At 42.2% G+C, this 144,179-nt stretch overlaps 2 protein-coding genes and 2 long non-coding RNA genes across 11 annotated transcripts; 2 read left to right on the top strand and 2 right to left on the bottom strand.

The window, feature by feature from the left end:
* Positions 1 to 20,649: 20,649 nt before the first annotated feature.
* Positions 20,650 to 22,952, top strand: LOC140620583 (uncharacterized). The gene is made up of 3 exons (XR_012020329.1): positions 20,650 to 20,719; positions 21,418 to 21,460; positions 22,834 to 22,952. It is a non-coding gene; the product is annotated as an uncharacterized lncRNA (long non-coding RNA).
* A 6,137-nt stretch (positions 22,953 to 29,089) lies between these two features.
* LOC140621023 (uncharacterized) lies at positions 29,090 to 56,595 on the bottom strand. Of its 3 annotated transcripts, none has more exons than XR_012020745.1 (6): positions 56,482 to 56,595; positions 56,179 to 56,354; positions 45,621 to 45,715; positions 41,776 to 41,864; positions 31,850 to 31,903; positions 29,090 to 30,618 (listed from the first exon to the last, which is right to left on the bottom strand). It is a non-coding gene; the product is annotated as an uncharacterized lncRNA (long non-coding RNA). The 3 variants fall into 3 exon arrangements; XR_012020747.1 differs by lacking the exon at positions 29,090 to 30,618 and adding an exon at positions 31,162 to 31,285; XR_012020746.1 differs by lacking the exon at positions 56,179 to 56,354.
* CNNM1 (cyclin and CBS domain divalent metal cation transport mediator 1) lies at positions 37,263 to 96,413 on the top strand. 6 transcript variants are annotated; one of them, XM_072805737.1, is made up of 12 exons: positions 37,267 to 39,148; positions 62,225 to 62,368; positions 65,353 to 65,493; positions 67,760 to 67,929; positions 68,627 to 68,726; positions 69,111 to 69,158; positions 72,262 to 72,324; positions 80,477 to 80,640; positions 90,922 to 91,105; positions 91,257 to 91,406; positions 92,804 to 92,905; positions 93,921 to 96,413. In XM_072805737.1, exons 1-12 carry the CDS (start codon positions 37,585 to 37,587, stop codon positions 93,998 to 94,000), a joined length of 2,910 nt encoding a protein of 969 aa, XP_072661838.1. In that variant the 5' UTR covers positions 37,267 to 37,584; the 3' UTR covers positions 94,001 to 96,413. The 6 variants fall into 6 exon arrangements, 5 of the variants coding, with proteins under 5 accessions (XP_072661842.1, XP_072661840.1, XP_072661841.1 ...); XR_012020744.1 differs by lacking the exon at positions 93,921 to 96,413 and having other exon boundaries at positions 37,263 to 39,148; positions 91,261 to 91,406; XM_072805739.1 differs by lacking the exon at positions 91,257 to 91,406 and having other exon boundaries at positions 37,264 to 39,148.
* Positions 96,414 to 99,978: 3,565 nt separating this feature from the next.
* GOT1 (glutamic-oxaloacetic transaminase 1) lies at positions 99,979 to 125,414 on the bottom strand. Its single transcript, XM_072805736.1, has 9 exons — positions 125,152 to 125,414; positions 115,847 to 116,028; positions 107,807 to 107,930; positions 107,220 to 107,332; positions 106,881 to 106,985; positions 104,822 to 104,972; positions 104,567 to 104,732; positions 103,678 to 103,820; positions 99,979 to 100,548 (listed from the first exon to the last, which is right to left on the bottom strand). Exons 1-9 carry the CDS (start codon positions 125,267 to 125,269, stop codon positions 100,409 to 100,411), a joined length of 1,242 nt encoding a protein of 413 aa, XP_072661837.1. The 5' UTR covers positions 125,270 to 125,414; the 3' UTR covers positions 99,979 to 100,408.
* Positions 125,415 to 144,179: the final 18,765 nt, after the last annotated feature.

The raw sequence follows: 144,179 nt of genomic DNA, 5'->3' as shown, positions 1-144,179 counted from the left end.
AAAACAAATGAATAAACTAACAAAAGGCAGAAATAAGCCCATAAATAAAGAGAGCAAACTGATGGTTTCCAGAATGGAGGGGCGAAGGGGGATGGAAAAATTGAGTGAAAGACTGTGGGGGGATAGACACTTCTAGTTATGGAATAAATAGTCATGGAGATAAAAGATATAGTATAGGGAATATAGTCAATGGTACTGTAATAGCACTGAATGGTGACAGATAGTATCTACACTTGTGGCAAGCATAGTATAAAATATACAGCTGTCCAGTCACTATGTTGTACACCTGAAACTAATGTAACATTGTGTGTCAACTATACTTCAATAAAACATAGTCTGTGTTCTTAACTCTTACACTATACTGCCCCTGAGCAGAAAGGAATTATGGTATATCCGCACAGTAGATTATCAAATAGGCATTAAAATTAGGTTTATGAATGACTTATTAAAACTTCGAAAATGCTTATGTGGTAATGTTAAATGAAAAAGCAAGATACAATTATACATAGACACACAGTTATTATTTCAACTCTGTAAAAAAAAGCAAGAAAAAAATTTTAAAGCAAGGAAAAAAGACTGGATTAAAGACTATTTTCCCTTCTTTTCTATATTTTCCAAATTCTTTATAATATTTTACTTAAAACAAGGTACAACTGGAAAGTACAGCCATACTTCTCTGAGGGAACAGAACACAATGATACACTTTGTTTTCAAATTCATATTTATAAAAATAACACCACCAATAAAGCAGCAAAATAGAGCAAATAAAGATGACAGCTTTGGATTTGAAAGACAGGCTAAAAAATCCAATTGACCTGAGATGCTTTAAGGCAGATTTGCCTCATCTGTAGAATAGAAATATAAATAAGTCCTATGATTACTGTGAAGATAAAATAAGTTGATCAGGTGAAAATAAAATGGAAATCAATTTGGTATTATTACTTAGCCCTGACCAACGTACACCCTTCTTCCCCTCCAGGTAAGTTGGGCTCTCCTTTCTTCTCTCCCTCTATGTGAGCCCGTTTTTACTTCTCTAGCCCAGTGGTCACAAGGCCCAGCAGATTATCTCTCCCATATTCAGATAATCTCCACCATACAAATGCTACAAAGTGATCCACACAGTAGCCAACCCGTGGCTGTATTTGGGTATACAATAGCACCCCTGCTTCTTTCTTCTCAACCCTAACCCCTAGCCACATAGTGTTGAGAGGACCAGACCTCCCCTAGCATTCCCTGCATTCAGGCTGACTTAGATAAAAGATGAAAATATTTATACATATTCTAAAAAACCTCAAATATGGTCACTTTAAAGTTTACAAGTAAGCTGCATTCATTTGTTTTAGAGTCAAATACATTTTCTACAGGAACGCAGATGGATAGTTAACTCCTAGTTTATTCACATTGTTAAAATTGTGTATGACTGCAGTAGAAACTCCAATAAATATAAGACAGTTTAAATCTATAGAAAGTCTTCTCAACAAGTAGGTTCTGGGAACTGAACCCTACTAATTCTGGCTAAGCCAGCCTATTCAAACTCATAAATGACTGATAGCAGACCTAACTCATAAATAACTAATAGCAGATCACACCATGGTCTAAAGTACTGAGAGATGTATTAAAAACACTGGGCCATAGAATGGCAGGATAAGAGAAACAATGAGAGTAAACCCTTTCACATTAGGGTCTAATATATTCAGGACTCCAGCAGACCATTTGGGTCCACTAAGGACATAAAGAAAAGCCCATCATTGTCCCTAAAGCAGTCCCTTACTTTCTCTGAGCTGTTTTGCACCAGTAAAATGCCAGGCTGACCTCACTAGATGAGTATAAAGTAAGAAAATATACATGAAAATGCTTTCTAAGTGTTGGCGGGCTGATGATAAAGATTGATGTTGTTCCTTTCTTTCATCTTCAAAGTGAAAGAGTAAAACTGAAAAGAGAAAAGAGTATGGAAGGGAGGTTTGTAGCACCAAAGTTCCTAATGACCTCACAGCTTTACTTATGGCCATCTCAGTTAACTTTTAAGAATGGGAAGATAAACACAGGTGTCTGAAGATACAGAAAAGTCCAATTTACAGTCAAACCTTCCCAAGTACCACATTCTACTTCATCACTTCAAGGACTGTGAAAACACTTTTCACTCTCTCAACATCCTCTCTGATATAACATAGGTCAGGTAAAGAACCTTAACAAACCTTTGCTCTGATGTCCCACAAAACTTCATTACTCCACTGGGAAGTAAAGTTCCTTTAAAATAATGCTACCCTAGGCTAGTGGAATTAAAACCCAAAGCTGAATCCAGATCCAATTTAAAATGCTCTGTTTCCATCGGGGTTTCAGCGGTTTAGCGCCGCCTTCAGCCCAGGGCGTGATCCTGCATGGAGCCTGCTTCTCCCTCTACCTGTGTCTCTGCCTCTCTCTATCTCTCTCTGAGTGTGTCTTTCATGAATAAATAAATAAAATCTGTTTTAAAAATGCTCTGTTTCCAAGCAGCTAACACCTAAATTTATGGGGGGACAATAAAGATTTTAGGAAAGGTGGGTCACCTGTGAACAGCAGATAGGAAGTGTGATGTGAGCACATGCAAACTGCAGCACACCAGAAAGCATGGTATGCAGTTTCCAAATGCTCATGATTATCGGGTAAGTCTGAGATATAGGCCAGATGAAATCTGCTAGCTAAGGTAAGAGATTCCAAGAAAAATTCCACCAAAAGAAATCTATACTCAACTGTGCCTAACTCCTACTTAACCTTTAGGTTATCATCTTAGACAATACTTCTTCCAGTAAGTATCTTCTGACTCCCCAAATCTAATTTCTTTAACCAGGGCTTAGGTAGCCCTTACTCCCCTAAACATGTCATAACACTTATTACACTGCCTGTTCAATCACTTTCTGGTTTAGAGGCCTTTCAAAGGTTACTCACATAGCCCTCCAAAAGACTTTTTAGAAATATGGACTTTTGAACATTTATGTTTCCATGCAGGATGGAGTAGTCAGAAGCAGGTAAAATTAACACTTAACAACTGAAACTTGGATAAATTACAAAAATCACATATTTAAAGGTATCAAAGAACTGAGAAGGCAATAAAGAATATCATGATCAAAATTTCAGAAAGCAAAAAACCATTCAGAAGTGGTCTAAAGGTCCATGGTGTTTTGGGGGCATTTGCCATTTCTGGGCACAAACTAGTGGCTGAGATCTGGGATTGACCCAAGTACAGAAATACTGCTATAGGACAGAGAAATGAGCAAAATTACTGACACCTACTTGGGCTGAAGTGATAAAAGTGAAGATTTGAAAAACCTCAAACACAAGGTTCATTTCTTCCTCAAGGTATTTGCTGATTCTGAATTCAGCCAAACTTCCAAAAAGCAGAGTGCAAGTTTTTTTTTTTTAATTTTTTTTTTTTTTTTTTAGAGTGCAAGTTCTTAGATTACCCATACTCTCAATGAAAATCCAGGAAAGACCGTGTGGTAGGAACAAAGAAAACAAAGGTAGACTAGATCTGACCAAAACTGCAAACAGTCTTGACCTAATTAAGTTTGTAACTGTATTAAGTTGATAAGACCCCATTCTATCTTCTTAGAATCTCACCTCTCTGGGGGTGGCTCAGCGGTTGAGCATCTATCTGCCTTTGGCTCAGGTCGTGATCCCAGGGTCCTGGGATCAAGTCCTGCATCAGGCTCCCCACAAGGAGCCTGTTTCTCCCTCTGCCTATGTGTCTGCCTCTGTGTGTCTCTCATGAATAAATAAATAAAATCTTTAAAAAAAAAAAAGAATCTCACTTCTCTGGTGAATAATATTATCTTCTGAAACCTCTAAAGTTGTTGGAGTGTGTGTATGATGTGTATGTGTATGTTTTTAATATAAAGCATACAACATTTAAACAAAAATTACTAAGCATATGAAGACAGAACCACTTGACTGATAACCCATAAAAACAGACCCACAGGTGCCTGGGTGGTTCAGTTGGTTAAGCAGTAGACTCTTGGTTTTACCTCAAGTCATGATCTCACTGTCCTGGAATAGAGCCTCAAGTTGGGCTCTCTGCTCAGCAGGGAGTCTGCTTATCTCCCTCTCTCTCTCTGCCCTACCCCTCATTTGCGCTTGCTCTCTTTCAAAGAAATGAATACATCTTTAAAAAAAAAACAAAAAACCCTAGGGGGTCCAGGTATAGGATTCAGCAGACAAGGACTTCAAATAATTGATATGTTTTTTAAAATAGTGTAAAATATGGACAAAAGAAATGAAAAGATATAAAATTTCAACAAAATATATATAGTCAAATGGACATTCTAAAACTGAAAATAAATATATGAAATTAAGAATTCAATACATGTGTCTAAAAATAAATTACCATATCAGAAGACAGGAAGTGTACTCAAAGAGAAATCAATAGAAAATATCCAAACTGGAGCAGAAACAAACAAATACGGTCTGCTGGTGGGTGGCAGAGGAGAGAGAAGGTGAAGAGAAAAAGAACAAACACAGCACAGAGACATGTGGGGGACAGTCAAAAGATCTAACTTACATGCAGAGTTCCAAAAGAAGAGGAGAGAGAAAAGGAAGCAATATCTGAAGAGATAATGATGGAGGGTTTTCTAAAACTGATCCAAAGATCCACTGGAATAAAACATTTAACTCTGTTTTGGGCAGTTCTCAAGCTCTACCCCTCCCTTTTACCTTCTTGCCCCATTTATGGGCAAGTAAGTAAGAGTCCTCCATTGGCACTAGCAGGAAATCCAAACTAGCCCTGGCCCATGTGTAACTACTCTCACCTCATCTCTATCCTCTTTCCATAATAAAAGCTAAAGCCAGTGTCTCTTCCTTGTTATCTCAGGCCTGGGAGCTTAAGACCTTGGACCTGCCTGAGAGCCTGCCTACCCTGCTGTCTCCTAGAAAGCCTCATTATGTAAACAATGCATCCTTTTCTGTCCTCATGGTTCTTGCACATAAAATCAGTCTCAACATCTGAATGAAATTTCCAGTGGAGAGGTTTGATATTGCCCCCTGCAGGGAAATCATAACAAAATTAGTGCTGTGAGCAAGATGTTAAGATGACTAACGGCGGGGGGGGGGGGGGGGGGGGGCGGGGTTGAGGCTCTTCTCTTGCTTTAGCTTGCTTGCTAAGTGGCTCACTATTGAGCATGCACTTCAAGCTGGAGAAGTTGCACTTAGAGCTCTGCTGTGCTGTTTTGTACTACATCTTCTGATACCTACTAAGCTTCTGTTAAGAGTTTTAACTGACCTAAGTTGGGAGTTTTAATAATTGACATCTAGAGAAAGGAGTATGGGAGTCGGTCCCTCCTTAAAGTACCCCTGGGTCATGTGTCTTGACCAGGACCTATCATTGGGTCTCACACTAAACTCTGTGTCTGAATTCCAGTATAAGCCATAATTAACACTAGACTCAGGAAAATGACTCTTACCCTATAACCAATGGTTGTGTATCTCAAACAGATGTTGGTCACTATGTTATAGAACACTCAGAGAAAAAACTGATACACAGCCAATATCATCACTTGTGCAGAGAAGAGGTGATCACCATGTAGCATGCTAAGGTCCACTCTCCTAAGAGCATATGGCTCATTAGCACCTTATACTTTAAACACCTCTGCTTCTGGTGTTAGTAGGTCTCTGTTTCCAAAAAAAAAAAAAAAAAAAAAAAAGATCCTGATCCTCAGATTTATGGAAGACTCATAGGACATCCATGGCACAGCCAAGGAATTAATTCATACTTGAGCTACACCCAATATCCTTAAACTCAAATTCCATTGCCATGGAATTGGCCCCTAATCATGATGATTACAGATTTAAGAATCTCCTGAAAAATGGGCCACCAACATCTGCTTTTGGCTCAGGTCATGACCTCAGGGTCCTGGGATAGAGCTCTGTGTGGGGCTCCCGGCTCAGCAGGGAGTCTGCTTCTCCCTCTCCCTCTGCTGCTCCCCCTGCTTATGCTCTCTTTCTCTCAAATAAATAAAATATTTAAAATAAATAAATAAAATAACAAGATACTCCTAGAGGACTTTTGAAAAATAAAATAGAAGACAAAGGGACAAACAAGTATGCTTCCCTTCCTGATACTGCCATAGCTGTCTATCCTCTCAGCATCTACAACATTAAACAAGTCCAACATCTTTTAGGCCTTTGGGTGTCAAGAAGCAACATACTTCTCACCAACAAATTTTACTTAAGCCCACTTATGCTAATGATCACAAATTGGCTCACTTTGATTACAGCTCCATACAACAAAAGGCTCTAGAATCTATCCAAATTCCAGCACAACAGAGCCTAGTTCACTGTAGAGGTGTATTAGTTTTTACTGCTGCTGCAACAAATTACCACAAACTTGGTGGCTTAAAATAACACAGATTTATTACCTGATAATTCTGTAAGTCAGAAACCCAATACAGTTCTTACAAGGCTAAAATCAAGCTGCCGGTATGGCTAATTCCTTTCTGGAAGCTCTGGAAGCATTCACTACTTGTCTTTTACAGCTTCTGGAGGCTACCTACAGTCCTTAGCTCAGGAACCTTTCTCTGTCTTCAAAGCCAGCAATGTTGCACCTTTTTGACCATTCTTCTACAATTAAATCTCCCCTCTGATTATAGCCAGGAAAGGTCTTCTACTTTTAAGGACTCCTGTGATTAGACTGGATACTGCCAGATAACCCAAAATAATCTCTCTATATCAATCGGTGTTATCTTAATTATATCTGCAAAAGTCCCTTTTGCTATGTATTCTAGAGATTAGGACATGGACATCTTTGAGGACACTATCCTGCCTACCACAAAAAGTCTTTAACAACCTCCTCTCATGGATCCTAGAACTCAGGACCACCCATGATGGTCATAAATTGTCTGTGGGTTTTCAATGCAAGAAATACTCTCCTCACCCCCAAACTACATGCTATCATTTAAGAGGCAGTTATTAGCTCATTACTGGGCTCTCCTGTAAACAGAGGCTCTCATATACTCTGACCCAGTTACTCCCTATACGCAGCTGCTCATTGTGCCTTGGGTCATGGAAGCAGCACTCACAAATTCAGCACAGCCATTGAGGCCCCCTTACTAAAATGGAAACAGTACTTACAAGTTAGAACCAAACCTCAGGCCCTCTGGCATTCCCCAATTGCTTGAGGGGTAGTCTCTCCTGTTCTCAGTCCCTTGACAAATACCACATTACCAGGGAAGGTCATTTATCTCCTAGATACCCTGGGAACCCCTTGGCTCAACTGAGTGAGCAGCAAAGGGAGCTCATATACTTTATAGATAGCAGTACCACCATTATACATGATGGAGTTTAATAGACAATTACTGCTTTTCATCCTTAATGGCACATCTCTAATAAAAAGGATAGGACCCAAAGATCAGCAAAATCAGCCAAACTTCAGGTAGTCTTAGTGCTGAATGCCCTGGTCACAATTTGCCCCTTTTATCCATTTTTACAGACTCCTGGGACATTGCAAATGGTAAAAACGATGTCTTCTTCAAAGTTGCCCCATTTGAGGTAAAGAACTCTCAGAATCTCATGCCTTACTGATACCCAAAATATGTACCAAAAATCACTCATATCTCTTCACATCCTAATGCCACACTATAAGAGTTCACTAAGATACTACTAATTGCCTTTGGTGTTCCTAACATTATTTATAGTGACCCAGACACACATTTCAATTATCAAAATACACAATACTGGCCTCTTGAACACAATATTCAATTGAACTGTAACTCTCTACCAGCTGAAGGCTGCAGGCCTCAAAAAATGCCACATGACTTAAACAAGTTAAAATTAAATTAAATTAAATTAAACATGGAACATCTCAGTGGTCAAATATCAGAGTTGAATTATAATAAAAAGTCTGGCTCCCATTTTTGATGTTTAACTACTGATGGCTTTCAAGTAGTTAAAAGATATTGGCCTTCCCCATATCTGAGAAAGCTGATAATAATGTATATGAACTCCTTCCTTTGGTACAGATGAAAATTTAAAATACACAAGCCCTGGTCAGCATATAAAAATCCTCACTGTGGCCCAATCCCTAGTCACAATAAAAGCCAAAGCTAGTCACCTATTCTAGTTCTTGTAAGTCATTTTTGGACCTATTGGGAACCTAGCCGTGCTCTCCCTAGAAAGGCTCATAATCCCAATTTAAATCCTAGCCAGTTTTTTTTTAAATATATAATAGACAAACTGATTCTAAAATGTATAAGAAAATGCAAAGGACCAACAACAGCCAAAGCAATCTTTTTAAAAAATATTTTATTTGAATTCAATTTAGATAACACATAGTGTATTATTACTAACAAGAGTAGAATTTAGTGATCCATCAGTTGCATACAACATCCAGTGCTCATTACATGAAACATCCTCCTTAATGCCCATCACCCAGTTACCCCATTCCTCCACCCACCTCCCCTCCAGCAACCCTCAGTTTGCTCTTTATAGTTAAGAGTCTCTTATAGTTTGCCTCCCTCTCTGTTTTTATCTTATTTTATTTTTCCTTCCCTTACCCTATGTTCATGTTTTATTTCTTAAATTCCACATATGAGTTAAACCATATGATATGTGTCTTTCTCTAACTTATTTCATTTAGCATAATATTTTCTCCTTCCATTTACAACATTGCAAATGGCAAGACTTCATTCTTTTTGATGGCTCAGTAATATTCCATTGTGTACATATACCATTTCTTTATCCATTCATCTGTCAATGCACATCTGGGCTCTTTCCATAATTTGACTAAGGTGGACATTGCTGCTATAAATATTGGGGTGCGTGTGCCCCCTCCAAATAACTATGTTTATATCCTTTGGATAGATACCTAGTAGTGCAATTGCTCAGTTGTAGGATAATTATATTTTTAACTTTTTGAGGAACCTCCATACTGTTTTCCATAGTAAACAGCCAAGGCAATATTGAAAAGAAAAGAAAATGACTGAACTATGGGATAACAAGGCTTAGTATAAAACCCTAAGAATTAAGACATTGGTGCAAGGATAAACAAAAATCAATGTAACAATACATGCTAAATGTGGATAAAAGCAGAAAACATTATGCTAAGTGAAACAAGCCAGGCACAAAAAGTAACACAGTCTATAATTGAATTTATATAAAATATCCAGACTGAAATCATAGAGTAAATCCATAGGACAGAAAACATAGTAGTGGTTGTCCAAGAGCAGGAGGAAAAAGAATATAGAGAATATCTGCTTACTAGGTACAGGGAATGATGAAAAATGCTTTGGAACTAAACATGGGGTGGTGACTGCACATTGTAAATGCACAATGGACTGCTCACTTTAAAATGGCTAATTTTATATTATGTGAATTCCACCTTAACTTTAAAAATTATGATAAATTGGGCCAGCTGAGTGGCTCAGTCATTTAAGCATCTGACTCTTAATTTTGGCTCAGGTCATGATCTCAGGATGGTGAGATCAAGTCCCACCTCGAGCTTAAGATTATCCTTCTCCCTCTCCCTCTGCCCCTCACCCACCTAGTACATGCAAATCCACACTCTCTCAATAAAAACAAAAATAATTTTAAAATTTTAATAAATGGTTTAAACCATTTCAAGAGTAGCCATGAAATCAAAAACTGAGCAGCATACATAAAGAGTTTATTTTTTTTTCTTTTCAACCCTATTAGAACAAAATATAGAGCCCAGAAACACACCCAAACATATGTGGTCACCTAATTCATGAAAAAAAAAAAAAGACAGTCCTGTAAGGATAAGTGAATTGGATATCCATATAAAAATAAAAGTAACCTTGACCTCTAACACCTAAAAATCAATTCCAGATGGATTGCAGACCTAATTGTGAAAAGTAAAACAATAAATCTTACAGGAAAAAGAATATAGGAAAACATCTTCATAATCTTGGAGGTCTTTCTCTGACTTTCTCTGACTAACAAAGATTTCTTAAATAAGACATAAAAATGTTAACGAAAAAGAAAAAAATGGTAAACTGGATTATATTAGGAGTAAAACCTTTTGCTCATGAATAGACATCATTAAGAGTGCAATGACACCAAGAGAAGATATAACAAACTCCTACAAATAAAAAACAAAAACCCAATTTTACAATGAACAAAAAGCAACATATAAAAAGACTATCAACATATGAAAATCAGTCAGTACAATAAACCACATTTACAGAATAAAGGACAACAAGCACATGACCATCTCGGTAAATACAGAGAAAGCATGAGACAAATTTTAACAACTTTTCATACTAAAAGCACTCAACAAACTAGGAATAGAAGGGGATTACCTTCTGTAGGTAAAAGTCATCTACAATAAAACCCACCACTAACATAATATTTAATGATAACAGTCTAAGAGCTTTCTCCCTAAAATCAGAAACAAGGCAAAAATATCTTCTCATATTCCTTCTATTCAACATTTTCCTGAAGGTTATAACCTAAACAGAGCATATAAGCAAGAAAAAGAATTTAAAAGCATCCAGATTGGAAGAAGTAAAATGATCTCTATTCACAATGACAAAACAATTAGAATTCATAAACAAGTTCAGAATGTTGCAGGATAGAAGACCTATATACAAAAATAAATTGTGTTTCTATACACTTTTACAATGAACTCCTAAAAATGTAATTAAGAAAAAAAACCCATCTATAGTAGCATTAACAAGAATAAAATACCTAGTAATAAATTTAACAAAAGAAGTATAAAACCTGTACACTGAAACCTACAAGACATTGTTGAAGGAAACTGTAGTAGTCCTAAATAAATGGAAGAACATCACCTGTTCCAATGTTCATGGAGTGAAAAACTTCCTATTATTAGGTTGGTAATACTCCAAAATTTATCTATAGATTCAACACAATCCATGTCAAAATCCCAGCTATCTTTTTTTTCAGTACTTGATAAGCAAGGGTGACCACCGGAAGTGGCCAAAACAACCTAGAAAAAGAACAAAGTTGGAAGAATGATGCTTCCAGACATCAAAATTACTGTAGCAAAGCTACAGTAATCAATACTGGCATAAAGCAGACATACAGACCAACAAGACAAAACTGACAAAACTGAAAGTTCAAAATAAACCTCTTATATATAGTCAACTGATTTTCAATTGTGTTACCAGGATCATTCAATGCAGGAAAGTCTTTTCAACACATGTTGGTATAACTGGATATCCACATGCAAAAGAATGAAGTTGAGCCCTTTTCTAATGCTATACACAAAAAATGATCTCAAAAAGGATCAAATGCCTAAATGTAAGAGCAGTTTTGAAACTATAAAACTCAGGAGTAAACATGAGTGGAAATCATTGTAATTTGAATTATGAAATGATTTCTTAGATATGACACTAAAAGCCCAAGTGACAAAAGAAAAATTAGATAAATCAGTTTTCATCAAAATACAATACTTTGTGTTTCAAGGGCACCATCAAGAAAGTAAAAAAGATAAACCACAGAATGGGAGATAATATTGCAAATCATATATAACATAAGAGACTTGTATCCATAATCTATAAAGAAATCAGACAAAATTTAAAAATGGACAACTCAATTAAAAAGTGGCCAGAGAACTGAAATATATATTTCTCCAAAGAATACATACAATTGGTCATTAAACCATGAAAAGATGCTCAACATCATTAGTCATTAAGGAAATATAAATCAAAACCCCAATGAAACACCAATTCACACCCATGAAGTGGCTATAATGAAAAAAGACAGACAATAACAAACAATAGTGAGGATATGAAGAAATTGGAACCCTTAGATGTTCCTGGTAGGATTGCAAAATTATTCACCTGCTTTGGAAACAGTCTGGCAGTCCCAAAAATGTTAAACATAAAGTTACCATGTGACCTAGCAAGTCTACCACTAGGTATATACCCAAGAGAATTTAAAAAACATACACCCACACAAAAACTTGTACATGAATGTTTATAGCATCATTATTCATAATAGCCAAATTGGAATCAATCCAAACTCCCAATCCACTGGCAAATGGGTAAACAAAATATGTCGTATCCAATACAATGGAATGTGATCTGGCCATAAAAAGGAATGAAGTAACAATATATGTTACAACATGGATAAACTTTGAAAACATCATGCTAAGTGAAAGAAGCCAGACACAAAAGATCACATATTGTATGATTCCACTTGTATGAAATGTTCAGAAATCCATAGAGACAGAAAATAGATTAGTGGTTGCCAGGAGCTAGGAGAAGGAATGGAGAGTAATTGTTAATGGGTATAGGTTGGTTTTTTTCTTGTTCTAAAATTAGGTAGTGATGATGGTTACACAACTCTGAATATACTAATGACCAATGAATTATTACTTTAAAAGAATGAGTTTTTTAAAGATTTTATTTATTTATTTATGATAGACATAGAGAGAGAGGCAGAGACACAGGCAGAGGGAGAGGCAGGCTCCATGCAGGGAGCCTGACGTGGGACTCGATCCTGGGGCTCCAGGATTGCGCCCTGGGCCAAAGGCAGGTGCTAAACCGCTGAGTTTTATATTTATATCTCAACCTTATTTTTAAAATGAGCAGGAAAAAAAGAAAATAAAATAAATAAAAATAAAAATGAGCAGGGGCACATGGGTGGCTCAGTGGTTGAGCATCTGCCTTTGACCCAGGTTGTGATTCCAGGGTCCTGGGATCAAGTCCTGCATCGGGCTCCCTGTAGGGAGTCTGCTTCTCCCTCTGCCTATGAATCTGTCTCTCTCTTTCTGTGTGTCTTTCATGAATAAACAAAAAGATTTTGTTTTTTTCTTTATTTTTATTTTTATTTATGATAGTCACACAGAGAGAAAGAGAGGCAGAGACACAGGCAGAGAGAGAAGCAGGCTCCATTCACCGGGAGCCCAACGTGGGATTCGATCCCAGGTCTCCAGGATCGCACCCTGGGCCAAAGGCAGGCGCTAAACCACTGCACCACCCAGGGATCCCCAAACAAAATCTTTAAATAAATAAATAAAAAGGAGCAAAAAAGCATTTCACAAGAGTACATCTAAATAAACACCTGAAAAGGTGACTTCATCAGTCACCAAGAACATGTGATTTAAAACCATAAAGAAATACTAGTACACATTGACTGGAAAGGCTAAAATGAAAAGAACAGAAAATACCAAGTGTTGACAAGGATATAGAGGAAGGGTCAGCAAACCAGGACCCACCACCTATTTTTCTAAATAAAGCTTTATTGAAAGCAGCCATGCTCATTCATTTATGTATCATCTATGGGTTCTTTCATGCTACAATGACAGAGCTGAGTACTTGCCACAAGTCCATTTGGCCTATAAAGACTAAAATATTTAGACTGACTCATATCGGGCCCCCAGCCCTTGATGCAGAGCAACCAGAACTCTCATACATTGCCACTGGGAGTGTAAATCAGTGCAATCACTCTAGAAAACTATATGGCATTATCTACCAAAACTGAATATTTTCATTACATTATAAACCCTCTGTATCTTCCTGTGGCTGCTGTTACATGTTACCATAGCCTTGATGGTTTAAACAGAAATTAATTCTCCCACAGTTCTGGAGGTCAGAACTCCAAAATCAAGGTGTCACTTATCACAACCATAAGACTCAAAGTGCTTTTATGTATTTGTTTTTATTGAAGTTCAATTTGCCAACATATAACACCCAGTGCCCATCCCATCAAGTGCCCTCCTCAGTGCCCATCACCCAGCTACCTCATCCCCCTCCCCACTTCCCCTTCCGCAACCCTTCGTTCACTTCCCAGAGTTAGGAGTCTCTCGTTTGTCTCCCTAATTTTTCTCACTCAGTTCCCCTCCTTTCCCTCATAATCCCTTTCACTATTTCTTATATTGCCCGTATGAGTGAAACCATATGATGATTGTCCTTCTCCAATTGACTTACTTCACTCAGCATAATACCCTCCAGTTCCATTCATGTTGAAGCAAATGGTGGGTATTCATCTCTTCTGATGGCTGAGTAATATTCCACTGTATATTTAGACCACATCTTCTTTATCCATTCATCTGTCAAAGGACACCGAGGCTCCTTCCATATTTTGGCTATTGTGGACATTGCTGCTATAAACATTGGGGTGCAGGTGTCCCGGCATTTCACTACATCTGTATCTTTGAGGTAAATACCCAGTAGTGCAAATGCTGGGTCATAGGCTCTATTTTTAACTTTTTGAGGAACCTCCACACTGTTTTCCAGAGTGGCTGCACCAGTTTGCATTCCCACCAAAAGTGCAAGGGGGCTCCCTCTCCACAGCCTCTCCAATATTTGTTTCATGTCTTGTTAATTTTCATTATTCTCACTGGTGTGAGGTGGTATCTCATTTTGGTTTGATTTGTATTTCCCTGATGGCAAGTGATGCGGAGCATTTTCCCATGTGCTTGTGGGCCATGTGTAGGTCTTCTTTGGTGAAATTTCTGTTCATGTCTTCTGTCCATTTCATGATTGTATTTTTCACTTCTTGGGTGTTGAGTTTAATAAGTTCTTTATAGATCTTGGATACTAGCCCTTTATGTCATTTGCAGATACCTTCTCACATTCTGTAGGTTGTCTTTTAGTTTTGTTGACTGTTTCTTTTGCTGTGCAGAAGATTTTTAACCTGATTAAGTCCTAATAGTTCATTTTTGCTTTTGTTTCCTTTGCCTTCAAAGATGTATCTTCCAAGAAATTACAGTGGGCAAGTTAAAAAAAGTTGTTGTCTGTGTTCTCTTCTAGGATTTTGATGGATTCTTGTCTCACATTTAGATGTTTCAATCATTTTTTAACAATTTTTAAAAAGATTTTATTCATTTATTAATGAGAGTCATAGAGAGAGAGAGGCAGAGATACAGGCAGAGGGAGAAGCAGGCTCCGTGCAGGGAGCCTGACGCGGGACTCGACCCCGGGTCTCCAGGATCACGCCCCAGGCTGAAGGCGGCGCCAAACCGCTGAGCCACTGGGGCTGCCCTGTTTTAATCATTTTGAGTTTATCTTAGTGTATGGTGTAAGAGAATGGTCTAGTTGCCTTCTTCTGCACGTGACTGTCCAATTTCCCCAAACCATTTATTGAATAGACTGTCCTTTTTCCAGTGGATATTCTTTCCTGCTTTGTCGAATATTACTTTGACCATAGAGTTGAAGGCCCATTTCTGGGTTCTCTGTTCTGTTCCATTGATCTATGTGTCTGTTTTTGTGTACCACACTATCCTGATGATCACAGTTTTGTAGTACAGCTTGAAATCCAGCATTGTGATAACCCTTGGCATTGGTTTCTTTTTCAATATTCCTCTGGCTATTCAGGGTCTTTCTGATGCTGTACAAATCTTAAGATTATTTGTTCCAACTCTGTAAAGAAAGTCCATGGTATTTTGGTAGGGACTGCATTGCCTTGGGTAGCATAGACATTTTCACAATATTTATTCTTCCAATCCATGAGCATGGAATATTTTTCCATCTCTTTGTGTCTTCCTCAATTTCTTTGAGAAGTGTTCTTTGGTTTTGGGGTGTAGATCCTTTACCTCTTTGGTTAGGTTTATTCCTAGGTATCTTATGCTTTTGGGTGCAATTGTAAATGGGACTGAATCCTTTAATTTCTCTTTCTTCAGTCTCATTGTTAGTGTATAGAAATGCCCCTAGTTTTTGGGCATTTTGTATCCTGCCACATTGCTGAATTGCTGTATGAGTTCTAGCAATCTTGGGGTGGTGTCTTTTGGGTTTTCTATGTACAATATCATGTCATCTGCGAAGAGGGAGTGTTTGACTTCTTAGCCAATTTGAACGCCTTTTATTTCTTCTTGTGAGATTGTACATCCCTGTTGTGTTCCTGGCCTTAGGGGAAAGGCTCTCAGTTTTTCCCCATTGAGAATGATATTTGCTGTGGACTTTTCATAAATGGCTTTTAAGAAATGAGGAATGTTCCCTCTATCCCTAAACTCTGAAGAGCTTTAGACAGGAATGGATGCTGCATTTTGCCAAATGCTTTCTATGCATCTATTGAAAGGTTCATATGGTTCTTGTTTTTTCTCTTGTTGATGTGATCTATCACGTTGATTGTTTTACAAGTGTTAAACCACCCTTGCATCCTGGGGATAAATCCCACTTGGTCATGGTGAATAATCTTCTTAATGTATTGTTGGATCCTATTGGCTAGTATCTTGTTGGGAATTTTTGTATCTGTGTTCATCAGGGATATTGGTCTATAATTCTCCTTTTTGGTGGGCTCTTTGGCTTTGAAATCAAGGTAATGCTGGCCTCATAAAGTTTGGAAGTATTCCTTCCCTTTTCATCCTTCAAAACAGCTTTAGTAGAATAGGTATTTTTTCTTCTTTAAATATTTGATAGAATTCTGGGAAGCCACCTGGCCCTGGACTTTTGTGTCTTGGAAGGTTTTTGATGACTGCTTCAATTTCCTCACTGGTTATTGGCCTGTTCAGGTTTTCTGTTTCTTCCTGTTCCAGTTTTGGTAATTTGTGATTTTTCAGAAATGCATCCATTTCTTCTAGATTGCCTAATTTGTTGGCATATAGCTGCTCATAATATGTTTTTAAAATCGTTTGTATTTCCTTAGTGTTGGTTGTGATCTCTCCATTTGAGGTTTTTTTCTTTTTAATAAGGCTGGCTAATGGTTTATCTATCTTATTCATTCTTTCAAAGAACCAACTCCTGGTTTTGTTGATCTTTTCTACAGTTCTTCTAGTCTCTATTTCATTGAGTTCTGCTCAAATCTTTATTATCTCTCTTCTTCTGCTTGGTGTAGGTTTTATTTACTGTTCTTTCTCCAGTTCCTTCAGGTGTGAGGTTAGCTTGTGTATTTGATTTTTTTTCCAATTTTTTGAGAGAGGCTTGTATTGCAATGTATTTCCCTCTTAGGACTGCTTTTGCTGAAGAAACAAACAATCCAATCATGAAATGGGCAAAAGACATGAACAGAAATTTCACAGAGGAAGACATAGACATGGCCAACAAGCACATGAGAAAATGCTCCGCATCATGCCCATCAGGGAAATACAAACCAAAACCACAGTGAGATACCACCTCACACCAGTGAGAATGGGGGAAATTAACAAGACAGGAAACAACAAATGTTGGAGAGGATGTGGAGAAAGGCGAACCCTCTTGCACTGTTGGTGGGAATGTGAACTGGTACAGCCACTCTGGAAAACTGTGTGGAGGTTCCTCAAAGAGTTAAAAATAGATCTGCCCTACGACCCAGCAATTGCACTGCTGGGGATTTACCCCAAAGATACAGATGCAGTGAAATGCCGGGACACCTGCACCCCAATGTTTATAGCAACAATGTCCACAATAGCCAAACTGTGGAAGGAGCCTCAGTGTCCATCGAAAGATGAATGGATAAAGAAGATGTGGTATATGTATACAATAGAATATTACTCAGCCATTAGAAACGACAAATACCCACCATTTGCTTCGACATGGAGGGACCTGGAAGGTATTATGCTGAGTGAAATAAGTCAATTGGAAAAGGACAAACATTCTATGGTCTCATTCATTTGGAGAATGTGAAAATTAGTGAAAGGGAATAAAGGGAAAGGAGAGAAAATGAGTGAAAATACCGGTGAGAGTGACAAAACATGAGAGACACCTAACTCTGGGAAATGAACAAGGGGTAGTGGAAGGGGAGGTGGGCAGGGGGTTGGGGTGACTGGGGATGGGCACTGGGGGGCACTTGGTGGGATGAGCACTGGGTGTTATGCTGTATGTTGGCAAATTGAACTCCAATAATTTTTTTTTTTAAAGAAAGGAGTGCTTTTGCTGTATCCCAAAGATTTTTGAACGGTTGTATCTTCATTTTCTTTAGTTTCCATGAATCTTTTAAATTCTTATCTAATTTCCTGGTTGACCCATTCATCTTTTAGTAGGATGCTCTTTAACATCCATGTGTTTGAATTTTTTCCAAATTTCTTCTTGTGATTGAGTTCTAGTTTCAAAGCATTGTGGTCTGAAAATATGTAGGGGACAATCCCAATCTTTTGGTAAGAGTTGAGACCTGATTTGTGACCCAATATGTGGTCTATTCTGGAGAAAGTTTCATGTGCACTTGAGAAGAATGTGTATTCAGTTGTGTTTGGATGGAAAGTTCTGTATATATACCAAATCTATTTGGTCCAGTGTATCATTTAAAGCCCTTGTTTCTTTGGTGTTGCTATGCTTAGAATATCTGTCATTTGCATAAAGTGCTGTGTTGAAATCTCCTACTATTAGTGTATTAGTATCTAAGTATCTCTTTACTTTGGTTATTAATTGAATGATATACCTGGCAGCTCCCACATTATGGGCATAAATATTCATGATTGTTAGGTCTTCTTGTTGGATAGGCCCTTTAATTATGATATAGTGTCCCTCTTCATCTCTTACTACAGTATTTGGTATAAACTCTAATTTATCTGATATGAGGATTGCTACCCCAGCTTTCTTTTGAGGACCACTTGAATGATAAATGGTTCTCCACCCCTTCACTTTCAGGCTGGAGGTGTCCTCAGGTCTAAAATGAGTTCTTTAAAAAAAAATGAGTCTCTTATAGACAGCATATAGATGGGTCTTGCTTTTTTATCTAGTCCGATACCCTGTGTGTTTTGATGGGATCATTTAGCCCATTCACATAGTAACTATTGAATAGTACCTATTGAAAGATATGAATTAGTGTCATCATATTACCTATTCAGTTCCTGTTTTTGTGGATTATTTCTTTGGGTTCCCTCTTTCTTTTACAGGGTTCCCCTTAATATTTCTTGCAGAGCTGGTTTGGTGGTCACATATTCTTTCAGTTTCTGCCTATCCTGGAAGCTCTTTATCTCTCCTATTCTGAATGACAGCCTTGCTGGATAAAGTATTCTTGGCTGCATGTTTTTCTCATTTAGTAACCTGTATATATCACGTAGCCCTTTCTGGCCTGCCAGGTCTCTGTGGAGAAGTCTGCTGTTAATCTGATATTTCTCCCCATGTAAGTTAAGAAACTCTTGTCTCGCAGTGCTTTAAGAATTTTATCTTTATCTTTGAAATTTGCAAGTTTCACTATTAAATGTCAAGGTGTTGATGGTTTTATTGATTTTTTGGGGGGGGGTCCTTTCTATCTCTTGGATCTGAATGCCTGTTTCCTTCCCCAGATTTGGAAAATTCTCAGCTATGATTTGTTCAAATACACTTTGTGGTCCTCTCTCTTTCTCTCAATCTCTGTCTCACAGCCTCTTCTGGAATCACAATTAGATGTATATTCTTCCTTCTCAAGCTATCATTTATTTCCCTAAGCCTTTCATCATGGTCTCTTGTTTTTCTCTTTTTTCCTCAGCTTCCTTCCTTACCATCAACTTGTCTTCTATGTCACTCACTCTCTCTTCCACCTCATTAACCCTAGCAGTTAGAACATCCAATTTTGATTGCATCTCATTTAATCTATTATTAATTTGGCCTGATTAGATCTCAATTCTGCAGTAACAAAGTCTCTTGAGTCCTTTATGCTTTTTTCCAGAGCCACCAGTAGCTTTATAATTGTGCTTCTGAATTGAATTTCTGACATCATATTGCAAATCCAAATTCTATAACTTTGTGGCAGAGAGCACTGTTTCTGGTTCTTTCTTTTGTGGTGAATTCTTCCTTCTAGTCATTTTGTCTAGTGCAGAGTGGCTGTATGAGTAGGCCGAGTCAAAAATATCAACCATGACCTGAGTAAAATACACCCTAAGTGATTCTAAAGAGGTCAGAGGCCAGAAAATAAAATATAAAGAAGAACAGAACAAAATAAAGCAAAAGGACCACTAAAGTGAAAACAAATTTTAAAACAGAGTAGTAAAAATAAAAAGCCAAAAACAAAGAAGAAGAAAAAAGTAAAGAAAAGAGGAAAAGAGAAAAAAAAGGGTGGGGATGGTGAGGAAGCAATAGTGGAGAGAGAATGTAATCTACCTGAGGGGGTCCTAGAGGGTTATTCTTTTGGTTCTGAGTGTATTTTGTTCTGTATGTTAGAAGATGCTCAATCCCAAATTTATATAAACCAGCAATGCTTATATAAAGCCCCAACATTGACCACCAAAACATAAACAAGATAAAAGAGGAGGGCAGAATGGGAAGGAAGAGATAATACAATCTTACAGAATGAACCAACACAGTGTTCCACTTGGTTCTGGGTGAATACTGGTCATGTTTTAGAAGGTACTAACTTCCACCACTGTAAAACAAAATGAGGCAGAAAAAAACAAAAAACAAAAACCCATATTCTGTATATCTACCAAAATTAAATTGAATACGTTGAAGGGAATCCAGAAGTGAAAAATATATCTAAGACATGTAATTGTAGAAATATGAAAGTCAAAAAGGAAAAAAAACTAAAAGTGAAGAGCTGATAAAATACTGTAGTTAAGGTGGGAAAAGAGAAAAAAAATATTGAAAAATTTTAGCCGGATATAAAAATGAATAGAAATGGGAAAAAAAAAAAAAAAGGACCCTCTAGTTCTATATACTATTTTCCCTCAGTCCTGGAGCTTTCCAGCACTGCTTGGCCAATCACTTGCTTTTCCCTTGTACTTCCAGCAGTTCTTCTGTGGGGGGTAGGGAGGGTCTGCTGTGCTGATTCTCAGGTGTCTGTGCCTGGGCAGAAATTCCCCACCCCTTGCCAGGTGCTGGGCTCTGTGTGAGCTGTTTATCCTGTGAGAACTTTGTTCCTTCTCCCAGGCACAAGGTAAAAGAGGAAAAACAACAATGGCAGTAGCCAGATTTCCATCTCTGGAGGTGAACTCCCTGTGAGTAACTAACCACAGTCTCCCAGTCCTCACTGGTCTAGATGCTCCTGGGGGCAGGCCCAGGTACACTGATCTGCACAGCTTGCAGGGCACCCAGTAGCAGGAGAGTTCTTACTTTCCTATGCCCTCCTCGCTTACACTTGTCCCAGGGGGAACACAGGATCACTGGCTTTGTCTGCTTGGGCGCCCTGGGATCAGGGACCCTGTGCCGCTGGACCTGTGCTCCTGGGGACCACCTCTCCCAAAGGGAACAGGGTACAGCCACCTGCATCCGGAGCCAGCCCACCTAACCAATTGGCTTCTCCCAAATGCCCTGGAGGGCTGCAGCGCTCCAGCCCTTTACCAATATTGGACCTCGGTTTATGATGAGCTTTCCCCCAGGCACCCCTCCTCTTTTAGTGACTCTGGGAATCTTGAGGCTTCACTGCCCCTCCTGCAATTCTGCCCAATTTCCCTGCTAAGCACTTTTCCGTCAGAGAAAACTCTGGTGTGGATTTTTAAAGTTCACACTTCTTCAGGGCTGGGCTTTTGTACCCCAGAGGCTTTCGCAGCTCTGCTTTAGCCTGGCTACGTGCAGTTCCCCTCCCCTACTTAGTTACTTACTTTTTTTTTTTTTTTTTTTTTTTGCCTTCCTATCTTGTTAGAAGCAAAAACTTTTCTCTCTGTAGCATTCCAGCTGTTCTCTCTTTAAATCTCAGGTTGAATTTGCAGGTGTTCAGGATGTTTTTGAAAGTTATCTAGGTAAGTTTGTGGGGCCAGTTGAGTTGAGGACCTCTACTCTTCCCGCATCTTGCCAGAAGCCAAGACTCAAAGTATTAAAAAAAAAATGTATTTGGAGGAGCACCTGGGTGCCTCAGTCTGTTAAGCTTCTGCTTTTAGTTCAGGTCATGATCCCGGGGTCCTGGGATCAAGTCCCACATTGGGCTCCCTGCTTCTCCATCTCCCTCTGCTCCTCACCCCTGCTCACACAGTCTCTCTCTCTCTCATAAATAATTAAAATCTTTTTTAAAAATTTCTTTTGAATGACACTGTCATGACAATTAGTACCCAGTTGAGCCAAACAGTATAAATATAATTTATATAGATATTAAACACAGGAAAAATTTTGGCATCATATATCTTAGTGAGATGAAATGTGGCTTTTACTTTATATTTATGCACTTAGTAATAGTATTAGTCAATGTATAAAATCAATCACTTCCCTTTTTAAAATTTATGTTTAAATATAAACTCTGAGAAAGTTTGTTTACAAAAAAAAGTAAACGGGAATAGTAATCATTTTCTTATGGCAATATGACCTCTTTGATCTCCTCTAGAGTTATATACCAAATCGCAGTGATCTCTTATTAAATATTACTTTTAATTATCTATCAATTAAGAACTATAGTAGGTGTTCCTTCAGTTTTGTAGAAAAAAACTGGTAAACAATAAAAAAAAACTGGTAAACACCTAAATTATAAAAATATTTGTGGTACAATGATTTGGGCCATTCACTTTCTTAAGATTGGCACCAATTTTCCTTCTATGCACCATAGTAAGATTAGGAATGGATGAGAAATTTGCAAAAGAAACCGATTATATTGAATTATAGTTATAATTTTTTTAAATTAGTGACATAGCATCAAATGTATCAATGTTAATTCATTGAATAAAAGATCAAGTGGCAAATCAAAATTTCACAGTAGTGAGCACGACTATTTCTAAACACTCACGATGTGAACGTCAACATCTGAGATTTCTATGGTCAAATGTACAAGTACTGTTACCATTTCTTTCTTTTTTCTTTTTTTTTGGGGGGGGGTTGTTTTTGTTTTTGTTTTTTGGTAAAGATTTTATTTATTTATTCATGAGAGACACACAGAGAGGCAGAGACAGAAGCAGGCTCCCTGCGGGGAGCCTGATGTGGGACTCAATCCCACGGCCCCTGGATCACAACCTGAACCTAAGGCAGATGCTCAACCACTGAGCCACCCAGGCGCCCCTACTGCATGATTTCTACTGATGACATTGTCACAGGTACTGCTAATATTTCCATGGTTTAGTTTCATAACTGATGAAAATGCAAAACTTGATTCAGAGGTGTAACAAAATAAGTGATTTTCCTTCCATCCTAGCTTATGAATCACCAAAATCCTAGAGTTAAGAACCCCTGGCTTAATGGAAGTAAGAAGGGAACAATGAGGAGAGGAAATACAAGACATACACATACCTAAACCTCTAGACTCGGGCTCAGCAAATAAACTCGGATGTTCACTCCAGTGCTATCGTTATTTCTAAGGAGATTTTATATCCACACTTTGTAACTAGGTTGGTCAGCGGAGTGCTATCCACCCTCTCCTCCTCAGTCCCAGAGCCACCGATTAACAGGAGTCCATATCTCCTCGGGATACCCCCCTCCTCCGTTAGTCCCTCTAGGAGTCTTCAAAGGCGGGGGGTGCTCACCTGTCTCCTGGCTGCCACCTGCTGCCCTCGGATCTCGACCCAGGGCCCTCAGGCGGCGGCCAGATGTCAGGTCCGTCGGCCTCCTCTGTCCACGGACCCGAGGGCTCTTCTCCATCGCTGGCCGCGAAAAATAATCCCCTCCCGGGTCCCTCTTTTTCTGGAAGCAGAGCTTTCTCGCGTTTGCCAATCCTGGTTTTCCCGCCGAAGTGCCGCCTCGGCCCCGCCCCGCCCCCGGGCACACGACGATTCCCGAGGGCCGCGGGTGGGCTCTTGCCCTCGCGAGCATCTTTCCTCGCAGGAACTCCAGCCAGGCGGCCCCCATTCTCCCACGGGCTCTGTCCAGGCCAGTCCGGTGTTCAGGGCCCCACGGAAAGACAAGCCCAGAGGGTGAACACGCGTTGGAAGGTCAGTGCCCATTCGAAGACCTAAAAAATTCCTGAACTTTCGACGACCCCTGGGAAGCTGTCAAACGCGACCACTCGGGGCCGGGGAGGCGGTATCGCGATAACCTCTTAGTGGACGAAGTATCGCGATATTGCCCGCTGTGAGGCGGGTCCTGGCTGGAGAGGTAGCCCCCCCCCCGCCCTGGGCTCACAGACGCCCCCTAGGGGAGGTGTGGCTCCACTGAGCCAAAATACCGTTCTGCCCGCGAAAGGGCCACTGAGGCAAAAGCTCTAAGAGTAAAGCATACCTGCCTCCTCCCACTGCAGCTCTGGCCTGGTCTCTGTTTCTCCTGAGCATCTCTCTGCCTTTCAGTTCTTTCGAGGCTGTGCTTTGAATCGCCCCCATAAGAGATCCAAACAGGAAAATAAGTCTAGTATTACCTTCCCAACCCCCAGAATTAAGTATCTAACAATGTCCAGAATAGGAGAATACATTATTAAGGAATTGTCTGTCTTCTGTTCGTTTATACAACAAATATGTTTCCAGTGCCTACTATGCAGTAAGCCTTGGAGATGTAATTATCCGTAGGAAAATCACAGTTCTTGAAATCACAGAATCTAAATTCCTGCCAAGGAAGTAAATAAATTTGCCGTTATAATATAAGGAAGAAGTTATATGTCAAGGGAAGAAAAGGAATTTAAAGGAATATAAGGCAAGATCTTCTGACCCAGACTTGGGGAATTATGTAAAGCTGTATGTAAGACACCGAAACTTCTAAGCTGAGATCTGAAAGATAAAATAAGGGAGTTTTCCAAGCCTAAACAATGACCAGAGAAAGTTCCAAGCAGAGGCAAGAGCATGTAGCAAAACCTAAAGATAAGAGCATAGTTCCTGGGAGACAATGAAAGAGATTCATTATGGCTCACTGCTGGGACAATGCAGGGAAGCAATTAAGAATATTATTACTTGGAAATCAATTATCTGGGTTCAAATTTCAGCTCTGTCATTTAGCACCATGGAGAAGCAGAATGATGAAGCAGAGAGAAGGCTGCCCACGAAGGACTTTGATAAGCAATGTTAAAGGATTTTTACTTTATCCGAAAACCAATAGAGAACCATTGGAGGCAGGGGATTGGTGTAAACAATTTCTGTTTTAGAAATATTGATCTCTTCCCAGACAAAATCTGAAAGAATTCATCACCACTGGACCTTCCTTTTAAGAACTGCTAAAGGGAGCTCTTTAAACTGAAACAAAGATTTACAAATTAATAATCAGAAAACATATGAAAGTTTAAAATTTCTGGTAAAGGTAAATATATAGTCACATTTACAATACTCTAATACTGGAATGATGGTGTGGAAATTGCTTTGTACGCTAGTGTAAAGACTAAAACACAAAAGTGTTAAAAAGAACAATACCTATAGCTAAATATTCTTTTAGTGGCTGTCCAATAGGAAAAGTTGTACTGCAACATTCATAATATAAAATATGTGTGTGGGAGGGCAAGTAAATATGTAGCCCTTATTTTATGCAATTTAATTTAAATTGTTATTCATTTAATATAGACCATTATAAGATGTATCATGAAAGTCTCATAGTAAGCACAAAGCAAAACCTATAGTAGCTACACTAAAAATAAAGAGAAAAGAATCAAAGCACACTACTACTACTACAAAAAAAAAATCACAAAGGAAGACAGTAAGGGAGGAAAAAGGGAACAAAGAAATTACAAAACAAGCAGGAAACTGACAAAATGGCAATAATAAGTTCTTATCTATCCATAATTTTTCTAAATGTAAGGGGATTAAATTCTTCAATCAAATGACATAGAAAGAGGCTGAATGGGTGAAACAAACAGACCTAACTGTATGCTGCCTACAAAAGACTCACTTTAGTTTTAAGGACAAATATAGGCTGAAGGTGAAGGAGTAGAAAAATATATGCCAGGGCAGCCCCGGTGGCGCAGCAGTTTAGCGCCGCCTGCAGCCCGAGGTGTGATCTTGGGGACCAGGGATCAAGTCTCACATCCGGCTCCCTGCATGGAGCCTGCTTCTCCCTCTGCCTGTGTCCCTGCCAATCTGTGTGTGTGTGTGTGTGTGTGTGTGTGTGTGTGTGTCTCATGAATAAATAAATAAAATCTTAAAAAAAAAAAGAAAGAAAGAAAAATATATGCCATGCAAACAGAAACTAAAAGAGAGGAGGGGTAGCTATACAAAGGAGGGGGGGAAAAAAAAAACAAAGGAGGGGGGAGGGGGGAGGGGAGAGGGGTAGGGGGGAGGGGGGAGGGGGGAGGGGGAGGGGGAGGGGGTAGTAGGGGGTAGTGGTGAAGGAAGTGGAGAAAGGTGGTCAAACAGTACAAATTTCCAGTCACAAGATAAGTACTAGGGATGTAATGTACAGCATGATGATTGTAGTTAACACTGCTATATGACATATATAAAAGTTGTTGAGAGTACATCCTAGGAGAGCTCATCACAAAGAAAAGAATTATATTTTCTTTTCCTTTTTATTTTTTCTAATTTCTCTTTTTAATAAATCTATATGAGATAATGGATGTTAACTAAACTTATTGCAGTAACAATCTCACAATATATGTAAGTCAAACCATTATACTATACACTCTAGACTTATACAGTGATTTATTTCAATTATATCTTTTTTTAAAAAAAGATTCTATTTATTTATTCATGAAAGACACACAGAGAGAGGCAGAGACATAGGAAGAGAAAGGAAAAGCAGGTTCCATGCAGAGCCCAATGCAGGACTCAATCCTGGGACTCCAGTATCACATCCTGAGCCAAAGGCAGATGTTCAACTGCTGAGCCATCCAGGCATCCTTGTCAATTATATCTTAATAAAATTGAAAAAAAAAACCTTGAAAAATAATTTCAATGATATTTTTCACAGAAATAGAAAAAACAATCTGAAAACTAATATGGAACCACAAGAGATCGCAAATAACTGAACTATCTTGAAGAAAACAAAGCTGAAGGCATCATACTCCCTGATTTCAAAGAATATTACAAAAATACAGTGACTAAAACAGTATAGTATTGGCATAAAAATAGGCCTATACACAAATGGAACAGAATGGAAAGCCCAGAAATAAATCTACACATATATTGTCAACTATTCTTTAATAATGCACAATGGGGAGAGGACAGTCTCTTCAATAAATGGTGCTAAGGAAACTGGATATCCACATGCAAAAGAATGAACCTGGATCTCTCTATCTTGCAACACTTACAAAAAAAAAAAAAAAAAAAAAAAAAGCTCAAAGTGGATTAAAGAGTTAAGAAAGACCTAAAACCATAAATTTTCTAGAAGAAAACATAGGGGGAAAGCTTCTTGATACTGTATTGGCAATGATTTTTTTGGATATGATGCGAAAAGCATAGACGACAAAAGCTAAGATAAATAAGTGAGACTACATCAAACTGAAAGTTTCTGTACTGTAAAGAAAATAATAAAATGAAAAGGCCACCTACATCATGAGAGGAAATATTTATAAATTATACATCTGATAAAAAGTTAATATTAAAAAAGTTAATATTCAAAATATATACGGAATTCATACAACTCAGTAGTAGAAAAACAATCCAGCTCAAAAATGGGCAAAGAACCTGAATGGACATTTTTCCAAAGAAGATGTACAAATAGCCAATAGGTACATGAGAAGGTGTTCAACATCACTAATCATCAAGGAAATGAAAATCAAAACCATGAGATATCACCTAATATCTGTTAGAATGACAATTATCAAAAAGAAAAGAGATGGTAGAAACGACAAATACCATTTTCTTCGACGTGGATGGAACTGGAAGGTATTATGATGAGTGAAATAAGTCAATCGGAGAAGGACAAACATTATATGTTCTCATTCATTTGGGGAATATAAAAAATAGTGAAAGGGAATAAAGGGGAAAGGAGAAAAAATGAGTGGGAAATACCAGAAAGGGAGACAGACCATGAGAGACTCCTAACTCTGGGAAACGAACAAGGGGTGGTGGAAAGGGAGGTGAGCGGGGGATGGGAGTGACTGGGTGACAGGCACTGAGGGGGGCACTTGATGGGATGAGCACTGGGTGTTATGCTGTATGTTGGCAAATTGAACTCCAATTAAAAAATATGTAAAAAATAAATAAATAAACAAATAAATAAATCATTGAAGTGAAAAAAAATAAAAATAAAATAAAAATAAAAATTTAACAGAAGAAAAAGAGAAGAGATAAGTTTTGGAGAAGATGTGGAGAAAGGGGAACCTTTACACACTGTTATTGGAAATATAAATTAGTATAGTCATTCTGGAAAACAGTATGGAGGTTTTTCAGAAAGAGAGAGAGAGAGAACAACCATATCCAGCAATCCTACTTCCAGGTATTTATCTGAAGAAAACAAAAATATTAATTTGAAAATATATATGCACCCCATGCTCATTGCAGCATTATTCACAATAACCAAAATACAGAAACAACTTAAATATCCAGATGAATGGATAAAGAAAATGTGATAAATACACACACACACACACACACACACACTGGATTTCCACCTTTATTATTACACCTTTAAAAAAAAAAGGAAATTCTTCCATTTGCAACAGCGTAGGTGAACCTGGAGTACATTATGCTAAGTAAAATAAACCATATAGAGAGAGACAAATACTGTATGATCTCACTTATATGTGAACATTTTTTTTTTAAAGTCAATCTCATAGAAACAATAGGATTGTGGTTTCCACGGGCTAGGGAAAAGAAGAAATGGGGAGATGTAGCTCAAACTCTCAATTATAAAATGAACGATTTCTGAATATCTAATGTACAGTATGGTTACTATAGTTAATAATATAATAGTGTATACTTGAAATTGGCTGAAGGTAAATTCACAGTGTTCTCATCACACACACAAATAAAAGAGTTAACTATGTGAGATGACAGACATGTCAATCAACGTGTTCCTGATGATCATTTCACAATGTATATGTATATCAAATCATCACTTGTGCAGTTTAAATATATACAGTTTTATGTCAATTATTCTCAATAAAGCTGGAAAAAATACAAGGAACTCTTAAATGTTAACAGTAAGAAAACAACCAGATTTTTAAAATGTGCCAAAGATTTAAATGGATCCCTCGCCACAGAAAATATACAATTGGCAAGTAAGTATATGAAAAGATGCTCCACATCATGCCTGTTCAGGGAAATGCAAATTAAAGCCACAATGAGGGCAGCCCAGGAGGCTCAGTGGTTTAGCGCCGCCTTCAGTCCAGGACCTGATCCTGGAGACCTAGGATCGAGTCCCACGTAGGGCTCCCTGCATGGAGCCTGCTTCTCCCTCTGCCTATGTCTCTGCCTCTCTCAATCTCTGTGTGTGTGTGTGTGTGTGTGTGTGTGTGTGTGTGTCTCTAATGAATAAATAAAATCTTAAAAAAAAAAAAAGCCACAATGAAGCACTACCACCTACCTATCAAAATGGAAAAAAAAAAAAAAAATCCAGAACACTGACAACAGCAAATGCTGGTGAGGATGTGGAGCGACAGGAAATCTCATCTACTGCTGGGGGAGAATGCAAAGTGGTATAGCCACTTCAGAAGACAGTTTTGGTGATTCTTACAAAGATAACCATTCTCTAACCATATGACCCAGCAATTGCTCTTCTTAGTATTTACTAGGTAGTCCTAACAGGAGGAAAAGATAATAAATAAATAAATTATTTCAGATTATGATAGTGCTTTAAACGGATGGTGGTGTGGAGATGGAGACTATTTTTTTAAGATTTTATTTATTTATTTGAATGAGAGAGAGAGAGAGAGAGAGAACAAGTGGAGGGGGGAACAGAGAGAGAGAGAGAAACAGACTCCCCACTGAGCAGGGAGCCCCATTTGGAGCTTGATTCCAGGACTCTGGGATCATAACCTGATCTGAAGGCAGACACTTAACAGACAGAGCCACCCAGGAGACCTAGGGATGGAGACTTCACATGACGTGTTTATGAAAGGAGGAAATATGAGAAGGAATCAGTAATGCAAGAAGCTGGAGGAATGAACAGCAAATGCAAAGACCATGAGCCTGTTACTATCTTGGAGAGCTCTACAAACAGCAAGGAGGCCAGTATGGCTAAAGATTGGTGAGCTCAGAGGAGAGTGGTAAAAGTCAAGATCCAGGCAAAGGCCAGATTCAACATAACAATGTGGGCCCTGTTACAAGGTTAGGTTTATTCTAAATGCCATGGGAATCCACTGGAAGGCTTTAATCAGGGAAATCATATTAGATCTATGTTTTAAGAGGACCCTTTCTAGAGCTCTGTGAAATGCATAGTCCAAGAGCAACATGCCCAGCTAACAGAATTTTAGCATAGCCCAGGAACTTAGACATCATCAAAATTCACCTGAAAAGTCCCTCCCTGCTTTAACAATGGGTCCATGCTGAAATTACAATGAAAAGACCTTTGATTTCTTTGATTTCCCAGCAACACAATCTAAGTATAGAGTTTCATTATTCTTCTTTCCCTCTGTGATGTTGGTTTTGAATGGTTGTGTTGTGTCAAATAAATGCTTTTAATTGTTTCTGTTTCTTGCCTCCAAATTCCCAAATGTTAACCAACAATTTTCCACTAATGAAGTGTCCAAAACCAAAAACAGCATCCCAGGTGCTATCTCACTAGGGCCAAACAGAAAGAACCATTATCTCCCTGCTTTGTAACCAGAGGCCAGTGTCATATTTTTCTCACAATATTATACAACAGACATGTATCTAATTTGCCATTTAGCATCACCCTTGGGCCTATTATAGTTATTACTATTTTCCAGGTGTTGCCCTCCCCATGAAAAATTTTCTTTCCAATTACTTCTCCCCAGATGCCTCTACTTGAAATTTTTCCAAGTTAAGTGTCATTCTCTTTGCCATATTGCTAATGATTTACATAATTTCTTTGGCTTTCCTGGTGTTTGCAGCATATCCTCTTTTGGGGTCATCTGCAAATTTCATTAACATGTTTGTGGACAGGATGTAGCTGGAAGGGAATTGTTGAGGGATCCATCTTCTGTTCCTTTATTAGTTAGGAGCTACTTCTAGAAACAGAGAAGGAACCCGTTTGTCAAAAGTAGGAATCACTTCTGCTCTTATACACACACACAGTCTCACATATGTACACACAGACATACACATACGTGCACACACACTTAACAGTGTTCTCAAGTCTCTAAACATCTCTTTTTTAAAACAGTTTTTTTTTTTGCCATGATGTAGAACAAAACCTCTATATTGGGGTCCCTAACATGAAGATCATGGCCATGCAGCTGCTGGGGTTCCCATGAACCCCCTACAATTGTAATCACAATATATTCACATTATTGTGTCCTTGAGTAAATGTGCAGTTTTCTAGGAAAAAGGCCCATAGCTTTCATTAAAAATTCACAAGCATGCATAAATCTAAAAAAAACTAAGAACCATTCCTTTGTATAACTCTTTCTCCAAAAGTGAGCCAATGGATCAGCTCTATTGGAATCGCATGAGATGTTTGTTAAAATGCAGATTCTTGACCCACAGAATCAAAATGGAAATAAGAATGTGCATTTTTAATTAAATGTAAATTATTTTTAATAGAAAATGGATATTAATTGCACAAAATTTAAAAGATCAAAGGAAAAAAGTCTCTCTCCTGTCTGTTTCCCTGTCTGTACCAGTTTCTTTTCAGAGGCAACCACTGTAACCAGTTTCTATGTATTCTTCTGGAACCTGTTTAAACAAAAACAAACTTCTCATGTGATTTTTATGATTATAATACATAATAAAATTAGAGAAACATTGCTCTATAAAGAAAAAAAGTAATGTTTTGCTATAATAAAGACTAATTCCATTTATTTTTCCCCTATCCATCTGAGAACATATTATCCTAAAAAAGTAGTGCTCAAGCCGATCACACCTGAATAACATTCCATTTTTCCCATTTCTTCTTAGTAAAGAAACATCTTCAATTTTTTCTTCTGTTTGCCTAAAGGTTACATCTGCTTCCATCTCTTTGTGACTTAGTCTGGTACCTCATACTTGATTACCTGATTTCGGTGTTAAATAAACTGACTAGCTGGTGATTAAGAGAAGTTGAATTTCTGACTGCCCAGATGCTGGGGATTAATGGTTTCCCCAAAAAACTTTGAACTTTTTTGAAAGAAAAAAATTTTTAAAACCTCCCTACCTTATGCAAAAGTTTTCTTATTAGCTATAGAAATTCCTGTATCTCAGAAATGCGGTCCACACAATTAATTGTTTATCATAGACATAAACAAGTCCAGATTGCCTTACCTCTACTGTACTGGGATGCTCCAATTCGTGCTTCTGTCTTAGTAGGGTCCAGGGCTACAAGCAATGTAAAGCTTGGGTTAGTGTTTTCAGACATAAACTACTGTTGAAAGTATATCCCATAAAAGAGCAGGTGTACTTTAAATGCCAACCCAAAACTTTAACCCCATTCCACCTAATTCCACAACTGAAGACTAACAAATATATATAAAGAGATGCTCAAAGTTGTTAGGAATCAAGGACATTCACATTTTAAAAATGAGATAGCACTTCATACTCATCAGCTTCATCAAATCTGGAGAGTGAATAATACTAATTTTAGCTAAGATGTAGGAGAATAGGAAATTACAGACTATTGGTGGAGGGTAAGCTGGCTATACTGAGTGAAATTAAGTGTATATATACACTGTGACCCAACAGTCCCACAGTCCTTATATCCCAGATGAATCCCCCATAAGTCCAGTAGGGAATGGTCAAGGATTTCAATGTGGCTTTGTGTGTGGAAAGTTGACTGTCATCTAAGTGTCCACCCCCAAGGGAACAGATGAAAATAATGTGGCTATCCACTGTTGAAGACTACTCAGCATTTAGGAACATTAAACCAGGCACACATTCAGCAACATGGACCTATTTTACAAACAGTGTTGAGTGACAATATAAGAAACATAACAGGTTCTATAGCCCACTTAATGAAAATGAAAAGTACATACATAGACAAATGTAAATCAGCAGATGCTGGAGCCTGGGGCAAGGGAAGAGGTGATTGCTGATGGGTATGGGATCTCTTGGAGAAGATGAAAATATTTTGGAATTGGATAGTGATGGTGGTTGTAGAACTTTTTAAAAATTTTTTTAATTTATTTATGATAGTCACACAGAGAGAGAGAGAGAGAGAGAGAGAGAGAGGCAGAGACATAGGCAGAGGGAGAAGCAGGCTCCATGCACCGGGAGCCCAACGTGGGATTCGATCCCGGGTCTCCAGGATCGCGCCCCGGGCCAAAGGCAGGCGCTAAACCGATGCGCCACCCAGGGATCCCCTGTAGAACTTTTTAAATACATGAAAAGCCACCAAATTGTTTGGTTTAAAAGGGCAAATTTTATGATATGTTAATCATATCTCAATAAAACACACACACAAAAACCAGTACGATCTCTATATTGTACAAGAATACATATGCATTTAAGGACACATCAAAATATTGGAGTGGCTACCTAAAAGGGGAGAGAATGGGATTGAGAATTAGGATGAGGTAAAGGAGGCCTCTTCAAAGCCCATGAACTGAGAAAGATGATTAACTCAATCTTCTGGGGCTGGGTAAAACCAATAAATAAACAACAACAACAACAACCATAACACCAGAAGATGAGAAGAGGGAAGGAAAAAGGAAAAACATGCTTATAAATAGTTTTATTGAGGGAAAATATGCCATGACAGTGAATGAAAAGAAACAGAATATTATAATTGTAGGAACATTGTAAGTGTAACTATATAAAACAATGTAACCAAAAATGTGACAGGTGTAGTGTGTGTAGAGTAAAATAATGCAGGGCTTATGCCACTGATTGTATGTACAATCTTGGCCACCAAGGTACTTAATCTGTCCATAGCTTAGCTTTGTCATATAAAGTGGAAATGATAATAAAAATATCTACTTCCAAAGGTTCTTATGGGAATTAAATGAGTTAGTTGATGCCTGATATATAAACTTTATGTAAACGTTACTTGGGATTATTATTCTCCCAACTTTTTAAACTGTAGACTCTAGGCTCAGACTCTGTATCCAATTGGGCTCCACTAACCATTGATGACACAACTTTTACAGAATTACCCAAACCGACCCTCAGTTTTTTATCTATTGTGAAGATTAAAACAGAGAATGTGGGCAGCCCCGGTGGCTCAGTGGTTTAGCGCCACCTTCAGCCCAGGGCGTGATCCTGGGGACCTGGGATTGAATCCTACATTGGGCTCCCTGCATGGAGCCTGCTTCTCCCTCTGCCTGTGTCTCTGCCTCTCTCTCTGTGTCTCTCATAAATAAATAAATGGAATCTTTAAAAAATAAAATAAAAATAAAACAGAGAAGGTACTTGGTACATACTATGCTCTCAGTAAATGTTAATTGATTTCCTATTAGGAATATTGTTAATACATTATCATAGTTTCAAGTATATATATATCATAGTTTTAAGTTGACTTTTCATGTTCTTCCTAACATGTAAATTCTTCCATTTTCATTTAATTCCGTTTTGGGGGATAGTCTTTCCAAATATTCCTCTCTAGATGGGTTGCCAGATTATATACTTGTGTGGCACTTTGACCATCATCTTCATAGAAGTTATTAATTCACTAGGGAGGTAAGCAATGTCTAGTTCATGTCTGTCATCTTCAATAGAATCTAAGCTCTGTGATAGCAACCATGATATCTGTTTATGCATAGGCTCTAACACAGAGTCTAGCACTTTGTTCACAGACAAGAATTAACTGAATGAATGACAAGTAATGAAATAAAAAGCATTTTTAACATGTACATTCTGAAATGGCATAGTCTTAAGATTAAAAGCAAGTATAATTTCCACCATCTCTCTGGGAAGTGAGGAACTGCTCATCTTATAAACTACAAAGTGCCTATTTTATAAGAGATATGATGATCTCATCAACATTCAGATTCCAGGGAGCTATTTTTGGCAACTCTACCTTACTAGAATCACACTGCCTAAACCTGTCCCTGAGTATCCTTTCAGTTATAGTAGAGTTTTGGAAATCCAGTACTTTTCCAGAACCTCCTGTTCAGTAAAGGAAAAGTTTTTCTCTCTAGATTATCTTCACCCAGTGTACATTAGCCCTTACTCACTGACTCATGAAAGGTTAGGGATTTTGAAACTGTCTTTCATTTCACAGATAAGGAAATGGGCCCAGAAAAGTGGATTGACTTTCCTAAGCCTAACACTTGTGAATAACAGAGCTGACGTGACTGGAAAAAGTTTCATTTTTACAGTTTTCTCTCTCTCCCAATATAACAGATAGATATAGATATAGTAATAGTCCCATTCATTAAAAAGTATGTTTACAAAAAAATGTTTTTAATTCAGGAAAATGCTCTCACTATATTAAGAGACAGAGAGAATTGTATGTATGATATGTATTCGATTATGAAATATACAAATATATGAAGGCATATGTGTGTGTGTGTGTGTGTGTATTTCTCAGTTATCTGTATATAGAAAGTAAAAAAGGAAATGTGCCAAATATTAACAGTTTAACTTTGGATGGTGGGGTTATAGTTTATTTTCATTAATGCTTTTATGCCTTAAAATTTTATTTTCAATGAGCATGTAATACTTTCTAATCAGAAATTGAGGTTTTTAAACTCCTGATCTAGTATTTCTGAAGGGTTTTACTTTGATATTAGTCAACACTGCAAGGTGAGGAAGCATCACTCTAGAGTCCAAAGAAGTTTTACCCAGTCATTGAACCTGATCTGCAAAATGGGTAGAATTACATCTACTACACAGGGCTATGTGTATGTGTGTGAAATAATAAATACAACATTCCTTGGTAACACTAAAGTTTGATACGGCTGTTAAGTAGAGTTATAATGGTAATAAAATCCTGTGCCCTAAAAGAGGTGAGAGAACCCTTAGGATAGCATGTAGCTCTGAGCTAAGGAAGTTGGGTTGGGAGAGGAGAGAGATAGATATAAGCGTCAGGAAAACAGTGAGAGCAGTTTTTGTCAATACTTAAGAGAAACAATCACATGCTTGACCCCTTTGCTCTCTTTCCCCTATACTTCCCATACATGCTTCAATGTTGCCTCTTGAGATTACATCTTCCTTCTATCTCTCAAGCTGTCCAGGCAAAAGGCAGCTTGTAATACAGGCTTTGCGCATTTTAAGGCAATGGTAAATTTGTTTCACAATCCCTGCATCCTATTTCACATTCCCTGTGGAAGATAGCTTATGTAGGAATGTGACCAGCGGTCTACTAAGGCCTGTCCAGTCCCAAACTGGGAAGGGGTTACTTCCACTCTGGATTATAAGACTTTGTAATGAAAACAAGATAATTTTAACTAGAACCATTTGTACTGAGCTGTAACCTTTGCAAGGCTCTCTCAATCAATATCATTGGGGTCTTACAAATTCTATGGAAAATAAGATCTCACACACACCAATGATTTCTAACATTAGCCAAAGTACCTAGAGGTAGTATAGCAAATTATTGTTACTTTTATATTTTAAAAAGGAATATAAAAAAATAAAAAATAAAATAAAATAAAAATAAAAAGAAATATAGACCTATGGTAATTTGCCCAAGAAAAATGAAAACATAGGTTCCCACAAAAGCCTTCACCCATGGTAAATTGAACACCAATAAAAAATAAATTTATTATTAAAAAATAATAATAATAAAAAAATAAAAAAGCATTAAATTAATACAAAAAAAAGCCTTCACCCAAACATTAATAGCTGCTTTCTTCATAATTGCCAAAAACTGGAAATAACTTAAATGTTCTTTTCTTATATATAAGGTTTCTTTAAAAAATCATTTATTTATTTATTTATTCATGAGTGACAGAGAGAGAGGCAGAGGGAAAAGCAGGCTCCCAGAGGGAAGTCTGATGCGGACTCGATCCCCTCACCCCAGGATCATTCCCTTAATCAAAGGCAGACACTCAATCACTGAGACACCCAGGCACCTCTCAGGTGTTCTTTAACTAGTAAATAGGTAAACAAGCTTTGGTACATCTGAGTAATAGAATACTACCCAACCATAAAAAGGAATATATGTAATATTATATATACATATATAGATATATTTATATATATATGCACCTGTACATTTAACTTTTAATACGACCTAGCATATTGCACATATTTTTCTGCATATCACTGTTTTTCTTTTTTTAATATTTATTTATTTTAAACAGGGGGTAGGCAAGTGCTAGTTGGGGGACTGATGGAGATGGAGAGACTCTCAAGCACGGAATCCATCTCTAGACCCTGAGATCATGACTTCAGTGGAACTCAAGTCTCAGGCTTAACCAACCAACCACCCAGGTGCCACTCCCTATTTTTCAACCATTACTTTGGAGATATTTCCACATCACAAACAAATGGATCCACGTCATTCTTTCTTTTTCCCTGCTGCATAGTATTCCATCGCACAGTAGTGCCACAATTTATTTCAACAGTTTCTTATTCATGGACGTTTGGATCCTAACAAGGAATTGAACTGAAGCAATTCCAAAAATTTTAAACCATAAAAGGTCAGCCAGGTTGACACCAAATGCAAAGTTTTTACAGACTCAAGACTTGTCTCTGGATTATCTTTTGACCAGAAGGGGGAAGGCAAGAGGCAGGAGGAGAGGCAAAACGCTGGGAAATATCCCTGGCCAATGGGGAAGCGGTGGGGCGGACAGGGAATTACTGCCGGGTAGGAGTTCGCGGAGGGGCCCCCTACTGCTGGAGCGGGAGGCCGAGCTCCAGAGCTCCAACGCCAGGCCTCAGATAGCCTGAAGTGTGTAAGGGCGTTTTGCATGGTGCAGGGATGCGCGGCCGCCTCCGGCCTCCTGTGAAGACTCTGCGCGGGGGCACAGCCTGAACCCCCATCGCCTCCAGCGCACGCTCGCAGGGGGCGCACACGTGGTGACCTGCCCGAGGCCGGGTTCCCGGCTCCGGCTCCTCCTCCCTCCAGATCTCGCTCCGTTCTCTGCAGTATCACGTGCAGCCGCGCCGGGTGCAGGATGGCGGCCGCGGCTACCGCGGTGGGTGTCAGGCTCCGGGACTGCTGCAGCCACGGCGCTGTGCTCCTGCTCTTCTTCTCTCTGTCCCCTCAGCCCCCGGCTGCCGCCGCCTGGCTGCTGGGCCTGCGGCCGGAGGACACCGCCGGAGGCCGCGTGTCCCTGGAAGGGGGCACCCTGCGCGCGGCGGAAGGCACCAGCTTCCTCCTGCGCGTCTATTTCCAGCCCGGGCCCGCGGCGCCCGCGGCGCCGGTGCCCGCGCCCACCCTTCCCGCGGGAGAGAACGCCACCGGCGACTGGGCTCCGCGGCTCGTGTTCATCGAGGAGCCCCCGGGAGGTGGCGGCGTGGCGCCCAGCGCTGTCCCCACGCGCCCCCCGGGGCCGCAGCGCTGCCGCGAGCAGAGCGACTGGGCGTCGGACGTGGAGGTCCTGGGGCCCCTGCGTCCCGGAGGCGTGGCGGGTTCGGCTTTGGTCCAGGTGCGGGTGCGGGAGCTGCGCAAGGGCGAGGCCGACAGGGGCGGCGCGGGCGGGGGCGGGAAGCTCTTCTCCCTGTGCGCCTGGGACGGGCGCGCCTGGCACCACCACGGCGCCGCCGGCGGCTTCCTGCTGCGCGTCCGCCCGCGGCTGTACGGTCCTGGCGGGGACCTGCTGCCCCCCGCGTGGCTGCGGGCGCTCGGGGCGCTTCTGCTGCTCGCCCTGTCCGCCCTGTTCAGCGGCCTGCGCCTGAGCCTGCTCTCGCTGGACCCGGTGGAGTTACGCGTGCTGCGGAACAGCGGCTCGGCGGCCGAGCAGGAGCAGGCGCGCCGCGTGCAGGCCGTGCGCGGCAGGGGCACCCATCTGCTCTGCACCCTGCTGCTGGGCCAAGCCGGAGCCAACGCGGCGCTGGCCGGCTGGCTGTACGCCTCGCTGCCGCCGGGCGTCGGGGGCACTGGAGAAGCCTACAGCGAGGCAGGCGTTCACTTCCCGTGGCTGCCGGCGCTCGTGTGCACCGGCGCCGTGTTTCTGGGCGCCGAGATCTGCCCCTACTCGGTGTGTTCGCGGCACGGGCTGGCCATCGCCTCGCACAGCGTGTGCCTGACCCGACTCCTGATGGCGGCCGCCTTCCCCGTGTGCTACCCGCTGGGCCGCCTGCTGGACTGGGCTCTGCGTCAGGAGATCAGCACCTTCTACACGCGGGAGAAGCTGCTGGAGACGCTACGGGCCGCGGACCCCTACAGCGACCTGGTGAAGGAGGAGCTCAACATCATCCAGGGCGCCTTGGAGCTGCGCACCAAGGTGGTGGAAGAGGTGCTGACCCCCCTCGGGGACTGCTTCATGCTGCGCTCGGACGCGGTGCTCGACTTCGCCACGGTCTCCGAGATCCTGCGCAGCGGCTACACTCGCATCCCCGTGTACGAGGGCGATCAGCGGCACAACATAGTGGACATTCTGTTTGTCAAGGACTTGGCCTTCGTGGACCCCGACGATTGCACGCCGCTGCTCACGGTCACTCGCTTCTACAACCGGCCCCTGCACTGCGTCTTCAATGACACCCGGCTGGACACGGTGCTGGAGGAGTTTAAGAAGGGTGAGCAGTGGTCTGTCTCCTCTCTCAGCTACTTCCCACTCCAAAAGTATGATTCTTTCGTAAACATGAGAGCTTTCAGATGTGCAAAGCAACTAACTCTCTGTGATCGCAGAAACTGAAGGAAGGCCCCACCTCTTGGTGGCTATTTTCATTTCACTACCTTCCTTGCAGCCGACTAAGCCCCAACCTCTAACCTTTGCCTTGGCTCACAAGATGTGCCATATTCCTCATTCATTCCCTTTCAGTCTTTTTCAGGATCTAACAATTGCCAGGTATTATTGTGCAGGTTGGACCAAGGTCCTTGGAGGTCATTGGACAGTTCCCCACCCAATAGAGGAGGATCCTCTATAGCGTCCCCTAACAAGGAGTCTTCCTTTTAAACTTTTCCCGGGGCTGGGAACTCACAGTCTCCCAGGCAAACTAACTCCATTGTTGGACAGCTCCAGCTGCTGATAATGTCTTTCTTACTTGGAGCAGAAAGTTGTCTCAGGAACTTCTCTCTGGGTCCCCTTTCTGTCCTTTGAATCACAGAAGCCCCAAACAGTCTACTAGTTCTTTCTCCTTATTTAACTTTATCAGTACCCAGGTTGGATTAAAAGTTGACTAAGGCAGTGAAGTCCTTATACTTCTGGGACCTGGGTTCCCATGAGGGACAGTATATCTGGATGTGAGGAAATATTCTGGTAAAGGGAACCACTAGAAAATCTGCATATACAAATGAATGGGGTTTCCTTCAGAGCAGTTACACCCCACCCCTGCCGTGTCTATTGCATGTTTACTACTCTTTGGGGTTTGTCTTTAGAAACTCCCTTTTGGAGTTAAGTACAATTCACTCAAGAAAAATTAGCCTGGATTCTTAGGGTTGATCTTCTTGGAGTTACACAGTTTGGCTGGTTCTCCTACTTGAAGGACACTTGATGGTTTCTGAAGATCAAATCTACCTTCAAGAGTCACCATTGAGTGCAGAGGACTATCTCACAACCCCGAAAACAATTCCAGGAATGAGTTGAGAATAGTGAAATGGTTAGAATAAGAGTAGAACCTTCTAGAATGACCATTTTGAAGGAAGCATTCATCTGTACGTATGAGTTAGCATGTTTATTAAAAACAAAACAAAAAATTCAATCCCCTGACTTTAGAATCAAGCTTCAAATGTAGCTTCCCTGTGGCTAGCAGGAATCTCATTTGGCATATCTTGACACATCTTTTTGTTTATCAAACACTCAATCTTACTACTTGATCATCACAGGTACTCTGAGTCTTTCATACAAAGAGAAATCTGGGTCTTCCTCCTACCACAATTTTTCTAGACAAATAAAATTGTGTTAGGTATCAAAGTGTGGCTTGGAAAGGGAGAAAAAAAGTTGAAAACCTACTTTCAGTCCCAGCTTGTAGACTTTATGTTGGTATCATGAGAAGGGGAGGGACATGTGTGTATATTACAGCTGTTTTAGCCCAATCTGGGCTACTGTTTCACCCTCTTCCATCTATCTTCCCCCAAATCCTTGCATGACTTGTTCCCACCTTACCCCTACTTTCATCCAACCACTCTTAGCATTATTCTTACATTTTGTAAGACTCCTACAGAAAGGAGTCTTGGACTGGGCATAAAAACTGTGAAAATCTATGTATATTAGTTGCAAGGACTGCCATAACAAAATACCATACACTGAGTGGCTTAAACAACAGAAATTTATTTCCTCATAATTCTGGAATCAGGAAATCCAAAATCAAGGTGTTGGCAGGTTTGGTTTCTTTTAAGGACTCTTTTTGGCTTTTGCAGATGGCTTCCTTCTCTCTAGGTCCTTTCATGGTCCGTCTTCAGTGCGTGTGAGCTCATTCCTGGAATCTCTGTGGTTCTAATCATTTCTTCTTATAAAGACACACCAGTCAGATTGGATTAGGAGCCTCCCTATCAGCTTGGTTCTAACTTAATTATCCCTTAAATATGATAGTTAAGACAGAGTGCAGTTGAGATAGTGTCGTTGTTACATGCTATCGGAGGACATTTTTCATGAAACTCCTATAAACTCGTTCATTCATTCATTCATTCATTCATTCACTATTTATTGAGCATCTATGTAGTAGGTAATAGGCGAGACAGAACACTGCCCCTAGAAAGTTAAGTCTACAAAGATATATAGTGTCAGAATAAGGACAGTCTTTATTTATTTTTTTTTATTGGTGTTCAATTTACTAACATACAGAATAACCCCCAGTGCCCGTCACCCATTCACTCCCACCCCCCGCCCTCCTCCCCTTCTACCACCCTTAGTTCGTTTCCCAGAGTTAGCAGTCTTTACGTTCTGTCTCCCTTTCTGATATTTCCCACCCATTTCTTCTCCCTTCCCTTATATTCCCTTTCACTATTATTTATATTCCCCAAATGAATGAGAACATATAATGTTAAGGACAGTCTTTAGAAGCAGGAATTGTGTCTCACTAACCTTTGTATTCCTAGCACATTGCACAGTACCTTTCATATAGTAGGCTGCTCAAAAAAAAGTAAATACTGATCTGAAATGAGTCCTGCTGCAGAATTTCTAAATCTGGTTTGAAAAAGGCTTGTCAGCGTTCTATCAGTAGTCTGTAATTAGGCAGATCGCTAAAGAGAAGCTGGGAATTACCATGCCAAAGAAGAGCCTGCCACGTCCCTTCAGAGCCTTGCTCCTTCCTCAAAGTGTACTCCAGAAACCAGCAGCAAGGGCCTTCTCACCTGGGAACATGTGAGAAATGCATAATTTCATACTTCATTCTAAATCCACTGAATGAAAATCTACATTTTAACAAGCCCCCAGGTGACTCATGTGTACATTAATGTCTGAGAAGCATTGCCTTCAGAGCACCCTTACTGACAGTGATTGGTAGATTTACTTAGAATAAATACAAGGAATAAGTGGCAATTGAGTGTTCTCTGGCTTCATGGCATATAACACAGTGGTCATTTTCTATAAACATTGTGTTTGCACTATAGGTTAGGAAAGGAAAGCCGAATTGAACTAGTTTTCTTTACCCTTAAAAATAACTCTTAAAGTAAATCATAAAAGCCCTTCTGTTTCCCTCACTTCTTTGCATCTCAAGTAACTTAACTAAACAAGCACCTTTGGAGGTAGGGGAGGAAAATGATAAATAGGAGCAACAATCACCATTAATTGAGTGGCAGTTCTGATGGGCACCCTGCCAAGCCCTTTACATACTTAGCACAACCCTCCTGGGTGGGCATTATCAACCCCATTTTATAGGATCCATTACAGGACTTACTCAGCTCTTCACAATTGATAACTGAATTGTGATTTGAACTAGGTCTGTAGGACCTCTAAGCCTGCTCTTTTTCCCACTACGCCAGTCTTACATAATCCTCCATCCTAGAATTCCTGCCACCCACAGGGTTCAAAGTTCACCTTTGACCTCTGACTTGCTGCCAGTGGCTGATTTACCTTTAGTTTTCATAGGTTAGAAATGGAGTTTTGATAATTAGCTGAGTGATTGCTAGCATGTATGTCGCATTTTACAAAACATTTCTACCTATCTTCTCTTATCTGATCCATAAAACGACTCTGCAGCTACAGGTGAGTACCCTAAGACCCAGGTTACTTGGCCTACCTAGGACCATCATTAAGCTATTATTCCAAGGCCCAGATTCAAATCCAGGTCATATGACTCCAAAGTTCTTGTCCGTATGAAGTTTTACTTCTATACTTCGTTCTTATGACCTGCAGGTCTTTAGAAATGAGAAAGAGGAAAAAGGTCTTTCCAGCTAAGTGCTTGCTTTACTAAAGAAACAGTAGTTCTCCCCCATTGAGCTGTGAATTCCTTAAGGGCAGAAAATGAATCTTATTTATTTGTATTCTTAGGACTAGCATAGCAGCCCCCACAGCAAGGGGATGAATCAACATTTATTGAATGAATGGCTTCAAGTAGCTAATTTCTACTATATTTTTTTATGTTTGAGTGAGGTGAACCCAAAGTATTGGGTAACAAGTGTTGGTCCATTGACCATAACAAACCTTTCCTCTTCCCAGATTCTCTACCCCGGTCAGTGGCAACCTTGTCCTTCCAGTCTCCCAGGCTAGAAACTTGCCCTTCACCACTCACCCTCATCCTACTTATCACTGTCTTAGTCTGCCATAACCAAATACCATAGGCTGGGTGGCTTAAACAATAGGCATTTATTTTCTGATGGTTCTGGAGGCCAGAAGTCCAAGTTCAAGAGCTTTCTTCCTGGCTCGTAGATGGCTAGCTTCTCATTATGTCTTCACACAGCCTTTCATCAGTACATGTATACAGAGAGCGTGAGCTCTGGTCTCTCTTCCTCTTATAAAGGTGTACCAATCCTATTGGTTTAGGGCCCCACCCTTATGATCTTATTTAACTTAAATGATTTCCTCAGAGGCCCCACTGGGGAGAGGGGTTAGTGCTTCAACATATGAATTTGGGTGGCAGGAGAGGGACATTCAGTTTGTAACAATCACCAAAGTCTGCCAAAAATTTGCCAAAATTGCATCTAAAATAGTTCTTGCATCTGTATATAGTATAGTCCACTATTTCTTTCACTTAATTGACTCACTGAGTTTATTCAAGAAATAATTCCTGTATATCTGCTGTTTAGGCATGGAGAACATACAGTAGTCCCTGTCTACATAAAGCTTTCATTCCAGTGCAAGAGACCAAAATTAAACAAATGAGGTAGTGATTAAGAGCATAAGCTTTGGTGCCAGACTGCCCAGTTATGTAGCTGTCTGTTTTGTGAGCTGTAAAATGAGGGTAGTGATGGTATTTATTTACTCAGAGGGTTGTGTGAAATAAGATAATATGGTATTCTATTGCTTATTTAGTAATTGTCATTATAAATGCTAAATAAATGTTAGCCAAGATTCTTAAATATAAACACAAACCTATTACTCTTTTGTGCAAAGGCCTCCTAAGAAATGTCATGTCACTTCTTCCGATTTTTGTCTCTCTCAAATGCACCCTCTCCATTGCCACTAAAATAATCTCTGGTGACATCATCCCCTGCTTAAAACCCTTCTGCACTCCCCACTGCCTGCAGGATAAAGTCTAAGCTGTACTCTCCTGATCTGCTCCCTGCCCTCCCCTCCTGGTTCATCCCTTACTGCTCTCTACCACAGCTGTGTGCTCCAGCAACGCTGAATTTCATGGCCACCCATGTTATTGCTTGCCTTTGTCCCTTTACTCTTTCTTGCTTTGTCTCTCTCTCTTTTTTTTTTCTTGCTTTGTCTCTTTCCTCATGCTGCACTCTTTGTCAGGAATATCATTGCCTGATTAATATGCATTCCCTACTCCACCTCTTCCTCTAATACTTAGCACCCAGGCCACCTCTTCTGGGAAGCTTCTCCTGTAAACCCCAGTGGGAGCCAACTTAATTGTCCCATACCTCTCATTGAATTAACAGGTTGTACGACTGGTTTTTGCTTATTAGTGCTGCTCACCCACATAACTAGCAAAGACTGTCTTATCTGTCTTAACAATGGATAGGCCATATGCTAAGTTTTCAGTAAATGTTTGCTGAATGACTGAATGAATAACTGAAGGAGTTAAACTTTAACAGACACAATCTGCACAGATCTCTAGGAAATGCATCATTAATGATCTCCAGCCAATCATTTTGGACAATGCAGGACAGAGGCAAATTTTAAGTGTTAGAAGAAAAGTGTTGCATATATAAGGTTTCTCCACTTTTTTAGGTATATCTATTTATTATAACAATTATCCATCCCTTGTCATGTTCAAAGCACTGTGCTAAGAGTTGGATGTATGACATACAATCCCTGCCCTCAAGGAGCCTACAGCCTGGGAGGATCACTGGGTGGCTCAGCGGTTTGGTGCCGGCCTTCGGCCCAGGGTGTGATCCTGGAGTCCCGGGATTGAGTTCTGCATCGGGCTCCCTGCATGGATGCATGCTTCTCCCTCCTCCTGTGTCTCTGACTCTCTCTCTCTCTCTCTGTGTGTCTATCATAAATAATAAATTAATTAATTTTAAAAAAAAGAGCCTACAGCCTAATAGGAGAATAGTGTTCCCCCTTTGAAAGGTAGGAGGCAGGCTGAACTCACCTTTCCCCCTCAGATAAATAGCATTGCAATTCACAAGTCATATTTCAGCATATAAGCATATGGATAAGACAGACCTGCATATAAGTCATTAAAATAAAAGTGATACAATATAAATATAAAAATGCAATGAGAGCATGGAGAAGACAGTGATTATGGTTAGGTTCTATGTCTTTTATTAAATTTTTACTGAAGTTTGTAAGTTTCTATACTCCATATTCATATAGAAAACTGAAAAATATAGAACAGTAGACAAAGCATGAAAATCTCCTAAGGTAATCATCCCACTATCCTGAGATAATAACTCCTCTAATATTTTGTCATTTTAAAAATATAGCACCCATAGTAACAACCTTAATCAAATTACTGAAAGGAAAATAAAGAGAAAAATCCATGGTCTTACCTTCTTCCACTAATAAAATATCCAATGCTAATCCCAAGAGTGATTTTTTAAATATGATGATATTATTTTCACTGTAGTCTCCTTGGGAGTGAGTCCTATAATTTGAAAAGACTAATTTATAAAATGGAGCCCTAAAGATTTGTTGAAATTAATTTCTGCAGTTTACTCTGTTTATTAGATTGTCTTTAGGAGAAAACCAACCCTATGCCAATAGGGAGAAAGAATAAAGCTTTGTTCTGAAGTCAGAACCTACATGGCCTCTGAGTACCATCGCTCTAGTATTTAATAGTTAAACAACTTAGCTCTGCCTAGTTAGTAACACCATCTTCCTAAACAAAAGATAGCATAAGGCACATAATGTTGGGTTATTCTGTCTATAGGCTAGCATGGCTGTAAAATTATTGCAATTTTCATACTCAGTGTTTGCTCATTCATAGGTTGATTCATTCATTCATTTATTCAGTAAATATTGAACTCCTGCTTTAGACCAGGCACTGTACTAGGCCCTGGGAATACAATGGTGAATGAGACAGACATTGTGGAGCTGAAAGGTATCCTCTTCAATCTTTGGTTCTACTGCATGTGATCTGTTGCTTAAAAGACTTCCAACTAGCCAGTAAATGCTCCTGGCATAGACACACAATGTAACATTTTCACTGAGGAATAATCTGGTTGAAAAGTCAATGTTTTTGCTTTATCACTCCAAATTCTGGTGTGATAGTTTAACAGGGAGAATAATCATCCCATTGCTTAATTCTATAAAAAGCTGCCAAAACATTAGTGCTACATTTTTTTGTCTTTCATAAAACAAAATAAAAAATTATTTTCACTGAAAGTTTTATTTCACTGACATAATTAGATGTAATATGTTTAGGGATGCGTGGGTGACTCAGTGGTTTGAGTGTCTGCATTTGGCTCAGGTCATGATCCCAGGGTCCTGGGATCAAGTCCCACATCAGACTCACTGTAGGGAGACTGCTTTTCCCTCTGCCTGTGTCTCTGCCTCTTTCTATGTCTCTCATGAATAAATAAATAAAATCTTAAAAAAAAAAAAAAGCTCAACATGTTAAACATTGCTGAATAATAATCAGTAGAATTTAGAATGTTTACCTTCTAAACAATAATTAGAACAAACAATAAACAAAGCATAGCCCATCATGTACAGGGAGGCAAAACAAAAATTGAAAAGTAGAACTAATTAAATATACAAGGCCTTAAATTACCGATTTATATTTCTTTCCTTAGAAATTTTTATTATGATTGTTGTAATATTGTTCTGAAATAATTTTTTTTCTCAGCCTAGCAAAAGTAATACAAGGTTACCATAGAATCTGAGCTGGAAGAGGCACTGAAAAACCTGACAAAGAATCTAATTCACACTTTCATTTTTAGATTTAGTTATCTTTTCCAAGACAAAAACAGCCTTCAATGTCAGACTTTTTATCTAATCTAAATCCCACAGGCTGCAGTTAAATTCCATTTTCTCCTTTTATCATCCTTGGTGAGTCCTCTCTTATTTGAAGACTATAGAAGCTCACCTCAATTCCATTTCCATTTTTTAACAATCAAAATACAAAATACATTTGGTTGTGTTTCTGGACCTTTTAAAGCATTTGGGTATCTCAGGGGAGTGGTGTTTGTGGATGTTCCTAATACTTTCTTAAACTGGTTTATCTCTAGGCCCAATCTGGGGGCCCCTGGACCTTCCATCACAACTCTTCAATTCTCTTTATATTCTGCTGTCTTCCTTTCCAAATTGGGATTCTTCTCCATTCTTCTCTCTTCTCTTTCTTTCTTTCTCCCTATCTTCCTTCCTTTCTTCTCTTCTTCCCTCCCTTTTCCCTATCTTTCTTTCCTTCTCTCCTTCCTTCTCTCTTCTCTCCCTTCCTCCCTTCCTTCCTTCTGTGCCAGGCCTCCTGCCCTCCTGGTACTTGCCATACAGTAAGAATATATGCATTAACCAAGAAATAATTACAAGTGGTAACAGTGATTTGAAGAAAAGGTGGAGGGAGCCATAAGAGCCTATGATAGGGGTCCTGAGCCAGTCTTGTGGGTAAGGATAGACTCCTCCCCCTCCCTAAGTGATATTTGAGCTGAATCCTGAGGGTGGCAAGAAGGAGTTTACCAGAGGAAGAGCTTTTGAGGTGAAGGGAACAAACGTGCAAAGGCTTTGAGGAAAGGGGGCAAGTGTGGGGGCCACGTGGGTTCCTGGGCCATTGAACATCCTTTAGAGAAAGTGCCACCCCTGCCAGCCAAACTTCCCTCTACCCCTAGTGATTGTTTGGGCAGCCAAGTTCAGGAACATTCCCTGTGGGCCTGACTACCAGGGCTCGGGAGATGGATGTGGATATAAATATGGGGAAGAGCTTGCCCTCCAGGAGTGTGAAAGGAAGAAGGCCTCTGATGGAAAGGATACCAAGCAGCCTGACCTAGCCGACAGGCAAGGGCATCCAGACATCTGTGGGGAAGGCAGGAGGGAGAAATCCCCTGGAAGGATCTGGGAAAACTTCTCTGAGGAAGTAAGAAAAGAGCGATTCTGATAAGCAGTTATGAAGGGAAAGGGCATTCCAGCTGAGGCAGGAGGTTGAACTAGAAAAATAAAGGCAGAAAGGAAGCCGACACCACATTTGAATGCTGGAAAGGCGGTGATCTCAGTGCTGCTTTTCTTCCAGCAAAAGCGGGAACTAGGCAGAATGAGATATTTGTTAAACATAATTTCTGTTCTCTCCAAAGGCCAAAACTGTATATTTTAACCATCTTTGGTGGTGATATTTCTAAAATGTTTCATGCCCATTCCTGCCTTCCTTAGGAAAGGATCCTAAATATAACTTAATCTTTTCTTGATGACGCAGGATGGTGGTCATGAGAATGTAGTTATTTTATGCTGTGTTATAAAGCCATTCGCTGTCTACTTCTTTATTTTTCTCTGCCCTCCGGCTATCAGCTGCTAGTTCTCTGAGCTGGCCTCAAGCTAACCCCTCCCTCCACCTCGCTCTTCACAAAACCACTCTTTCTGTGTCTCTTTCAGAGCCTCTATTTAACTGAGAATCAAGTAAATATACGTGTTGGAAATTGTGTGCCTGGTATACAGTAAGCTTCAATAAATATTTGTTGAATAAATGATTAATTAGGCTTTGACCAGGAGCCTAGGGCATGAGGTTGGTGTAATGGACCTGGGATAGTTCCTTCTGGGACCAGATAAAGCAGTGCAAAGTCAGATCTCCAGATAATGGGTCGTTACTCTGCTATTTTTGCAGTGTTGCTTAGCAAGCCAAACTGCCAACCGGCTTAGATCCTAGTGACTAACAACTATTTTTTCATGCCCTGGTGATGCTGGTTACCATGGTGTTCTGGGTGACACAGTTGGCTTTTTATAATTGCCTTTCAGTGGCTCAAGAAATTTTTTTTTGTGAGAAGTGTATTGATTATTCTATTTTGGATGAAGTAGAGCAAGATAATCACTACAAAGTATAGCCTTTCTTTAATAAACTAGAGAAAGAGATTGTTTCATTTTTCCAAATCAAGGTGGTTGCTACAGGACTGGTAGGTAGGGTAACATTTTTGTGTTTCTCTTCCTGATTTTGATAAAAAGTAATTTGATTTGATTGTATAGATTTTTTTTAGAAATCTAGCATGTGTCAAGACATCTTTTTCTCATCTATTCCAATGGGATTCTTCAATATTAAGATACAAACATTAGGAGTCACCCTTTGTAAATACAAGAAGCTATAGCTGTCGGCACTGTTAAAATTCTAGTATATCCTATATCATTCAGAAGAAGCATCCTGTAAAGCCAAACTGTTTTTGTAGCCCAGGACCATTTAGACTTATAAAAGTGGAGAATTTAAGGGGCGCCTGGGTGGCTCAGTAGGTTAAGTGTCTGACTCTTCATTTTAGCTCAGGTCATGATCTCAGGGTTGTGAGATTGAGCCCCCATGTCAAGCTCTGTGCTGGGTGTGGAGCCTGCTGAAGATTCTTTCTCGCCCCGTCTTCACCCCTCTCTAAAAAAAAAAGTAGAGAATTTTAGAGCTGGAAAAGGCAACTTGGAGGTCACCTGGTTCCATCCTTTAATTTTATAGTGGAGGAAACTGAGGCCCAGAAAAGACAAATAATAAAATTAAAGATGATAATCCCTTACAGTTAATCTTTACATTGGCAAAGATCATTCCCAAATAGTAACTCATTTTGCACTCACCATGCATATGAAGTCAGTAGCATTTTTTCCCCTTTTTTGCATATGAAGCACCTGTGATCTGGAGACAGGAGTGTCGTGCTCAATGTTAGTGACTAAGGCAGAATCCGAAGCTACATCTATGATTTGCTGCCTCAGGCCATGGAGACACAGACACAGCGTCCTAGACAACTGGGCTCAGATCCTGGCTTCTTTGTTTAATAGCTGTGTACTAGGGCAGAACACTTTATCACTCTGAGACTTATCTTCCTTCCCACAATGGGAATAATGATACTATATTATTATAAGTTTACTGCAAAGGCTAAAGATAATACCTGTGCTATAACACATTTAAGACAATGCATCATTTGCCTCCTACCTCACTGATCTAATTGCATGAATTGTGTCTAGTTAGTCATTTAGTATAATAAGTGCTTTCTCTGATCCAACCCATGTAAATGTGACTGGACATAATGAATAGAAGTGAGAGCTGTTTACTTTGGACAAGTCACTATTTCTGAGTCTCCATTCATATATTAATAATATATTAATAATAATAACAACCCCCATTTGGCAGAGATATGATGAAGATGAGGGGTTAATGTGTACACTCTCTGAACAATAGGTACAGCAATGACCCCTAGGGCAAAAACTGGAAAATGGAGTGAATGTGAACCTGTGCCCTCAGGAGTCCACTTGGTTTAGTTCAGAAACAGTGAGGAGAATGTTGGAGTAGCTGTTGGCTGTCTTTACCTGCAATGAGAACCTCCAAAAGGATAGGTTTTAAGGTCACCTCTAGAGTCTAGCTTATTTAAATAGAGCCCCTAGGAACCCTACCTCTCTCCTCCCTGGGACCAGCCTCATTTGGCCATAGCCTCTGGGCTAGCCCAGAACTGTATGGTCTCTAGACAACTTAGACCAGGACTATTTGCCTTTCAGTGTCTTTTCTCATGTCTGGGGTTGGTTCATGGCCTGCATATGTCACCATCAGTCAAAACTTAGCCAGATCACTCTGGGTCATCATGGTGATTTTTAAGCTGAGGATCCTGGTTATGTTTAGCCTGAACCTAGAGAGAGACAAACTGGCCCTGTGGGCTACCTCTAAGAGAAACTCTGAGTCTGAGAGGCCTAAAGTTCAACTATCCAGTCTCGTTTAGTTTTCTTGAAGCTTTCCACAAACGCCAGCTAGGTGGGTCCTATTCAGTTCCCTAAGTTCAAATATTGGCTCTACTATTTATAAGCTGAATATCCTTGGACCAGTTATTGTTGGAATGGGGAATAAATGCAGTCCATTTTGATAGAGTAGTGGGAAATAAGGCAAGATATATACCCAAAAAAAAAAAAAAAAACCCATAGTGGCCTTTAATGGCAGCAAGAAGACTTCAGAAATTATCCTTTTTGGTAACTGGTACATGTTATTGAACTGGGGAATAAGCTCATAAATGCTGTTGGGGCAGTCAGTCTGGTTTGGTGGATAGACTGATTGGAGCTGGAGAAACCAGAAGGAGGATTGGTTAGGATATTAATTCAGTTGTCTAGGATATGATGAGGACATGGAAATTCAGGAATGTGCACTTGCAATTAGAATGGAGAAAACCTCTGAGACTCATTACCTTTCTGGACATTCTTTCTTGGGCTCTTCTACTGGTTCCTCCTACATCATCTTTATTGATATATCCTCAGCATTTGGAGCAAGGCCTATCCATATCAGATGCTCCAGTATTTATTTGTTGCATAAATGTTGCATTTCTATGACCTCTAAGGGTTGCAACGCCCCAGGGCTCAGAAATGGATCTCTTTGTCTAGTCTCCCTCCCATGGTTGTTTCATTCATTCATTCATTCATTCATTCGTTCACTCATTCTCCCAAAGATATTATCAACTCTAGACTTATATTTCTCAGCTACCACTTGACATTCCACTTGGAGGTCTGAAAGGCATCCCAAACTTAAACTGTCCAAATCTGAGCTTAGGCTGTCTGTGCCAAAGCAACTCCTCGCACAATATTCCCAAACTCTGTAAATTGTAGTTCCATTGTTATTGCTAGTCAGATCCAAACTCTTCTTTTGCTCTTGCCTCACTCCCAATCCCTCATGTATGCTCTGCTTTCAGCATATCTAGAGAATCTGCTTACATCTCACCACCTCCGCTGCTAGCTCCCAGCCAAGCCACCACCCATCTCTCACGTGGATGATTGCCAGAGCTTCATATGAGATCTCTCTGCTTCTACTTCTACCCACTTTGTGTCCATTCTTAACACAGCAACTAGAAAGAGGCTTTTAAAACATAAGTCAGATCATATCACTCTTTTGTAAAACAATAAACACACACACAAACACGAAACTGTACAATGGCTTTATCTTACTCAAAGAGCCAAGTCCTTAAAAGGCCTTCCAGGCTTTATCACAGGCTCACCTACCATCTCTTACTTCCCTGACCTCGGCTCCTACTACAGTCCTTACCCCAAATCAGCAGCCACTCCACTAGCAGCCTTGCTATTCTAAGCACATCAGCTATACTTCCAACTAAGGACCTTTTGATTCTTGTTCTACTGCAGGGTGTCCCTGAGATATCCACAGGGTTCCCCACCTCATTGCCTTCAGATCTTTACTCAAATTCCACTTTCTTGGGGAGTTCATCCCTGCCCTCTCTTACCTAAAATTGTAATACACACACATACTTCCTCATTGCTCTACCCCACTTTCCTTTTCCCCTTAGAGCTGTGATGTAGCTTTTACATATTTATCTGGCTTATTAACTCTCGCCCCTAGTTATTAGAATGTAAGCTACAGAAGGGAAATGATTTTGTCCATTGAGTTTATTGCTCAATTTCTAGTGCCTAGGTTAGTGCTTGGTACATAGTAGGCATTTAATAAACACTTGTTGATAAAATGAAAAAAGAAAAGGCAAATTGCAAGAATGCGGGGATTTTGTTTCCTAATAGGAACAAAGGAAGAGAAAGTAAAAAATAACTCCTGAGTGATGACCCTGGGTAACTAGAAGGTTGATAGTGCTACGTTCTATATAGTGAAGGAACCAGAAAGAAGAGCAAGGATAGTGGCCCTTTAAAGATCATGAGTTCCTATTGAGATAAGTGATTTTGACAAGACAAGGAGACAGCCCAGGCAAAATGTTTAAAACAGAATGTAAGATCAAAGTAGACACTGATGCTGAGATATAAATTTAGTCCTCAGGAGACAGACAGTGGTGATATTTAAAGTGATGGGCTCTTCTGGGATCTGTAATCAAGAAGAGAGAGGCAGAGAATCAAGGACTGGAGCAGAGTCTCTTAACTCAATTGCCCAGTAGAGTCACTTGAAGAAGTTTTAAACATCCTAATGCCAGGACAGCATCCCAGGCCAGTTAGACTGGAACCTCTGTGAGAGGCACATAGGTTTTAAAGCTCCCTGGGTAACTCCCACTTGCAGCCAGGGTTGAGACTCACTGAGCTAGAGCCTGTGACATGTATTTATCTTTAGGTGAGGATAAAGAAATCCACAGTGGAAACAGAAAAATATCAGTCATAAGCATGGGAAGAATACCGGGGTCTTGACCATTTCTTCTCATACTCAAATGTACATACTCAAATGTACATAAGTACCACTGGGAAATCCTGATGCCATGCAGATTCTGACTCAGACTGCGGGGATGGGGCTGACCTGCCATGGCTCTCACAAGCCTTCCAGTAATGCCAAGTCTTCTGGTCCCAGGGCCACACTTTGAGTAGCAGGTGTCAGAAGCAGTGCTTCTCAGACTTCAATGTGCATGAGGACCACCTGGGATACCATTGAAACAGCTGTCTGGGGTGCACCTCACCACCCAAATCTTGATTCTGTATGTGGCACAGAGGTGGCACCTATGAACCTGCGTTTTGAACAAGTGCCCGGATGATGTGCCCAGGAACACACTTGGAGTTCAGTGCACACTCCAAGGGGGAGCGTTACTGAGACCAAGGTAAGGAAGAAGAGGCACTCAATACTGTCCACTCAATAAGTAAAAGATGCGGTAGGGACACCAGGGAGAATTAAAAGGTAGCAAATATCAATGTATTTTACAAGGTGAAGGTCATAAGTAAGGCAGAAGCCATAAAATGATTTCTGCTTTCTTTAGTTCTCTATTTCTAAGCAATTATGCTTTTGCCTTAGCTTCTAAATTTTATCTTGGGAACAGTTACCTTAGCAAAATGCTGTAGCTATTTTTGAAAGAGAAAGAAAGCAAATCAATTATTTGCTATTTTTTTCAAGGCATATGCTAACAGAGACCTTAGGAGGTCTTCTCTGTGATGTGCCTAAACAATTAGAGGCTCCATTTATTAAAAACCCTTGGAGAATATTTCTACTTCTTCAAACACTGAAATATAGTCACGGTGTTGCCTGCTTACTGACATTCTGTCTCTTTAAAGTAAGGTTTCCAAGCTCAGCACTATTGACATTCCTTGTTATGGGGCTATCCTGGGCATTGGAGGATGTTTCGCTGCATCACTGGCCTCTACTCACTACATTCCAGTAGCATTCCCTGCCCCAAGTGTGACAACCCAAATTTGTCTCCAGACATTGCCAAATGTCCCCTTGGGGTGGGGGTGGGGGGCATCAAATCAGCCCAGTTGAGAACCATTGCTTTAAAAGCAACGCCTGAAAACCTAGTTGCCGTTCTAAGAAATTTGACGTGTAGTTTGGGTGTGTCAATGCCCGGGGTAATGAGATAAGCTACTTCTAGAAACTAGTGCCCAGGACAACCCTTTGGATTTGAGGGACAAAAGAAATGACTAGTTTAACTTTCAATAGTGGGAAATTTTATTGACCTGAGACACACCAAGAATTTGATAGTGCAAGTACCTCAAGCTTGTCTCAGAGGTGATTGGTACAAAAGCTATAAGAAACCCCTTTTCTTTTATTTTTTTTCAAGATTTTACTTATTTATTTGAGAGAGAGAGAGAGAGAGAGAGGGAGAGCATGGGGGAGGGGGCAGAGGGAGAAGCAGGTACCCTGCTGAGCAGGGATCCAGACATAGGGCTCCATCCCAGGATCCTGGGATCATGACCTGAGCTGAAGGCAGACCTTACCCGACTGAGCCACCCAGGCACTCTAAGAAGCTCAGCATTAAATAGTCAGTGCTCACTGTATGCTCGGTGTGAACCAAATGCCATAACCAACCATATCATATGAGAGCACTCATCAGCTTGCTACTACAACTACCCTTTGTTCCAGGAGGTTCTTCTCTTTTAGTAAGTACTTAGCATCTGGCAACTTAAACCAGGGGCACCAAAGGGACCAGAATTTTATTAGAAATCTCAGTGCTTGTTTTTCTTCCTTATTAGTAAGTCATCAGATAAATAACCAGAGTGCTAGAGCCTACCCATAAAGTTTCTCAAACTTTAGACTGCATCAGAACTAGTTGTAGAACTTATTAAAATCACAGGTCACTGGGCACAACCCCTGATATTCTGATTTACTAAGTGTGGGGTGGGTCCTGAGAATTTACATTTCTAACTACATTCCTAGTGATGCTGATGCTGCTGGTCCAGGAAGCACACTTTGAGAACCATGACTATAAATAACTAGAGTAGTTCTCAGCCTTGGCTGATAATTAGCATCACCTGGGGAATATATTAAACTATTGATGCCATGGCCTCACCCCAAGCTGTTGAAATCAGAATCTCTGGGTGTGGGATCCAATCTTTAGACCATCAAAGCTTCTCAGATGATTCTAACACACAGCCAGTGTTAGAAACTATTGAACCAGTAAAATGCATTCCAAAGCATTGGGCTTGGAGGGTCTCATGTTTAATGGAGGGCTGTGACTTAGTCTCAGAAAGGTGTGACTGACCCCTTATGCTCCATTGAGGATTGAGTTCCAACCAAATCCATCCTGACACTGTGGTCCAAGCAAGACTCAGGCGATAGGTATATATTCTCTACTTTGTGTCTCATCTGGGTGTGGACAACATTGAAGCTAGAGACTGTACATCAGAGGCTGAGAGAAAGTAACCCATGCTGGAGGGAAGCAAACTTAAGCAGGCTTAAGGAGCTCCCAGCTGCTAGAAGCCAGGAAAGACATGTTGGCAAGCCATGCCCTCGGGACAGAGCTGGAGCTTCTGCAGAAACTGGACACTAGGAACATGGCAGAGTAGAACATTCCAGAGTGTCTGTAGTTACCAGTTCAGAAGTAGAATACCAGTAAACTGGAATAAAATATACTCCTTACAACAGAGACAAATGTAGCCTTGATTTTTAGAAAGTGCATTGCCATAAAATCCACTGTGTCTGTATCTTTCAACTCAGCTCACAGATTTCCCATCCTTTGGTGTTCAGTGCCGCAATGGTTTGGTCTAGGGACATAATACCTCATAAAGCAGTAGCATTCACTAGTTTTTGAGGTAAAACATTACCTTTTGCCTCATATCTTAATGAGATTTTGTTCTTACATTCTTTCCTCCCAGCTGTGACAAATTCTCATTCCTGCCTGCCTTCTCCATTGCCACAGAAATTTATAAGATGGTGCCCTCTCCTCCATTCCTGTTCTCCTGATGGCCTTGCCTGTGTCCGCTTTTGTCTCTGCCGCATCCTAGAGCACAAAAAGACAAGTACTCTAAACTAGCATGTTACCAGCATTGCCACCTCTGTCCAAACCAGCATTGCTCTTATATTTCATTCTATTCTCTTTTTGTGAAACAGTTGCTATTTTTACTCACCCACTGACTTCCAGTTCATTTAAATACTGATTCTTTTTTTTTCCCAATTGGCTTTAGTAACAGCTTTATTGAGATAAAATTCACCCTTTTAAGGTATACAATTCAGTGGACCATCAATTGTGCAACCATGACTACCTAATTCTAGAACATTTCATCACTCCAAAAGAAACCCCAGAGTTTTTCCCCATCCCTTTCTTCCCCTAGCTCCTGGCAATCGCTAAACTACTTTCTTTCTGTATAGGTTAGCCTATTCTGGACATTTCATAGATTTGGAATCATACAAGTTGTGGCCTCTTGGGTCTAGCTTCTTTCATTCAGCATAATGTTTTGAAAGTTTGTCCATGCTGTAGCATGTACCAGTAATCCATTCCCTTTTAATGGCCAGATAATATTCCATTGTCTGGGTATACCACATATTATTCATCCTTTCATCAGTTGATGCACATTTGGATTGTTTTTACTGTTTAGCTATCAAGAATAATATGAACTTTTGGGAACACATTTTTGTGAGGACCTGTGTTTTCAGTTTGCTTGGGTGTATATCCATACTTGGGTAAACATATATGGATTTAGTGGAATTGCTGAATCATAAGATAATTTATGTTTAATAATTTGAGAAACCACCAGACTTTTCCGAAGCAGGTGACTCATTTTACAATTCCACCAACAATGTCTAAGGGTTCCAATTTATCCACATCCATACCAATGTCATTTTTATTAGAGCCATTCTAGTGGGTGTGACGTGGTATTTCATTAGGGTTTTGATTTGCCTTTCTCTAATGATGAAGATGCTAAGCAACTTTTCATGTGCTTATTGGCTAGTTGTTTATCTTCAGATAACTGTCTTTTTCCATCCTTTGCCAACTTTTTTTTTTAAGATTTTATTTATTTATTCATGAGAGACACAGAGAGAGAGGCAGAGACATAGGCAGAGGGAGAAACAGGCTCCCTGCTGGGAGCCCGTTGTGGGACTCTATCCCCAGACCCAGGATCACATCCTGAGCCAAAGGCAGATGCTCAACTGCTGAGCCACCCAGGCATCCCCTTTGCCCACTTTTTAACTGAGTTATGTTTTTATGAGTTGTAAATTTTCTTTATATATTCTGGGTATAATCTCCCTATTAGATATAGGATTTGCTGGTAGTCCGTTAAATACATTCTAAAAGCATTCTCAAGTCCAGTTGACCTATTTTTTCTTGGTTGCTTGTTTTTGTGATGTCTTATCTAAAAATATATTTTTCTACTCCAAGGTCACAAAGATTTACTCCTGTATTTTCTTCTAAGAGTTTTATAGTTTTCACTCTTACATTTAGGCATTTGATCCATTTTGAATTAACTGTTGTATACAGTGTTAGGTAGGCATCCAGCTTCGTTCTTTTGCATACAGATATCCATTTGTCACCCACTAGTTATGGAGCTATTCTGTGCCAGGTGCTATTCTTAGATTCTGGGGAAATGGAGATTAAGTGGAACATAGCTGTTGCCCCTCAGAAAACATATCATCATAGTAGGGGAAATCACTTAGAACAACAGCATGGTGAAATTATGCCTAGCTCCTGGAGTGGTTATAGCAAATGGTAGCTGCTATAATAATAATAACAATAATAATGATAGCTATATTGTTGTTATAAGTGCCAAAGAGAGGTTTGTACAAAGTGCTGTGGTGGGAGGGAGTGACTACATTTTCCATGTCTCAAGGTTGGCTTCACTGGGAGCCACCCCCAACCCTTCTGAGGCCTAGGAAGCAGAGGGGTACAGGGAGATAGGTCTCTTAAAGGGCAACCTTTTTTGAGAGAAGATGGACCTCAGGTATGTGTGTCATGAGCACAGCTGATTTCTGAACAAAGGTTATGTGAAATGTGAACAGGGCTATGTGATTTCTGATTCCCATTTCAGTCTGTACCCAAGAAAATGACTTCATTCATTTGTCTGTAGATTTCTATAGGCATTTGATGTGATCAGAGAGGCTGATTGTGAATTATAAAATATTTCTAACAGATTACATAAGTGTATTGTCTTGAATATTATAAAATTAGGACTTAAAATCTCTATTCCCTGGTGATCACATAGTATGTCCTCAAATTGACCTTATGAAGTGTATACCAGTGGTTGATTTTCACATGGAAGTTATGGCACTCCATGAAACATCATAAAATCTTAATCAATTTATTATTTTAAAAGATTTTATTTATATATTCATGAGAAGCAGAGACATAGGCAGAGGAAGAAGCAGGCTCCCCACAAGGAGCCCAATCCAGGACTCGATCCCAGGACCCCAGGATCACGCCCTGAGCCGAAGGCAGACGCTCAACCACTGAGCCACCCAGGTGTCCCAAAATGTTAATTTACTAATCCCATTTTATGAACTAATCTCTTAGTGGCAGAAAATGGCTCTTTTATATATATTCTGAGCTCCACATTACAAAAATTATCCAATTATAGAAAATAATTTTAAGAAATCATTTTTCCAAGTTTTCTGTTACAGTAGTCATTTGTTTTGTCATCTGTTAGCACATGTTAGGAGGAAAGTGAGAACAGGTGCCATAAGTTTAAGAACAATGTGTTGAGGAAAAGGCCTTTAAATTGAGCACATTCTAACAATTAACATAATCTGATTTAAGCAGTTGTTTCAAAGAAGGATAATTTTAGAACCACTGATGTAGAGTTTAAATTTTAATTTAAACACATTATATTTTATTAAAAAACAAAGGTTTTGGTGTCTGGTTTTAATATCATCTATTGTGTCAACTATGGATTTTCATTCCATTTAGTTCAGTTCATCAGGCATTTATTTGGGTTCCTGTTATATGGAGTGTATCCTATCTTAGTCTATATCCTGGAGGAGCTTATGGCCTGAGGAAGAAACATGGTCCAATAGAGGACACACTCATTGCTAGTTACGAGAAGCAGGAAGTTGTGACAGATGCTCTAGTGGAGTTGTCAAGGATTTCAAAACACAAACAAGGAGAGATTGGTTCAGATTCAGAATGGAGCAGATCTGGTAGGACTTTCTTGAGGAACTAGGGCCTAAGCTGGAACTTGAAGAGTGCAAATGGAGTGGGAGGAGACAGTGTGCACGAAGACTTAGAAAGTACATATGGACCAAGTTGAGGAAGTGAAGGTAACAAGGCGCATCTGGAGTATAGAATGGTAGGGGATATAGCAGGGCATTTTGCTGTCTTGATACTACCAAACCAACGAATCTGGATTTGATTCTGTGCATACTAGGGAGTCTTATAAGGTTTTTGAGCAAGGCAGTGGGATGATCAGACCAGTTTGGGGTTAGTTGAAGGACAGGTTGGAGTTGGAGAAGAAATCAAAGACAATTCTTTTTTTTTTAAGATTTTATTTATTTATTCATTAGAGACACACACAGGGAGAGGGAGAGAGAGAGAGAGAGGCAGAGACACAGAGACACAGGCAGAGGGAGAAGCAGGCTCCATGCAGGGAGCCTGACGTGGGACTTGATCCCAGGACTCCAGGATCACGTCCCAGGCCCAAGGCAGGTGCTAAACCACTGAGCCACCCAGGGATCCCCCAGAGACCATTCTTGAGTGATACAAATCCCATTTTTCCAATTAAAATTACCAATAGGTAGTGATCTTGTGATTTGAGGTATCCAATACAGAAGTTCACATGTATAATTTTAATGGTTAATTATGCCTCCAGAAAACTGACTACTCCATTTATCTGATATTTTTAGCAAGGGCCAAGCTTAGAAAGGGTAATACTGATAAAGTATGACCTTCCTTTTATTAATTTATTGGGGGGGAGGGGGCAAGAATAACATCTAAGTCACAACCCTAGATTTTCTCCTTAAATGTCTCTTTGCCAAGGAAAAAAAACCACCCAGGTCTGCATTTTAGAAATAGGACCAGGAAATGTATTTATCAGCAGATAAAAACAAATCAAGGTAAAGCAGGATAGTAGGACTGTTAGGTAAGACTCAGTCTCTACTTTAGGGCTGACTCTAGTTACCTGAGTTTGCAATCCAGCTGCCCCACATCCAGGCTATGTAACCTTAGGCATGTTACTTAACCCATCTGTGCCTCAGTCCTTTCATCTATAATGGGGATAAGACTAGTACTTGTCTCAGGAGTTGTTAGAAGGATTACATGAGTTAATACATAAAAAGTGCTCCAAATAGTGCCTGACATATGATGAGAGTTCACTATACATTAACTATTATCATTCAGTTGTTGGACAATAAAAATTAACTGCCTGCCTATGACACATTATAGTTTACAAAGCACTCTTACACACCCACTAGGTCCTCTGAGCCCCCAATGACCAAATCCTAGCTGTCATTACTGCTAACAAACCACTCCAAAACTTAGAAGCATAAAACACCACCATTTTATGATGCTCAGATTCTATGAGTCGGGAATTTGGATGAGGTGCAACAGGACTTACTTATCTCTGCTTCACAGTGTCTATGCCTGCAGCTAGAGAAGACCAGATTGGCTGGTGAGGACTCTAGCAAGTGGGGCTGGATCATGAAAATTGCAGATCCACAGCCAACACAGCTTCTCCACTAACCTGCCTGGCACCGTGGTGGGATGGCTGGAAGGCAAGGCTCATCTGAATATGTCACCTGAGCACTTAGACTTCTATGTGCCCTCTCCACCATGGTAGCCTCAAACTTCTTAGAGCATTTTTCCAGAAGAAGCCACATGCCTTTTGTGACCTAGCCTCAGAAGTATCCTTGTAGTATCCCACTTTCCTGTCCTCTGTGGCTTAAAGTAGTCACAGGCCTGTCCAGATTCCAGAGAAAGAGATATAGACCACATCTTTAAATAGGAGGTGTATCAAAGAATTTGAGTCCATGTTTTATTTTTTATTTATTTATTTTATTTTTAAAATATTTTATTTATTTATTTGAGACACACACACACACACACACAGAGCACAAGCAGGAGGAGCTGCAGAGGGAGAGGGAGAAGCAGGCTCACAGCCGAATAGGGAGCCTGATATGGGGCTCGATCCCAGGACCCTGGGATCATGACCTGAGCTGTAGGCAGACACTTAACCCACTGAACCACCTGGGTGCCCCCGGAGGCCCTATTTTAAAATCACCATACTGGTATTATTTCCTAATTCTAAATGAGAAAATAGAGACTCAGTAGAAGTTAAATGATGTGCCCAGGGGCAGTTGCACAGAGAGTATTTGGGGTAGTTATGGGGGGAAGTTTGGAGGAAAAAAGACTTCTAACCTAAATCTTTTGATTCCAAATTCTCATTCTTTTAATTAGGTTATTTATCCTCCTTCAGCTTAGATATACTTGCTAATATGTGAAAGTTAAAAGAAAAAAAAAAGTTAACTGGCTTTGTGTATACTAGGTAACTTTCTTAGAAAAGAGATAGATATAAAAGTAAAAGGTTTCGGGGTGCCTGGGTGGCTCAGTTGATTAAGCATTTGCATTTGGCTCAGGTCATGATCCCAGGGTCCTGGGATGGAGCCCTGCATCAGGCTCCCTGCTCAGTGGGAAGTCTGCTTCTCCCCCCACCCACCTCTTTCCACCACTCATGCTATTCTCTGTCAAATAAATAAATAAAATATTTTTCAAAAAAGTATAATGTTTGCATTTGTAAGAGCTTGTACACAAGCTTCATATTTTAAGGAGGTCCTATGATGAGTTCAGTCCACAATTGGTCACAGAACAACTTTTTATAATTTTCTCATAAGGAAAGATTTCTTTAAAAATGTTCCAGATGCTTAACTGTGACTTCATTTGTTCTCTAGGAAAATCTCACCTGGCCATTGTCCAGCGGGTGAACAATGAGGGTGAAGGGGACCCCTTCTATGAGGTGATGGGCATTGTCACACTGGAGGACATCATAGAGGAGATCATTAAGTCGGAGATCCTGGATGAAACTGACCTCTACAGTAAGTGCATGGCCTTGGCTCTTTTTCCAGGGTCATCCCATTTCTTGTGAGACTCTCAGAGCTGGCCTAGGTTGACATACTGTGTCAGAGTGTTGGGACAAGCCCATGCGTTGCTGTCAGCCCCAAATGTTAGGTGCTGGCACGGTAGGATACCCTGGCTTGAGTCACCCTGAGTCACTGAGAAAATGCTAGCTAAATGTTTATCAGGAGGGAACCTTCGGGAACTAAGCCAACACTAAAAAGGAGACCTCCTGGCGTTTGGATGGAAGAGGAACTAACGGAAACTAAGTGTGCCTCGGGTGGCCTCTCTGCCCTCATTTTTGTCCCTCCCCTGCGTTGTTTTGGTTTTGTCTCTTCCTCCATCTAGCACTCCCTGGGGTTGCACTCACAGTTGGCCCACAAAACTGCAACAGCGCACAGTCAAGACTGTCAGGAGATTGCCCACATGCAACCTAAGCCCAAACCGTAAATAGCCCTTCTTCCACACTGCTCTTCTCCCTCATGCCTTTTCAGCCCTGCAGCCTGGTGTCTCATTCTCCCTCTCCACCTCTGCCTTCCACCCACAGCCCTCTCCTTGGGAACAATAGGGACTCCAAGCAGAGGGTGAGGGCTTTTGGTTACTGAGCCTTATCAAAGCTCTGCTTGCAAACATTACAAAGGCTTGCTTTGTCTGTGGGAGGAGAGTGTTATCTAAATCTACCGGAGTCCCTAGGCCAGGAAGTGTTTCCTCCTCTGAATTTTACTTCATGAGACAGCAGTCTCTTTTCCCTACCTCAGATAACTCATTCCATCCAGAATCCTGTCCTTAGTTTGCTAGGAGCAGCCATTCTGAAACCAGCTCACTGTAGAAAGAGCTTTAATGCTGTAAGGCAGTGAGTGGTGCATAAAGACTGCCTTCCCTTTATTCTTAGAGACCAAACCCAAAAGATGGGTCAGGCCCAGACAAAACACAAGTAAGAGTGTCACAGTGTCAGAGTGATTTTGCTGTGATACCCTAGCCAGACCCAACTTCTTCAAATAGGGGTTAACCTCTACCTCCCCCATTCCCTTCTCCCTTCACCTCTACTCACCACTCTTTTTTTTTTTTTTTTAAGATTTTATTTATTTATTAGAGAGAGAGAGCATGAGTGGTGGGAAGGGGCAGAGGGAGAGTGAGAAGCAGACTCCCTGCTGAGCAGGGAACCTAATGTGGGCCTCAGTCCCAGGACCCTGAGATCACAACCTGAGCTGAAGGCAGACGCTTAACCAACTAAGCCACCCAGGTGCTCCTCTGTCCACCACTCTAGATTTAGAATTCCCAAGTATCTCAGTAGATCTATTAGGGAAGGCATTCACACTAAAGTGTTTGTGGCTGATAGTAGTGATGGTAATCTAAATGAGTATGCTCTTCCTCCAGCATTTGTTTTAACAACCTTGATGTTCCAAATACTTACTATTAAAATAATAGAAATGAAGAGGGAGATGAGGAATGATTCTCCAATGGTGAAATGTTAAGTGGCATTCTGTTGAAGGAGGGAGAAGAGATATTTAAGCAAACATGTCCTATTAAAGCAGAAGATTGCTCACCAGTGAGAGTAGAAGAATTGATCTGATACATCTATTTGCTGCTTTCTTGCTGAGCAATCCTCTTTCTAAAGTTAGAGAAGGTTAGGGTTTTCCTGCCCTTATAAATAAGCTTCTGGAAGGATTCTTTAAGAGCTGTGAGAAGGCCACGGAACCAGGAATACTGTGTTTCTTCTCATTTGACCCTGACCCACAGGACAGCCAGGTCTGCATCTTGCCACTGTTGTTATCGGAGCAAAAGGAAAGTTAAAGCAGCAGCCGTGAGTCCAAGATAGGCCCACAGGACAGCACGGTAGAAGGGCACTTTCTGTCTTCTAGAAGGAAATCCAAACTTCTAGAAAATGGGGCTGAAGTGAGCTCCAAAAGGAGGAGAATACCGGGGAGCCAGATTCTAGGGCCCTGGTTCCTCGTCCCTGGGCTTCATTCCATTTAATGTCCACTGCATCTGCTCGGCTTGCACTACAAGTTCCCTGCAGCCCTGTCTGTCTCCAGGCCAAGTCTGGAGAAAACCCAAATCGCTCTCCTTGCTCTCCTTAGCACTGTGAAATAGGCGAGACACTTCAAAATTTTACTCAAAACTAAGGGAAAGCAAAAAAATATGTGACCAAAGAAAACATTCCCCCTATTCCTAAGAAAATATTTCTTGAAGATAAGCTTAAAAAAAGAAGAGAGAAAAAAATTTAATTGGAAAAAGCAGATTTTCCCCATCAGTATCACAGGCCATCTAAAGTCCCTCTAAGGCTTTGCCTGAGAACCCAACTTTGTAAGTTGTAGGGCTGTTCCCATTCCTTCCCCTTTCTTCTTCCCTTGATTTTTCCCAGTTCTCTACCTGGGGAGAGGCTAGGGTTGAAGCAGGAGAATTGTGAGTGGGAAGAGGAGACGACCACCTACATCCCTTCGGTGACATGCCCCAGGTACTGCTCAGCACGGAGTTTAAATCAGCAGGAAGAGAGAGACCTGGTGAGCCCAGCTCTGGGGACAGGAAAAGAGGCAGAATCTTGCTGGGCTCTGCCAAACCTGCCCTGAGTTTCATACTAACTGCACAGGATGAGGAGAAGCGTTATCGCTGCTTAGGAACCTCACTGTGTAGATGAAAACAGACACACCGAGGCTTAGAGACTTTGCACAGCTGGTAAGGAGGGGAGCCGGCACTGGAACCCCAGCCTTGGAGGCACCAGACCAGCCTTTCCCCTATTCCAGTCCACACCACCTCCGTGTACGTGATACTGAGACCTGGAGGCATGTCCTGCTGTCTGTCCCTTATCAGCACCCTTCTCCTCCCCGGGAAAGAGAAGCTGTGAGGTCACCTATAGTTGATACATTGCAGACACTCACGAGATCCCAAAGGATCCGTCTGTCCCATGTGACTGTGGGAAAACTGATTCTGAGATGGCCCCCATCTGTCCCCTGTGCCCCTACAGCAGACAACCGGAAAAAGCAGAGGGTCCCGCACCGGGAGAGGAAGCGGCACGACTTCTCCCTGTTTAAGCTCTCCGACTCAGAGATGAGGGTGAAGATCTCCCCGCAGCTCCTGCTGGCCACACACCGCTTCATGGCCACAGGTATGACCGCCCACCCCCACATCCCCTCCTTAGGATCTAGAAGGTGAAACCCGTGCACCAATTACATCTATAGCACCTCACCTTACAACCTAATTCCTATGCACAGCAGACACAGAACCTCTGTTCCAAGGGAGGGAGTGCCGTAGGTTGGGCCGCAGGATGCCACATATCATCATTTTCAGCCCCAGCCCTGATCTTCTAGGGTGGAAGTACACCTCAACTCTGCTTTTCTCTCTTCTTCTCAAGAAGGGAGCTAAAGAAACCACTGCTGCTCTTTTCCCTTCCTCCCCTTGCTTCCTGGCAGGAGCCTGAGGCCGAGCTCCATCCTGTTGGAGCTGAGGTGCCCCTGAGGATTTGCTGAGGAGGGCGACGAGGCCCAAGGCCCAGGACCTTCCCAGGACCACATAGGCTTAGGACCTACAAGTTCTTAAAATACAGAAGTCGATTGTGAAACTTGTAATCTTTAGAAAAAAAAATGAGGCTCCAAATACAAACTTCTTCTTATAAAGAAGATAGTATTTGTCTTTGAACTTTCCATCCTTCTCATCCAGGCCTAATGAAGGTGCTGACTTAGAATAATCACACCCATGACTAAGTTCAATTATCAGTTAATCCAACATGGGTTTCTTGGGTGTGTTATGAGTCCTAGTACTGTTCCAGGTGCTAGAAAACAGAAAATTTTAAATTGGAGCTTCATGAAAGTAGTTTTCAACATGTTTTCTAGTCCTAATTACAGATTTCTTTTAACTACTGGCTGCCTGTCACAGCAAAACAGCTGCATCTGTTCATAACATAACATAAAATAATATCTGTTAATATAAAAATGTGATGCGGCAAGGCTTCACATTTTTGAGAACGTATCCCTTAAGTAATTAACTCTGTATTAACTTGGAATTTCTTTTCATTCAACAGATACATGTCATACTAACAAATCAGATTAAATTCTCCATATTTCATTTGATTATAGTATTAAAGCTTTTGTTATTCATATGGCTTACTTATCTGTGCTCTTTTTACCATTACTCTTTTTCTCCTTAAACCTCTTTATTGAGGTAAGATTGACATACACAAAGCGGTACGTTATTAATGTATACAACTTGAGGAGTTTGGAGCTAAGTATACACCTGTGAAACTACTACCGCAGTCTGTGTCATGAACATATCCATCACCTCCAAGAGTTTCCTCCCACCTTATTTATTTATTATTTATTATTATTTTTTCTATGTTAACATAAAATCTCTCTCAGCAAAATTTTAAGTATACAATACAGTATTCCTAATTACAGGCACTGAGCTAGAAGATCTCTAGGATTTATTCATCCTGCATAACTGAAACTTTGCACCCTTTGACCAGTATCTTTCCATGCGCCCCTCCCACTCACCCTGGCCAACCAAGCTACTTTCTGCTTTTATGAGTTTGACTATTTTATTTTGTTTTATTACATTTTAAAAAAAAAATTTTGAGAGAGCATGCATATGCATAAGGGGAGGGGAGGGACAGGGGGAGAGAGAGAGACAGAGAATCTTAAGTAGGCTCCAGGCCCAGCACAGAACCCAAAGGTGAGCTTGATCTCACCATCTGAGCCAAAATCAAGAGTTGGATGCCCACCAACTCTGAGCCACCCAGGTGTCCCACATTTGACTATTTTAGATTCATCATATAAATGGTGTCAGAGGGATGCCTGGATGGCTCAGTGGTTGAGCCTCTGCCTTTGGTTCAGGGCATGATCCTGGAGTCCCAAGATCAAGTCCCACATCAGTGCTTCCTCCATGGAGCCTGCTTCTCCTCTGCCTGTGTCTCTGCCTCTCTCTCTCTGTCTCTCATGAATAAATAAATAAAATCTTTTTTTAAAAAAAGTGGCATCAGACATATTTGTCCTTGTGTGACTGGCTTATTTCATTTAGCATAATGTCCTTCAGGTTCATCCATGTTATTGCAACTAGCAAAATTGCCTTTTTATTTAAGTTTATGCACAACTTTAAATAAAATCAAGAAGAAAATGAATAGCAAAACTGACATTTCCAAAACGGTGATCTGTTTTCTCCAGTGTGCCAGCTTAGGGACATACATCCCCAGAGGCCATGGGGAAAAACTGAGATGCACACTTGGGTATAAGACCCCCCTCTCTCTCCCTAAGAGAATCACAAGAGCCCTGCCAGCTTGGTGCCCAGGAGCATGAATGGAGGTGGCTCTAGACACATAGCCAGGTCGTGCCTATCCTGACTCCTCCAGCTGCTGATTCTTCCTGCCTCCCTATCTCCCCTAGAAGTGGAGCCCTTTAAATCTCTGTACCTCTCAGAGAAGATCCTGCTCCGGCTCCTGAAACATCCGAATGTGATCCAGGAACTAAAGTTTGATGAGAAGAACAAGAAAGCCCCAGAACACTACCTCTACCAGCGTAACCGCCCTGTGGACTACTTTGTGCTGCTTCTGCAGGTGAGTGGGAAAGTTAGGGACCCTCTGAGGGCAAGATGAGGGCATATCCAGGCTGGTTGGAGAGGAATGGCTGTGCCTTCTTGGTGCCGGGTTCTAAGACTCAGCCTGCTACCTTGCGGCAAGGCCAGTTGGGGTGGGCATTTGTCCATGACTCACCATAGGGATCTGTTGTGACTGGCTAGTGTCCCAAGAGTGGTGGAATCTTGATGGCAGTTAGTCTGGCCAGTCAGCAGTGTTGATGATGGAGTAGAGTGGGTACGTCTCCAGTAGAGGGGTTTAGCTAGCCCCTGGCCTTGTGCACTGCCCCACTGGTTTTTTTTTTTCTTTAAGATTTTATTTATTTATTCATGAGAGACACACACACACAGAGAAGCAGAGACACAGGCAGGAGAAGCAGGTCCCATGCAGGGAGCCTGACACTAGCTGGTGCTGGGACATTCGTTATGGAAGGGCCATCACGAAGCAAATTGGTTAGTCAGGACTGGATGCTCTTTGATGAACTAAGCAATTAATTTACTACAAAGGGCTACTGAAGTTGGAGGTGCTATTTTTGAAATGGATCTAGACAGACTTCACATTTCCCTGTGATAAGAACATCAGCCCACCTGTTATCCAGACAGAAGACTTTAGGGTTGTAGTCAATAGGAGAACTGGAAGGACTTATGCACACCCTTAGTACACTTTCTTCTTTCTCCAGGGTAAAGTGGAAGTGGAGGTTGGGAAGGAAGGCCTTCGCTTCGAGAATGGAGCCTTCACCTACTATGGGGTCCCAGCCATCATGACCACTGCTTGCTCAGGTACTCCAGTTCCCAAGCCAGAGCTTTTTGGGGAAGCAATGGGTTATATGGGTTCAAGTCCTGACTCCTCTTAGGGACTCTGTACAAGCCATTTAACTTCCTAGACTTTAGTTTCCTCCTCTGTAAAATGAGTGTAAGAGTCATTTCATATACAGAGAGTTTGTTTGCAGAAGTACATGGTAGACTATAACATTATCAAGTGTCAGGAGTGGGTGGTGGTACTTTTCCATATGAAAAGACAAGTTTATTTTGCTTTTTACACTTACATTGATTGCCTGGTTTTTGCAGGGTTGGTCCGGGAGGTGGGGTGGATGAAGGGCATTCCCCTAAGAAGGTGTGTTTTCTGAACTGCCTCTGAAACGCATCATATCCTTCTTTCCTTAGATAACGATGTGCGGAAGGTTGGAAGTCTGGCTGGATCCTCTGTCTTTCGTATGTATCTCTCAAACCCCTCCCTCATCTGCCCCCATCGTGGTCCTGCCTCAGCCCACTCTGGGGACCTGGACCGAGCACTTTGAGCCTGGGCTGGGGCTAACACAAATGTTGGCAGCCTCTTTGTAATGCTCTGCCTGGAACACTGCCTCCTGCCAGGTACCCACAGACCACAGGTGCTTAGTTTCTGTGTTTGGAATGTTTTCTCCTGCTTCTCTGCTCATGGGCAAGTGATGAATGACAGGGCGGGAAGTTGTGAGGGGAGGGGCACCATTTAAAATTGTCACCTGCCGGGGAATGCAGGCAGGTGATTGGTGTGCTCTGGTTCAGCCGTTCCTTCTCTGCTATGATATAATTCACTCACTGGCCTTTACTTGAAAACCCTGGTATGTCATTAAGGTATCAGGAGGAAATGACTGCAAGGTCTTAGGACACAAGTCCCAGGCTGATGCAATATAGTGCTTACCTGCTTCTCTTTCCTCGTCACCACATCTTAGCTAGTGGAGAGCGGCTGCCAGGTGGCTGTGCATGCTGATGGTGAGGGCTGCCACAGGGCTGATGGCTGGTTTGTTCTGTCCCTTCTGTGCTCTACCTTCTCGCTGTTTCCTGTGTGGAGTTATTATACTTGTGTTTAGAAGGCATGGCATTTATTGGAATATAAGTGTGATCCAGAAAGAATGATTTCTCTAGATTTCTTTTTGATTCATGAGTCTGAATTTTGCATTGCTTTCAGCTGTTAGTGTTTACAATGGTGGCTATTTTAATGCCAAATGGGGTGTTTTCTCTCATCATAAAAAAGGATTTTACATAGTGCTTTATATTGGGATTTATCAGAGGATCCCAAAGCTGTGATATCATGATCCCTGGCACATGAAAGGTAGATACCATTTTAACAGAGAGAAACTAAGGAATTGACTTGCTCCAAATTACCAAGCAAGTTGATGACTACCCTGATGCATTCCAGTGTCCTGGCTGGTTCACACAATCTCAAATACAGATTTGAGACCCATCACGTTCTGGAATGCAATTTCTCTGTGGAAATATTGGAAGAGTTTGCAGTGTAATTCATATCCTAGCCCAGCAGAAGGCTGAAATGAAGTTGAAGTACCTGTCCCACCCAAGGCGTGGCCCAGCATGAGCTGAAGAAATGGAAAAGAAAAGCCCTGGTACATTATTACACTAACATAAGCCAACAAATCTCAAACAAGGTTGATGAAGAAAGCATCACCATCTTAGAACAAGAACTGTGGAATGGGTGAGGGATGGGCTACAGGACCAGGGAAATCTTGGTTCTCTAAAGGAGATTTCCATCCATCACGTTAGGGATTGCTCAAAGTGAAGTAATTCCTAGGATTCTAAATGTTACCTAGACATGGGGCCCTGTTCTGGCTCTTTCAGAAGCCCAAAAGATGTGGGAACAAGGAGCCAAGTGAGGTTCCCCAGCCCGCCTGATATGGATGACCTTTTTTCTTTAAAAAAAAATTATTTTAAGAGTTGTGGAACACGTTACCTGGTTTCTGTCCTTGCTTCCTTCCTGTCTCTCATTCTTTCTATCCATTTCTCCTTTAATCTTATCAGTGAGACAGGAGTAAATTTGCAATACTGATCTCTCCTTCAAAACTGGTTAACTAAAAAGGAGCATTAAGCTCTTCCCTGCCCCCTCACTTTTGAGCATCTCTATAAATCTTCATAAGGAGAAAGAAGTCGAATTAGCCAGTAGTAAGGTATGGAGACATTTTCCATTGTACCGTATAAGCTCCCCGCCCCCCACTTAGTGGAGGACAGTGTGAGATATCTGCCAAGGCTGCCACACCCTGCACTTGTGCCAGGTGTGCCCTCAGCCCAGGGTCCAGCCACCCAGCATAACTCACTGGCTGAGAAAGTCAGCCTGCAGTCAAAGGAGAGCTTAAGGCAGTACATTTTTGTAGAGTCTTGATCTAGCAAACTACCACTGTCCTCGAAGCCAGCCTGTAGCTTTATTAGCCTTTGAGGGAGATAAATGGGATGGCAGGTTTGCCAGAACACTGGCCCTGCAGCCTAGCCTCAGAGTCATATTTGAGGTTATCAGTCTTCTCTCTCTTGGATCTGGTTGCCAGGGAACCCAAGCAGATTACGATGAGCCCGGAACTCTGAAGGAACCAGGCTTGAGCTCAGGGTAGGAAAAACAGATGTGCACAGGGCTAGGCAGGCAGGGAGAGACCATCTCCTACCTGTTTGGAGTGTACATTTAATTTGCAGCCCAGGAAGCTCTAGGATGCTTCTTGAGACTGGGGTTTCTTATTCCGGTATGTCTCACAACATTAGGAGTCCATTCCAATATTCTTTGACATCTGGTGTCAGACCAAATGATTATCAGGTAGGAACAAAGCTCTGCAAATCCCCTGAGTGTATGGGTGATGTCAGTAAAATCACCTGGTGCAGCGGCTAAGACTACAGAAGTTGCCAGTTTCAGTGTGCTGTCCCCTGCAGACCGACTTCATTTAGTCCCCAAGGAAGGGGCTCCCAGGATAATTAGATGAGAGAGAGGAAGACAGATTCCCAGACAGAAACAGCCTTTGATCTAGCAATGCACTGTTCCTCCGGAGCACTGACCACGAGGAGCTCCGAGGAGTCTGAAGCAGGGTCCAGCTTCCTCAGGGCGCCCCCCGCCACCGCAGGAGCACGCACTCTGCTTCCAGCCATCCCGCAGGCAGTCAGATGTGTGTGGAGGTTGGGAGGCCCGGGGTGGTGAGGGGAGGCCTTGCTGGACTCCCAGCATCTTTGCTGGCTCAGAGAGAACGCCGCGTCCCCGCGACCCCCTACCTCCCAGGGAGCCTGCCTGATCTTGTCATCGGCAGGTCTAATGCCCTCTAAGATTACTGTGCATCTTTTCAGAAGACTTTGAGCAAAGACTATTTTATGTTCCTGTTTCTGGAGAGCGATTCTGTGAGAGGGTAGGCAGTTTCCCTGTTTTCAGAGGCAAGATTCCCTTTTTGCGGAGAAATGTAACATTGTGAAGATTCAAGAACAGACTGACTCACACACTTTGCTCTTTGTCTTTCTCCTTTTATGTTTATCTTACCTTTTGCAACTCACAAATCCCTGGCCCTTGACTCTTCTCTAGTGCCCGTCTCTGTGTCTCGTACCTTCGCCTTCAGCAGAGGGGACTCCCTGGCAGGCTCCCCAGGTAAACATGCGTGGGTGTCTCTCGGGTCTCTGTAGATCCAACGGGGTTTGCAAGAGGCCTTTGGTTTCTATCACTGTCCTATGAAAGAACTAGCCTCCTCCAGCAGGTGCTCCAGGATGGAGGTACACAGCACACCACATGGAAAACACTCATTTGCGCAAACAGCCCAGGCATTGCTGGTTCAATGGTGTCACTTGGGAATTTAGCTCCTGGGGATGTCTCTGTGGATGTACAGGGAGAAATGATGGGGTGAAGGATGGTGTGGTTCTTCCTCATCATTTGTCTCCCTGCAGAATGGAGGGCTGAGGAGTGCAGCAGGAGAGAAATAGAAACAATGGGCTACTATTCTTTATTGCTGCCTATTTTCTCTCCACCATTCATTCTATGTGGCCTCTACCTTTAGCTGACCACTAACCCATCCTCATCTTCCTCATAATGTTACTCCCTGGGGACCATATTCTCTCTGGCTTTACTCAAAGAAGATGTGTAAAAATTTCAAGACAGCGTTCTATTAGGTTTAACCTCTGTTGTTAATTAAATAAAAGTTGCTGGGTTTCTTTTTAACTGGGTCAGGCAACTCTTCATAGAACTACATGGTAACTCGAGGATGGAGGACAATGTAATAAATCTAAATAATCAATGAAGTGTTTGTTTTGTTTTCATCTCTAGAGGTTGCTCTCTTAGGCTCATGAAACAAGTAATGACCGAACCAAGAATTTATTTGTTAAATTGCCTTGAAGTCAGAATGTGAAAATACAGTCCAATTTCCTGCACCCACCACATCTGTCTCCTTGTCCCAGTGTAGGACTCTGAGGCCCCACCACAACCTCAGCCATCAAGAATCGAGTTACGTTTTGCTATCTCTACAGTAGACCGTCAACTTTCATAAAGGTTATGTCCTGAGACCTCAAACCCCCAAATTTGCAACTTGAGCAGTATTTATATTGACTCCTGCTTTCTCCCAAATCACATTTTTCCCATCAAAAACCATCTGGATCCCATGTTTATCTGTAAAAGACAAGTTAATCATCTTCTCAAATTTCACCAAAGTTTTCTCTTATTTAATGATGATTTTCTACCAAGAAATAACATTTTTCTCGCTTTGTGAGAGCTCACGCCTTCATGATGTCTACAGACCAGCATGGTCGATGTGGGATGCCAACCTGGTGCCTTCTATCAGCTAACTGGTCTATTCCTGCCTGTGGGCAAAATGAGAAATGACCACATCATGGACCTTCAGGATCCTTCACACACAGGGAGTCTTGGTAAATGAAGAGAATGCTATACAGCTTCAGCCAAAAGAGAAGGTTTACATTTTTTAAAAGATGTTCAACCAAAAGGATCAAAGAAGGGGTATATTTTCCTTTTAAATTACCCTCAGTTAACCAGACAAGCCAGTTCTTTGTAACTTTCCAATTAAAGGAAGGTTAATTTTAGTTCATTGATATTTATCATGAAAAACTTGATAGTAACCCCTTATGAGACCAAGATGAAGGAGACTTGTTCCTGCTGTGTGATGCACTCCACGCCCCCTCAGGAGGTGCTGCCACTTCTGATCCTACCCTGGTTGGTGGCAGCTGCTCCTGAGAGCTCTTTGCACCTTCCCCTTGTTTTCCATGAGTGGGTGTCCAACCCAATAGGTGAGCCACAAAGCTGAGAGCAAGGCCAGCTTCTTCTGACCCTTGGTTTACCTCTACAGAGTAGAGCAGTGAGGAGCACAGCAGGAAAAAAGAAAAGGTGTGAATGCCTTGCTTCTCCTTTGACTCTTTCCTCCCACCTTCTTTCATCTGCTCTCCTTTTGTCTGGCCCCATACTTAATTTATGATCCAAATACAATTATTTGCATATATTATGTCTTGCCCCCACCTTACACAGAGGAAAAAAGAAATCCTGGAAATTAATAGAGCCTTTAAGTTTAAAAAGAGCCCAGTCATTTTATTTGATCCCCACAACCCTCCAAAGAATTATCATTTGAAAACAATAGGTAAAGGAAACATGCTCCGAAAACATCGAGCCATCCATTAGTATCACAGGGAGAAGGTAGAAGGATGAGGATTGGAATCCTAATCTCATTCTCTCTCTTTTTAATGTTACATTTATTTTTTTAATTTTTTTAATTCTTTTTTATTTTTAACAAAAAGTTTCCAATTAAAATGAATAAGTCACAGGAATACAAAGCAGAGCATAAGGAATACAGTCAGTGATACTGTGATAGGGATGTAATGGGACAGATGGGAGCTATACTTGTGGTGGACACAGCATAATGTGTAAACTTGTCAAATCACTAAGCTGTACACCTGAAACCAGTGTAACACTGTGTGTCAACCATCCTCCAAAAAAAAAAAAAGGTTTCCAGCTTTATTGAGACATAATTGACATATAACATCATGTAAGTTTGTATGTATGGGATAAATTGATACGTATATATCGTATCTACTGCAAAATTCTTTTTTGTTGTTTTAAATTCCAGTAGAGTTGACATACAGTGTTATATTAGTTTCAGGTATAGTGATATGTGGCATTTTAGAAACAAAACAAATGAGCGAAAGGAAAGGAAAGACAAACCAAGAAACAGACTCAAACTGATGGTTAGCAGAGGGGAGGGGAGGGGGATTGGTAAAATAGCTGATGGGGATTAAGGAGTACACTTGCCTTGATGAGCACTGGGTGATGTATTGGGTCTAAGACTCAGGTCCTGCTTCTATTGTCTTGGACCTGGCTATCCCTCTGAACATGGGCCTTTTGTGCCCCCTAGAGGACTGTGACTTACTAGCATTTTGAAAGCTGTCCTGCTAATGAATTCTGGTGCTTACAGTGGATTGAGGCCAGCGGTCCTTGCACCAAATATTGCCACCATTATCCATAGGCAGTTTCCTTCTATATGAAGCTTTAGTTTGAAATAAGGAGAGCCGAGTGGTTTTGTGCATTGATTCCAGAGCAGAGAATGATGTAATTAGCCAGCTTTGCAGGTGCTTTGGTTTAAAAAATAGACTTCTGATCAACCCACTGAGACTACACAGCTCTATTGCAGTTATCATTCCCTCTCCCCAGATTCATTCCTTTTTTCTTTTCCCAGTGGAGATGATTTCCGAGTTCTCCATGATAATCTTTCCAAATCCACAAAAGCACAGAGGCAGGAGACGGGTCAGGAGCAGTGATTCTTTTTCAGTGTTCAATTGACATCTGTAATGTGCTTTGAGATCGATGGGGACCGTTTCCTCCCAAAATATACAAGGAGTCTCTAAAAATAATCCTTTTACTTTGTAAAATGTGGTAAGTGGCAATATTCCTTTGGGTTGGCTTTTGTGTCGTAAACATTTGGGAACCATTAAAGTTCCATGTAATGTGAGCGAGTTCATCTGGGCTCCTCACTTTGGCTGATTTGCAGAGTTCACATTGTAGCTTTGACAGAGAGCTTTTGGCATTTGGTTGTCTGATGTTGAATATTACCCCAGAATGATGAATTTTAATAATCCTAGTCTGTACTCTTGTAGGCCTATCCAGTTAAGCTCCCCATCTAGTCTGGAGAATACAGATGGCCCATGGCTTAGGGACCAAGACCAAAAAGGGCTATTCCTTCTTGTCTCTCACTGATGCTCCAAAAGATAGAAACAGACAGCCACTGACCCCTTCTTTCCCTTCAAATCCCCAGACTAAAAAGGGAAATGGGGCATTCTTCTACATCATGGGTTCTGCTCTAGATATAGGTGTCATGAGTGAGGCAAGTATCCCAGAGCTGTGTATAGGTTCATGGGGCTCCACCTATCAGGGCAGAGGATATTCCATTCAGCCCCAGTTACAGTGTAAATTCCTCTTCAACCTCCTCCTCCATCCCATGTCCAATTTTACCCCAGGGTCTTCTCCACCCAATCTCAGTAACTCCAACTTGCCGTAGGACAGATATCTCTTGCAGAATGACCATGCAAAGGCTGCAGGAATGGAGTCTATCATGCTTCTCCACAGAGCTTGGGAGTCTGGAGCAGAAAACCCTGCTCCCCACCAGCCAACGTCCAGAGCCAGCTTGAGGGTGTGATGTAAGCAAGAGTAGGCAAGGGATATGTTGGCTGCTTGGCCTACCTCCTGCTGAGGGATTCTGTGGTCAGTTTGATCACTGTTTGATCTGTCCCTCTTAGACCTCTTTGACTATAGTTTAGGATTTTCCTCTTCACTTTACTTCCCCAGACTGGGCCTCTGCTCTTAGGAAATGCCAAGGGGAATTATGCAACTTGAACTAGTTTGCCATGCTGCTGGGACACTCGTCTGTTACTGATTTCTTCTCTTTTTTTTTTTATTAAAAGCATTTCCATTTCCCTTGCTCAGAAACCTCTGAGTGTATGTGCACAATTACCAAAATGCCAAGTCATCAGCATCCTACCTATTGAGGAATGTCAGGCTCTGGGACATGAAAACATTGATCTTACACAACACTCAGATGAGCTGGGATTTCTTTGTCATGAAGTGAGGGTTTTTTTCCTTTTAAAAATTGCTTTTATAGGCCCGACCTTTATAAGACAGTTGTATCTTTTGGTGTTGGAAATCCTTTGGAATTTTCAATAGCATTGTTCTTACTTTACAAAACGAAACAGAACATGCTTCTCCTCCTAGCACAACAGTGATGTCGCTTGCATTTGACATGTGGTCCCTGTGAGTGACAGCAGAGTGGCATGCTTGTCCTGAGTGCCACTGAGGATGAGAGCTCTGGGAGGAACAGGGGTGCATTTGTGGCCTCATTTTCAACAGAGTGTGGAAGTGATTCAGGCAGAGCCTTCTATGGATGGAAGTGGTCTAGTGGGTAAGATAGGCCTGTTTCCCTGCCATTCTCCTGAAATGTGCCTAGAATTGTGACATAAGGGGTGATGATATGGAACAGCACATATCAGGTGTGTGAAGCATGTGTCCCACCAGGCAAAGTGGAGGGTTGTCAAGGAGATATGGTTATTTCTCAGGCCCTGCTCACACTCTCTCCTCTTGTTCCAAACTGAGTAGAGGCTAAGACACACCAGTTTAGGATCTGATTTTCCAGACTCCACTCACACAACAAAGAAGTCACCCTCCTGCAGGACTACCTGCCTTCCTTTTCCACAGCAATTACCCCAAGGAAGCACTATTGACTAACTTAGCAGCCACCACCTGCAGAAGACCACAAAGGATTTAGCCAAACCAGAACTCATCAGTTTATTTTTAAGGGACCAGAACCAGAAATGAAATGTTTATTTTCCTACCCAGTACTACTGCCATTTACAATTACCTGGGTGCTTCACTCTTGTCCACGGTGCCATCACTGTCCTCCTTGGCCCCTGGTCACTGTGGAAGAGGTTCTGGCCCTCCATCACCCAGGGGATAAGTAGGGCTGAGGAGACCTGACCCCAGGATCCCGTTTCACATGCTTTTATTAAAGCACTGGTGTCCTGCTGGTTACTGGCCCAAAGCCTGAGGCCTCCTGGTGCCCTTGATTCTCATTGCACACTCTCTGACTCTCTCCAGCTGCAGTTCTGAAGTGTCCTTTTACCTGTCCCTAGCTTCTTGGAGAAGTCAACTTCCCCAGAATGATTTTAAATTGCAAAGGAAAGGATTTCCTATCCAGGATGATTTGAGAGCTCTGAAATCTTTTTTTTAAACAAAATTTAGATTCTTTTTTTTTTTTTTAAGATTTTATTTACTTGAGAGTGAGAGAGAGCATGAGAGAGCATGAGCAGTGGTGGGGAAGGGGGTATCAGAGGGAGAGGGAAAAGCAGACTTTCCACTGAGCAGAGAGCCTGATGTGGGGCCCGATTCCAGAACCCTGAGGCCATGACCCAAGCTTAAGGCAGATACTTCACTGACTGAGTAACCCAGGCACCCCACAAAATTTAGATTTTTAAATTAAAACTCTTTAAGAATCCCTTAGGTGTTGATCCAATCATTCTATACATTTTTCCTGAGCACCTACTCTAGGCCAGGCACAATGCTAGGTACTGGGTGTACCACAATGACCAGGAAAGATAAGGCCTCCGCCCTCATGGAATTTAGCATTGAGTTGAATAGACATAAGTTCAAACACATAATGAATTAAAACTTGTGAAAAATACTTGGAAGGAATGAACAAGGGACAGTGATAGGAGAACACAGGGAAATCTTAGGACAGCCATAGTCTTCAGAGGAGGTGGATTTCAGCTGAGACCTAATGACTGAGACTCAAGCAGTGGGGGTGGGGATAAGTGTGGGCAAGAGAAATACTATTTCTGAGTTAGTTGGGAAACACTTGCATGATTGAGGGCAGCAGAGCAAAAAAGAGAGGGGAAAAGAGTCCCCAGGATGAGACCAGACAGGAAAGCAGGAGTCAAGTCATGGGGGGGGTTTCAGGGACAAAAACAAGGAGTTTCAATTTTATTCAGACTAAATAAAAGGAAGCTGATTTGTGCTTTTAAAAATGTGATTCTGGCAGCTGAGGTGAGAACAGATCGTAAGATTATCAGAGGGGAGACAGGACTGGGGTCCAGGTAATTGGGACTTGAGTGGGGTCAGAGATAGAGACGACTGGCTTATTAGTTGGGAAGTGGAGGTGAGAGGGCCTGGTGTGGGCTGGGGGAGTGGCAGGAGTCAGGGGTGCGCCCGCCAGGTTTCTGGCTTAAGTAATGGAGCATATGCGGGGGGCACTTACTGAGAAGGGAACACTGGAAATAGAATCCTTAATTCTATAATCCTATCAAGGCAGCGATTGTTATGGTTCTAATGAGAAAAATGATTCAGCCTATTGTTATTTTACCCTTTCCACTGCCTGGTTTCCAGTAACAGCTTGCAGCTAAACAGACCATCAACCTCCAGGATTTGCTCCAAATACATGCTAATCAGTTATCTTGATTGATGGCACCATTATCTCAGGAGACAAGACTAAATTCCCGAGGTTCTACCTCTAAAGAACAAGGAGCAGAATCTCTGAGGAACCAGACTCTGTATTCAAGCCCCTGAACTAAGTCTGTGTTATGAGAGGCTGACAGCACACCCCCTTCCCATTTTGGGGAAGAAATGCGGAGTGACATTAGTTGGGAAGCCGAGGGGTGAAAGGGGCTTGATGGTCTCTCCCTCAGGTTTATTCTGTGTTTGAGATGATGTTAGAGTCACTTTAAGAGCCTTTCTTGCAAATCAAACTCCAATAAAAAAAAAAATACAAAAAAAAAAAAAAGCTTTCTTGTAAACGAACAAGGGGTAGTGGAAAGGGAAGTGGGCGGGGGGATGGGGTGACTGGGTGACAGGCACTGAAGGGGACACTTGAGCACTGGGTGTTATACTATATGTTGACAGGTCAAACTCCAATAATATATATATATATATATATGTATATATATATACAAAAAATATATATATGTGTGTATGTATATATATATATATATATATATATATATACAAAAAAAAAACCTCTGTTGTATTGATTCAAGGAAGGTAGTTCACATATCTGTTTTGAAACCAAGTGACATGGTCTTAATTGAACTTTCCCTAGAAGTGGTTCTTGAAAACCAAACCAAACCAAAACAAAAAACAAAAACAAACAAACAAACAAAAAAAAAACACTGACTTTGAACATGTAGGATGCCTTTGACAGAAGGCATGTGGGTTATTCCAAATAGGTACCCATATGTTTGTGGGCTACTGCCTATCCAGAGTCCTGCCAAACTTAGGGCAGACCTGAGCTACTCCCACTAAAATGCCTCACCATGGCAAGGTATATATGTGCTGTCAGACCTAAGGCCTTCACCTTTCCAAAATAAGGCTTGTGAAGGGAGTTTATATCCTGGTAGAGGATCTCATGCTCTGGAGTAGCTAACCGCACTCACAGCATGGTCCTCATCTTCTGCACTTGACCCAAAGACCAGAAGTGAGAAAGGCTGTGGACCACCTCTGCCCAGCTCCTCCCTGGGAGAGGTTGTGGGGAGCAGGAGGAGCCTGAGCACAGCAGAGCCTTGAGTTCCTGTCCCCAGCTGAGCAGCTGGGCAGCTGGGCACCTTCTGACAGGAAGGGTGAGGGCCCGGTTCCACTGCTGCCCAGAAGTCCTGCAGGCCCTCAGTAAACGACACCTTTCTCTCTCCCCTCCCATCTCTCTTTCCATTCCCCTTTTTGTTCTCCCTATCCACCTTTCCTTGCCTTTTCTCCCTTGCCTCTCCCCCACCATCTGCAGTAAACCGGTCCCCTTCTCGCTGCAGCGGGCTGAACCGCTCCGAGTCTCCAAACCGCGAGCGCAATGACTTTGGGGGGAGCAACACCCAGCTGTGCAGCAGCAGCAACAACCTCTACACTCCTGACTACTCGGTGCACATCCTCAGTGATGTGCAGTTTGTGAAGGTAACTCCCCCAGGAGGGCCATCCCCTCGCCGGCCAGCCAGCTGGGGAAGCAGGACAGGGTGTGCCTCCCCATGCCCAGTGCTCCCAGATAATGCTGCGTGGTCATTGTTCCCTGGCTTTAGAAGGGCCCTATTTTCAGTTAGCTTGATTCCTGCTCATTATTTGTCATTCTTTTAGGATCTCCTGATCCCTGTTTCTTGTGTGAGGAAACTGAGGCACAAAACAATAGGGAATTAGTTTGCCTGAGACAAGTTGCCAGTAGAACTGTTTGCTTTGGATCCCCTGCCATTGGCACCAAGTTGCTTGTCTTTTCAAGATTAATTTGCAGGTGATTAATAAACCAAGTGTATAGAAGAAACCATGCTATGATTTTAAGTATGATAGTATATTTTTACACCTTACTGTTTCAAGTCTAAAATGCAATTTGACATGCATGTTAACTGAAAACCCTTTATGTAACAGTTCTACCCTTAGCCGTCCCTGGGCTGTGTGGAGCTCAGGGGAGCATCACTTCGCACATGCAGCAGAGAGAAGCAGCAATGCTCATTCCCTTGTAGTTAGGAGGGGAGCTGTTTCTTCATATCCCTCATTGGAATTGGGATTGGGATTGCATAGAAACCCTCTAGAATGGCCTCCTTTCTCTTGCTTTGATAGGTTTTATTTTATTTGTTTTGTTTGCTAGCATTCTGCAAACTGTTACATGCTTGGGCCAAAGATCAGGAGTGAGCCCCCATTTATCCAAGTCCAACAAACCACCCAATGAATTCACTTGATAAATCTTGTCCCAGTTGTGGGCTGAATTATGAGAGCTATATTAATCACAAAGGTGGGAGGAGGTCATCTCCTTCTGTCCAGAACACAAGCTCTGATAATTGGAGAGCAGTGTGTGCTGGCTGGCTTTCTGTGTTCCAGAACTCTGCAAACACTCTGAGCTGAAACTGTAAAGATGGAAAGCTACCAGAGGGAGGGGCTGAGCCTGGACTGTGAGGTGGGGTACTAACTGTTTGTGGGGTACTCTGTGCATGTGCTTTATAGCTCCTTTGCCTGAATGATCCACTAAGTCTACCACCACCCAGTGAGGTAGGTTCTACTTCCATCCCCATTATAGACATGGAGACATTGGAGCTTACATCTAAGGTCACAGGGCTGGTGAGTGGCAGAGCCAAGCTTCAGAGTTGGGTCTCTCTGTCCCCAGAGCCCAAACCCTCAAATCCCTGTGCTCTAGGGAGAGTTGTAGGAAATCCGAGTTGAAGGAGCCCCGGGGGGGAAGTGACTTTGGGAATGAACCCTCAAATAGTCATGGGTATATATATGACTAGAAACACTTCACAAATCCTATGTGACAATCAAGTAGAGCCTAAGAAAAACTGAAGCCCATGATTCCCCTCCCTGCTTCCAGCCCTGAAGCCCTCTTGTTGCAGGCCTTCCTCAGAAGTGGGGGTAGGAAAAAATGGGATCAGAGAAGATCTACTCTGACAGCTATTATTGGGTTTGTAGTACTGGTCTTGTGATTATGGGAAAAGAACTCGAAAGTCACAGTATGAGCACAGGGTTCAACAAATATTGACTGAATGCCTACACTGTGCTTGGCATTGCCTGGACATTGACAAGATACTCTGATGAACAAGACCATAAGCTCCTGTCTTTCTAGAGCTTCCATGCTAGGAGGGGGACAGAGAGGATACACAAGTAACCACATCGTAAAGAACTTAATTTCTGGTAGTGGTAAAGGCTACCAAGGAAACAAACAGGGTGGTGGGATAGACAGTGATTGGGCAGACTTGGCAAGGGGGCTGCTTGCTTTAGAAATGGTTATCAGAGCAGGCTAAGAAAAGGACATTTTTGCTGGGACCTGAAAGGGGAGGTGGAGAGAACATTTGAGAGCACAAAGGTGAGAAAGAGCTTAGTGGTTCACAGACCTGAGTGCTGGCACACGGTGTGCAAAGACAAAGGCTGGTGCGAAGTGACAGTGGAGGGTCAGCAGCAGTGTTGCCTGCCATATGCGGGCTGACGGAAGCCACTTGGACTCCACTGTACATGCACTGGGCATTTTTGTTAAGTTTCTTTCTCAGATTTTCTTATTTGTCTTAGTTCAGGCTGCTGAACTAAGCAGTCGGGGCGACTTAAGCAGCAAACACTTATTTCTCAACAGTTCTGGAGGCTGGAAGTCTAAGTCCCAGGAACCAGCAGATCCAGTGAGAGCCCTCGTTCTAGTTTGCAAATAACCATCTTCTTGTATCTTCACGTGGTGGGAAGAGGCGGACAGGGAAGCAAGCTCTCTTCTTATCAGGACACTAATTCCATCTATGAGGGCTCCACCCTCACAGCCCAACTACTTCCAAAGGCCCCACCTCCACACATCAGTACATTGAGGAGTAGGATTTCAGCATATGAATCTTAGGACACAAACGTTCAGTCTCTAACATTATTTATATAATAAATTTAGAAAATCAAAATGAGGATTTGGCTTGTTGGTGGGGAGGAAAGTGAATGAGATTTTGGGGTGGCATCCTATTTAATGAGCAACCACAGTGAGCCCAGAGTTTTCTGGAACATCTTTAGGCATGCGTACATTAGAGAGCACTTTCAGGGGATGAACTGGGCAGCTCCTCAAAGAGGAATGTGTTAAGAGGAACACCTAGCATGAAGTTTATAAGGATCTTCTTAAAACTCACAGATGAGCTCCTAGACATCCATGCCAGAACCTAATGAAGGGACATTCACAGCTAATGAGGAATGTAAAAGGGAAGTGTCTTTCCCGACGTGAGATGGAAGGCGAGTTAAGAACCCCAAACCCGGGGTCAGCTCAGCCACAGGGGTCATCCTTTGGTCAAGACAGAGGACCTTGCTGTGACCCAGGCAGCCGAGCATTACAGAACATGGTCCTTTTACCCACCTTGACATTTTGACTTTGAGAAGACTAAATGTTAGAAGTCGAGGGGAGGCTAGAAACCAATTAAAGTATTATTCAGAAACTCCTTCAAATTGTGACCCTGTCTCTTAAAAACTTCAATTCTAACAGTTCTGTAGAAGGAAACTTTAGGGGTTCACGCTCTTGCTTGAATGCAAGCATGTGTTTCATTTTGGTGCTGGTTCTCTTCCGTTTGTTTTTTAATATACATTAAGATGATGCCTTAGATAAAAGTTAAAATTCCCTTTCTGGAAAAAAAAATCCCTTTCTGCTGATGTAACAGACTTGTGAGGGCCATTGTTTGGGCTGCCCTTTTACTCCTCTGGTCCACCTGCCCACCCACCCCCCATTGCCTTTTTAACAGAGGGAGAGCTTTTGAGGAGCTAAAGAGAAAACTGTGCAAGGGCGGTGTTCTCACAGCCCAAGCCCCTGTGACCAGCTGCAGGAAGAGTTTTGCAAGGGTTTTTTATGCCTAACAGACTGAAGTTCCAGTGTTTATTAAGTTCAGGAGTAATCTGACTCCAAGATAAGCTACAAAATTAGATAGAAAGGTGTGTCTAGTGATTATCTGGGAGAGATATTAAAGCTGTGACTAATCATAGTGAATTATGAGTGAAGGTATCAAAGCATCCTTATGAATTTTATAAGAATGTATTTTGTAAATGTCTTTATTAAACTCAGACCATTCAGCAGATGTCTTAGAGTATGGATTGTGTAACCGTGACCAAGATGCCCCATCACCATCTGGTGGCAGAAGCCCTAAATTTCAGGGTGGTACTTTGAGGGAAGAACATCATAAGATAGGAGACAGCACACTGGCCAAAGGCTAGCTGCTGGACGTGTTGGCCACTAAAGCAAAATGTCCAGAACAGTACACTTACTTCTGGTTCAAGATAAACAGATCTCCATTTTCTTCGTAATTTAGAGGATGCTTGAGTTCCTAACTGTTCACCGTGTAAGACAGCTTGAGCTCAAGCTATTGCTAAGAAATGGTTGTATCTATGGTAATAAAGAGAGAATAAAAACATGTTGCCTTTGGAGCAGTGGTTTGATTCCCTCAGTGAAGCAGTCGGTAAACATTTATTAAGCATTAATAATGGTTCTAGACCCCACGGTCTACTCTAAAGAAATGTAAAACATAACTTCTGCCATATGAGGAGAGTAAAAGCTAGTTAGGGAGAAGAAATGTAGGTGAGGCTGTAGTGACCTATGCAGGGTAGTCTCTAATTGATGATGAATCTGTGTGGCACTTACTTTAAGGATGATATTGCTGGTGAATATGCGAGACCTTTAAGAATTAGGAAAGACTAGGAGGAGAGACATCGATGAACAGGCGTGTGGAAGGCAAGTAGGCACAGTGCATTCAAGTGGAAGTGAAGAAGCTGAACTGGCCCCGTGCTTCTGTGCAGGCAGTAGGAGTACCACTGGCCATGCAAGGCCACATTACCAAAACTGGGCAGGGAGCTTCAGGTTTGTCTGCTAGACCTTTGCCATCCACATGGTAACCAGTAGCCACCAGTGGCCCCCAAGCACACCAGTTGTGGCTGATCCAAATTGATGCGCTATACATGAAAAACACATGTTGGATTTCAAGGACTTAATAAAAAAAAAAAAAGAATGTACAATTCCCCATTAATAATTTTATGTTGATTCCATGTTGAAGTGAATTTTTTTGGATATGTTGGGTTAGATGAAACATATTATTAAAATCAGTTTCATCTATTTGTTTTTACTTATTTTTAATGTGACTACTAAAGAATTTTCAATTACATGTGGGACTCATTATATTTCTATTGGACAGTACTTTGGTAGATAGGAAGAAGATCTTGGACCGTTGAACAGGGGGAGCAAACTGACAAAAAGTAATGCTTGAATCACAATAAAAACTTTAAAAAAAAACTGAAAGAGAAAAAAAGTAACACGTAAATCTAGAAATGCAGCTGGGGAGAGGTTGTTTCCTGAACACATTTTCTAGAGTGGTGCATTGTCAACAATTTCTTTTTTTTATATATATATATATATTTTAAATTTTTATTTATTTATGATAGTCACAGAGAGAGAGAGAGAGAGGCAGAGACATAGGCAGAGGGAGAAGCAGGCTCCATGCACCGGGAGCCTGATGTGGGATTTGATCCCGGGTCTCCAGGATCACGCCCTGGGCCAAAGGCAGGTGCCAAACCGCTGTGCCACCCAGGGATCCCGTCAACAATTTCTTTGAAGGTGACACATTGACATAGCGGTAGTTGATTGTTTTTCTTTTTTAAATTTAAAAAGAAGAAGCATTATGAAAGCAAGACTGTGAAACACAGAGAGAGAGCAACCAGCGGATGGTACTTTTCCTTTTACACAACCATCCACCCGACAGTATAGGTTCTTCCCCAACCTCTGCCCTCACCCCTGAATGGGGTAACCCCTCCCCACCCCCACACACAAAGCCATGCTTTTGCCCACTTCTGTTGGGTCGTGGCTGTGGCCATCTGAATCTTCCCTCTAACACCATTGACTAGTGGTTGCCTAGTGTCTGTATGAATGCCTCCATAATAGGGAACTCAGTACCTCATAAGGAAGGAATATCAGAAAGAATACTTTATTCCCCACTCGTTGTCTTACTCTAGAACAATGCTTAAAGAGTCTTGGAATTCCTGGATCCTTCATTCCAGCTTACTGGAGAATGATATCACTTTTTCTTAAGAACAAAGAATGGCACAGTTCACTGTGCATGCCGCCTGGACAGAACCTTTCCAAAAATAAACTAAATAACAGCACTTTGCAACACTCCCAAGAGGCTTCTGGTTTGGGGACCATAGTTAATGTACCAGTGATCAGAGCCCTGAACCCCTGAAGCCATTTCACAAACCAGCACACACCCCTTTCCTTCCCCCTCCCTCATGTCTTCTCTCACTCACCATGTCTCCTCTCTCCAGCTTCCTTTTCTCATTGTCTCCACTTGGATTCTCCTTCCTTCCCCTACTTTTGCTTTATTTTTCTAGTTAAGGATTTACTTTCCTAAGATCTAGTTCTTTGGCAGCACCTCTACTCTTACTCCCGGGGAGAGGGACCTCTTCTCCTGCCCCACCTCATGATGTGCCATCCACAGTTTAGACATAATGAGATGGTAGGTTTGACCCCTTTCTTTGAAGTATATGCCCATTATAAAGTTAACTTGTGAGAGATGGGGTGTGAATGTGTTTTAAACAGTAATTTCTAACAGTTGGATGACAAGTTAATTCATGTTCTCTCATTATCTCAGAGAGGTTAATGATTTGGCCAAGGTTGCCCAGCTTGAAAGTGGCAGAAGTGACACTAATCTACAAGCCAAATCTGAACTAAGTAGTTAACCCAAAAAGAGTAATGTCAAGTGCTTTGTTGAGCTTATCAAGTATCATTTAGGAAAATTCTCCATCCTTTAAGCCAGGAGAACCTGCAAGACTCCAAAGAAACCTTTGCCTTCTGGAACACTATGGGTATGTTAGATAATTGGGTTTGATGGTAACACTAGTTCAGGCCATGTGCCAGCTCTTTTTCAATCATCAAGACCCCAAGATACAAAGCAGTTATTGGGGCACCTCCCCTAAAGGATTGTGAAAGACAGCCCAGTGCAACCAGGTACATCCATTCACAGTGTACAGAGCCCAGGCTAAGATCAATTGTCCCTGGAGAGCAAGATAAAGGCCTTTAAACCAAAATAACCAGGCTGCAGGGGTACCATTATTAGACTCTGGAGTTTCTCCTCTGGGAACTCGGAGTTCCACCATCTCACTTTCCCTTCCATCTTCCAGGCTCCAAAGAGTGAATAGCACTTTCCTGGGCACACCTTAGGAGACAGTGCACTGGCTAAGATTCTGAAAGCTTACTGTCAAAATTTAGACAATCCCTCAACATTTCAGGACCTTGTTTTCTAATTTGTAAGGTGAGGATCGCAAGGGCTCTCATATGTACCCCACACAGTCATTATGAACAGCAAAGGAGATAGCACATATCCCAGTGCTCTGTAAGCCATCATCCGCTCTATGGATGGAAGGTTCCATCATCATTTCCTAACCCCTACCTGCAAAAGCAAGCTCTTACAGATGACACTAGCACTAGGGCTTCCACCAACATCTGAAATCCTAATATCAGTCCTATCTCTTTAGGATAGTTATAGCACTTCCAGTAATATATATGATTTCCCTCCCAAAATTAACCCAATGATATTTTAAATAAGAAACTAAAAAGAAATTGCAAACAAATGCAGTGAAAAAGTTAACAGGCATGAGTTTGTTACCATAAGTAAATAATAAATTTATCTGTGAGCTTTCTGGACATAAAAGCAAAGAGGGCAAATATAGTGGGATATTTGTATTCTCATCCGGTGTGAGGAAGTACATCATTTATCTAGAGAAAGGAGCTTTTTCCTGGCAGTAATTTCTTGACGGATTTATCAAACAGATTTCTGTGGGACTATGGAAGGCATTCAGAAAGAAATAATAATATTGGTTTCATCTGTAGTTTTGCCAGAGTTTATGTTCTTCATATGGAGGTTTCTTATTTCAGCCCTCTCCCCAGGCTGGGGGTCCAGTATGAAAGTTGAACATCAGTGAAGGCAATTATCAAGGGGGAGTGAAAATACTAATTGATTACAGGGGGCACTTCCAAGAATCCAGAGCTGTGCCTCTCACCCGTGGTGTACACTGGATCACCTAGGGAGCTTCAAATAATCCTGATGTCTGTGCCCCACTTTCAGAGATTTGGATATAATTGCTTAAGGGTGTTGCCTGAGTCTCAGGATATTTTAAAGCTTCCCAAGTGATTCTAATGCGCTGCCAAGGTTGAGAAGCACCATCCCAGGAGGCATGAATAATTAGCATGTCACTTTGATCCTTTCTCTGAAGCACTCAAGTCCCCGAACCATCAGCTTGGGCTGCATCACAGACGGCTGGTTGTGAGATCTCTAATACATGCCTGATGTTTTGTGTGACTGACTCAAGATAAGACTGAGGGTAGGCTCTAGAGTTGAGATCTCCTGGGGAAATTTCTGAACCTGACTTCTCACTTCCCAAAAAAGGGGCTGCAAAGGTCGGCAGTAACATTGAATCTATTGAAGACTTTAGACGGATGCTAAGTGGAGACCCCCATTGCTGCACGCCATAAAGCACAGAACATATTATTTTGACCTGAAAAGTATCCATGCCAGTTAATGCTTTGCTGCTTTATCCATTTGAATCCTTTAAAAAAGGGGAAAAAAACAAAAACCTGAAAACTGTGTTTGATTTTTCTTTTTAAAGATTTTATTTATTTATTCATGAGAGACACCGAAAAGAGAAAGAGGCAGACATAAGCAGAAGGAGAAGCAGGCTCCCTGCGGGGAGCCTGATGCAGGACTCAATCCCAGGACCCCGGGATCATGACCTGAGCCCAAGGCAGATGTTCAACCACTGAGGCACCCAGGTGTCCCTAACTGTGTTTGATTTTTAACTACGTCTTAAGTCAGTGATTCTCAGAGTGTGGTCTCCAAACCAGCAGCATCAGCGTCACCTGGGAACTTGTTAGAAATGCAAACTTCCAGGGCCCACTTCAGATCTAATGAATTAGAAACTTGAGAGTGGGGCATAGCAATCTTGTCTTAACAAGCCCTCCAGGTGATTCTGATGTTGAGTTTGAGAATCACAGTTTTAAACTATCAAGAAGAAGCTTGGGATCTCTGCATGCATGTGTCCCATAAGGATTGCAAAATGACATGCATTCTTAATAGGTGTTAGTGATTAGATTAGTTGTGCTTAGAATTTGCTTGATCCTCATGCAAGATATCCCGAAGTCTGTCAGAGAAGAAAGGATTGATAATGTCCAACAAAATAATGAGTTCCCATCTTGAGGGAAGATAGAAGATTTCTGTTTATGAAGAGGAAACATTCATTGCCTGAATGGTTGTTGAGGTTAGGTATTTTGGTGAAGATTGTGACCTAACATTCAGGGTGAGTACTAAATAATTGTAAAACATTTTGGAGTAAATGGAGGACCATACGGTCTAGGAAATGTAGGAAGAACATCAGAGGATAATAAAGCAGGAAAAATTAACTCACCTACTCAATAAAAAATGTCCAGAGCAACAGCCCATACTGAAAGGAGGAACACTGGTGTGTGAGGAATGCAGAGTGGGATGAGCCACAGGTGATGGTGAGTTAACCCAGTGTGAGTACTGAGCAGACTAGGCTTGACACCAGGCCTTGGGTTCAGCCATCATCGACAGCTCCCAGGGAGGCCAGGCATGGGGCACATCCCAGCCATCCAGGAAAGGAGGGTCTGGAGAGCAGGTGCTGAGGAATCCTCAGTTGACGAGGGCCCACTGTCAAAAGAGCCCTTGCCAGATACCAAATCAGCTTCAAGCCACCTCTGTTCCAACATGAAACACGTAACCATCCCCTCTTTTCCAGCCACACAGCCTTCCTGTTCCCACATGTGATACCTCCCCTAAAGAAAGAAGGAATATGAGCAGTTTGTAGTTTTGCTATTTGTCTAACTAAATGCAAGAAAGAAGGAAGGAAAACAGTGTAGGCCATGGTCCTTGGGAAGGATGTAGCACTGTGTACCATTGTAACTTTTCACCCAATGCCTTTTAATGATTAATTGTATCATGTTTCTATACTGGATAGTGCAAAAACCAGCCCACTTTTACTGAAAACAGGGGTATCAGGCAGACAGAGAACAGGGATGACAGATAAACCTTTCTATATTCCAGAAAAGATACTTAATCCCTACTTTTCCTACCTGGAGTTCTAGAAGCTCCCTTGTGGTCTGCTAAGCCTAACTCTCCAGATATTTTTCCTTGTGAGTGAGGCTTGAGATATCAGGAAAATCATGAGTAAGACTCCCATGATCTGAGGAGACGACTGGGTAGACCTCTGCTCTAGAATTTTCCCACATAGGAGTAGGAGCCCACATCCAGCCATGGGCCAAGTCAAATCAGCAATGTTCTCAGGCCTCAGCCTCCAGCTTCCTGACAGAAGGACCAGGAGCAGAACTTCCCTCCCCACAGTCCCCATCAACTCACCCTTGGGAAGAGGGCCCTTGGCAATAGTAGCATGCGTTTAGAACTCTGTGGCCAGCTACCCTGCTAACTGAAGGTACCCTCCATCCTCTCTCGAGTCTGGCTCCTCCAGGTGCACTGAGGAATCCAGAGCCAATAAAAATGAAAATGGGAACTCGTTGTCCCTCAACTGCTAGGCTGGTACAGCTTGGGAAAGCACCCAGCTCATGGATCCTAGACCACAGAGGTCGGGGGTTCCAGCACACCCTAGTAGAGCTGCTTCTGAGCTCAGAGAAGCTGACCGCATCCAGAGAGAGCTCTGCCCAGCCCTCCTGAGCTTCCTCCTGCCTCTGCCTCTTCTTTCTAGATCACACGGCAGCAGTACCAGAATGCACTCACTGCCTGCCACATGGACAGCTCACCCCAGTCCCCCGACATGGAGGCCTTCGCTGATGGAGACTCCACCAAAGCCCCCACGACCCGGGGTACACCCCAGACCCCCAAGGATGACCCTGCCATCGCCCTCCTCGGCAACAGGAACAGCCTGCCGTGTAAGTCAGTTGGGTGGGTGGGCTGGCTGCCACGAGGTGAAGGCAGCCCCGCCTTCCTCCCTCACCCCTGCCCAGAGCTGCCATCCTGTGCCAGCCAGAGTCTCAGGCTTTCTCCAGAGCAGATCAGTCACACACCTGCCGTCCTCCCCAGGCAGCCGCTCAGATGGGCTGAGAAGCCCCAGCGAGGTGGTGTACCTGAGGATGGAGGAGATGGCCTTCACCCAGGAGGAAATGACGGACCTCGAGGAGCAGAGCACACAGCAGCTCTCGCTGTCTTCTGCAGCCGTTCCCACCACAGCAGGTCAGGGAGGGAAATCGGGGTCCTCACCATCAGGCACTGGCATGGCCCAGGGAAAGCAGGACGAGGGACCCCAACCTCCCTGTAGTATTTACCACTTCCTCACACTTACTGAGCACCAGCCCCTCATCAGGCCCGACAATCCACTCTCCCAGGAGGACAATGTGTCAGGAGGTGTTAGGAGCCAGTTTCCACCTGAATTCGGATCCTGGCTCCTTCACTTAGGAGCTATGCAAGTTTTAGCAAGTTACATTCATCTAAGATTCTGTTTCCTTAATAGGTTAAGAGATACAAATCCCGTTGGCTAGGTCATAAAGAAGCTTTGGGCATAAATGAGATAGCACATATAGAGGGCACATCACAGCTCTGTGAATATGAGGTAGTTGTCAGTAGACCTACCTTACAGAATAGAACACTGAAGTCAGCCATCATTCTTACTGGCAGGGCTCTTCACTTCTTTTGGGCTAGAGGTGATCTGTAGGACTTGTCCTGAGCCCTGAGGTCGTATCACCTCCCTCTGAGACTCTCAACACTTCTATCCTGGCAGTGGTGTTGCTCTAAGCTCCCCGTGTCCCACCAATCCTGAGATCCTCCTGTACTTTCCTCACTAAGATATACTTCTCCGAGCCTTCAGCAGTGCCGATGCACCCCACAAGGCAGCAGTTACCCCACCTGACATCCTAGACCTGCTCCAGTCCATGGTCTGACACCCCTCAAGTCCAGAGCAATGACCTAATAGGTGCTCATCAATTTTTGTGGTCAGTAAGACAACATTTGAACTTGTGGCTAACTCAATATCTGAGGCATACATAGTCAGCTTTCCAGGACCTGAATTTAGAACTGGTGTTTTTTTTCTCCCTCACACACTGAGTTTGGTAGCTAAAGCATGAAGCAAGAAATTGTATCAAAGGAATAAGAATGGTGAAGATAGTCTTTGGAGTTCATCTAGTCCATCCTCCTTGTGTGACACAGGGTACCTTGCATGAGGACTCTGAAGCCCAGAGAAGGGACTTGTCTGATCTAGTATTGATCTAGCAAGTACTGGAAGGAGACATCCCCATGTCAGTGTCCTCAAAGGTGCTTTTTGTCTGGCAAAGATACTGATCAGAGAACATCTTGACCTCTTCATCTCTCTCCTGCCAAGTAATGTTTGGATAGTTGGATTCTCACTCCTGACCTCTTCGTTCTTTTTGTGACACTAAGATGCCCCTTGCCAACTAATGAGAGCCCACAGTTCCCTAGGCACCCATCCCTGTTATGGCTGCCACTGCGGCCATAACTTGGCTCTGGCTTTGAACTTTCACCTACTGAGGAATATCAGTCAGAATCACCCTTTCTAGACCCCTAGGTCTGTAGGGTGGGAAGAGTTCTTGAGTTCTTTCTTCTGTCCTTTCTCTCAGCATCAGATAGCGAATGTTGTAATATCAACCTCGACACAGAGACCAGCCCCTGCAGTAGTGACTTTGAGGAAACTGTGGGCAAGAAGCTGCTGAGAACTTTAAGTAAGTAGCTCTTCACCCAGATGAAAGCCTCCCACCACCTAGAAAAAGCATGTTAGGATATTACTCCTGGAAGGAGAACCGTTGACTCCTTGTGGGACCCTAATGAGGTACAACTGTGAAAATCCATAACAGGGCTCAGGCCAGTACTGTGCCCTTGATATGGGGGGATGTGTCCCGTTTAGTTGGTGGTTGTCTAGGACAGGAGTCTGCAAACCACGGCCATGGCCAAATCCTGACCTCCCTCTTCTGTCCGTTTGTATAAAGAAAGACTTACTGGATCCTAGACCCATTGTGATTCATAGCCACAATGGCAGCAGTGAGCAGTTGCAACAGGGACCAGATGGCCTGCAAAACCTATAAGATTTACTGTCTGGTCCTTTAAAAAAAAGAATTTGTGTCCAGGAGGCCTAGTAGAAAAGAAAGTAATACCGTTCATGGAAGGAAGTTGATAGCAAAAAGAACAAGGTAAAAAATACTCCTTCCTAAAATCAGCAGAGCTGGGAACAGATTGCCCTTCCATCCTTAAATACAATTATGTGATTACCCCCACCTGCCCTAATGCAGAAGGAAGGTCGTTTCCAAGCTAAGAGTGTAGACCCGTGAGCATGCCTCCCAGCTACACCCACTGAAACCCTGACTCACAGATCATCAGAGGCTGTGAGATCAGTCCTCTCTCAGGTGTCTGGCAGTGAGGTGGGCCAGGGCCTTCAGGGGATGGACAGACATGATCCTGAGGTATTCCATGGGCTTTACTCAATCATTTGGGGAAATCTCCATTCCACTGACACTGGTCTAGGTTTTTAGAGATGTCATCTCAGGTAGAAGGTGTTGTCCTAATCCTTCAAGATGTAAATATGCTGATATCTGCGCCAGGATGTGATGCAGTCCTGCCAAACTATCAGGGGCTTTGTTTGCATTTCTGCTTCTATTTTGAAGAGAAGTTGGGCCACCAAGAGAGAATGGATCAAGGAATGTCCTCCCGGCCAGAGATTGATCCTTACAAATTGTTTTCCAGGTGGTCGAAAAAGGAAGAGGTCATCCGATGGAGAGAGAGCCTCTGAGGAGAACTCCAATCTAATGCCTCTGATCACATGACAGGGCAGACAGTGTTTGCTGGGTATGTGAGATTCAGCTTCGAGGGAGAACCCACCCTCCCATCTTCTGCGTCTCCCGAGGCCTCCCACAGGTGACAGAGCATTCTGCTTTCCTTACCACCTCTTCACCCCTAGCTGTCAGTTTGGCAGATTTTCCCTTTTTGCCTCCAGTTTGACTCAGATCCCTGCTGTGGCCACCATGGATAGAGGTGCTTCCAGTGGAACATGCTAGAATGGTCTTTTCCACAGTACAGTCTAGGACTGGAGAAGAAATGACCCCAAGATGACAATGCCACTCTGGGACCCCTGACTCCCTTTTTGTTCTTTGGGATCCCCTGATGCCATATTTCATGCTTAGCCTAGCTCAGAAGGTGCTACTGGCAGACAAGCACATAGGCAGCTGGAGTAGCAGGTATGAAGGTTAGGTCAGGAGATGCACTGAGAATTCCTCCAGGACTTGAAAGCAGTGGGACTCAGCTGTGTTGGCATGTGATGTTACAGAACAGAAAACTGTTGGTGACCGGTTTCCTGTTAGATAAGGGTTCTAGCAGCCAGGGAAGTGTGTCTCGGCTGGAATGGAAAGACCACAAGTTGGAACCTCCAAGTCACCGTTTTTTTCCCAGGGACACATCTTTTTGGCTCCCGATCAGCAATTCTCGATCCATCAGTATATCTGCTCTGGAAGAGGAGAAGCAGAGAGCAGAGACCCAATTGGGAGCTAGAGATGGAACTTCAAGTTTTAAGTTGAAATCAAAGCAAACAAACAAAAACTTAGGTAGAGAAATTCTAAGCTGTTAAAGCAAGTATAGCCATGACAAACCAAAGAGTGCCCAGGTCAGCCAAGAAGGATGCAAGCTTTCGTGGGACTTCAGTGTGCATTACACAGGAACATTGAAGAGCTGCTTTTCTTTTTCATCCCTTTCCTCCACTCCACCCCATTCCTTACTCCTTCTTCCCCCAGCAGGTCAGCTAAGTGTAGTTTATTCCAAGAATTTAACTAGATGTTTTTTCACCTGGATGTTACAGCAGATGCAATTCAAAGTATGACCACCAGATGGCAGAATGACTCCACATACCTCCTTGGAGAATAAAATCGAGATCACTAACCATACAGCCAACCAACCTTTGGGTAAATGTGGGAGTAAGTGAAGGTTGTCTTTAAGACACCTGTCTCCCTTTCCATCTCCCATATCTTGAGTTCCCTCTATCAGGGATCCAGTGATCTCATTCTGCTACTTAAAGTAATCTCCAAACCACTCCCAAACCTTTCCGTGGGATTTACTATCCAGGCTTACCTCGCCTTCTCCCAAAACCATTACTCTCACACCCTCACGCGCATTCAGTCTGTAATCACAAGGGAAGAAGGGAAGACTGATAATTCCTCTGGGTTATTTGCATCTCAAAAGAAAATGCTTACCCAAAGGAACCTTTAACTCAGGGGTTCTTAATTTGGGGGTCAGTCACCCCAGAAGGTCCATTATTGGACTTCAGAGGGTCTGTGAAACCCCTAATACCGTCAGAACTTAGTGTGTGTGTTCTAATGAGTGTTGTCCAGAGGGCTAAAGCTTTCATGAGATTCTCAAAGGTCTCAGATCCACAAAGGGTTAAAAACTACAAATTTTAACTAGTGGAACTGTCAGCCCAAAGGTTCTGCAATGCAGAGTGAAGTGAGTAAGGGGCCATTCAAGACAGACTTTTAGAGACAGGCCGTCTTCTCTCATGTTTATTAAATGGAGAAAGTTGGCACACGCCAAGAAGTGGAAGTCTTCAGAAATCCTTGGCACACCCAAGGATTAGGGTATTGTTGCCATACCCCCAGTAACTTTGTCCTCTCTTCACCACCAAACCAGAGCAGGTGTTGCAGACTGGAGGGCCACAGCAGGTGGAAGGAAAGACTTTCCAGCTGGAGATGCCCTTTCCAGCGGTGTATGATTATCAGTTATCCCCTTGCCTGGCTCTGCCTGAGGCTCAGCGGTGCATGACCCCCTAGGTGACCCCACAGCTGCCACCCACCCACAACACCTATCCTGCCTAATAGGAAGAGGCAAAGTGTCAGCCCTCCGTGCTGGGCACCTGAGACCAAAATCAGCCAACAGTGAGTTTCGAGCAAGCACTGTCATATCAGTCTTCTTGCCCAGCTGGCCACTGGCCCAAGGGGGCCAGCCTGGCTAGTCTTCCTTTCATTACCCTCAGGCCACGGGGCTCAGGCTACTGCTATTGCATTACATCCATCCCTTTGCCAAATCCCAAAGGAGTCTGTCACCACTCTCCTCACTAGTCCCTGCTCTGTTCTCTTAAGATTTTCTTCAGGTTAAAAAATAAAAATAAAAACAAAGATTTTGAAATAAAGCATTTATGAAGGATTAATAAATTGTAAATAATTTTTAAATAAAATGAAAATGCTTTTCCTGGAATGTTTTTCTTGCCCCTGGAATAGCTCAGTTCTAAAGTGGCTTCACATTAGAGACACAGGTTGAGTAGGAGCACATGCAGAATTGTCTCAGCGGAGGCCCACCTCCCTAAGGAGGCGAGGCTCTTGAGGCCAGATGTGAGTCCACAGTTCAGGTTACAGGGGAGCACTAGTGTTCTCCTCTGGGCGCCAGATGGGTAAGGTTTTGCAGCAGTGGATGCCAGCAAGGAAAACTAAAACCAAAATGAGAAGCCAGAACGTGAATGAGGACAAGTACTCTGTCGGTGATGAGAAGTTCTGGCATTCGTTGAGCCCTGGGCAAGGCCCGGGCAAGGCACTGGGCTGGGCACCTTCCAAGTTCAGAGTCTGGGGGGACAGCTCCAGACCAGCCCCCGAGATGATGTGCTGGATGCACTGGTTCACTTCTGCAGACCCTTTGGCGAGGAACCAAAGTGGTACAACTCTGGTGGTTTCCAACCAAAAGCTGGGAAAAGTCATAGGGGAGTGGGCCAGACATATTGGTCAATTTTAAGCCAACCGGTGTCGGAGGGAGGCAACAGCTAAACAGGTAAGATGTGTTTGGGCATTTGACGTCTTTGTGGAAGGAAGGTTGGGATTTGACACCTACTATAAATGTCTCAAACCAGCACCAAGATCAAGGTCCATTAGTGGCCTACGGACAACTAAAGATTCTTCCCAGGAGCCTCCAGAGAGTCTGTTACCCTTCCTAGCAATGATTATAAATGACAGGAACAGCTGTTTTGGTGAAGGCTTTATGTGCCAAGTGTTGTACTAAGTATACATTTGCTCATTTCTGTCCCAAACCACCCTATGAAGGTTTTAGTTTATGAAACAGGCTCTGCGTCATTAAGTGGCTTGCTCAAGGTCACAGCCAGGAAGTGGCAGATGGCAGCACCCCTGCTCCTGAGACAAAACGTGTAGAAAACAGTCCTACCTCTGAAATTCACATAGTGCACACATGCCTGAGAGGCCCCAAGAAGTCCAGCTACAGTCAAGAAATCTATGGGATTCCCTAAGCCCAGCTTTTACCAAACCTAACACAAAACCCTTTCTTCACACGGGGGAAACCAGAACAGTGTGGGGAACGCCAGCCTATGTCAGGAGAGGAGGGCCCAATTCCCAGTGATTGGGGCTTTTTTTTTTTTTTTAAGATTTTATTTACTCATGAGAGAGAGAGAGAGAGAGAGAGGCAGAGACATAGGCAGAGGGAGTAGGCTCCCTGCAGGGAGCCTGATGTGACACTCAAACCCAGTGCCCCAGGATCACAACCTGAGCCAAAGGCAGACGTTCAACCACTGCGCCACCCAGGCATCGCAGGGCTTTTTTGTTTGTTTTAAACACGAAAAAATTATTTTAGCACTTTGGTGGGGGCATTCTGGCTTAAAGATCTGTTTTTAACCTTTTTTGGTTTTTAATCATGTCTTCTTCCCGCAAGAGAAAAATTAAATTTTCCCTAATGAGAAAAATGAAATACTGAGAACTGAGAATTTATAGGGTAGGCGTGCACTTTGGAGGGCCACACATCATTTTACTATCTTAGACTTCTTTCACCCACTGGGAGGTACTGTCACCCCATTGAGAATTCCTGGCTTAAAGCTGTGTTTAGAGAAGATGACATTAGAGTGACTGCAGGTAGGATCACTGACCCTGGTTCTGTGTCTTCATTAATAGCCAGCATCTTTCAATAGGAAGAACAAATACTGATGAAAGGGAAAATAGGACGGGAGGTCATGAGATGAGTGTCAGGTCATCTTTTCAAATCTGTTGTTGACACCTGCTAGATCCAATCATACACTGTGTTCTCTGAATGACTACCCGCGATCCATGCAGATCCTAAGGACATCTGGAAACCGGTCTATGCAGAAACAATAAAGAATGGGGGTAGCAGTTTCATGGAAAAGCAAAAATAAGGAAAACTGCTACTTCCAACTATTTGAAAGGTCAATCCTGAGTGCCACTGGATTTGATGCCCATTGTTTCAAAGACGGGAGGAGGAGACCAGGGAGCAGGACAGGTGGAGATCAAATTCTGGATAACGTAAAGGTCTTTTAAGACCTTTACATTAAGGTGCACCTGGGGCAGCCCAGGTGGCTCAGCGGTTGAGCACCGCCTTTAGCCCAAGATCTGATCCTGGAGACCCGGGATCGAGTCCCACGTCAGGCTCCCTGCATGGAGCCTGCCTCTCTCTCTCTCTCTCATGAATAAGTAAAAAAAATATTTAAAAAAGAATAATAATTAAGGTGCTCCTCCAGTGGAATGAAATGCTTCACAAAGTACTGGAAGAATCCATTTCCCACCCCACCCCATTGAAAAGCTGGAGTCGGGGTGCCTGGATGGCTCAGTGGTTGAGCATCTTCCTTTGGCTCAGGTCGTGATCCTGGGGTCCTGGAACTGAGTCCTGTATTGAGCTCCCCACAGAGAGCCTGCTCCTCCCTCTGCCTGTGTCTCTGCACCTCTTTCTATGTGTCTACCATGAATAAATAAATAAAATCTTGAAAGAAAGAAAAGAGAAAGAGAAAAGAAAGAAAAGCAGGAGTCAAGGACAGTACAAAATACTATTGTACTGGGGGAGACAAAGTAGGGCTGATAAGACCCCAAACATCCCCCAGGACTGCAGGATTTTAGAATCACTCAAAGCCATCCCAGAAAGGAGCAGATCCTGTTATAATAAGAGTTATCTTTCATTATTTAAAAACTCTCCAAGTAGTAGCCTTCTTGTTTTAAGTAAGACTCAAAAAGACTGCAAAACTATCATTTGGAGAGTCAGACTCTCTGGAAAAGGTGATCTGTATTTAAGTGGCTCTCCTTGTTTCAAGAGACCAGGAGGTCCTCTGCCTGCAATGGGAGGGGCTATGTTCTAGAATCACTCCAAGTGATGCCAACCCTTCCATGAATCCATGAAGTCCAATTTCTCACATACTGAAGAAGATAGCTGGCCACTGAAGGACAAGCCCACAAAACTAACAGAGTTGGGTGAGTGAGTTCTCTGAAGGGAGGCATATTTCAAGAAGACAGTTCAGCTTTTTCTTTAGCAACTAGCAAATCCCTCTAGAGCATACATTTTATTTTTTTATTTTTTTAAATTTTATTTACTCATGAGAAACAGAGAGAGAGGCAGAGACACAGGCAGAGGGAGAAGCAGGCTCCATGCCGGGAGCCCGACACGGGACTCGATCCCAGGTCTCCAGGATCATGCCCTGGACTGAAGGCGGCGCTAAACCGCTGAGCCACCCAGGCTGCCCTAGAGCATCCATTTTAAACTATGGGTTACAACCCATTAGTGGATCTCAAAATCAATTCCATGGGTCTCAATCAACTTTCATTTCTTTAGTGAAACAGAACACAAAAGGATAGAAAATATCAGAACACACTGCTCACAGCAAGGGTAAATAATGTGTTAAACTTGTGTTTCAGTTATGTGTGTGTGTGTGTGTGTGTGTAAGAGAGAGAGAGAGAGAGATGTAAATCTATTTACCTTGGTTGCCCTAGAGAACTAAAGCATAGGGCTAGGGACACAACCACATAGAAAGAGCAGGAGACAGTCTGGGTAGAGATGACAAGTTTTAATGACACAGCCAACACTCACAATCACAGTTGGCTCTTCAGACAACTTGATCTTTGGGGCAAGATTTTGTGCAGAGTCAAGCAATACACAAAAGCACATGAGCAAGAGAGGCAGCATTCCGGCTTCTAGTGAGGGAGCGAGATATCTAGGTGTCATGATCAAAGTCCTTTTTATTCTTAAATAAAAACCTTAATTTGCTCTGGCCTCCTAAGGGGCTCTGATCCTAGGCCCCCGTTTCTTTACGAGGGATGTTCTTCTTGTAGGGGGCCAGCTTGAACAGAGGCCACCTCACCAGAGCAGCGTTCTAGTCCTCCGTAGTCTCTTTCCGTGATACACACAGCGAGGCTTGTGCAGGCAGGGAACACACATGACAGAGGGCCGCTTTGGTGGTGCTGGTTCGGGTGGTTATTTCTTCACTGGATCTTGGTGACAGCCTCATGGATGGAGGTGGCCACGTACTCTAGATTTTTAGTGGTCAAGCCACACATGTTGATCCGACCGCTTGGCAGCAGATAGATGTGCTTTTCGTTGACCAGATACTCAACCTGCTTGGCTGTTGAAAACCAAAAGCGATATAATGAGAGTAGCAGGAATCCCCTCAGCGATGGAGGTTCAGAGATTCCATGACAATTGCCATGTTCCTTCTTTCCCCCAACACAGAAGAAAATAAAAGGAGCTATTTTGTCCAATTAGAAAATATAGGGAAGTATGCTCAAATGATTCTGGAAACCACTTAGCTAACTTTCTAATCCCCAGGAAGTTTAACATGACTCCTCCTAATGGGAATTTGAATTGGGACTACCTCTCAACTGAAGCTTGCATGTTACATTCACCAGGACACCCTATTAAAACAACCCTCAAACTTACGAACATTCTACTGATATGAAAAACTGGTTTGAAGTGCTTCCTTTATCTCGCCCCCTTAACCTGTATTTGCTTATCCCTGAGCACACAGCAGCAAACTCCCACTGACGCTTCCTCTTCTCAGCTCATTGTAGAAGGCCCCGTGCTAGAAGTAATGCTGTGTGCCTGAACCAAAGGCTGAAAAACTGCCAAGGTCCCTGTGACCCAGCACTTCTCAGGTCCCTCACTTACACACATGCAGCTGGGCTTGGCATGAATAGGAAGGGACTGCCTATACTTCCCTCATGCCACCATCTCTAGAGATCTTTGGTGTATTACAAAGCCATGAGAAAATTTTATTTGATTTCTGCCTGAATAATTAGCACCCTTGATTAGCAGGAATGGGTAATTATCATGAATTGTCACTAAATGTTTGTGTCCCTCCAAAATTCCTATGTTGAAACCCTAACCTCTAATGCGATGGTAGGAGGAACTGGGGCCTCTGGCAGGTGATGACGTCTGGAGGACACCCTGAAAGTAGAGCCCCTGTGTTGGCAAGAGTGCCCTTATAAGTGACTAGAGAGCTGGTATGTGTGTGCATGTGGTCCCTCTCTCTCTTTCCCTTACAACCAATATCTGAGGACACAGCAAGAAAGCAGCCAACTGCAAGCTACAAGAGAGCCCCTGCCCCAGAAGTGACCATGCTGGCACCCTGATCTCAAACTGCCCAGTCTTCAGAACCGTGAGAAGGAAATGATTGTTGTTTAAGTCACCTCGCCCATGGTACCTTGTTACAGCAGCCCAAACTCCGAAGGTAATAAAATCATAATAACTAGAGGAGCAAACACTGTGTGCCAGGCTGTGTTCTAAGTACTTTATATTAACTCAGTTTATCTTGATAATAACCTTATCTTTCCCATTGCACAGAGGGTGTAGAGGGAAGCTAAAAGACCTTTCCAACATCATAGAGCTAGTCAGTGGTGGATCTGGGATTTTAAGGCAGGCATGTAACTCCCAAGTCTATGTATGCAAGTGGAAAATCTGGACCCCATACTCAGTGCTACCAGGGATCCCTCCAAACAAAACAAAGGAACCTTTGGAAGTTACCTTGACCAGCTGGAACTGTGTGAATTACAGTCCTGCAAGAAGACGAATTACAGTCCTGCAAGGAGACACCATCAGAGCCACAGGCACACCACTGTTTGTAAAACCTATGCCTCCCTGGCAGATGCTGCGGTTCCAGGGCTCCAAACCCTGTTTTTGTTTGTTTTTAAGATTTTATTATTAAGTAATCTCTACACCCAGTGTGGGGCTCAAACTCACAACCTTGAGATCAAGAGTTGCATGCTCCACCACTAAGCTAGCCAGGCACCCCAACCTTGTTTTTTGTTTTAATAAAAATGAAACTTAACTAATTTTGTAAGGGGAGCATCACAGCTGAGAAGCTAAACCTATGGATTCTTTCCCTAGAAAAGGCCAATACACATACACAATTTTTCAAATATCATTTCAGGGGCTTCACAGATCTAAAATATGACATGGACGACAGGCTGCAAATCCCTGTTCTGATGGATAAAATGTCATAAAGGGAGCACTGCAGAACCAAGGTGGTGGGTGGTGAGTATATGGGCCTCACCATACAATTCCTCCACCTGTTCTGTTTTAAAATTTTTTCCTAATAAAATGTTGGGAGGGGAAAAACAAAAAAAAAAAAAAACAAATGTTTTTAAAAAGGGTAAATAGTGCCAGGTGCTAAAAATAGAACTTACATGTTATAAGCACAGGTGTGTTCTCACCATTTTTTAATTCATAGTAAAACTAATTTCCTACTCTGGAGAGTGGGATAATATGGATATTTTGTGGGATGACAATCCTCATCTTGTGAACTTTCAGAATATTACTACTAAATATCATTTCTATTACACTTAATATTTTAAAAATTGCAAAGTATGATTTTACTTAAGTGAACTAATGCCCTATTTCAGAATCATGAGGACACCTATGGCCAACTGAACTATCCTATCCCTTCACTTTTTGGGAAGCCTCATTTTACCCCAAAGTATTTCTAGGGGTCTACCATATACAGTCTCTACCACTTATCTTGTTTATATTCCCTTCTGCTTTTTTCTGAGTTCATTTCACACTGGTGCCCTAATGACCCTGGTTTACAATGCTTCCCAGCACCTCTGGTGTTCCATTTACTCACCCAAGTCAGGCACAAAACTGTCCTCAGAGCCATTCAGACACAAGCTCCACACACAGGCAAGTGGTCACATCTGCACCATGTGACCTGTGGTTTGGCCAGTAGGTACTCGGGAACTACTTATCAAATAAATGAATCTTCAATCGTCAGAAGGACAACGGGTCACTGATACGCCCTACTGACGGCTGACCAAGATCACACACTGCCCACTAGACTTTGAATTGGCTCTCAATTCCAACTATCAACCTAAGTTCCTATTTATGAAATGGAGAGATAATTTCATCACCTCTTTTTTTGAGGGCAATGCTTGGAGACTAGGAAAGACCTCTTAAGAAATTAGGTCCCTAAATAATCAGGTATAATAATTATACTTAGGATTAAGGAAAACCCAAAAGGTACCTGAGTATTGATGAGAGACCTTGCCTAAAGCAAGGCTCCAAGCTATAAATCCTATTATTTCCTGACCCATAAAAATGAAAATATCCTAGTGATGGGTCAGTAGGTTTTCAGTAAGAAAACCTAACTTGTTCTGGCCCAAAGTTATGGCTGACCAAAGAGGTGACAGCTAAAGGAACCCAAGAACACAGAGAGAAGGACTGTATCCAACAGCATTCAAGGTGGTTGGGAGACACTTACGGTTCAACCCGGTGAAGCTGAACATTCCAATTTGCTCCGTGATGTGGTTCCAGGTTCCAGGAGTCTTGAGGGCTTCTAAGCGTTCCCTAAGTTTAGATCTCATGGTCAGAATCCGGTCAGCCATTGTCTTCACGTTACCTGTCCTAAGTGGACAGCAATATAAATGTCAATCCAGTTAGGGCAGATAGATGATTCACAGAAGCATGTAGGTTTAAAAAATGGAATTTAATCTACATGCTGAAAGCGAGACCACACACTGCTATGGTATGTGTGGATGCCTGGATGGGGTGGATGAGCAGACCAGAGAGGCACTTACCAGGCCCAAGGAAGTAAGTGAGCTTCTGATGGAGTTTAATACTTGTCTTGGGTCTTCCGGCTGTAACACCACTCAGATTTTAACCTATAATTCACCTAGGTACTGACCCAGACAGGATCATGTATTTTATCAGCCCTAATTAAGTAGCCTGTAGATTTAGCTACTATATAAAAATTATTGTTTTAAAATAGGGCAAAATATATGCAAATTGAATAAGAATGAAGTCCCCAGACTGTCGCACTGACTTGCATTTGGATATTGTATTCTATCACGAATTCCTTCCTGTTTCCCAACTTTTAGGGGAGGAAGCCTAGGTGGTAGGTGAGTTGGGGAGAACTGCCCGTTCGTTGAGCGCTTCCTCCTCTGTGCCCAGTGCTATGTTACTCACATGTGTTGTGTTACACTCATGTGAGTAGGTTCTGGCTTCATTTTACAGAAGTACCTGAGACTCAAACAGTTTAAAGTCATTTTGTCCTGCCTCTGCCAAAATGAAAGGAACAGGCAGTTAAATGTAATAGGACAACTACTGTTCTACATCCCCACACCTCACCCATCAGGCTTTGAGCCCCTTACCATTCCTTAAAGAGCTCAGGGTTAGAGAGGGTAGAGGCCACAATCCGCGCTCCCTGAGCAGGGGGGTTGGACCAAGTAATTCGAACAATCTTCTCCATCTGGGAAAGGACCCGCAGGATGCTATCGGCATCTTTGGCAACCACGGTCAGATTGCCCACACGCTCATCTAAAGGAAGGGATGAGAGTCCGCTCAGGGTGTTGACGGGGCGCGGGGCGGGCGGGGGAGGCAGGGCTGGAACCTGGGAAGGCACTCACTGTAGAGTCCAAAGTTCTTGGAGAAGGACTGAGCACAGAAGAGCTCAAATCCTTCAGACACAAAATAGCGAACAGCCCGGGCGTCCTTCTCTAGGTCTCCAGATGCAAAGCCCTGATAGGCTGAGTCAAAGAAGGGGAACAGAAACCGACGCTGCAAGGAAGGAAAGCGAGTCAGGGCAGGAAATCCTTCTGACACCAACCTCAGACACCAGCCTTCCTTCCCCAGCTGGTGCCTGCACAGGATTTCTAACTACCCATTTCTCCCAGCTCTCCCTTTTGGCATTCAACCACCGCTTTATATCTGTTTTTTTCTGTTCAACTAAATGCCAACCAACAAATCTAATAATTTCAGTAAACTTTATTTTTTTAAGTTTATTGTCCTAGAGTGTCACAATGTCATTTTGCCAACCAGACTTATTTGTGAGGCATGGAGGTAGCATCCTAGGTCGGTGTATTCTTTCCTCTGAATTCGTGATAAGCTTGATCAGCTTGGTCCACCCAGGGTTCCCAACAGCCTTGGGCCTCATCTACTGAGCACTCGAGACAAAGGAGACTGCCAAGGCCCTATTCTCACCCCTCTGACCAACTCAAAGAACTTCCCACAATGGAGCTTGCCCCTTCTACTGGGCTCGTCCTCCCAGAAGACACCACTTCTGAGCCCCCGACTGTCCAAGCCAAAGGCCAGGGTGCATCCTCTACTCCTACCCTGGCAGCTCCTCCCTCACATCCAACTACATCCAACCACATCCTAGTTCCTATCACCCCATGTCCTGGGAGCTTGAGAGTCCTTTCAGGTCTGCCCCTGCCACAGACTGCATTCAGATTCCCGTCAGCTCCCACTCGGATTGTGGCAACAGTTCCCATGCATGGCTATGTCACAGTCCCAACTGTTCTCTTGGCTGTCTAATCTTGCCTCCCTTTGATCCACTCCCTGTTTATATAGTCTGAAGACAGCATACCTGTGATCATGACATGGCATGACATCAAAGTCTTTCAGTGGCTCCCCCCACTGCCTCCAAATAAAGTCCAATGCCTCAGTACAGGATCTGGCCCCCATTTACCTCTAAGTCACTCACAACCCGTTAGAACTCTAGTCTGTACCGAGAATTACTTCCAATTCCTTAAATGGGCCATGACTTCTGCCCTGGGCTTTGATCTCACACTTTCCTCTGTAGGGAACATTCCTTCCCTGCCAGCCCCCACCTGTCCTCATCCTTCAAGTTTCAACATGGCTTCTTCTGCCATCACTGCCCTCCCAACATGCTTGCGTGCACACCCACACGCACGCGTGCACACACACACACACTCTCTCTCTCTCCCCAAAGTCTGGGCACGTGCCTTCACATAACCCCATCAGCACAGCCACAGTACTTGGCTGTCTCCCCAGACAGGTCATATGCTCTCCGAGGGCAGGGACCATCTCTACTGTGTTTACTCTTGTACCCACCCCCCACCCAGTGCCTGGCACATAACAGTTTCTCAATGAGTATTCTTCAAACACATTAATGAGGAATATAAAATGTGAGCTAGAAATTCCAATCTAGAAAGTTATCCCCAAGAAATAATAAAAAGGAGTCTTATACCTATTTGTTTAGAACAAGAAACCTGAGGTCTAAATGTCCATCAACTGATTTAATCAATAGCTAATGTGACATAGCCATGCATGAGAACTGTGCTACGGAGCTTTAAATGGCGTGTAAAGAAGTTCAAATGAAAGACAAAGGATCGTATAAAACGGTATAGATAAAATGATGCCATCTTTGTGAAAGAAATATATTTACATGTGTAACTCCAAATAAGTAAGTAAATAAATAAATAAATAAATAAATAAATAAATAAATAAATAAAGCAAGCAAGCAAGCAAGCAAGCAAAAGAAAAGAAAGGCCCAGTACTCTATCTACCAAAATATTAACAGTAGCTCTTGGCTCATACTTCTCTTCTTCTTTGGGCTTTTCTCCATTTTCCAAACTCTTCCATAAACAGGTATTGCATTTGAATACACAAAACAGTAATACATGCTAATGTTTCAAGAGATATTCTGAAAGGGCAGTCAGTTACCTTCATGACAGAGGCGATCTGCTTCCACTGCTCCGGAGTTGGGTCAGTCCCAGTTGGGTTGTGTGCACAAGCATGGAGGACAAAGATGGAGAACTCGGGGGCATTCTAAAGGGAAGGAAGTGATGTCAGCCCCAACGTGTGCAGGAATATTGGGGGGTCAGAGTCAGTGACACACTGGGCAAGGGGGAGTGTGTTTCTTCCTTACATGCTAACTCAGAAACCACTATTTTGGTTTGAGTAGGAATGTTTCAGACTCTCTCCCTGATCAACGATCCAGAGACCTGCCCCTACTCCTCCTGACATCATGGGGCTCTGTTTACTTTTTATCTAATCGCCCACCTCCAGATCATTCAGGAAACCCTGGAGATCAAGTCCTCTTTTCGCTTCATCCCAATAGTGATAGGACCGGATGTCTTTAAACCCAGCGGCGGAAAACACACCATTATGATTCTCTGTAAGCAGAGGAGTAAAAAGTTAAACGCTTTGACAAACACAGAGGCATAACTGGAAAGGACACACATCAGCCTCCAGGGCCCTCACAGGCTCAGCATTCAATGGGCAACATCAAGGCAAGGGGTGAAAACTTAGAAGAAAGATTGCAACGCCCAAGAACAAGTTCAACCAGTCAGTCACGCTACACTTACATTCTACCCCGGTGAGGCTCTCTGTATCTACATTTTATGCCTCCTCGGGGAAGTTTCAACATACACTAAAACCCAAGTCCACCAAGAGTCTTAAAAACAAGTATTCCTAATCTGAACTGGAGCATCGGGTTACTCATGTACTGCCATCACCCACTGCTCAAACCATCCCCAAGTATCAGTTGATCCAGCGCTGAGTTACATTTTCTGCATAAGCAGTGACAGTGGTGAGGTTAATTCCTGCAGCTCCTCTGTTTCTTCTCTTGCCACAGCTGAATGACTCACCCCAGGTTGGTGAGGACACATAGACAGGCGTGTCCTTGTTGTTCGTTCCATTGTACCATCGTGCTAAGAACTCGGCTCCGATTCGAAGTGCACCTGTTCCCCCCAAAGACTGCACACCTCCAACCTGGAAGAGAAGCAGCAGCAGGGTCACTGGTCGATAATGGTGAAATCAGATGATTATTAGGAAAACTATGGTAACAACAAGCACTTACTCTGTGCCTGCTCTGTGCTATGCCCTTCAAACGTATTATCTTATCAAAAGCTCACAACCACATGACAGAGATACTATTATTCGTCCATGCTTATGAATGAGGAAACTGAGCCTATAAGAAGTGAAGCACTTTGCTCAGTAACCAGCCTCTGAGCACTAAGGCCAGGTCTTCCACCTGGGAAGTCTGAGAGTCTGACTCTTGAGGGGAGTTTCCCTACTGAACACAGGTTGAGGACATACCCGGGCCACATTAGACTGTGTCCACCTGGTAGGCAAACTCACCCCTTCAGCACCCATCCCAAGATCAAAATTCCTCCCAGCAGAAGCCTATGAAATAATGTCTCTAGCTTGCCAGTGACCTCAATCTGCAATGCCATACCCCATCGCTACAAAGCTGGCTTATTAACCCGGAGAAATATGTTCCAACAAAGGTGACGTGTGAGGATTACTTTCCGTAACTTCCTTGCATCTCAAAATGACCTCACGTGGGCAAAGACAGAGTCTTGGTCTTCCCATTTACAAAAGATCTTCATACACATTTGATCCTTACACAACTCTATAAAGTAAGTCCTAGATCCCCAACTCACACTCAAGGAAATCAATTCAGAGAAGTGGTCTGAGAAAAGTTAAAGGCTACGAGTGGCAGAAAAGCTGTGGGCAGCAGAGCTGGAAATGAATCCAGGAGGCGTTCTTGCTTGAGATCTAGTTACCTGCCCTGTTACGCTGTTTTGCCTACACACCTTCAAGTCTGCCCTCTCTCGTAATTCTTAGTAGGCTTTGGTATGACCCTTTCTGTAGAGAAATGTCAAACACTGCTCAAAACATCTAAAGGAGGAAGAAAGAAAAAGATCATCTGAGAAAGTCTATCTTTAGATAGGCTTTTCTTTATAAAAGGAAGGGCACACCAATCTGACAACAGGGACAACCTCCAAGAGAGGCCTAGGATGGGGGAATAGTGGTCCTACTCTAGAAGCTATTTTTTTTAAATAAGGAGAATGTATTCATGCATTATTTGCAAAATTTTAAAATAATTTTTAAAATATATTTAGATGTCTGGGATTTGCTGTAAAATAATTCACCTTTGGCATGAGGACAGAGGGTGATTGTTGAAGCTAGGTGATAGACACGTGGATCTGTTCATCACACTGCATTATCTATTTTTGTAAATATTTGAAATTTGTCCACAATAAAAAAGGTTAAAAAAAAAAAAACCTTTCCTAGACAAAGAAGAAAAGCTTCTAAATTTTTTTTTTAAAACTAACAAAACACAGATGCTGAAAGATAACAAAGAGGAAAAAAATGGAGAAAAGGGAGACTGAGCTTATTCATGAATATTGATACTTTCCAAACAAACATTTATGAACAGCATGAATCCAACAGCACACTAAAAAAAGCACACCCCATTGCTCAAGTGACAGCCCACGAATTCAAGATTGTAAAGAAATGTATCATAAAGTGTGTACTGCTGGGTCGCCTGGGTGGCTCAGTCATTTAAGCATCTGACTCTAGATTTCCGCTCAGGCCTTGATCTCAGGGTCATGAGTTCAAGCCCTACACTGGGATCCATACTATGCGTGGAGCCAACTTAAAAAAATAAAGTATGTCATGCTGCTAGGTAGAGAAAACCCAAATGGTCTTCATAACAGATTAAAAACAGAGCCATTCCTGATTTTGATGCTCAGTACAACAGGAGATAATGGATACTTCTTGAAAATAACAGGAAAAATTCATTCAGCCATGACAAATAAATCAGCTTCATGATGAACTGTGAATCATTGACATCTTCCTTAAGCCAGGAACAAGGCAGTGATACCAATTGTCACCACTTGTTATTTCTCCCCAGTGTTCTGTTTGTATTCAGAGGTCTGAGCATCTGTAAAGGAATACTGTCTGAAATGTGAAACAGAAGCAAAGTGGACATTCGGGGGAAGGAGCTGTGCACAGTCATGCACTGTAGGAGAGCTAGGACAGTGGACTGGCTGAGAATGGTCAGCGCATGGTAGGCTGACCATCTCTGTCCTTCACAGTGACTCCCACTGAGCACCAGGCCCCTCTCATTACTTTCAAGGTCTTGCCTTCACATGTCATCTATCTGGATTCCTCATACAAATCACTACCAAGGTGATGTTAAATGCACATTTATTTTTCATAGATTTGTCACCAGCGAAGTTGAACGTCAATTTATCCATTATTTCACATTTCAAACACCTAAGCAAGTCTGGAATGTTGATGCTTCTCTATAAATGAGCAAGACTCTCCTTGAATCTGGTTTTAAATTATCCTGGGTATGTACAGGTATATGTAGACATCAGTGCAAACATTCCCAGGTATAATCTTTTATTTCTCTCCCACTTTAAAACACAAATTCATTAACTAAAAGGAGTCAGAAGGTCAGTAGACTAGATTGGATTGCAAACATGTTTAGAAGAAATAAACCTACTTCAGTAACATTAACTGATCCTTAACATTCATGATGTATATATATGATATATGACACTTAACATCGAATTCTCAAGAAATTATCATTACCTAAAAATGTATTGAACACTGGATGGCTTCAGCGAAACACAAATGTATCAGCAATTAAAAGAGAGAAATTTGGGGTGAATTAATAATGTATCAATTTGGTCATTCTGTGAATTGAATTTTGGCAAACCGCTCTAAAGCCCAAGGAAGCCCTGCATTTGGAATGAAGAAAACAAGTGTAAAGTTCAAAAGGAGCCAGGCAACTGGCCCTGGGTGGCTAAACTGGGGGTGTCCAGGACAAGAAAAATCCAGTAACATATGGAGTGAATGATGCCAGTTGGGAATCTATATTCTCAATTTAGCCACATGGCCTGAAGAAATCCCTGCCGGACTCAAGAACACTTGTCTGAGATCAGAGTTTACCGATGTGATGACTTCACGGTAAGAAGCAGGAGAGCTGATCAGAAGCTGCTTATAGCCAAGGCCATGGCACATAAACCTGGGCACCCCTACCAGTTCAGTGTCTGGCAAACCAGATGAAGAAGATGATGGTGTTGAAAGGATGAGCCACAGCAAAAGCCCTGAGCCTCTCAGAGGCAAGAGTCAAAGTGAGGAACTGGGATGGCATCACATGACCCTCCTACCAACGGCAGCTCAGGAATTTCCAAAGCTGCATTACAATGCAGGAGATGAAACCTGGACATATGGTCTGGATCCTAAGGTCTAAAAATAGAAAGCAGTAAGCGGCAGTGGTAAGTATAGAAAACAGGGCTCCTCAAAATGGTTGATGGACCTGGTAATGTTAAATCTTGAGAAGAAAAATCTATGGGAAGACAAGATTACTAATTGTTTTCTGGTCCATTCATTCATTGATGCCTCATCTCCTTCAAGTTTTGGCTGAGGGGCGCCTGGGTGACACATTTGGTTAAGCATCTGACGTGGTTCGGCTTAGGTCATGATCTCAGGGTCATGAGATCAAGCCCCGCATTGGGCTCCACACTCAGCGCAGAGTCTGCTTCAGACTCTCTCCCCCCTTCTCCCTTTGCCTCTGCCCTTGCTCTCTCTCTATCAAATAAATAAATGTTTTTTTTAAAAAAAGTTTTGGTTGAAATGTCATTTCTATTTCTATCATGACCACTCTTGTGAAAACCACATCTACCCCAACTCCCACCCTCAGCACCCTTAATGCACCTCTTCTAACAACATTTATATTCTTTTAACATACTCTATCATATTCTTATCTATGACATTTGCAGTTGGCTTCTCCACACAAATCTGTAAGCCAGGGCAGATTTTGGGTCTTTTGGTCACCACTGTGCTCTAGCTTCTCCAAAACAGTGCTGTTAGCGGTAAGCACTCGCCTGTTGACTGAATGAGTGAATTCAAACATCTGAGAATCTCTGAAATGCCAGGCTATGACCTAGTATGTACTAATTATGTACGAGAAAAATAAGTAAGCCATAATCTCTGCCCCGAGGGAAGTGTGAGACACAGACTTACAAAATTATACAACATAGTAAACACAGTAGTATGGTTATTCCTAAACTGTGAACTAAGTCCTGTGAAAACTCGGCTCTTAAGGATTCATCATGGAAGTGACCCTTGGTCAGGCCCTGCAGGACTTAGAGGCTCCTGGAATGGTAGTGCGGGCTGTGAGTCACTAGAACAGGATGAAGGCTGGCTACAAAATATACCACATGTCCAGTTCAAAGTCTAGATCTGTCCTGTAGATTATGGAGGGGCTACTGTGTGTTTGTGTGTGAGGTCAGGAGCAGGTGACATGATTATCAGCAAATTTTTCTTTTCTTTTTTTTTTTTTTTTTTTGCTACAGAAGATCATCCTACCTGCACTGTGCAGAATCTTTTCTTTCTTTCTTTTTTTTTTTTTTTTACTTGAAAGCAAGAGAAGGAGGGAGGGAGAGAACAAAAAACAGTAGGAAGGAGCAGAGGGAGAGGGAGAAGCCCATTCCCCATTCCTTCCTGAGCAGAGAGCTCAATGGGGGGCTCGATCCCAAGACCTTGAGATCATGACCTGAGCCAAAGGCAAACACCTGACTGAGCACCCAGGTGCCCCTGCACTGTGAGAACCTAATAGAATGGGGAGGAGACTAGAGACAGGAGGTTATCACAAGAATCCAAATAAGAGGACTGAACTAAGACAGCAGCTTGGGGATGGTGAGGACATCCAGGGAAAAAGAAAAGACTCTGAGCTCAGAACCAGCCAGGACCTAGGGAGATACAGATGCCAAGAGAGCATTCTAAACCATCCCCTGCCATCCTGGAAAAAAAAAAAAAAAAAGCCTTCAAATATTTACAGACTGCCACCTAAACCTGTTCTCTGATCAAAAATACAACAGAGGACAAAGTAGGCTAGGAGGGAAGGTCAGGTCCCACAAGCCTTCAGAATGAAATGATCAAAATGGGAGCACCAGGAAAAGGGACAAGTACCTGCCCAGGACGGTTGTTAAGTGTAGAAGAAATGCACAGTTTCAGAGGAAGAAGGTCCCCAACACAGAAATGGTTTTTCTTTCTCAACAACAGAATTCCATCTAATCTATCCATGGCATCCCACAAGATAACCCTAGCTGCTAAAGTCCTCCATGCTCAAACTCATCGGGACTTTCCTCAGTGTCCCGATGCCAGCCAGCAAAACTGGTTCATGACTTGCCTAATCACTGACCCAAGTTCCAGAACCTTCACCCAGAGCCTCCCTGCCTCCTGATATAAAAGATGGTGCGTATGTGCCCCTCATTTCACTCCCTGCCAAATGCCTGCTTATCGAGGCATCTGGGAAACAGCCTGTGGGGAATAAACCAGATGGCTCCAAGATGCGGTCCCTTCCACGCATGAGGCTTGCACTACAGCACAAGCCCAAAAGAGCAGCAAGGGCAGCTGGCTTCAATTGAACAACACCTAATGGGACTATTGCAAAAGCTTAATAAGCCCATCTCCATCCTGCTCCTGCAGCCAGCTTTATCTTCTTCAAACACTTGAACTGGGTAACTCTCCTGCTCAAGCCGTCAGGTGGTTTCCCCTAGTCAGGGTGCCAAAATCAGGCTGGACATGCTCCCAGCTCCAGTCAGGTAGATGTCTCTTCAACCTAGACCCACCTGCCTCCTGTCCCTGCATTCCCACTACTGCAAACAAATGCCCCTCCTTTTTCCTTCCACTGTACTTTGTGGTTCCCAATGCGGGCAGGACTTTGGAGTCAACAGGGGAGCTTTTATTTTATTATTTTTTTAAGATTTTATTTATTTATTTGAGAGAGACAAGAGAATATGCGAGAGAGAAAGAGAGTGAGAGCATGAGCAATGGGGAGAGCAGAGGGAGGAGAAGCAGACTCTCCATGATGTAGGGTTCGATCCCGGCCCCAAGAACATGACCTGAGCAGAAGGCAGGTGCTTAACCAACTGAGCCACTCAGGCAACTGAGTTTTTAAAATCATGCCCTCGCAGGGAAGGGACCTACAGGGGAAGAGGGGAGCACTGGGAGTGAAGGGGCAGGTAAGGGTGGTACCTCCAAGATTCTGACTGAACTGGTCTAGACTGGGGTCCACCCATCTGTATGTGTAGAGAACCCCCAGGTGGTACTAATATATAGCCAGAATTGGGAACAGAGTCCTGGCCTCGTTCCCCAAGGTTCAACTCATGTCCCAATTCTACCCCTACCACCACCCCTGTCCTCTGAATCCTTACAACACTGAAAAGGTCTACAAAACCATTCCTGCCACATATGCCCTTCATCTCGCTGTATCTGCTTCCAGATGTGTTCTTCCACATGTCTCTCGTTTACATAGAATATATACCAGGAAGCACTTAAATGGGAGGAACTAAGATCAAGGCTAGGAGAATTAAAGAATGCTAGAACTGGCAGGACTTCGCAGAGCATCTAGACTAGTGGCTCCTGAGCTTTTGGGGCCACAGACTCCCGAAAATCCTGTAAGAGCAGGGCACCTGGCTGGCTCAGTCAGGGGAGGATGCCATTCCTGACCTCAGGGTTCTGAGTGTCAGCCCCACAATGAGTGTAGAGATTACTTAAAAATCCTAAAATAAAATTAAATAAATAAAATAAAATAAAAGCTATAAACTTTCTCCCCAGAAATACACATACACACAGAATTCAGCATAAAATTTCAGGGATGGGGGTGCCTAAGTGGCTCAGTCAGTTAAGCATCCGACTCTTGATTTTGGCTCAGGTCATGATCACAGGATTGTGAGATTAAGTCCCAGGTCAGGCTCTGTGCTGGGCATGAAGCTTGCCTGGGATTCTCTCTCTCCCTCTGCCCCTCTCTACCCTGCTTATGTACACACTCTCTCTTTAAAAAAAAAAAAAGAAAAACCAAACTTTTTTTTTTTTCAGGAGTTTCAGAGGCCCCTTAAATGTTCCCCTATGCAACTGTTCCCTGTGGGATCATGAACCACAAACTGGTCCTTTCCTAACATGTAGATGAGATGTCAGGGTAAATGACTTGCCCCGGGTCAAAGAAGGAGCAGATCTGGGTCCAGACCCTGATCTCTTGATCATTCCATAAAATTCCCTTGGCTTGGCATTTCCACTGACTACTTCAGACCCAGCAGCCACAACCTGATCACCTATTGCATAAAACAGAACAATCAAAGAAGCCATGCTTGGTGTATGGCCACATCATGTACACTATCAGATACTAAGATCACACTACTTAAAACCCCTATTCGTGGACAGTTCAACAGACGTAACACCTAATACTTTAAACCAAATTAAGATTTAAATCCTTTTTTACCTTTGCAGTTTCTAAAGAAAATACAGCCAGGGATCCCTGGGTGGCGCAGCGGTTTGGCGCCTGCCTTTGGCCCAGGGCGCGATCCTGGAGACCCGGGATCGAATCCCACATCAGGCTCCCGGTGCATGGAGCCTGCTTCTCCCTCTGCCTGTGTCTCTGCCTCTCTCTCTCTCTCTCTCTGTGTGACTATCATAAATAAATAAAAATTAAAAAAAAAAAAACTCTATATAGTTTAAAAAAAAAAAAAAAGAAAATACAGCCAACCGTTGAATGACACAGGTTTGAAGTGCACAGGTCCACATATACCTGAATTTTTTTTAATACAGTATAGTACTGTAAATGTATTTTCTCTTCCTTATGATTTTCTTAGTAACATTTTCTTTCCTCTTACTTTATTGTAGGAATACAATATAGACTACATGCAACATACAAAGTATGTGTTAACTGACTATTTATGTTATCCATGAGGCTTCCAGTAGATTACCGGCAGTTAAGTTTTCCGGGAGTCAAAAGTGGTACAAGGATTTTCGGCTGAGCATGGGGTCAACACCCCTAATCACCACATTGTTCAAGGGTCAACTGTGCATCCTTACCCAAAACTCACCCGCTTCTCCTGGAGAGCTGGGCTGTCATCCCCAAGAACAAGGCGGGAAGCACAGGTCCGGAACTCCGCTAGGCCAAGGATCGGCAGGTACTCGTGGTTTAGGCTATGGTCATTGGCAATCTTCTGCTCCACCTTCCTCACAACTGGCAAAACCCAGGGCTGGCAATCGTCTGTGCGATAAGCTGGAACACAGCAAAGAGTCATGTAAGAGGAGGAGGCAGGCTTCACTGGAGGAAGAGTTGGCACTGGGGCTGGGGCGCATTCCACCTCCAATCAGACAGAAGAGCAAGGGAAGTGAAAGCAAAGCTCCTTCGAAGACTGCCTGCCTGCTTCGGAACCAGGCACCGGGCTAAGTGTGGCGCAGGCAGGACAGATGCCATTCCGACCCTTATGGATACTGGAGCTTTGACGTATGCGACCTCTATAAGACAGAACACTGAAGTAAAACTGGGACATCATGGAGCCTGATTGGTGAAAAGAGTGCACGTCAAAGTGCTCTGCACACTGAGAAACCCCTTCCAGTTGCTATGTTGATAGTAGGGGCACACTGAGGTCTGTTTTGCCATGGGCCCTCGTTTTCCTCCTTCTGCATCTCCCCAAGGAATTTCCAGAAGAGTGCTAGGGGCTACTTCACAGTGCTAAGGACCTTCAAACATAAAATGTGGAGAGGAGGATGACCTCCTCCCCTTGTCCTATAAGAACAGGAATGGGACAAATGGCGAGCAAAGGCTCCATGGCTGAAGGTTCCAGCAAATGGTTACACAATCACCCAACAACCTATCCGATATCTGCACACATCTTTGTGATGTGTATCCTCTCTACCACTGCTGACCATCTTGACTGTTCCTCCTACCTCATATTTCACACTTTTATTGATCTAAATGTAATCCATTTCATAATATTTAGTCTTGCCTACAGCAAATTTCTAAGCCACCTATATGCTTAAAGTATTTTTAGTCCAGTTATCCTATCACTGATATTTTCTCCCTCTAATACTATATGATTATCTTAGGATTATAGCTTTAGAGGGCAGCTGCTGTGGCTTGCACCATTTGAGCAGATTCCTGACAGGGGTCATTTGACTCTGCTGAAATGTTTAGGTCTCCAACAGGCCCACACTTTTGCAAGTGATTTTGAAACTGAAAATTTAAGAGTAATTCTGATGGTTTTATCTTGTTGATAATTCTTGACTTAAAAACATTAATCCTTGACTAAAAAAAAAAAAAAAACACTTTTTAGGATGATTGAAATTGTTTACTGAACAATATATGTTGACTGTAGAAAAATTTTAAAAGCCCAGAAAGCAAATCATAAACATTATGAACAAATAATAAATTACTTAATTATTACTATTATTTATTTAATAAATTATAATGTTATAAACATTATAATCCCAGGCCTCAGAGATAGAGTATCAATATTTTGGTGTACAACCTTCTAAGCTTTATTTTACATGAGTATGTTCTTCTATAAAATATGCATCATATTGTATATAAAATTTTCAACATTTTTTTCCTCTTAAATATGAGCATTTGGGACACCTGGGTGGCTCAGTGGTTGAGCGTCTGCCTTTACCTCAGTGCATGATTCCGGGATCAGGGATCGAGTCCCACATTGGGCTCCCTGCGAGGAGGAGCCTGCTTCTACCTCTGCCTATGTCTCTGCCTTTTTCTGTGTCTGTCTCTCATGAATAAATAAATAAATAAATCTTTTTTTAAAATGAGCATTTTTCGTTGTCATTAATTATTCTTCTACTAGGTGATATATTCACATGTCCGCCCCCCATCCTAATCCTCCAACTACCTCTTTCCAAATCCCACCCTCCAATAAATAACAGCTGTTCTTATTTTCTTTGTAACCTTCCAGAATTTCGGTATGCATACACAAGCAAATATAGGCCCTATGTCCTCTTTTTTACATAAAAGGTAACATGTAGCATACTATACAATGTTTTGTTCCTTGCTTTTCTATTTAAAGATCTTTAAAAAAAAAAAAAAGATCTTTTTTTTTTTTTTTTTTATCTGTGCATGGAGTAACTTTCTTTCTTTTTAAGATTTTGAGAGAGAGAGAGCGTGCATGAGTGAGTACAAGTTGGGGAGGAGCAGAGGCAGAGACAGAGGGAGAGAGAATCTCAAGCAGATGGTAGGCTGAACAGGGAGCCCTCAACCTGAGATCATGACCTAAGCTGAAATCAAGAGTCGCACGCTTAACCAACTGGGCCACCCAGGTGCCCTTTTTCATTCTTTTTTTTTTTTTTTAAACAGCTGCATAACTGATGAATGTACCACAAATTGTAATTGTTTTGCCAGTCCCTTGTTAATGGACATTTGAGTTGTTTCCAGTCTTTAGCTATTACAGAAAAATATTTCAATGAACAACCTAATTCATGTCATCTTACAGGTAACTATATCCATAGGATGCAGGGTTGAAAATGAAGAGTTGGCTAAGAAGTATGTGTATTTGTAGTTTTGACAGATATATCCAAATTGGCCTCCATAGGGATTTTATCAGTTAACATTCCTACCATCCACGTACAAGTGTCTGCTTCCCACAGCCTCATCCAGAGTAAATTTTTGTCAGTATGAGGATGCAAATGGTGCTCAGGGTAGTTTTAATTCACATTTCTCTTATTATGAATGCAATGGGCATTTTTATTATTTACTTACATACTTGTTTGTTTATTTAAGTAGGCTCCATGCCCAGCGTGGAGCCCAACACGGAATTTGAACTCATGATGCTGAGATCAAGTGCTGAGCTGAGATCAAGAGTTGGAGGCTAACTGACTGAGCCACTCAGGCTCATGATCCATTTACAATACAATTTTAGTGACTAGACAACATTCCTTTCCAGGCATAACTTATTAACTATTCGTGTTGCTTTCAATTATTTGATTATATAAACACTGTGATAAATATTCTTATGCCTTTACACATATTCATGAGTGTTCCCTTAGAAAAAAGTTTCTAGATGTAAAATTACAGTCAAAAGTATACAACCAATCAAATTTTATAAGATCATTTTGATTTGCGGTCTTTCTTCTGTCAACTAACTCTGCCCTCTAGGAATGTGTCATCTGCAAATCTGATAAGCATTATCAAACTAGTAATAAGAATGAGGACAGAGCTCCAGACTGACACAGCCACTAACCAACCATAGTCTGAGTAGGTGGCTATAACTCACAATCCTGTTACAACACTGACATGCTACACCTTGGCCTACCAGATTCCCTACAAACAAGTCAAAAGCCTATTTTATCAGGTGGGATTTGGTCCGTTTTTGTTTGTTTTTTAAGATTTTACTTATTTACTTGAGCTAGCAAAAGAGAGAAAGTGCACGAGCAGGAGGATGGGCAGTGGGACAGGGAGAGGCAGACATACCACTGAGCAGGGAGCCCGATGTGAGGCTCCATCCCAGGACCCCAGGACCCCTGGATTATGACCTGAGCCAAAGGTAGATGTTTAATTAACTGAGCCACCAGGGGACCCCGGTCTGGTTTTTTTTAAAGAGATAGCAACATAACCATTTTTAAGAGTTATCTCTGAATGAAATCTATGATCACAATGCTACCATTGTTCATAATATTCTTGGAATTCTTCTTTTGGAATTATTTTTAGACATGATGTCTCATTATTTTGAATAACCTTAATGGTGCTAAATCTTTGTCCTTTGAAAATAAATTTGATTTTCAGAAATGGTACTTGCAGCAAGAGCAAACACATCTTTGACTATACCACACAAAAGAGATCCTATTTAGATGTACAATGTCGGTGTTCATAGAAAAGCCAGTTCTATTATGCTTTACATCTGTATTTGGAGGTTATGTATATTACGTAATCATGCCATATGTATTATATCTATGATGTCATTTGTAAACCATGTATTATAAATAAAATAGGAAAGATAAAGCCACAGTACCACTGTGCTTTACCTATACTGTATGTTCTGTACTACTCTAAAAAAACCCTGGAATATGACTAGACTCAAGGAGGCATTGTGTATATACTGTGACAAAAGAGAAATTGGCCAACTTATGCTTCCCCGCCCTCCTTCACCATCCAGTTTCTCCCAGGTTCAGTTCCAGATTTATTCCTGATGCCTGGTTTAACTGCCCTAATGAAGCAGAACAGCAGATGGCTCTTGGGTGATTAGAGCAATGAGGTCAAACAGCAGTAACAACTATGATTCCTGCTCTGCCAGGGGATTTTTATTCCGTTTGTCAGACTCAGGAGTTTCTCATTCATGCTTTTATTCACTCATTCATTTAACAAGGACTTACTGAACCAAGAACCAGACACTGGCTACAAGTAGCTACACAGAAATGGGTAAGATAAAATAAGATACTGTCTGCCCTGGAGGAAACATAGAATATAGAGCCCTTAATTCTCTTGTAACGAGTCAGGGAAGATTTTACAGAGAATGAAGGATGAACAATGAGTAAGAGTTTTAAAGGTAGTCAAGGAAAGGGCATTCCAGCATAGAAGGGAGTTCTCCTAGGTTGTTTGGCCGGTCTAATAATTAAATTGACAGAACAGGTTAAAAGGAGAAAAACAAAAATTTAACAACCTGTACTGCCTGCATACATGGGAGAGACCCAGAAAAACTGAGTAACTCCCCAAAATGGCCAAAGCCATCACCTTAACTGTGGCCTTCAGCTAAAGATAAAAGATGTTGGGGGTGGGGAGTCAGTTCTGAGAGGTGACCTTCTGCAGACCTAAGCGCAGCCTCTCCACTGATAAGTTCCTAGAGACTTAAGAGTCATATGCGAGAGACACTCCTACTAATGGGTATTTCCCCTATAAATGTAAATGTTTCTTACAAAACAGTAACCTCAACTTGGTTTTCAGAGCTTCAACTGTATTTGAAGTTTGGGTTTTTTTAAAGATTTTATTTTATTTTTTTTATAATTTTTTTTAATTTTTATTTATTTATGATAGTCACACACAGAGAGAGAGAGAGAGAGAGAGAGAGAGAGGCAGAGGCAGAAGCAGGCTCCATGCACTGGGAGCCCGATGTGGGATTCGATCCCGGGTCTCCAGGATCACGCCCTGGGCCAAAGGCAGGTGCCAAACCGCTGTGCCACCCAGGGATCCCTAAAGATTTTATTTTTTTTATCTGACAGAGAAAGCCAAGCACAAGCAGGGGGAGCAGGAGAGAGAGAAGCAGCCTCCCCACTGAGCAGGGACCCCCCTCTGTGGGACTCAATCCCAGGACCACGACCTGAGCCGAAGGCAGATGCTCAACTGACTGAGCCATCCAGGTGCCTCTGTATTTGCAGTTTCTTAAAAATAACAAGCTTAGGGCATATTTTGGGGTGGTATCTTTTGCTTCCCTTCACCAGACTGAGGGAACACCTGTGCAAGGCCCAAGAGGCTTGGAGAAAGGAAATTTTTGAGGATCTGCATTTTCATGGCTCAGACATAGGATCTGTGGAGGAATAGTAAGGAGTGACTCAAAGAGTCTTGGAGGATATCCTTTTTAAAGGACGTAGTTTCAATGGGGAAACCACTGAAAGCATTTAAACAAGAGGGTGATGTGGACAGCTGTACGTTTTAACAGGATCATCTGAGTGACATGATGAAACATAAACTGGAAAGGGGAACAGAGGTGGAATGAAGTCTTGATTAAGGTAGTGGCAGCAAGGATAAAGAACATCACTTCCCTCATCCACGCCAGCCAAGAGCCCCTGCACACAGGCATGACTCTTTTTTTTTTTTTTTTTAAGATTTTATTTATTTATTCATGAGAGACACAGAGAGAGAGTGAGGCAGAGACACAGGCAGAGGGAGAAGCAGCCCCATGCAGGGAGCCCGACGTGGCACTTGATCCTGGGTCTCCTGGATCAGGCTGTGGGCTGAAGGCGGTGCTAAAGCGCTGAGCCACCCAGGTTGCCCCAGGCATGCTCTTAAGACCCTTTTCTAACTAGAGTCCTGGGAAGAGGGGCTGGGAGTATTCAGCAACACCTGATACAGCCCATACATCCAACTATTTTATGGGAAAATGCTAGAAATCCACATTAAAACCGCAACAAATATTAAAACAAGAGCAGTTTATCTGGAACAAAAGAAAGCTCAGTTTATGTGAACAGACTGGAGTCTACGAAGAAATGTCTTGCTTCATGCTGTACTGAGGCTGGCCCCATGTCTCCCCCCACCCCCCCTTGAAGCAACTTGTCTCAAACTCTGAGATGCACTAAAATGGTCAGCTCAGAGCACGTCATACTTAAATGTGATGCTCTGCTTTGCTTAACTATAAGAAATTATGGAAATGGTCACAGCAAGAATATCTTGGGAGAAACTATCAACAAGAAGGAATGAGGTAGTGAAATTATAAATAGTTGCAGCTTATTTTAAACATGTCCAACATCACTAGAACTTGAGCTGGATAATCTCCACCGGGCTTTATCTTAACATGGGGAGAAAAAAAGTATCTTCCTCAAAGTCGATGATTAATTACATTTCCTTCACAAAGGATATACTTGGGGATGTGTACGACTAGAGCTACGCCATACAGAAGCTGGAAGGAGACCTCTTATTCTACTCTAATCAGACGCTTATCCGAGCACCTGCCATCCACAAAAGAGATCACAAAAAGAAAAATATTCATACCACACTTTTCACTTATATCTCACATTTCACACATAATTATTCATTTAATCCTCAGCCAACCGATGTTGATTACATTATCCTACATGTAATGTGCTAGTGAACCTCCGAGCAGAATTTTAGAGAGACATCATCCCATCCCTGCTCCTCATTTAACAGACTGAGTTCCAGGATGTTAAACAGCCCTCCCAAGGTCATGCTGCTGGGCTGCTGGGCTGCTGGGCTGCAGGGCTGGCCTGTACCCAGATCTCCTGGTCCTTCCCACCAGGGTGCACTGGCAGCCTCTGGACCACCTGAAGGACCCAAAATAGAGGAGAGGACAGTTCCATCACCAATAGCCATGTGATCTGGGACAATCTGCTTCATCTATCTGGGCTTCAGCCTTCCTTCTGTCGAAAACAACCCTCCAGAGTTGTTGTAACCATCAAATAAGATTAAATGCATAAATCATTTGTTCATAAGAAGGAGAGAAGTTCCTGGGTTCCTGGGAAACAGGTTCCTGGGAAAAGGTACCGTCTCAGGTGAGGTGATCACCCGAACTGCAAACTACACTTCTGGCCTGGGCTGGCAGGGCACATTTTCTCTGCACGGACAGTTTATTTCTGAACCAATGTCAGAAATGATTTCATTCTGCAGCTCTTAGGCTGAAAAGTTTTACTCAACATCTTCTAAGCAACCTACCCAAAGAAATGCCAAAAGCAACAATAATAGTAACAGAAATGCCAAAACAACTCTTACATAACCCCTACTTATTTGCCAGATACTATTCTGGGTACTTTAAATGTGTTTGATTCTCACAAAAACCCTGTAAGATAACTTAATGGTAACTGAGTCCGAAAAGAATTGAACATTTTTAAAAGATGTAGTTAAGTCAACATCAACACATATATATCTGGCCCTAAATAAATACTTGGAGGTTTTAAATTGGATTTTAAATTTAAATTGGATTTAAATTAAGAGGTTGAATGGTGCCCAATTCCAATTCAACTCAAGGCAACCTTTCAATACTTCTCCCACTCATATGCCTGTTAAAAACATCACTTACTCTCCATGGGTGAAACTTGTAGTATTTACTTTTTAAAAAATGCTTTATTATGGAAAATTTCAAATATATACAAAAGTCACAAGAATAATATAATGGATGCCCACCCAGCCATTACCTAGTTTCACCAAAACATACTTTTTGAATGGCTTTTTTTTTTTTTTCTCACCCCTCTCCCATACTCCTTCCCTAGGGAAGGTTTCTTTTTTTTTTTTTTTTTTTTTAAAGATTTTATTTATTTATTTGAGAAAAAGAGAGCATGGGGTGGGGAGTGAGCAGAGGGAGAGGGAGAAGCAGGCTCCCCACTGAGCACAGAGCCAGATGTGGACGTGGCGCTCTGTCCCAGTGCCATGCAATTATGACCTGAGCCGAAGGCAGACACGACAACCAACCCATTGAGCCACCCAGGCGCCCCTGAAGACTTATTTTCAACAGGTCCTATGTACAGCCACTGTTAGATGCCTGATTCTGAACCTCCTTCTCACCACCCTCTACTACAAAATAGTTCGATTGTCTCTTTCCAAAATTCCTAATCCTTTTACTCTAAATCTGTTCCTTAGCACAGACCATCATTGTACTCATTTTCTTCAACCTGGCTAGTCTTTGTGGTCGACAGTCTGTGGGGCTTCAAACGTTCACATGACGGTGACAGAAATAACAAATTCACCAAAGGTTAGAACCTTTGTGAGGGATCCCTGGGTGGCGCAGCGGTTTGGCGCCTGCCTTTGGCCCGGGGTGCGATACTGGAGACCCGGGATCGAGTCCCATGTCGGGCTCCAGGTGCATGGAGCCTGCTTCTCCCTCTGCCTATGTCTCTGCCTCTCTCTGTGTGTGTGTGACTATCATAAATAAATAAAAATTAAAAAAAAAAGAACCTTTGTGGAGGCACTCCAGTCTAAAAGGGGAAACTGAGGCCCATGTTCTGAGCTGTCCAAGGTCCAAGAAATACCAGCAAGAACTGAAGACAAGAATGTGTGAAAAGTGAACTTTACTTCCTCTCCACTCTTTCCCACCGACCTTCTCTGCCCATTCCTGCCACAGCTGTGAGGGCCAGAATATGATTCCCAGATCCTCCCAGGCAGTATTAACCTGTCTCAGGAGCATTTTAGATTTCTATTATATCACACTTTGATCTTAAAATCCTTGAGACGAAACAAGCCTCGGTCTTTACCCCACAAGGCTTAGTAAAGGACTGATTGATACCTGGTAGTCAATCAAATATTTACTAACCCAGACCAGAGCTCCCTGACCTTAGAGTTCTCCTTCACCCACTCCCCAGCAACCTGGACACCAAGCCTCCCAGCATTCCTGGTTTCCCCCCTCTCCTTATGATCTCTGGTCTCCCCATTTATTAACAGGCGAAAGGGTGTAGTATAAAGAACACGGAAAGGGGAACTGGAAAAACTGCGTTTATGTCCTGGCTGTTAACCCTGTACTGTGGACCCTGGACTCCACACCTTGCCTCCTTTTATCCAGAGACTCCACGTGCCCATCTGTAAAATGGGCAAGTAGAAAAAAGGCTCGTGAATGTCGCCTCCTCCCCGGGGCTCCCCTCTCCAGCCGGCGCCAAGCCGGGCCTCGGCCTCGCCCCCTGCCCCGCGGCCCGGGTGGGGTCCGCCCACGCCCCCGGCTGCAGGAGCAGGAGCTCGCGGCATCTTTACCTCCCACTCCCAGGTTGACCTTGCGCGGGTCCGGATCCTCCCGGAAGTCGGCAGTGAGCTTGAAGACCAGCACCGGCTGGGCCTGCGGCACCTCGGCGAACACGGACGGAGGCGCCATGGCCGGAGCGCTCGGGCGGCCGCCCCCTCGCCGTCTGGAGCCGCTCGGTCCCGCGGCCGCCGCGCTGGAGGAGACTCTCACCTTCACCTCGCCGGGGGGCGGGCCCGCGGCCTCCAATGGCCTCGCTGCGTCCGGGCCTTGGCAACGCGGCCCACCAATCGCGAGCCTCTGACGCAGAGGGGCGGGGGCGGGGCTGCCGCTGGCCAATCCAAGCGGAGGATCTTATCGGAGGCCGGTGTGATGCAACCAATGCGGGGTCGGCCGGCCGAGACGCGGCCCCGGCCGGGCTGAGTGGCAGAGCGGCCTCCTATGGCCGAGGCCCGAGCCGAGCGGCGCGGCCCCCTCGACCTTCCGCGGCCCGGCGAGCGGGGGCGCCCTCCTGCCCCGGGCTGGCGGCCAGAGCCCCGGCGTCCTCGGCCTGAAGGTCGGCTGCGGGGCCGCGGCCCGGGCCCGGCGGGAGACCTGGACCGGCCCGGCCGGCTGTTCCGCGGGAGGCAGCGTGGGTGGGCCGCCTGCCGCCTCCCTGCCTGCCTCCCTGCCTGCCTCCCTGTCTGCCTGCCTCCCTCCCTGCCTGCCTCCCTGCCTGCCTCCCTGTCTGCCTGCCAGGCGGGGGCATCCCGCTGAAAGTGGGGGAGTGGCCTGGAATTCCCTTCTGCCGCCCTTAGACTGTGACATTTTCCGCTCCCCTTTCCTTGCGAAGCAGCCGCGTCCTCCAGGACCTCCATGACCTCCAGGACCTCCAGGACCCGGGCCCCGCGTCCCCCTCCAGCTTTCCTCCCTCGTGGGCACTCCACCGGATCGTGCGGTCGTCAGCTGGCTGGTACCCAGACTGCCTCCTCCCCAGCCCTCCTGCCCACCTGGTGACCTTCAAGACGCACAGTAAATGAATGCCCGCTTTTGGCCGGAGTGGGTCAAAATCGTCCTGTGCTTCTGTACCTTGTGGGCAATATTAGCATCTCAGAAAATGCCCTGATTAAGAACCTAGCTCTGCAGCCAGACCACCTAGGTTTAGATTCTGGCTCTGTCATTTACTGACTTAGGCAGGTTTAGGCAAGTGACTTAACCTCTTTGTTCCTGCTCGGTAAAGTGGAGATAATAGGGTTTCCTTAGGGCTGTTGTGGGGATTATAGGAGTTAACACATATAAAGTGTTGAGCCGCGTATAGTAAGCAGTCCCTAAATGTTAGCCGTTGTTGTCACTGCACATCTGCACACCCCTTGTAGATGGTAACCTTCTTTTGGCCAGATACCTTACCCTACATAAGTATCCCCCAGTTTTTTGCACTTGGTAAGTATTCATTAAATGCTGGAAGGACCAATCCATTCTCTTGGTGTTTCAGGAGAAAACAGTACCTCAGCCTCTGTTCATTGGATAATATGACAAATCTCAAAACATATTTTCCACTCAAAGTAATGAACACGAGCCAAAGAAACTTTGTGCAACACCTGCCAATCTTTGTATTGCATGCTTTTTTTTTTTCCAGAAGTTTTGTCTCTGCTTTTAAAGCGAATTGCCCACAGTGTTTCATTAACAACGCTTTCCTCTAAGATTGCAAGTTCAACACTGAAGGTGAAATGACAATGAACTTTTCGTGATTCCAAAAGCAGAGGCAAAGGGCAACTGCTGAGAGGGTTGTTCTACGGCCCAGCCTTTCCAGAGTTTGAAAAGGATGATCTTCGCAGCAATGGCCAACAATATCATGGTCATTTCTTACGTCATTGCCTTGGGGAAAAACAACCCATGGTTACCTAAACCTTATCAACTTAGTTAAGTCCAAATAAATATTTATTGACAATCTAAGCAGCTCCATAACCAAGTCAAGCTGACAGTGGCAAAGAAAGTGACATATGCAGTTTTCCTTCATAACTTCACAATATCCATTCTAAATTTTAGAAAGGGGCAAACAGGGACTTCTGGGTGGCTCAGTGGTTGAGCATCTGCCTTCAGCTCAGGTTGCGATCCCCGGGGGCCTGGATAGAGTCCTGCTTCTCCCTCACCCATGTCTCTGCCTCTCTCTGTCTTTCATAAATAAATAAATAAAATCTTAAAAAGAGAAAGAAAGAAAGAAAGAAAGAAAGAAAGAAAGAAAGAAAGAAAGAAAGAAAGAAAGAAAAGGAAAAGAAGGAAGGAAGGGAGGGAGGGAGGGAGGGAGGAAGGAAGGAAGAAAGAAAGGGCAAACAGTTAACTGGGTGTAGTGGAGAAGGGAACTAACTACATATGACATAAGATCCAAGTCTCAGACCTTTTCCTTGGTAATATTTGGTTCTTGTTCCTTCTGTCTTGAGACCTGTAGGCTACTCCTCTACACAAAATGCCAGTCTTGAAATAAACAAAATGCTTCCCAGGCCATTGCTAATTTTAACACTTTGACTTAGAATTGAGCAACACTGACTCCCTGTTGGATGGTTAGAACAAGCAAAAGACTCTTTAGAGGCTAGCATTGCCCAAATAGGCAGCCAGGTAAAGTGAGTGTGCGGGGAGAGGGCAATAGAGTCATAAAAAAGAAGGACTAGTATTCTCCTTGCTGCATGACTTTGCTGTGACTGTCATAGCATCTTCCTCGCCATCTCCCTTTTGGCTTTTTTCTTTTCCCTTTTTTCTTCAAAAGAATTGGGAGGGAGAAACTGGGAACCTACACAGCTACAGCTTCATCTGGAATGAATGCCTCTAAAATATACTCTGCTGGGAATCTGAAGCCTTCAGGGCTCAGTGGCACTGCCACGTAGCATAAGAGGCAGGCCAGGTCAGCCACAGACACTGCAGGGACCTCTAAGCAAATCCAAACCTGCTGATTGTACTCAATTTTGCCCTCTGACACCCCTAAGTTTAGCAGGTCTAAACTTAGGAACAAGTCGAGGGAGGGAGGAGTTTTTCACACTTTGCCCTCAAGTACAAAGTCATGTGCAAAGTGCTTTAGAAGAGTTACATTTAGGTGTATGTTGTCACTAAGGGTATAATATTATTCAAAAGCTGACTTGAGTGCTAATCAAGTATTTCTTTAAAAACCAAAGCTGCAAGAGGAGACCTGTTCAAGAATCACTGTGTGGCTAAATAGTGGGCAGTAACATAAGCATAGAGCCCCTAAGGCAGTGCTGTTCTCTTGCTGTATTGAGTTTACTCTTGCTGAGGAAAATAATTGCTTATCAACCTCTTTCTTCCAATTAACTGGCTTGTTTCCTGGGCATGCCTTAGTGGAACTATCATCTCCTTTTACTTCTCTTCTGTCCCTTCTTTCCTTCCTTTCTCCACCTGCACACATGGATTGGACCAAGTGAGGGTCTATTGTTTACTAATTCATAGAAGGGTATGTCCAATGAGGCCTGAAGCAGACAGGAGCCAAGCACCCACATGAGCAGAACTTTTTTTTAAGCTGCTGAGACCTTCTTATAACCGAGATAGCAAAAGAATGACAACTACTGATTGTCTTATCTCCTTGATTAACATAATTAAGTTCCAGGGCACCATTAGAAATTGTTGTACTGGGCAGTTCCAGTGGCTCAATAGTTTGATGCCACCTTCAGCTCCGGGCGTGATTCTGGAGACCCAGGATCGAGTCCCACATCGGGCTCCCTGCATGGAGCCTGCTTCTCCCTCTGCCTGTGTCTCTGCCTCTCTCTCTCTCTCTCTGTGTCTCTCATGAATAAATAAATAAAATCTTTAAAAAAAAAACAGTTAAAAAAAAAAGAAATTGTTGTACTGGTGCACCTGGCTGGCTTAGTTAGTGGAGCATGTGACTCTTGATCTTGGGGTTTTGAGTTCAAGCCCCACATTAGATGCAGAGATTACTTAAAAATAAAATCTTTAAAGAGGTACCTTATGTGGCTCAGTAGGTTAAGCATCTGACTCTAGGTCTCAGCTCAGGTCTTGAGCTTAAGGTCTTGATCTCAAGCCCCACATTATTATTAAAAAATAATAATAATTAAAAATAAATAAAATCTTAAAAAAGAAATTGTGCTTTATAGTTTTTGTACTTCAGAAACAATATAGCTTATGATTAAAAGCATGGCCCCTGGAACTAGTTTCCTCTGTATGCCTCAATTTCTTTACCTCATCTGTAATGTGAGGATAATATAGTTTTACTTTATGGAGTTGCTGTGAGGATTAAATGATGTATTTTTTTTAAATGATGTATTTTTTTAATATTTATTTATTTACTTGAGAGACAGAGCATGTGAGCAGGAGAGTGGGGAGAGAGAAGAGAAGCAGCCTCCCCAAGTGCAGAGCCCAATCTCACAACCCTGAGATCACGACCTGAGCCAAAATCAAGAGTAGGACACTCAACCTACTGAGCCACCTAGTGGCCCCAGGATTAAATGCTTTAATGTAAAACAATTGTACAAGACACTTAGTAAGTATTCAATATGTTCCCAGTCACCATCCTCATCATCATCATCACAGATGTTGTTTACTAGCACCTGACCTTTAGATTTATTTATTCATTGAATGAGGAGCTGCCTAATAAAACAATACATAGGCTTTGCACCTACAATAAAATTCTAGTTTTGCCTCTTACTAATCTTGAAACTTGGAGTAAGCTACTTAACATGGCTGAGTGTAAATTGGACAAAAAGATTTTTGCTTAGTGTTCACACACACACACCTTTAACACAGTTGTAGAAAGTATTGCTATTTGTTGTTGTTGTTGTTGTTATTATTATTATTATTATTATTATTATTATTAAGATTACACTTTGGTCCCTGGGTAGCTATAGGGTAATAGGTTAGCTTTGAAATCTCTCTGCCCTCTGACACCCCTAAGTTTAGCACGTCTAAACTTAGGAACAAGTCGAGGGAGGGAGGAGTACATCCCTCTTACAGGCATGTACTCTGAAATTTTTTAAAGATTTTATATATTTATTCATGAGAGACACACAGAGAAGCAGAGATATAGGCAGAGGAAGAAGCAGGCTCCTTGAGGGGAGCCTGATGCAGGACTCGATCCCAGGCCCCGGGATCACAACCTGAGCTGAAGGCAGATGCTCAACCACGGAGCCACCAGGTGTCCCTATTCTGAAATTTTTTAAAGATGGAAAAGAAAGCAGAGAACACAAGTACTTAAATGTTTAGAGTCCTCCGAAAAGTCCTTGTAGAGATGTGTAAAATCTCAAAGCAATTTAGAGGTAACAAGACAACATATTTAATATTTAATTAAGGGCAGCCCTGGTGGTGCAGCGGTTTAGCGCCGCCTGCAGCCCAGGGCGTGATCCTGGAGATCGAGTCCCACATCGGGCTCCCTGCATGGAGCCTGCTTGTGACTCTGCCTCTCTCTTTGTCTCTATGAATAAATAAATAAATCTTAAAAAAATATTTAATTAAAATATAACAATGTTAATAATAACTCCTTGTCTTTCTATATTATCTCTTACTGAAGAGTAGAAACTATTTAGAAACACGGGAGTGATTCCACTCCTCTCTCAACATTTCAAGGTGACACTGCTGTCTCCTGTCAAAAAAAAAAAAAAAAAAAAAAAAAAAACCGAAATGAATAGCTTTAGCGAAAAGCAAATGAAAACACTACAAATAACAGAAGAATGGGAAGGCTGCAGCCCTTAAGTCATAAGAAAAGTTGCTCTCCTTGCCCCGTTTCTCCCCAAACGCATCACAAATACAGCCTCTTACTTCTCAAGCATGGTCTTAAGCTTTTCTCCACCACCACCCACAAGCTGGGATATCCTTATCTTGTGGGGTCGTGTCCTAACGCCCCATGCTTTGATGGAAGATGAAGATAGATGAGGAGATACTGAAGGAAACAAATTCAATGGGTTTGCCAAGAGCAAATTTCTTTTAAACAGCTCCTACAGGGATAGTCTGAAGCAATGCAATACATTGTCCTAATCTATTTCACACGGCTAGTGAGGATATAGAAGTGTATTGCTAAATTTCAACATCCAGCAGTAGAGGGCAGTACTGCCCTTCTTTTACAAAATAGCGCTCATAAGAAGGAAAATAAAAGACACTCTTGACCACAGTGTCTGTGTGTTTACTCTTACCTAATGCTTTAGGGGGGAAAAACTTAGAGTCTTTTTCTTATTGTTTAGGTGATTAGGTAGAAAGAACGTCAGAGCCTGTATTGCCTTGAAGTAAATGGTGAAAAACACAGAATATGCTCAGGATATGGGTTCTGTCTAGCAAAGATAAACAGTAGCTTGACCCTGGGCAATCAGATAGCGTTACTGTAAGAACAGACCTAATTCTGCACTTTCTGGGGAGAAGTCAATCTACTGAACTAGCAGGATGTGGTTTTAAAAATGTGTAACTCCTATGGTTTTAGCCCTGATAACTAGTTTTAAATCCTAATTCACTGACTTTATTCTGCTGTCTGTGTTAGCTTTCCTCTCTGTCAGACCTAGATCAGATCAGACCTATCTCAATTATACCCCTTGTATTATGACCTTAAAGAATGACGTCAGACATGATGGTAAGTAGTATTTCATGAGACTGTCGTTGGCTAAAGGACTATGTATGTATAGCAGTGAGACTGAAGGCTTGTATGCTAGTCCTCATTTTATTGTACTATGATTTGAGTTTCTCTATCCAGTAAGTAGCAAGAAAAAAATAATGTTATTTTGTGCTAAAAGCTACTTAATGCTCCTTGGCAGGATGACAGGAGAGAATAATTTTAATTTTAGCAAATACATAACCATCGTATCCCTAGCACATTGGGTTCTGCTCTAACCCTCAAAACCTTTTTGGCAGCAAATCTTCAATGCCAATTTAAATAAATTCTACCAGGAGTAAGAGCTGGAAGACAGTGTCTAGTTCCCAGCTCTCTGTGTGAACTTGGAAAAATTACAACCTCTGAGCCTGTTTCCTCATCTGTTAAACAGAGATAATGCCTCCTAGATCTAGTAAAAGGGTCAATTTAGAAACTATATATTAAAGTGCATTGAAAGCCATTTAAGTAGCTAACAAATATTTCTATCACTGTGGCCCAAAGAGATTCCTGCATTCTCTAAAAATAACTATCTTTTCTCCTCATATGGTATCATTATATTACCAGAGATGGTTCCTTTTCATGGCTACTTAGCTTTATCCTCTAACTCAATGGCTCATTAGTTCCTTGAGAACTGAAACCATCAGCTATACTTCCTTGTAATCTCTATGAGAATATATTTGATACATAATAGGGACTCCAATATGTGTTGCTTGATTAAAACAAAAACTACAATGCAGAATTAACTCTTTTTATTTAATCGTGGTAAAAAAAAACCCCACATAACATAAAATTTATGTTAAATCTTAACATTTTAAAGTGTATACATAGTAGTGTTAATGATATGCACACTGTCGAGCCACAGATCTCTTGAACTTTTTCATCTTAGTTATTTCTATTTCAACTTAGTTATTCTTAATAACTATCTTCCACATCCCGTGGTATCCAAAGTGCTTCATTACTAATTGGGAAAATATATAAGACAGTCCCTCTGTGGCTAGGGATGTGTGGAACACGGTTATCAAAAGACTTCCACTCTTTTAAATCCTTCTTGCCTTCATGGAGGTTCTGCCCTCATCTCTCTAACCCACAGATTAGTCATTTTCTATAAACTTGGGAACATATGCCAGAAAGGGAATGCCTCTATAAAATGCCTCTATAAAATGTGTTCACGAGTCATTTATATCTGACATATAATTAAACATTTATATGAAGGAAACTATTACATTAAAATTAAAATACTTGCCAATTATTTGATTTTCAGAGTATCTGACTTTTGTTAACTACTGAAAATAAAGTATTGTTTTAAATTGTTCATAGTATCACAGTAGCACTTTTATTTAGCTGGTATGAGGAGGACTAGAGTATAGAGGGGAACTGTCCTTCAAAAACATCCTGCTTAGCCAATAGATCGATGTGCTTCTAGGACTCTCTCAGGACAGCATGATAGTATTGAACTCTCAATATATGGTTTTAGAAACTTCATCTTTTCAAGCATAGAGCTTCATCTAAAGTGACTGTCAATTATCATGTCAAATTCATTTAAGATAAAAAAATTTGCTTTTCTCTTTTATACCAAGTAAAAACAAAAACAAACTCTAGGTGGATTTAAGATTTAAACATTTTATTTATTTTTTTTAAATTTTTATTTATTTATGATAGTCACAGAGAGAGAGAGAGAGAGAGGCAGAGACACAGGCAGAGGGAGAAGCAGGCTCCATGCACCGGGAGCCCGATGTGGGATTCGATCCCGGGTCTCCAGGATCGCGCCCTGGGCCAAAGGCAGGCGCCAAACCGCTGCGCCACCCAGGGATCCCGTGATTTAAACATTTTAAACTTCAAGCAAAATATGGAAAATAATGGGATAGAAGAGACTATCCCAATCATGACACCATCTCAGTAGCCATAAAGAAAAAAATTGACTTTGTATGGTTATAGACAGCATAAACAGAAATATGATGACTTGGAAAGTATTTGGGGCATGCTTATAATGCATATCACATCTGTTATATGTGAATGAAGCTCAGAGCTTCATTGTATTGATAGAAAAAATGAATTAATGATATAAAAAATTCAATGGAGAAAGAATAAATACAAATGGTGAATAAACATTGCCAAAATCATCATTATTAAATTGAAACCACACCAATCCATCCATTTTTGTCCATCAGACTGATAAAAATTAAAAATATTGGTAAATGGTGTTGAAAGTGCAGAAGAAAAGGCACTTTCATGCACTTTAGGTGAGAGTGTTGAATGAGGAAATGTTTTTTAGAGTGCATTTTGGCACTATCAGTCAAAATTAAAATGGACATATCATTTTACCAAGCAATTTCTCCTCTAGGAATCTATCCTAATGAAGTTTATACAAGTTTGGCAAGACCGGTAGGGACAGAAGTATATGGCTGTGCATTGCAGCATAGCTTTCATATAAAAAATAGTAAAGAATGACATACTTTCCAACAAATGTGTCATTTTATAATGAAAAAAATCAAGTTTTATTGAAAAATAACACATTTGAAAGAGATATCACAAGAATACAAAATTAAGATAGTTTCTAACAATGATAATTAAGTAGAAGAGGAAGAAAAATAGTTCTCCAAAGCATTACAGATATAGCCACTAAAACTTCAGAAGTTAGGAGAAACTACCTTTAATAAAGTTGTATGCTATGGTTTAGAATTAATCTGGAAATTGAGAGAGCTATTAAAAATCACTTGTTAACAAAATAGTGATTTTTTAAAATATAAATCCCAGATTTTGTACCCCAGGACCTAAATAAAACAGTTTCTGACATCTAGTAGACAATAAATATTGGCTGAATGAATGAGAATGATACTTCTATCAGGGTTGTCCTGAGCCTTGAAGCAAAACTACCTAAAGATTAGTGTTTGATACATAACAAGTGGTTAGTAGATATTAGTTCACCACTCTCCTGGAGGCCTGTTGGTGCTTAATACCTGCCTGGCACATAATAGGAATTTGTTTATTTAAAATCATGTCTATAGTGCTTACTATATGCCAGATACTGTTCTAAGTGCTTTATAAACACTAACTCATTCAAATTACGATAAGCTGAAGTAGCTAACCTTATCCCATTTAACAGATGAGGCAATTGAAGCAGAAAGCAACTGAGCATGGCTGGACAATGGTGGGGACATGAACATAGCCAGTCTTTCTTCAGGATCCCTGCTCCACTGCGCCACATTGCCAGTCATGTGGTAAAAATTTATCCAATGAGAGAATGAATGAGACGTTACTGGTTTTGGAAATTATATTGTGCTTTGAATCTAGAAAGCTTAGGGATGCCTGGGTGGCCCAGTGGTTGAGCATCTGCCCTTGGCTCAGGGTGTGATCCCCATGTCCAGGATAGAGTCCTGCATTGGGCTCCCTGCATGGAGCCTGCTTCTCCCTCTGCCTGTGTCTCTGCCTCTCTCTGTGTGTGTCTCTCATGAATAAATAAATAAGATTGTTTTAAAAAAAATAATCTAGAGAGCTTGGATTTTATATTAAACCATACCTGAAAGTTAATCCTACAACTTCCCTTTGAAGTAGAGCATATTTTTATAACATTTACAACGTATTACTAGTTCATGAATTGTGTTTGAAAAGACCATGGTTTATCCTTGTTCCTGTGATGAAGTCACTATATTTGCTTTCTGATGTCATAGAATTTTCATATAAATGGAAGAGGCATAAGAGTTTACAGAGAAAATTACATAATAAGATTAAAATTGCTGGAAGGGGTAAGGTAGTATAAGTTTGGGTTTCTTTTTAAGATTTTATTTATTTATTTTAGAGAGTGAGAACCTCAGGCAGACTCCATGCTGAGCACTGACCCCGACATGGGGCTTGATCTCACAACCCTGAGATCATGACCTGAGCTGAAACCAAGAGTCAGACACTTAACCAACTGAGCCACCCAGGTGCCCCAGGTGGTGTGAGTTTTAATCGTCCACATAATTAATTCAATAGATCTCCAATTTTTCCAATTTGGAATCCTTCTTCTGGAGCTAGGCTTTGTAGGCTTTGAGGGCTTTTTGTTCCTTTGTTTTAGTTTTAACCTAATTTAATTTCATCTCATACCATCATACCACTGTTTCTTTTTTTGTGATTTATTAATTCATTTATTCAATTCATTCAATTAATATTTATTGACCATTTACTATCTACCAGGCACTGCACTAGGTATTAAGGCTAACATGGTGAACAAAAAAAGTCCTCATCCTCATGGCTACTCTAATCTGATGGGAAAGACAGATAACAAAAATGCCGCATAAATGAAATTATGAACATTGTAGCCATGGTTAGTGCTACATACCTTCATGGAAAAGGCACCTGAATATATATAAGAGGGGGAAAGAATCTAACTGAAGCCAGTTCTTTCTCTCTCAGAATGTTCCCTCTAGCATGGATAGCATTCCTCTTCTAATTCCTGCCCGAGCCGCACCTCTTAGATCTTACAGCTTGTACATATTAATCTTCAATTTCTGGAATCCATTTTGGCAGCCAATATATTAAAGAGAAAACAGCCCATTAAAAATAATACTTTTATTGGGACCTCTGGGTGGCTCAGTGGTTGAGCATCTGCCTTAGGCTCAGGGAATGATCCTGGAGTCCTGGGTTCAAGTCCCACCTTGGGCTCCCTGCGGGGAGCCTGCTTTTCCCTCTGCCTGTGTCTCTGCCTCTCCCTCTCTGTGTCTCTCATGAATAAATAAAATATTTTAAAAATAATAATACCTTTATTATTTTATTATTGCTTCTCTTTTGTTCCAAAAGATAAAAATACCAAAACATCATTTTAAAAAATCTAATTTCCATTAGTAAGATGCACTTTTTTTTTTTACTTAAAGACTGAACTGTTTTTATTAAATGACTCATGAATGTGCCCCTGTTTAGAGCATGGGGTTCTAGGATGAGGGCATCCTGGTTTAGCGGATGTAGAAGACAGGCTTTGTTGCCTTCCATCCTTCTCCACCCTGTATTCCCTTCTCCTTTCATTCTTTTCTTTGTCTTTTTTTTTTTTAAGATTTTATTTATTCATTCATGAGAAACACAGAGAGAGGCAGAAACATAGGCAGAGGGAGAAACAGGGTCCTCACAGGACACCCAATGTGGGACTCCATCCGGGGACACGGGGATCACGCCCTGAGCCGAAGGCAGATGCTCTACCGCTGAGCCACCCAAGCGTCCTAACCCTTTTCTTTGTTTTACCAAGTATTTATCATTTCTTTTAGATATTTATTTTATTTATTTATTTATTTATTTATTTATTTATTTATTTATTTATTTGAGAGACAGAGAGTGAGTACAAGTTGGGAGGAGAGGGAGAGGGAGAAGCAGACTACCTATTGAGCCCCATCCAGTGCTCTATCCCAGGACCTTGAGATCATGACCTGAGCTGAAGGCACTTTACTGACTGAGCCACCCAGGCGCCCCAAGTGTTCATCATTTTGATGACACCCTATGTCTGTTATTGGATTGGATTCTCGATTGTATTTAGCTCATTACCCTTTACCTAGGTGTTTATTGATCAGAGTGTCGTCCTCAGACCAGTGGCATCAACGTCATGTAAGTGCTTGTTAGAAATGCAAAATCTCTGGCCCCATCCCAGGCCTACTTAGTCAGAATCTGCATATCAAGAAGGTCCCTAGATTTTTTCTAAGCACATTAAAATTGAGAAGCATCATTTTACTTCTATCAGCTTCCAGGAATGTAAAATGGACAAGGTCATTCCTGCCCAGCCCACCTTGGTCATAGCTTTGAATTAAAGATGCCCTGTGATTTCAAAACAACAACAAAAGGTATTTTCAAGAAACAAAAATGCTATGTAACTATTAAACATCAGATTTAACATTATTGGGGCACTTGGGTGGCTCAGCGGTTTACCAGCTGCCTTTGGCTCAGGTCATGATCCTGGGATCATGGGATGAGTCCCACATCAGGCTCCTCACAGGGAGCCTGCTTCTCCCTCTGCCTATGTCTCTGCCTCTGTGTCTCTCATGAATAAATAAATAAAATATTTAAAAATTTTTAACATCATTTATTTTCACCTAAACAACTTGATTTACTAAGCCTGTTTTCAGAGGAAACAAAGATTACTCCTGACCATTTGACCGACTCTGTTCCTATAATAATTGGTTGTACTATCTTAAAATACCCTAGAGTTCTGTTTTATTTTGTTTAATGTATAGATCAATGATTGTTTCAATCCTTGCTGCACATGAGAATTTTCAGATTTTTTTTCTGAAAATCCAAAGCCTGAGCCCTACTCCCAAAGACTATTCTGATTCAGTGGGTCTGTGGCACAGCTTGGGCATATGCGCTTTTTAAAAATTCCCCAGGTAAATCTAATGTACCGCTAGGGTTAAAAATAATTGATGGAAATAAATAAGAAATGAGGAGAGTTAGACCTATGGTGTAATAAGCAAATACAGAAATTGCAACTGCAATTCTATTTCTAGGAATTCATTCTACAAGAGTATGTGTACAAAGATGTATGTGCAGAAGCTCCTTGCAGCATTATGTGTAAAAGCAAACATGGGAAACAATGTTAATGTCCTCCAGTTAGTGAATGATCACATAAGCAGGCCATGTCCATATAATGCTATCTGTGCTAATGTTAAAGTGAATGAGGAAGACATATCTACTGCCATGAGAATATCTCCAAGATATATATTATTAAATTTTTAAAAGTTACCTAACAATATGTGACAAATGATCTCATTCATTTGAAAAGACAAGTGTGCATATATACATACACTGGTATGTAAATGTTTAGAAAGATCACTGAAGGATAGTAACCAAACTGTTGACAGTGGTTACCTCTGGAAAGAAGAATGGGTGAGTAAGGGACTTTTCACTGTATAAACTTCTAAATATTTTACAACAAGAATGTATCCATGCACTACTTGTGTAAGTAGTCAAAATACATTCCAGGAGCTGTCATACCATCTGTAATCTTGGATAATAGACTATTTAAGCTAATTATTATTTTAATATTGTAATCTTGAATGCATAATTTTATAATAAATATGGCTGACAAAAACAAAATAAATCTATAATACCTACACAACACAAAAACCGCTGGGGTAACAAGCATTTTTGTTATTCAACCTGTCACTTCTCAACTCTGGGATTACTGGAATTATGGTGTTCTGACTTCTCTAGACACCATCCCATCCAATGTTATACTTGGCACTGACTCTAACAACTGCTCTAGTTCCTTGGATAACTCACCCATGCAAGCAGATCCTACCTCTAGAAGGATCTCTATATTAGCACTTTGTAAATTCCCCCTTGTCCAGCCCTACAAATCACTAAGGACAGAAGGCCACCTACAGCTCAGCCTTGCTAAGGGTCAGGTCTCTTCCATTTTAGATAATTGGGGAAAGCAGGCTGATTAAGCTGTAGGATAAGGGAGTGCATCCTGTCTGGGGAAAAATTCTCCAAGTCAGCTGTGATAGCTCTTTCTCTTTGAAATGGTGAGTAAGCACTAGAAGTGTATAATGAGAGAAATTACTTACGAATCTGTCTCTCTCAGCCCCAGGCCACTTCTCTTTCTCTGAAAGAAACTGAAGGATTTTTACCCTAATAGCATTGGAATAAAGTCAACCAAGAAGCAGACTGACAAAGAACAAGGCTTCCAGCCCATCGTGGGGCCCTGCTGACAGCTTGTTAGAAACTGTCTCTCTCCCAAGCCCCCTTTAATTTCTTCAAGTTACAAAGCCTGACAGAGTTTGATGGGAAAAGTAAGACAGTAACATCCCCTGTGGCAACCAAGTCCCTGCTCATCTGTCTGTGTTGGACAAATAAGGAGAGCAGATGTCACCTACAAAACATTTCCCTCACCTGAGCCAGGTGTGCCAAGACGGCCCTGCTGCCCTTGTAGGGGACTTACAGGAGGGATCCGGACAAGACCCACCCACCACAACTGAGATTTCTCTCGAAAGAAAATCGTTATGACCAGACAATTCCTGGAAACCAAATGTCCACTCTAGTCCTCAGAAAAGTGTGTAACACGTCATAACTCCAAGGAAGTTATGCTTTGATTTACAAAAGTCTTTTCCAGGTTATACCCTCCACTTGGTCTTTGATGGCTGGTGACCATCTGAAATCTAATAAGTCCATCTGGAATTCCCAGCAGAATGTCTGGGCCTCCAACTTTGCCAAATTACCAGGAAGGGATGTATGATGAAATGAAATGCTGCTCTGCTCCAGACGGCGGAGAGTGAACACACTGGTATCTCAAAGTCTCTCCAACCTTCTGTCAGTGGCTGACTCTAACATGCTTCAGAAAAATCTGTGAAGTATATTTAAAATGCAGATCCTAACACAAAAGGTCTGGAATAGGTCTAAGGAATCTGCGTTTTACAAACTCTCTAGGTAATTCTGGAAGCAGGTAATCCTGGAGCCTCCCTTGAAGAAGTACTGTTGCTACCTGCTACTACCTGCACCAGCCACCTCCAGCCAGAGCTCTTTTTTTTTTATTTTATTTTATTATTCATGAGACACACACACACAGAGAGAGAGAGAGAGAGAGAGAGAGACACAGGCAGAGGGAGAAGCAGGCTCCATGCAGGGAGCCCAACGTGGGATTCGATCCTGAGACTCCAGGGCCACACCCTGGGCCCACGGCAAGCACCAAACCCCGGAGCCATCCAGGGATCCCCCCAGCCAGACCTCTTAATAGTGCTTCTGGCACACCTCTTGGCGGGAGCTCCTCTCCCTCTTGGCCAAAAAGCCTGGAGCAGCTTCTCAGCAGCTGTTTCCTTTGGAAGTGGAGTCAGCTGTCTCTAGGATTTTCCTTCAGGTAACCATAGTCCCCAGAGGCCACTCCCAGCAGAGAAGCATCTCCCAGAGCCCCATCATTCAGAGCCCCCAGTAGAAAGCAACTCCCAACAAAGACTTGTTGGGCCCCTTGCTGCCACATGATCATAGTGGTTGATTTTAACCAATTGATTTTTATTAGATCACAGGCTCTTAAACTTCAGTATGCATCAGAATTACCAGGGCAGCTTGGCTAAAGTCTATGGACCCAGACCCCATCCCAACCACCTGGGATACAGCTGGTTGATTGGTAGTTTAACAAGCTACCAGTTGATACAGATTTACATCAAAGTTTCTAGAACCATCATCTAGAACAAAAGCATCATAAAATAACCACTATACTACAAAAATTGAAATTTAAAACATTTTTCAAGATGTATTTATTCATTTTATTAAAAAAAAGATTTTATTTATTCATGAGAAACACACATAGAGAAGGCAGAGACACAGGCAGAGGGAGAAGCGGCTCCATGCAGGGAGCCTGACGTGAGACTCAATCCTGGGTCTCCAGGATCACACCCTGGGCCGAAGGTGACGCTAAACCGCTGAGCCACCTGGGCGGGGCTGCCCATACTTATTCATTTTAGAGAGAGAAAGGGGATCTGGGGTGGAGGAAGAGAGAATCCCAAAGCAGACTCCCTGCTGAGTGCAGAGCCCAATGCAGGGCTTGGTCCCAGGAACCTGAGAACATGACCTGAACCAACCCAAGAGTTGGCTGCCTAACCAACTAAGTCACCCATGTGCCCGGAAATCTAAAACATTATTAACACTGAACACAATTGGTTCTCCTTCCTTGCTCTCTTAATGTCCCTAATAATTTTCCACTCAAGTGTTCAAATACTTTCCTAGAGGAAAATAGCTACTAGACTATCAGACTTGCTAAGTACCAACATGTTGTGGCTTTAAGAAAATCTATACTTAAAAATCTAAATTTTCACAACTAATTAGAGATTATTTTTATCATTACAAAAATATAGTGATAATGCTAATACTTATTAAGTTCTTATTATGTGCCAGGTACCGCTCTAAGCATTTTTTTAAATGTTAAAATAACAGGGTGCCTAGCTGGCTCAGTCAGAAGAACCTGCAACTCTTGATCTCAAGGTCATTAGTTCAAGCCCCATGTTAGGTGTAGAGATTACTTAAATGAGTAAATAAAAACTGAAATGTTAAAATGACGAACATTTATTGAGCATTTGCTTTGTAATGAAAAAGATTATTCCATTTAGTCTATCATTTCACCTAAGCATTTTAGATGGAGTAACAGATAAGGAAACTGAGGCACAACCAAAGTAATTTACTGGCACAGCTGTGAAGCAGTAGAGCTATATTTAAATCCAGAGGCCAATTCTTAACCATTTTATCAGCTTGCTCATGTTAATCATAATAGTGCTTTAGTCAACAGATATCTATCACAAGGCTATTAAGTGCCACTATCGGGGATTATGTTCTAAGTAGACAGTGACAAATAAGGCAAATATGGCTCTTGTTTTTGTGGTACTCATGATCTGTTGAACAATCCAAATGTGTAAACAAGTTATTCAGTGCAGTGTAAGCATCAGGGTACTAGGAAATCACTGGATTGGGTGAGAAGACACACAGCCTAGACCTGGAGGAGTAAGCAAAGTTTCTCACAAAAAGTGAGGTGTGAGTGAAAATCTAAAGGATAAGTATGAATTGGCCAAGAAAAGAGAAGGAGAGAATCAGGACTGAGGAGAGTATTTGTAAAAGCCCAGTGCTAAGAAAGCACATAATTCAGTGAGTCAAGGAAGTAAAAATGCTTGGTACAATTGGAGCAGGGAGGGATGTGAGCAATGTGTGAACAGTGAGATTGGAGAGAGAAACTAGAGCCAGATTTTGTAGTGACACACAAAGCATGTTAAAGGATGTTAGTATGTGGGAAATGGGGATCCATGAAAAAGTATCAGTGAGAGCATGTAGCTGAGGGGAAAGATTTGGCTTCATCCATTGACTTGCATCTCACAGGGAGATAATATCACCCAAGGAAGGGAGAAGACAGCGGCCTTTGGACCACCAACATTCTAGGGCTGGAAAGGGGAGGCGGAGCCCCCAGAAGAGACTTAGGAGATGTAAGAGGAAAACAATGAGAGGTGACTCAATTTACCCAAAATCACAAAGCTAGTTAAGTGGCAAACTCAGAATTCAAAATGTCTCTATCTGGGCAGCCCCGGTGGCAGTGGTTTGGCACCGCCTGCAGTCAGGGACGTGATCCTGGAGACCCTGGATCGAGTCCCGCATCGGGCTCCCTGCATGGAGCCTGCATCTCCCTCTGCCTGTGTCTCTGCCTCTCTCTCTCTCTGTCTCTATGAGTAAATAAATAAAAATCTTTTAAAAAATTAAAAAAAATGTCTCTATCTTTCTAAAGCCACATTCTTGACCTCTCCATCTCCTAAATATTGTTTCTCCTTACTACCTACAATTATGGTTGATATAAAAGATTTATTTATACATATTTTTCCAGTAGCTTATTTATACAAACCCCTCCCCCCAAAAAAACTTGTCAAGAAATTGGTTCACTGGATCCTTGAATTGCATTAAGGAAGCAAATTCATGAAGTGGCTTCTAGCTGCCTCCTATTCTCTTGTGTGCCCCACCATATCTTTGGCTTGGATATGCTTTCTTCTACCTTAGAGTGTTTCCTAGGGGGTATCCATGTATGGCCCCTGGGGAAATGCTTAGGATTTCTCCTCAGAGGCCCTCCCACGTGGCACCAGGGCACCTGTACAAATCCAGGAACCACTCAAGCATCCATAATTCTCCAAGGCACAAACCAAACATTACCAATAATCTCTTTCCCTACCACATGTGTGTCTTCTCCAAAAGACAGATTAAAGAAAACTCTGGCTGTTAATTAACTGTTTATTACTTTATTAAAGCAATAAATGCTCATATTAAAAATATGCATATAATTAAGTGCAGAATATACAACAGACATTGCTTTCAGAAGCCATGAAGTGAAAATAGATTCTTAGGGATGCCTGGGTGGTTCAGCGGTTGGGCACCTGCCCTCAGCTCAGGGTGTGATCCTAGAGTCCCAGGATCAAGTCCTGCGTTAGGCTTCCTGCATGGAGCCTGCTTGTCTCTCTGCCTGTGTCTCTGCCTCTTCTCTCCCTCTCTCTCTCTCTCTCTCTCATGAATAAATAAAATCTTTAAAAAAAAAAAAAAGAAAGAAAATAGATTCTTAAATTCTCCTGCCTGCCTGTCTCTTTCACCCCATTGCCTATAACCACATTCCCAGAAATACCATTGTTAATTTATTTTATATATCTCTATGTGCATTCTTCTACACACATATCAATATACAAAAAGGATCACATTATCTGCATTGTTCTGAGACCTGCTCCTTAAAACAAGTAGTAGTGGCCATCTCCTCATGTCAAGGTATGTAGCTGTACAGACTTGACTCTCTCCGCAGACCCACCCACCACATGAAGGTTCCAGTAGTTCTTTAACCAATCCTCCATTAGTGGCCATCTGTATTGTTTCTTGGCAGTTTGTGGGCCTTGCTTTTATTCTATAGAGCATGAGGGCCCCAGAAGAATATTGTTCGGCCTCAACTTTGGACTGAACACCTTTCTGAGTTTGGCATTGTTTGTCGTTGTGTTTTCTCGCTTTCTGGGCTTGCTG

Source organism: Canis lupus, chromosome 29, assembly GCF_048164855.1.
Source record: "Canis lupus baileyi chromosome 29, mCanLup2.hap1, whole genome shotgun sequence".
Classification (NCBI taxonomy): Eukaryota; Metazoa; Chordata; class Mammalia; order Carnivora; family Canidae; genus Canis; species Canis lupus.
Note: the sequence above shows the minus strand (reverse complement) of the source record. Positions and strands in the feature narration are given on the sequence as shown.

Bases quoted from the DNA above. Each gene is read 5' to 3' on its own strand.
- GOT1 (XM_072805736.1), bottom strand. From the start codon at position 125,269: ATGGCGCCTCCGTCCGTGTTCGCCGAGGTGCCGCAGGCCCAGCCGGTG. The intron at 107,931-115,846 runs GTGAGTTTTGGG...CTTCTCTTCCAG, and splicing joins CAGCTCTCCAGGAGAAGCGG to GTTGGAGGTGTGCAGTCTTT. The intron at 106,986-107,219 runs GTGGGCGATTAG...CCTTCCCTTTAG, and splicing joins GTTTCCTGAATGATCTGGAG to AATGCCCCCGAGTTCTCCAT.
- CNNM1 (XM_072805737.1), top strand. From the start codon at position 37,585: ATGGCGGCCGCGGCTACCGCGGTGGGTGTCAGGCTCCGGGACTGCTGC. The intron at 39,149-62,224 runs GTGAGCAGTGGT...TTTGTTCTCTAG, and splicing joins GCTGGAGGAGTTTAAGAAGG to GAAAATCTCACCTGGCCATT. The intron at 68,727-69,110 runs GTACTCCAGTTC...TTCTTTCCTTAG, and splicing joins CATGACCACTGCTTGCTCAG to ATAACGATGTGCGGAAGGTT.